Source organism: Oryx dammah, unplaced genomic scaffold (genome assembly GCF_014754425.2).
Source record: "Oryx dammah isolate SB20612 unplaced genomic scaffold, SCBI_Odam_1.1 HiC_scaffold_8, whole genome shotgun sequence".
NCBI classification, from domain to species: Eukaryota; Metazoa; Chordata; class Mammalia; order Artiodactyla; family Bovidae; genus Oryx; species Oryx dammah.
Genome location: NW_024070192.1, coordinates 41,595,855 through 41,736,014, shown reverse-complemented (window position 1 = coordinate 41,736,014; position 140,160 = coordinate 41,595,855). Strand labels below are relative to the sequence as shown.

Here is a 140,160-nt window from a genome sequence, read left to right as displayed (position 1 = left end):
TGTAGCCCGCCAGGTTCCTTTGCCCAGGGGATTCTCTAGGCAAGATTACTGGAGTGGGTTGCCATTTCCTCCTCCAGGGGATCTTCCCAGTCCTGGGACTGAACCCATATTTTCTGCATTGCAGGTGGATTCTTTACCACTGAGCCAACAGGGAAGCCCACAGACTTGCATAACCTGAGTTTATTACTGGTTTACATTAAATATTTATTCTTAAAAACTAAAGTTCTGAGAGGATACGTCCTAAACTGATAATTGGTATCTTGAGGAGAAGAACTGGATTGAGTTAGGAAAAGGGGGAACTTTATATTCATTATACAAGATTTTTTTTAGATTGCAAATATATTTGTATATTGCTTCCCCCCAATATTCCAGAATCTACTTTTAAATGACTCCATCAGAAGGCTACTATTTAACCAATCCTTTCTTATTGTGGTCTGGAGATGTCTGCTGGTTTTGCTCTTATCAACAAAGCTGGGTGGTGGACACTTTTGGACATCTCTGCACACTCATCCATTGTTTCCTTGGGGCAGTTTCTAAGAAATGGAATTGCTAAAGGGAATGTACAGTTTAAGGGCTTTTTGATCCATCATGTCAAATTTCCTTCTTTCAGGGCTGTTTCAACCTACCATTCCACCACCTGCTCCCCACCCCCACTTCTGATTTGTTCAACACAAAAGTATAAGGTTTGTGAGATAGTAGGGCAAAGCCAGGGGAGGCTGGCACTGTTTCTTCTCTGGGTGATGTTCAAGAAGAGGGCAGTGTGCGATTTGAGATGCCTCAGACCCCTGGGATCCTCTCAGAAGTCCCAGAGGGGACCTCAGTGTTCAGATGAGTGCCAAACCCTCAGGCCAGGATGGCAAGGGTCTCATCAAGTCCTAATCACAAGGTTGAAGGTTTGTGTATCAAGCATCTGGGTCTGGATCCAGATCCTTCTTCCAGGCAACCAAGCAGAGGGTGAGTGCAGCCCTCTCTCTGTGAAGGTCTCCAGGATAAAGGCACAGCTGGGATACTTCCTCTCAGAGCTCTTCCAGTCCATGAGAGTGACATCCTTCAAGATCATGTGGCACGTGGAGCCTTCCAATTCCTACCTCCTCTAAATGTCACAGTCAGTCTTCTCTTTGATTCTAGGCGCTCATTGCTGCCCAGGTCTTGAGGCTCTTACCTGCAGCCTTTGCTCCCTAAGATTCTCTAGCAAGTTGACCTATCCCACCTGGAAGGCTTCCAGAGGAACAAGAGGGACACGAGATGGACTTGTTGATTTAATATTGAAAAGAGGGCATTCTGAAAGCTCCCCTCCTCCCTGGAGCCCAGCGTCTCGATGGTAGCTGAGGTTTCCTCTTGCTGGGGCAAAAAGAGAACGCCCACGATTGCATCTCATTGGTGAGATGAATAATACATTTGAAGCATCTCACAAACTGTGTTTGATCCGCCTAAAGCTTCAACTGTTAACGTATTTCTCTTTATCCCCAGCAACGGAAGGCTGGGAACTGTCAACATTTTCCTTTTTGCCTAATTTGTGCTTTCTCCATCAAGAGAAAAGCAGGGGCTGGAGAGGCAAGGAACAGGAAAAGAGAATGGTAGTGACACGTACTCCCTGGAAAAATTCAATGAGTCACAGGACTGGGGGTTGCTCCCGTGGCCTGGGGACCACTGGGGTCACCTGGTCAGAGCAAGGGCAGGGTCTCTGAGGGGAGAGGATCTGCTGTGGGTACAGGGCCTGTTTGCCGCACTGTGTGCTCCTAAGAAGTTGATCCTTGGAAGGGCCCATCTCCAGTGTTTCTGAAAATGCTTCCCAGAGGTGAGAAGTTGAGGCTTGTCAGCTGCCAAGCGCAGAAGATGCTCTGTTCTCCTCACGGAAGCTGCAGAGTAATGATGTTAAAAATGGCCACTGACTGGGACTTCCCTGGCGCTCCCAATACAGGGGGCCAGGGTTCGATCCCTGGTCAAGGAACTAGATCCCACATGCCTCAACTAAGAGTTCACATGCTGCAACTGAAGGTCTCATATGCCTTTACTAAGACCCAGTGCAGCCAAACAAAACACAAAAGTGCTCCTGACCGATCTCAGGGGCCAGGCGCTGTGCTGGTGTTTAAACTTACAAGCCTTTAGTCCCTTCTTATTTTATTCTGAGGGGTAACCTTAAGTTCTAAGGATCTTATCCAAGGTCACCCTGATTGTCCGTGTCAGGCTATCTGGCCCAGAAGTTCATGTTCTTAACCATAGGGCTGTTCTCTCTCTCAACTGGGCTCTGACCCTTTGCCACACCTGTCTCCTGCTCTGGAAGGACAGAGAAGATGAGAGAAGAGGTTATGAGCACAGACTCTGGAGTCTGGAATCCTGGCTCCTTCTCCTCACCTCTTACTGTGCCTTAGTTTCCTCATGTGTAAAATGGAGGCATTAACAATAGTACCCAATCTCATAGAATTGTGGTGAGGATTAAATAAGTAAATATGCTCAAGTTCTCAGAGCCTGGAGCACAGGAAGCACTAGGAAGCACTAATTACGTGTATTTGCCTTTATGTGGGATCTTCCTGAAACAGGGATCAAGCCCATGTCCCCTGCATTGGCAGGTGGATTCTTAACCACTGGACCACCAGGGAAGTCCTCTCAACTGATCTCAAACTTATTTCATCTTCTCTCTTGGCACTGCCTGTCTGTCCCAATCCACTTTATTTCCCAGCCCCCTTCCTCTGCCCAGCCTGGCTTAGGGCCCCACTGTCAGACCCCTTAGGTTCTTTAGAGGGCTCCCTGTGATTCCCAGAATTCTGCAAACATAAGTCAGATTTCAGCAGGTCTTTTGCCTGATTTCTAATAGGTCCTTTCATTCCCATGGATCTTACCGATGTTCATGGCTCTTTTATCTTTGGCAGCCCCCATACAGGAAACACCCATCCCCTAGGTAACCAGCAGCACACTTTAGCAGGAGGCGGAGCACAGAGAGAGATGGCTTCCCTGGGAGGGAAACAGAGCAGACAGTCTCCAGAGGGGAAGGAACAAGGGACGGAGGATGGAGAGTGATTTTCCTAATACCTGACAATGTGTCTTCCATCCTGAGCCATTCGTTGCTGTACTTTCACAGGCATCGCCCCTCCCTGCGGGGAAGCTAATTGTTGTGTCCACCCTCAATTCCCTCCCATTGCGGAAGTGTGAAACAGGAGGGAGAAGTCTCCCAAAGCAAGTACTGAAGTTGGATTTTGGAGCGGACATCCTTACAGGTGGTGAGAGGGTAGTTCTGGTGATGCAGAAACTCTCCCAGCAGGGCCTGGCAGCCCCAGTGGTCCCCAGCAGACTGACCTGTGTGCCTGCCCAGTGCCCCAGAACACTTCTGTTCAGTCCTGGCATCCCACGGAAGTGGCATTCTGCTCAGCAGCTCAGAGCACAGACGGGAGGGCGGGCATTGCGGAGAATCGATTTGCGGGAGCAGCGGGGGCTTTCTCTTCCTCCCTGCTTCCCTGGTCTTTGATCTCCTGTCCTTCCTTCGTAGTTCCATTTTTCCCCTCCTTCCTCCCTTGATGTCTCCCTCTTTCTCTCCCTTTGGCAGAATCACAGCGGCTCCCTAGAAGGCAGGTGTGGTGGGGGGGTTTTAGGGATTGGGGGGGCAATCTTTTGTCCTCTTGTTCTTTCTGACCGAGTGGGACCTCGCTGCCCAAGGTACTAGCCTCCGACCCAAGTTCTGAGAGGAAAGGTTTGACCACAGTGAAAGGACACACACACACACCCACACATACTTGGAAAGAAAGAGCTGAAACAGAGAGAGAGAAATCTAGAAAGACGGGGAAAGGCAAAGAGAGAAAGACAGAGACAAGATTCAGAGCATTGAAACAGTGAAAGGCAGAGACGTGGAGAGTCAGAGACAATGAAAAAAAGAGAATTCAGCAAATTAAAAATTTTACAACCATCCAGCAAGTCTGCAGAAATGATCTTCCCTGCGGTCTTTCATTTATCTCATTATCTGACTCCTAATGTGCTTTTTCCCCCTTTTCTTTTCTCGCCACACTTGGTGCAGAATCTTATTAGCTTTTTTTTTTTTTTTCTGGCAGGGGCTTCATATAGTCTTTTTCATTACATTTCCTAATAAAAGCAATCACTAGGACGGCACGGATGGAGGATTAAAAAGCCACCTCAGCAGCCTCTTGGCCAGCAGAGCCACGACTTGCTGTAGCCTCATTCATACTGCCAGGGGAGCGGGCCAGCCCCAGCGGGCCAGATTAGAGAGGCCTGGGCTGTGCTGTGGAATGTTCCAGGACTGAGAGAGGCATTACAGCAGGCTTGCAGGTGAACGATGTCATGGAGATGAGAAAACAGAGGAGCTGGAGGAGGTGGTCCCTACTTGGAGCTGTCTGAGGGCAGGGCCTGAACCCAGCGCCGGCCTGACCCCAGTGTCCTGGTTTTGCTCCAAAGCAAAGAATATTTGGAGCCTTTCTCTTTGGACCTCTGGCTTACCTGGCAGCAAATTCTTTTGAGTATCAGTGATGTCAAGTTTTCACCTTTTGAGAGTAGATCATATATATATATAATTTATATATGTATTTGTTTGCACTGGGTCTTAGTTGCAGCCTGTGGGATCTAGTTCCCTGACCAGGGATTGAACCCCCAGCCCCCTGCGTTGCAAGCTCAGAGTCTTAGTCACTGGACCACCAGGGAAATCCAGGGAGTAGATTTGATTTTGTTATCCACACTTTTTTTTTTTTGGTGGTATAGTTCATATTACATACAGTTTACCATTTTATTTATTTATTGGCCACATCACGGGGCTGGTGGGATCTTAGCTTCCTGACCTGGATCCGAATCCGCACCTATGGCAGGGAGAGCACCAGGTCCTAATCAACGGCCAGCAGAAAATTCCCTATTTTTATTTTTAAGTTTACCATTTTAACCATTTCCAGTGTCCAGTTCAGTGGCATTAAGTACATTTACATAGTTGTGCAATCTCACCTCCGTCTATTTCCAGAACTTTTTTATCACCTGTACTCATTAACAGTGACTCCCATTCCCCCTCCCCCACCTCCGGGCACCCACCTTTATACTTTCTGCCTCTATGAACTTGACTGCTCTGGGCACCTCATATAAATAGAATTATACAGTATTTGTCCTTTTGTGACTGGCTTATTTCACTTAGCTTAATGTCTTTAAGGTTCATCCATGTTACAACATGTGTTAGAATTTCATTCCACAGACAGCGAGAACAAACCTTTGGATACCAAGGGGGAAGGTGGGCTGGGATGAACTGGGAGATTGGGACTGACATATACACACTGCTGATGCTATGTATAAGATTGATAATGAATGAGAGTCTACTGTTTAGCACAGGGAACTCTTCTCAATGCTTTGTGGTGACCTAAATGGGAAGGAAATCCCCAAAAGAGGGGATGCATGTATATGTATAATTGATTCACTGTGCTCTACGTTAGAAACTAACATAGCATTGTAAAGCAACTTTATGCCAATAAAAATTTTAAAAAGTTTTTCATTCTTAAGGCTGAAAAATAATCCATCCTGTGAATATACCACATTTTGTTTATTCCACACTTTTTTTTCCCCTACAAAATAGAAACATTTATACTCACAGGAGGAGAGTGAAAAGAGAAAACCCATCTAGAGTCCCATCATATTAACATAACAATTCTTTCTTTTGTATGTTTCTCTCTGTTGCTAATAATTGAACAACGCTGTCCTCCAAGGACCACTCGAAGACCACTCTGAGAAAGCAGCGTGGCAGAGGATTTGGTGCTTGGAAAGTGTCAAAAGTTACTAAGAAACACATCTGATAAATCAAGTTAAGGGAAAGAAAGGAACCCCCTATAAAATAACTTGACATATTATTGCCCCGGGTTATAAGCTGGCCCAAAAAGTATTTCACACATTGCCCTCCAACATGATATGGGCCACACACTGAGTGGTGCTGGATTAACAACACAGCCCTTCAAGGGGCGTGACTTTGAAGAGAGCAATGGAAATATTTGGCTTAGTACTTTAAAAAATATAAGTACAATAAAATTAAATAAAAGCAATTTTGAAATGACTTGCTCATCGGGGGGCCACTGAGGCCACCCCAGTTACCTGCTTCATTTCTCAGATGCTTGGTCGGGGCTGATGGAGTCGAATCCAACTAGCATTTCTCAAAGACCAGAGGGCATCATGGGTTTGGGAGGCCGGCAAGGAAAGGCATCATTGCAGAGTGTGTGTCGGTTTCAGCAGGGCATCTGCAACCTCAGCCACTGGTTCTGTTAATAAAGACAATGCCTTGTATCTGTGTGGTCCTTTGGGAACCTTTACCTTTCATTTCTTTCCACTTTCCTCCAAGATGTTTTTTGCTCTAAGTCTCTACGAGCCTCTGTCCCTTTCCTAGACCCCGGAAAATAGTAGACTCTGCTTAGGGAGAGTAGAAGCCCAGAGGCTACAAAGACAGCTTCACAGATGCCTTTTCCTTCCCTCCTCTTGTGTCAGAGCTCCTGAAATGAACCGTGGATTTCACTATTTTCCCTCTTTCCACAAACATAGAACATGTTTATTTTCCATGTAGCCTTAAAAACTGGATCTTGGGACTTTCCTGGTGACCCAGTGGCTAAAAATCTGTGCTCCCAATGCAGGGGACCTGAGTTTGATCCATGGTCAGGGAACTAGATCCCACACGTGGTAACTCAGAGTTCACATGACGTAGCTAAAGATCTGGATGTTGTAATGAAGATGGAAGATCCCAAGTGCTGCAACTAAAGTCCCATTGGAAGCACAAAGTGTGTGTGCTTAGGTGTGTCTGACTCTTTGTGACCCCGTAGACTGTGGACTTTGCAACTGCTGAATTCTCCAGGCCAGCATACTGGAGTGGGTAGTCTTTCTCTTCTCCAAGAATCTTCCCAACCCAGGAAGCGAACCCAGGTCTCCCAAATTGCAGGCAGATTCTTTACCAGCTGAGCCACCAGGGAAGCCCAAATAAATATTACAAACAAACAGGGCTTCCCTGGTGGTTCAGTGGTAAAGGATCTGCCTGCCAATGCAGGAGACATGGGTTCAATCCCTGGTCTGGGAAGATCCCACATGCTGCAAAGCAACTAAGCCCATGAGCCACAGCTATTGAGCTTGTGCTCTAGAGCCTGGGAATCACAACTGCTGAAGCCCTTTAACCCTAGAGCCCATCCCCTGCAACGAGAGGCCACCGCAGTGAGAAGCCCAAGCATCGTAGCTAGAGAAAAGCCCAAGCAGCAAGAAGACCCAGCACAGTCAAAAATAAATGGATAAATAAAATTATTTAAAAAAACAAACAAAACTGGATCTTTTCCTTATATATACACACTCTGTTTTACCAATATCAGCCTTTCCTATATCACTCTTTCTCTTTCTGAGAAGCTGTCTCTTCCCTTCCATCAGTGCTCCAGGGGGCTTTTATTTTTCTTTTATTCTCAGCTTTCTATCAATCAAGGGGAGGGGAAAACACTTTATCTGAACCCTTGGTGTGCAACAGCAGCAACCAGCAGCTGCCAGGGCAGTGGGAACTTCATTTCCAGTGCTGACGTTTATAAATGTGGCACACAATACCAGTAGGGACTAGAATAAATCACACAGCTTCTCCAAAGGTTCCCAGGGGCTGTTTTAGAGTCTTTCCCATTGGGGGTCATGCTCCTCTTTCTTTGCAGGGGGTGGGGGTGTGGAAGGCTGTGATTTGTAACATGAAGCAAACCACATTTTTGCCCACCCTCGGTGTAAGCCCTGAGCCCAGCACCCAGGATGCTCTGGAGCAAGGATGCTCTGGGCCTGTCTCTGGATGTGGAGAAAGGCTTGGGGCTTGAAATCCAAGCTGGAGGTTGGAATATTGGCTCTGTCCCTTACCAGCTATCAGTTTCCTCATCTGCAAAATGGGGATGCCTGCCCTGCCTACCTCCCAGGGCTTTTGTGAAGATCCAATGACCTGTCTATAAAGTGAGGGCCTTTATACAAAGTACTGAAGGGTTATTAAGGAGCAAAAAAAATTTATAACCAGCGTTGTTCAGAGAGAGCTTTCTGGATGGGCTCCAGGCTGACCTCTCTCAGCCCATTCCCTGAACCTCAGCTTTTTCTTTTCATTTAAGAATTCTGGGCAAGGAGTGCTGATGATCTGTTCCAAACACAGCTGGACCCTTCCCAATGTCTTGTCTAAGCTTTTGCTTCTGCCTCTCCAAATATCAAGAAAATACAGGTAGACAAATATGCTAGGTGGAGAGAGGAAGGGAGAGACAGAGAGAGACTGAGAGAGGGGGGTTTCCAAGGATGAGGCAGGAGACAGGGAGAGTTGCCTCATATCCTCTGTGTCACTGGGAACTCATTATGGATCCTTTCAAGGTTCTGTTCAGCGAGACCCAGCATAGCTGCGCCCCCCCCCCCCCCCCGCCCAATCCTACTCCCTTTATATTCCCTACACTTGCAGGTGCTGCATGCCACCTTTGACCTGCTTTCTGGTCCTTCTGTGACTTTCCATCCTACCAAGGCCAATCCCTGTCTGTGGTTGGGCGCTTAGGTTCCCGGCAGGGTGCTGACGACACCCAAAGCCTGTCCCTGAGCCCCCTCAGGACAGCAATTATCTGTACAGTGTTTTCTTCTAAGCCTTTTCCTATATAACAAGATTCCACCCAGCGTCATTCCCCAGAGGCAACTGCTGTTGCCAGTTTCTTGCTATCCTTATAGAGAGAAAACTGATTTTCTTTAAATATTTGTTCAACACTTTATTTAAAGGGATTAGGAGCTGCAAAGAGAAAGACTGAACAGAGGACCAAGTTTCTTTATTGTTCTGAGCAATTCAGCTCTAATGGACAATTGCATGCCTCATTCTTTAAAACAAGAACAGTGAAGTACTACGTGGGACCCACTCTCAGCTGAAGGCCATTAACATGGGTGATGGGGCAGGAATGTCACAATCTATACCTACATTTTATCAAAATAGTTTTTATACAAATAGAGTGATTCTCTAAAAGGCATCTGGTTAGCAAAATTCTCCTCTGTCTTTTTCCAGTCATGATGATGCTTTAGAGTCTTACCTATACTGGCCCTTCAGCCAAAGCCTGGCTGGTCCACCCCTAAATCTGACTCTCATGGTGGCTATTATGAGCGTCCCATTCTTGTTGTCCTCTGAGTGAGGTGGTCATTCTTATTTGATAATTGCCTCTTTTTTTTTTCACTTTTGGTATCTGAGAAGGAAGGGGACAGGGACGTGTCAATGGAGGACATACTGAAAGGGAGATGTATTTGGGGTACTTGTCATCTGGGCTTACCTGGTGGCTCAGTGGGAAAGAATCCACCTGCCAGTGCAGGATACGATCCCTGGGTCAGGGAGGATCCCCTGGAGAAGGAAATGGCACCCCACTCCAGTATTCTTACCTAGAAAATCCCACGGACAGAGGAGCTTGGTGGGCTACAGTCAAGGAGGCTGCAAAAGTTCAGACACGACTTAGTGACTAAACAACAACAACAACAATCTGATTGCAGCTGAGGCAGGAAGCCTGTTATGGCAGGCTGAGTTATTTGGACTAGTTCAGTTCAGTTCAGTTCAGTCGCTCAGTCGTGTCCGACTCTTTGAGACCCCATGAATCGCAGCACGCCAGGCCTCCCTGTCCATCACCATCTCCTGGAGTTCACGCAGACTCACATCCATCGAGTCAGTGATGCCATCCAGCCATCTCATCCTCTGTCGTCCCCTTTTCCTCCTGCCCCCAATCCCTCCCAGCATCAGAGTCTTTTCCAGTGAGTCAACTCTTCGCATGAGGTGGCCAGAGTACTGGAGCTTCAGCTTTAGCATCATTCCTTCCCAAGAAATCCCAGGGCTGATCTCCTTCAGAATGGATTGGTTGGATCTCCTTGCAGTCCAAGGGACTCTCAAGAGTCTTCTGCAACACCACAGTTCAAAAGCATCAATTCTTCGGCACTCAGCCTTCTTCACAGTCCAACTCTCACATCCATACATGACCACAGGAAAAACCATAGCCTTGACTAGACGGACCTTAGTCGGCAAAGTAATGTCTCTGCTTTTGAATATGCTATCTAGGTTGGTCATAACTTTTCTTCCAAGGAGTAAGCGTCTTTTAATTTCATGGCTGCAGTCACCATCTGTAGTGATTTTGGAGCCCCCAAAAATATAGTCTGACACTGTTTCCACTGTTTCCCCATCTATTTCCCATGAAGTGATGGGACCAGATGCCATGATCTTCGTTTTCTGAATGTTGAGCTTTAAACCAACTTTTTCGCTCTCCTCGTTCACTTTCATCAAGAGGCCTTTTAGCTCCTCTTCACTTTCTGCCATAAGGGTGGTGTCATCTGCATATCTGAGGTTACTGATCTTTCTCCCAGCAATCTTGATTCCAGCTTGTGTTTCTTCCAGTTCAGTGTTTCTTATGATGTACTCTGCATAGAAGTTAAATAAGCAGGGTGACAATATACAGCCTTGACATACTCCTTTTCCTATTGGGAACCAGTCTGTTGTTCCATGTCCAGTTCTAACTGTTGCTTCCTGACCTGCATACAGATTTCTCAAGAGGCAGGTTAGGTGGTCTGGTATTCCCATCTCTTTCAGAATTTTCCACAGTTTATTGTGATCCACACAGTCAAAGGCTTTGGCATAGTCAATAAAGCAGAAATAGATGTTTTTCTGGAACTCTATTGCTTTTTCCATGATCCAGCGGATGTTGGCAATTTGATCTCTGGTTCCTCTGCCTTTTCTAAAACCAGCTTGAACATCAGGAAGTTCATGGTTCACGTATTGCTGAAGCCTGGCTTGGAGAATTTTGAGAATTACTTTACCAGCATGTGAGATGAGTGCAATTGTGTGGTAGTTTGAGCATTCTTTGGCATTGCCTTTCTTTGGGATTGGAATGAAAACTGACCTTTTCCAGTCCTGTGGCCACTGCTGAGTTTTCCAAATTTGTTGGCATACTGAGTGCAGCACTTTCACAGCATCATCTTTCAGGATTTGAAACAGCTATTTGGACTAACTATCCCAGTAAAGGCAACTAAAAATGCTAGATAAAATATAATAAACACCTTAAAAGACCCAAAGAATTGATTAAGTAGTAAGGAATTAATGGGCCAACATGGAAGAGAAAACCAGAGCATAGAAACCAGTTTTCCCCAAAAGAGCTCAACACTCCTAGCAAAGGTGAACTTTCATTTCAATCACTTGGAAGAGGGAGGGAGTTAGAAGTCCATGCTCAGTGCCTGCATGTAGTGCAGGATCAAATAAGGATGATTTTCTCAATACTCTGAGACCCTGAGTGGCTTCATCATCAGGGTTAAAGTGGACTGAAGTACCCCAGGCCAGGTTCACATTGCACGGGGGACCCAGGGAAACTCAGACCAGAACATGTTTAGATAGCTCAGGACTGGTGGTACCTCTGATGCCTGGCAGAAGTAAGCACACTCTTCTCTAGAGGAAGGTTCCTTTATATTCAAATGATTCCTGTTTATTTGGAGCAATGTATGATAAATAATCATTTGTTCAAGTGCAGTTACCAGAACTTGGTTAAAGAACGGAGCCTCCAAGAAAATAAGGCTCCATGAGTGAGAATCATAGAAACAAGGGACAAAGGAGAAACAGCTGAGGCTTCATAACTGGCATGATCAGATGTAGACTATAGGGAATTCCCTGGTGGTCCAGTGGTTAGGACTCTGCACTTTCACCACTGAGGACCCAGGTTCAATCCCTAGTTGGGAACAAAGATCCTGCAAGCTGTGTGGCATGGCCAAGAGAAAAAAAAAGGTATAGACAATAAATCATGCTTCCTGTGCTCAAAAAAGTAAAAGGTAAGCCTGAAAATATTTACAAGGAATGAGAAATTGTGTAAGGTGTCAAAATGGATTAAAAAAAAAAAGAAATTCTATGGATGGGAGGGGGATTTGGGAGAGAATGGGTGCCGCATATGTATGGCTGAGTCCCTTCACTGTTCACCTGAAACTACCACAACATTGTTAATTGGCTATACTCCATTACAAAATAAAAAAAAATAAAGTTTGAACAAGAATTTAAAACTTTTAAAAAGTTAAAACAATAGAATTTTTTTAATTTCTAAAAAAGAAAAAACCTACAGGAACTACGATTGAAAAGCCACTCATTAATTTAAAAGTAACTTGGATGTAGTAGAACAGAGTATTAGCAAAGTAAAAGATAATGGTGAAGAATTACCCAGAATACGGCACAGAGAGAAAAAAAAAAGGAAGGAGGGACTTGGGAAGATAAGAGACACAGTGGACAAAGGCCTGACACATGTATAATTAACATCCCAGACAGAAAGAACAAATAGAGCAGAAGCAAATATCTGAGAAGAGATCATGACTGAGCAGTTTCCAGAACTGGTAAAAGACACTAGTGCACAGATTCAAGAGGCCAGTAAATCCCAAGCATGAAAATCCTGTTTAAACTAGCAGCCAGAGGAGAAAGGCACAAGTGGTACAACGGAGAGCTTCCTTCCCAGCCTCAGCAGGCTAAACTCCATAAAGCCTCCTACCAAGAATCAGTCCTGAGTATTCATTGGAAGGACTGATGCTGAAGCTGAAACTCCAGTACTTTGAGCCGACTCATTAGAAAAGACCTTGCTGCTGGGGAAGATTGAGGGCAAGAGGAGAAGGGGATGACAGAGGATGAGATGGTTGAATGGCATCACCGACTCAATGGAGATGAGTTTGAGCAAATTCCAGGAGATAGTGAAGGACAGGGAAGCCTGGTGTGCTGCAGTCCATGGGGTCAAAAAGAGTCAGACACAATTTAGTGGCAGAACATCAATAAGAAGCAGAGCCCTGTGGCTTTGGTACCCTAGATTCCCTGGCTCCCTTAGTCCCCTTTCCCTCTTTCACTGCCTCGAGGCCTCTCCTCCAGCCAGGTCTTGGTATCATACCATCTGTCCACAAAGGCCTTCCCTCAAACCTCTCTTTCACTCTGATCTCAAAGGAAGAAAGGGGGCCCAGGGCAGAAACAGAAAAATGAACGGAAGAATGAGAACCAGTGAGAAAGCAGAGTAAGAGGGACTTTCCTGCTGGTGCAGTGGTTAAGAACCCACCTTCTGATGCAGAGGACGCAGGTTTAATCCCTGGTCAGGTATCTAAGATCCCACCTGCTGCGGGGTGACAAAGCCCGTGTGCTGCCACTACTGAGCCTGTGGACACCAGAGCCTGCACACACCCCAACAAAAGACCCTGTGTGCCACAACAAAGACCCAGCACAGCCAAAAATACATAAATATTAAAAATAGAAAAGAAAGCAGAGTAAGAGATGAATCTTGCAGGCATTATTGCTCAGGAGATGGGCTAGACTGGCTCTGCAGGGGGACAGTCTGGAGGCAACAAACAGAAAATGGGGATTGATTGATGGCTTAGAAGTTGCTCTCCAGGGACTTCCCTGGTGGTCCAGTGGTTAAGACTCTGTGCTTTCAGTGTAGGGGGCCCAGGTTCAATCCCTGGTCAGGGAACTAAGACCTCACATACTGCACAGCACAGCCAAAAAAGAAATAAATTAAAAAAAAAAGAGTTGCTCTCCAGAATTCTGCTTCTCTTCCCGTCCCTTAGGCTTCCCTCTGATTCTCTGCCTCTATGAGCCCACATCTGGCAGTATATTATGGGAGAGGACCTGAACTCTCCTATCCATCGACCTTCCCTAACAGACAGCACCATCTGCAGAGATGAGAGAGGGGGAGACAAGATCTACTTGAAAACTGGAGAATACCAGAGAACTGAGCCCCTGGAGTTAATCTTCCTGCACGCTACTGAATTTTAGTTGCTATTTGTCACCTGTCAAGCCAGCCCCAGCCGTGTGAAAGCTACTTTTCTTTTCTTGCCCTCAATTCTCACTCCTCTCCTCAACTCGCCACTCCAGAGTTTTCCTGATATCCAGGGTGTGAAGCGTGGGAAAGACACGAAAGAGAGAGGAAGGGGAGACTCCTGACAGAGGGTTCATATATAGTCTCCACTCCAGACACACCCTCACCTCCAACGAGCAGCACTGGGACACCAGTTCTTAGCACTGGCTTTTTTTTTTTTTTTTTTTTAACTTTTACATTTTATTTATTTGGGCTTCGTTGGGTCTTTGTTGCTGCAAATGGGCTTTTTCCAGCTGTGCTGCTCAGGCTTTTTACTGCGGGGGCTTCTCTTGTCACAGAACATGGGCTCTAGGGCACGTGAGCTTCAGTACTTGTGGCCCACGAGCTTAGTCGTCCCTCAGCAGGTGGAATCTTCCCTGCCCAGGGATGGAACCCGTGTCCCCTGCATTGGCAGGCAGATTCTTAACCACTGGACCACCAGGGAAATCCTCTCAGCACTCTTTGACTTGTCATTTGCCTCAACATCAGCTGAGCTTTAATTGAACCTTCTCCAAAATCCTTGTGGTGGAAATATACCCATTCAGATACATACATCTGTAAAGACAGCTTAATGAACACTTGGGTATATCTTAGAGCACCACAGTCAGACGAGTGTGCAAAAGAACATGCCTACCAATGCGGGAAAGGTCGGTTCGATCCCTATGTGGGGAAGATCCCCTGGAGGAGGAAATGGCAACCCACTACAGTATTCTTGCCTGGAGAATCCCATGGACAGCGGAGCCTTAGAGGCTACAGTTCATGGGGTCACTAAAGGGACATGACTGAGCAAGTAAATAACAACGACAACAAATTGTATAGAGCTTGGATAGAAAGGCCTTGAAACAAGATTAAGAAGATTCCATCATTCGTCTTCAGGGATGTTTTCCCTTAAGACGGTGAAAACCGATCCTCCCTTATGTTTATTGCATTTCCTCTCGTCCCAGTGAGGTCTGAGAGCATCCGCTCATAGGTAGATCCCCAGTGCTCAGGCTAAATGATGATTTAATATATTTTCAGAGGTTTCAGCCTCATTTTCCAGGACTTTCCTTATTTCCTCCCTCCCCTGGAGACTGCCTAGCAATTGGACTCTTGTATCTTGAGGGAGCAGAGTTGACCCTAATATTTGCTATTCAACAAACACAAAACAAAGGCATGGCAGGAAGCGAAGTTAAGGTCTCTAGGGATTCCACAACCTACTTCCTGGCCTGAAGGAGGGTACTGTGCTCAGCATCTCACAGAAGACACTGTCAGCCTTTGATAAACCTTGCTGGGCCAGTCCAGAACAGACCTCTCACCTCCCTAAACACCTAGTACCAGAGATCAAACCACTCAATCCTAAAGGAAATCAATCCTGAATATTCACTGGAAGGACTGATGATGAAGCTGAAGTTCCAATACTTTGGCCACCTGATGTGAAGAGTTGACTCATTAGAAAAGACCCTGATGCTGGGAAAGATTGAGGGCAGGAGAAGTGGACGACAGAAGATGAGATGGTTGGATGGCATCACCAACTCAATGGACATGAGTCTGAGCAAACTCCGGAAGATAGTGAAGGACAGGGAAGCCTGGCTTGTTGCAGTCCATGGGGTCGAAAAGAATTGGACACAAGTGAGTGACTGAACTGAACTGAACTGAGAGAGCCACATGTCTAAGATGCCTGGGACAGCAGAGAAACCCACCATCAATTCAACAAACACGTGTGGGTACTTTTCTATCCCATATGCCTTCTCCACACCAGGGAATACTATGTAGCCATCAACAGGAATGTACCAGCTCAGGATGACTCAGGTGGGAGCCAAGATATAGGAAATGGAAACAGCAAGGTGCGGTATAGTATGCTACTTCTGAGATTTTAAAAAAAAAAAAGGAATATACCATGTAAGTATGTCTGTATACCCACAGAACATCCCTGGAAGCATAAAGAAAATAGTAAGAGTATTGCCTATGATGAGGAGAGGAAATGGCTGAGGATTGGATGGGAAGGAGAATTCCTTTTTGTAGTGTTTTCTTTTGAACTTTTTCATTGTTGTTCACTGTGTCTGTATTACCTATAAAAAATGACAATCAAAGAAGACCCTTCTCTTTAGGGAGCTGAGGGCGAAGGCAGACGTGCAAACAATTGAAATACTCTCTGCTCATTGTCATCATGGAGACGTAGACAGGGTAGGAAGGGACTGTGGGAGAGAGGCCATCTGAGCCGGTGTGCGGGTGTGTGTGGGGGACTTGGAATCATCACAGAAAGTGCTGGATCCTCTCTCAGCCCAGCCTTGCCAGGGCCTGAAGAGCACAGTGAGAACGGACCGTGGTGGAACTGCAGGGGCAGAGGCCAGAACGCCTACTGCGTTGTGTGCCAGGCTAAGAAGCCGCGATTTTATCCTGATAGAAAATAGGCAACTATTAAAGAATTTTCAGAAGAGGAGTGACCTGTTCAGAGCGGCTGTTTAGAGAGAGGATTCTGGCAGGAACACAGAAGGATAGATTAAGAGGGGCAAGAATGGGGTGGAGAGACTGGTTATGAGGTTAATGCAGGAATCTAGGAGAAGGAAGGCAAATGATGACAAAGAGAGTGGGGATGGAGGAGAGGGATAAAAGCTGAGACATGCCATGGGTCTGAAATGTGCATGCTGCCCATGAACAGATCTAGCTCTGTGCACTGGGTTTTCTCACACGGGCATCCTCTGCTCATTCTGCCCCCAAATACCCCCAGCAGCTGGCAGAATGGGTCCCCAGGGACCACTCCCTGGTCAGCCTGCCTGTCTCCTTGCCCCAGGCTCTAGCTGCTTGGCAAAGAGGTGCAGAGGAAAGAACAGAAGTCTGTCCCTCATCATTCAACTCCTAGGTCTCTCTTATTTATTCCACGCTCTCTCTTTCTCTTTCTCTCTCTCTCTCTCTCTCTCACGATTCAGGTCCTCTCATTATTTCTGAGCTGTACAGCTTGCTGCTTCCCCGGCTCGCCTCTCCCACCCCTGTCTGTGAAGTGTCAATCAAACCATCGGATGAGCAGCTCAGCCTTCCATCCTCTGCGGCTCTGCCTCAGGACACAGCAGCAATTGCTGACACACAGCAGCAGTGTAGGGCCGCCGGCTCTCCCTTTAATGGTCTTCCGATCCAGAATGGGTGTTAAAGTGAAATTTGAGGGGTTCACTTCTCTCCACTTGCCCCTATCAGGATGACCACAAGGACGGGCAACACTAAGAGAGAGGGGAAGCCTTCAGAAGCCGGAGTGCTTTTCATCTGAAGGTTGGACCACGGCCAGTGTCTGCTTTTGGAGGAGTCGTTTGAAATTCTTAACAAGAAGCAGAATGCTTGAGTCCAGGAATCCAGGGCAGGCTTGTGAAGTAGGGATGGGGAGATAGAATTGTTATTTTATTACTGAAGTTATATTCTATTAAACAGAGGAGAGGTGGGATACAGAGCTGCTTTGTAGCTTCCCGGGAGGATGAACAATGAGAAATGTTCGGGGTTGGAGGGGGGAAGTGGCTAGGAAAACTGAGTTAGAACAAAGAAAGAACGTCCCCACGCCCTGGAACTGGTGACCGGGGAGATCTGAAGCATCTGTTTCCTCGAGGGATTTGTCTTTATCCTTTTACAAATTATGAATGGAAGTGCAATTTTTATAGAATATGGAAATTAATGAGCATTAAGCTCAACTACCTTCAACAAATTCTCTCTAGATCTCTGATACACACACACATGACTTGTGGTTGTGATCCTTGCATGTCTATTTGTGTTCTGTGCCTCTTCCCCGGTATAATTTCATAGACACATGTCTGTGGAGCCCTCTGTCCTCAGGCTTGTCATTCTGAATATCCTACGTATTGTGTCAATGTGCCAGTGTCTGTACCTCCATCCCCTGGGTTGTTTCCAGTATATATATTTTTAATTTGTTACTTTTCCCATTTAATTTTTTTAAGTTGGTATGTTGTATTTTCATTGCTATTCCATTCAAGAAATTTTCTTTCTTTTTTTTTTTTTTTGGCCTCATGGCACATGGAATCTTAGTTCCCTCATCAGGGATGGAACCCAAGCCCCCTGCAGTGGAAACGTGAAGTCTTAACCTCTGGACCGCCAGAGAAGTCTATTTAAAAAAATATATAGATTATAAAAGCACAATGAGGAATGTCTTCATATAAATGCCCTTTTCTTCCCTTGAATATTCCCCTGGGGTATAATTCCCAAAGTCTAATTTCTAGGTCAGAAGGTTTGAACCATTTTACCGCCCCAGTGCTCTCCAGGAAGCCCAGGCAATCTGAGTGGCCACCCTACTCTCTCTCCATCCCCGAGGCACTGACAACATCAGATTTTATCATTTTTATTTATTTTTGCTCATTTAATAGGGACATAATTGTACCTTGAAGTTATTTAATTCCCATCTCTTTCATTGCCAGTGAGACTGGGCAGACTTCCACATTAGGATTTATTGTCTGCTTTTCCTTTGTGTAAACTGTTCATCTCCTCTGACATCTTATCAAGAGAAATCTGAAGGCTGATCTTATGTATTTATATCAAGACTTTACATACTGAAAGAGTCCATTTTTTTCAGTTATGTCTGCCACTCCCTAAGGGACCTGTCACATTGTGAGGCAGATGCTAGCTTGTCCCGTGTGGGTCAGGAGTGGGAGAGTCTTGAGGCCACTTCTGGATCCTAGAGAAATTTTTTTCAGAAGAAAAAAAAAAGCCAGTCGTATGGCACCCCCTCTCTGGGCCCCTATTTTCCTAGGAAAGGAAGCCTGGGCTGAAAGGACAGCTAGTTGCCAAGGCCATGCTGGAGGAGTCTTTGCTAAGGCTAGGCACCTTCCTATGGTCCCAAGGATGTCCTGGTCCATTACTTTCTCCCTCTTGTAGCATGGCCATACTCAAATCAGAATCATCGTTACAAGTCTGAACTCGTTGGTATAGCACAGTGCTTAAAGAACCTGTTCTGTACCAGACACACCGAGGCTCACCCCTCAGTGTCCCTGTTTACCAGGTGTGAGGCTTTGGGCAAGTTACAGTCTCTGTGAGTCTTTGTGTCTTTGTCTGTAAAGTGGTATTTCAGTTATAGCTGCATGAAAAACTACCCAAAACCTTAGTGGCTAAAAACAGTAACTATTGGACTTCCCTGGTGGCTTAGTGGTAAAGAATCTGCCTGCCAGTGAGGGAGACACGGGTTTGATCCCTGATCCAGAAGGATCCCTTATGCCTCAGAGCAAACAAGCCCACACTCCACAACTATTGAGTCTGTGCTCTAGAGCCTGGATGCCACAGCTACTAAAGCCTAAGTGCAGGCTCTTGAGAAGCACAATGCCTTCTAGAGAAGGCACCCAACAAGCAATTCGACAGGAGCCTCCACTCGCCACAACTGGAGAAAGGCCCGAGCACAGTAATGAAGAGCCAGCATAGCCAAAAATAAATAAACAAAAAAACCTGTTTTATTCTATCTCATGATTTTGTAGGTCAGGAATTCAGATGGGTTTTGGCTAGATGAGTCTTATGCTCCACGTGGCATTAATTGGGTCACTCAGTGGTATTTAACTGGTGGCTAGGGTGGGCTGGAAGGTCCAAGATTGCTTCACTATTTTCTAAAGAAACTATTTATTTATTTGTTTTTGGCTGCACTGGGTCTTCGTTGCTGCACGTGGGCTTTCTCTAGTTGTGGTGCCTGGGCTTCTCATTGCAGTGGCTTCTCTTATTGCAAAGCACGGGCTCTAGAGCATGGGCTTAGTAGCTGCTCTGGGGCATGTGGGATCTTCCTGGACCAAGGATCGAACCAGTGTCCCCTGCATTGGCAAGGGGATTTTTAATCACTAGGCCAGCAGGGAAGTCCCAAGATTGCTTCACTCTTATGTCTGTCTCTCACGGCCTCTCCATGTGGTCTCTCCAACAGGATGGTTGGACTAACATGGAGGATCCAAGAAGCTGCGTTTAAGGCCTGGGCCGGAAAGTGTCCCCGTGTCACTTCCTCTATATCCTACGGGTCAAGCTGTCACAGAGCCTGTGATGGGAAGAGTGACCAAGAAGTGGGGGCCATCTTTAATGGGCCAAAAGTGGGGATAAAAATATCAATATTTACATCTAGGGCTGTGAGGATTAAACTAGATAATGCATGCAGAGTCTGATTCACCGTGAAGCTAATGAAACTTCAGCCACGGGGCTCCTTAATTGCACGATCCTTTCCAAGTCTTAGCAACTAATTTTGTATTCACAATTTTTCCTTTCCTTTTCTTCAAGAGTCCCCCCGAATTATATAAGAATTAGGCCCTACACAGCCTGGCTGTGTCCCAAATGCATTTAGCATACTGCCTGGCACAGAGGGAGCCCTCACTCCAGGGCCCCTCATGTCCTAGGCTAGTGCCTGGTCCCCTTCTGTGTCTCCAGAGAAAGCTCTTCCTTTTACTCTGTCCTTTCCATTTGTTCAGGATCATTTCCCCTTCTCCTTTTTAAAAGACGCAAGTCAGACACGCTGAGAATAATTTCATAATCACAAACCTGCCCTCCCAATTGGCCCCCGAGCCTACCCCCTGACCTCACCACCCACCAGGGAGGTGGGTCTTACCCTGGGCATCGTGCCAAGTTCTTAGCCAGGCCCTCTAGAGTCTCCAAAGGAAATCAGGCTGGAGAGTGGGAAGACAGCAGGGGGAGGCAGCAGTCCCAGTGCCCGGCTGGGTCTAGGAGGCATTGAAATTCCAGGGCCGGAGTCCTGAGACAAAGATCATAATGAGACAGGAAGGTGGCATAGGAAGGAGTCCATTTGCATGACAATAATTGAGCCAAGAATAGAAAGCTAGAGGAATGCAAGGGGTGAGGCTGGCAGCTGAGCCAGGCTAAACCTCACAACAGACTCCCCAGCTCTGCTTTGCAGGGGAGGTGGGGGCTGAGCCCGGTGCCAGGCTTTGGGGGTTGGGAGGAGCGGGGCGAAGGCCAGGGCCCAGGGGACTGTGGGAATGCTGACCAGGTTGGACTTTGCTTTATTGCTCCTCCTTGGGGCTGGAGCCTGCCTCCGCCGGCCCTCTCTGATCGCTGAGGTCTCTGTGGTCTCTGAGGCTGTAGGGCTAATTCAGCCGGCAGGATGGCTGCTCAGAGGGAGCTCTATGACGCCATTGTGATCGGGGCAGGCATCCAGGGCTGCTTCACGGCATACCACCTGGCCAAACACAGCAAGAAAGTCCTCCTGCTGGAGCAGGTACTGTGTCCCCTCTGCACTCCTGACCTCAGGGACGGTCCCTTTCTCCTCCCCCCCAACCCCCAGAGGGTTTTCTGGAGCCAGCAGGCGGTGGGGTGGAGGACCTGATCATCACAAATCAAAGGCCCTGGTCATCACAAATTCTGTGCAGTGTGAAGCTTAGCTGTCTGGTGTGTTTCATGACAATGCAAAGACAGTTCCACCCTCCCTAAGACCTGCTTTGGGTTTCTAGGCACATTTCTTCCTTTTGCTGCCTCCCAGATCCTGTCCTTGACCAAAAAGTATCCCAGGCCCCATTCTCTACCTTCTACCTACCCAGGATCCTCTGTGCCAAAATGGCTGCTCTGACCCAGAAAAGTAATCAGTTCTGCTTTGGGTAACCTTAAGCAGAGGTAATTCTGCCTGGAGGCAAAGGCTGATTAGTCCGCCTAGGAGGTAGGGTTGGAGAAGGCAATTGCACCCCACTCCAGTATTCTTGCCTGGAAAATCCCATGGATGGAGGAGCCTGGAAGGCTGCAGTCCATGGGGTCGCTGAGGGTCGGACACAACAGAGTGACTTCACTTTTACTTTTCACTTTCATGCATTGGAGAAGGAAATGGCAACCCACTCCAATGTTCTTGCCTGGAGAATCCCAGAGACGGGGGAGCCTGGTGGGCTGCCGACTATGGGGTCGCACAGAGTCGGACACGACTGAAGCGACTTAGCAGCAGGAGGTAGGGTTTGTCCTGGCATATTTCTGGCCCCTTACCCTGCAACCCAGCACGGCTTCTGTTTTCTTCTGTCACCTCTGGATAATAGCAGTCTCCTTGTTTGATACACAGGAAATGAGACTTAGGTTTGTTTTTTATCCTTATAGAAAAGTGACCCCATGAAGTGCAATCTACTGGCCACTGCACATGTAGGTAGGCCCTGTATATCCACAGGGTCCTTCCCAGGGCAGGTCCACCCAGCCCACCTTCCCAAGGTTTCTACCCTCCCGTTCTACCTGCATCTATCCAGGATGCTTTTGGTTTACTCTTCTTGGTAATGAGCTGGATTGGTTGGAAACCTTCTTCATTTATCAATCAGTTTTCTCAAAGCCTGAGGGATTCCTGGTCCAACCTCCCAGGAAACACTCTGTCTCTCGTTAAATCCCAAGATAGATCCCTTGTCCTGAGCAATCTGAACTACAGAGAAAGAGTCAGCATCAGTTTCCTTGTCCATAAAATGAGGAGCCTAGATTAGAAAGATCGCAAACCATCTTTCTAATTCTGCTTCTCCAAGAGTCTAAATGGAGGTTGCAACAGGATGACTGAAGACTAACTCACAGAGGGACTTTGGGATGCGAATGATGTTAGCAATAAGAAGGCATGAGTTAGAGCTACTGAAGAACTTCTCTTCTGAAGCCAAGTCAGTACTTGGCCGTAAAGGGAGAAATATTTGAAGGATAAGCGCTCCTCGTTAACAGCACAGGATGAGCTGGCTCCTAAAGGGGAGGGGTGTCAGCTGCAGCTGTCTCTTGTTCTCCATCTCCAGTTCTTTCTCCCGCACTCCCGAGGAAGCTCCCATGGGCAGAGCCGGATCATCCGAAGGGCGTACCCAGAAGATTTCTACACCCAGATGATGGCTGAGTGCTACTCCATGTGGGCCCAGCTGGAGCATGAGGCGGGAACCCAATTACACAGGTTGGGTTGGTGGGGGAGAATTCCTTGAATCCTGGGGCTTGGCACCTGGGGGTGCTTTTATCATAAGAGGGGGTGGTGCCAGGAACACTTGATGTGCAACAAGGGACACACAGGGTCTCGGAGATGTTGGATCCACGGAAGCATTCTGCTTGCTGTCACCACGCCACGGGTCCAGCTGGCTCCGGCCAGGCTCTGAGTTCCAGGGCTGGGTTCAGACCATGTGCCCAAGGCTTGCAGAGGTTGTTTGGGGAAAGCTGCTGGAAAGACACTCGGCAGGTGCCCAGAGCTAGAGGGTGTATCTACATTTCCGTGGAGCTGACAGAAACTCTGTCGGGGCAGGGATTGAAATAGAGGAGGAGAACTCTGCTTGATTATTTTTAATTAAAAAAATAATTATTTATTCGGCTGTGTTGGGTCTTAGTTGCATTATACGGGATCTTGCATTGCTCGTTGCAGCACGTGGACTCTCTAGTTGAGGCACGCAGGCTCAGTAGTTTTGGTGCATGGATTTAGTTGCTCCCTGGCATGTGGGATCTTAGTTCCTCAACCAGGGATCGAACTCGTGTCTCCGGGATTGCAAGGTGGATTCTCAATCGTTGGACCACCAGGGAAGTCCCTCTGCTTGGTTCTTTATGTTTCTACTAGCATCACAACTTTTCATGCTGGGTCCTCACCCTTAGAACAACCCATATAAATCCATTTCATTTTTCTCTGCATACCTCCTCCCATGGGAACAAATGCTCCTCAGGCTGCACCGCTTGCCATGGAGGGAGCCTGCAGCTATTTCCCTGGGAGCCTGTTGCTCCCATGTCTTTTCTGACCCTTAAGATCCATCCCCCAACCACGACCTTTCAAATACTCATGAGGAAGAAGGCAGACAACCCAGGAGGCAAAGAGAAGTTTTACCACCCATCGTATCATCCTCCCACCTTCTCTATGGCTCTTAACTGAACTTCCTACAGAACCACTGCTCTACCCTACAGGGTGGCAGTTATTTTAATGGCCAGGAACCAAGAGGTTACTGTTCTGTTGCAAAAACACCATTAACTTAAGAACAAAGTGAAATCCATTATGCAAATACAGCTAGGGCAACTAATTACAGATTGATTCCAGAGGCAGCTAATGCACCCAGCACCCAAATAAAGGAGCATGTCTTGCTGAGGGGTGGCCTGGCAAAAGGACCCCCCTCTCTGTCAGCCATCTGTGAATATTGCTGAGTATCTTGTGCTGAAAGACCTGCCGAGGCCTTGGAGGGCACACTTCATCCCAGAAGACAAGGAGGCAACTGAGAGATGTTTGGAAAGTGGAATCTTTCAGAGGGGAGACAACTCTGGAGTCAGACAGGCTTGCATTTGACTTTGTCCTCTACCTCTTACCAGCTGTGTGACCTTGGAAAAGTTTCTGTACCTCTCTGCACCTCATTTTCTCTTCTAGGGCTTTGTGGGATTAAACGAGACTCTTATGAAATACTTGGCACTATGCCTAGCACCTTTGAATACATGGCAGTTCCTTCCAGTTATTCTGGGTCAGCTGCATCCTATCTCCATTGAGTAAGGGGGAGAAGAAATGCAGGAGGAGGCAGATGGGATGCAGGAAGCATGGACATCAAGGGTAAGGGCTGCTGGAGAGAGGGAAAGGGGCCGTTGGATAGGAGACTCATAATCTCACAACCCTCTTTGGCAGGAAGGCAGGAATTTGGAAGGGCTTTGGAATAAGGCAGGCCTGGCTCTAGATATCAGTCCACTCTGACATATTTAGCTGTGTGGTTTGGAGCAAGCTGTCTAACCACTGTGAGACTCAGTTTTCTCATCTGCAAAATAGGGGTAATAATATCTATTTCCTAGGTCTGTTGTGAGGATAAGTATGTAAAGGGTTTAGAATGGTACCTGACAAATCACCACCATCGTCATCGTCACTGCATGTTTTAGTGCTTATGATAAGAAACTGGGACTTCCCTGGGGGTCCAATGGCTAAGACTCTGTGCTCCCAATGCAGGGGACACAGGTTTGATCCCTCGTCAGGGAAGATCTTGTATGCTGTTCAGCCAGAAAAAAATAAAAAGGAAACTAAGGCTGTTCTAAAAGTACTTGATCCATGTTAACTCATTTATTTCTCCCTACAAACTTATGAGAGGGTTGCTACTGACCAGTCAAGATCTTAACCAGTAGTGAAATTCACAGAATTACTCAACTTTTAGTCTAGAGCAGAGTTTGGCAAACTTTCTGTGAATGGCCATATAGTAAGTTTTGCAGGCATTGCAGGCCATACGGTCTCTGTTGCAGCGATTCAGTTCTGCCAGTTCCTCAACTCTGCCATTGTGAAAGCAGCCACGAATAAAGTGAAAGTGAAAGTCACTAAGAGCTGTCCGACTCTTTGTGACCCCACATAGTCTGCCAGGCTCCTCTGTCCATGGAATTCTCCAGGCAAGAATACCGGAGTGGGTTGCCATTCCCTTCTCCAGGGGATCTTCCTGATCTGGGATTGAACCCGGGTCTCCTGCACTTCAGGCTGATTCTCTACCATCTGAGCCACCATAATACGAAAACAAATGACCGTGGCTGGGTTCCAATAAAACTTTATGGACACGGAAACCTCACATAATTTCAGCTCATGAAATATTCTTTTGCTTTTCGTCAACCATTTAAAAACATGAAAATCATCTTGGCTGTGGGCCAGGCAAAAACAGGTGGCAGACCTGATACAGCCCCTGGGTCATATCTTGCTGGCTCCTGATTTAGGGGATGACAGAGGATGAGATGGTTGGATGGCATCACCAACTCAAAGGATAAGAGTTTGAGGAAGCTCAGGGAGTTGAAAGGAAGCCTGTTGTACTGCAGTCCATGGGGTCACAAAGAGTCAGACACGACTGAGCGACTGAATTGATAGATTGATTGATTTAGGGAATACCACAGACTACTTACCTTGTCCATCTCTTGTCTCCATACAAGTTCATGCCTAAATTATCCAAGGTCAAAAGTTTGCTATGTGTGTGCGCATGTGCTCAGTTCCTCGGTCGTGTCTGACTCTTTGTGACCCCATGGGCTGTAGCCCATCAGGCTCCTCTGTCCATGGGATTTCCCAGGCAAAGAGTATTGGAGTAGGTTGCCATTTCCTTCTGCGGGGGATCTTCCTGACTCAGGGACTGAACCTGGGTCTCCTGCATTGGCAGGCAGATTCTTTACCAGTGAGCCACGTGTGAGGCCCAGGACATATCCTGGGATATGGGATATGCCATTTCCTTCTCCAGGGGATCTTCCCCACCCAGGGATCGAACCCAGGTCTCCCACATTGCAGGTAGACGCTTTAACCTCTGAGCCACCGGGGAAGCCAGGACATATCCTCGCCCCTCTTAAAAGACTATCTACCTGTTTTCCCCGCAAAAAGACTCTCTCTATGCTTCAAAGCCCCACTTACAGAAAATGAAGAGTGAAGTGAATGTTCTTTGAAAAATCTTTAAAGTTCTTTATAGTGCTAGGTTTTATTATTGTGTTGTGTTGTTATTATTAACAATTTCTTTCTTACGGCCAACCTAATTTACCCAGGCAGGCTAGTTTATTTAGTTCTTTTACTCGGAGCCGCAGAACAGATACTTCCCATTCCAATTTCCGATTCCTTGATCTTTTGTTCCTAATTCTGATTTTCTAAATGATTCATCAGCTGTGTGGTTTTTATTCTCCTAAGTTCTTCTGGAAGAACTAGCACAATATCACAATTGAACTGATAGATACAAACATATTTACTTAATGATATTTGATGATGATTGAAAAAAAAAAAGCCTTCAGGAGTTGATAGTTAAGGTGGTTGTCCAATTCTTTTCATTCTGTTCTGCCACTTCCAGTGACAGTGGCATGCTGAATATGGGTGGGCTCCGGATATTTGCATATACTCCGGGAACAGACAACGACACGTGTCAGATCACAAGGTCTGAGTCTTTTGTGATGTGTACAGCCAGGATGCTGATACCCAGAGCAAATCCCAGCTCTGTGGCCCATCTCTTTCCTGCCCCCGCCTTCTCCCTTTGAGTCCTACTATCTAGCTCCTGACCCGGGCTGCCCCTGCTTAGCTGACAATATCAGACAAGATCACAGCCGTAGGCAGTACAGCTGCTGGCAGAACCTGGTGGCCCCCTCCGCAGCTGCTGCTTCCCGTGTCTGCGAAGTGTCTGGCTTGTCAGCCACATCCCCTCCCTGGAGCAGTCTTTGTTAACCAATTCCACCTCGGCCCACTGAGCTGAAGATGAAACACCAGGAGCTCCTCAAAAACCAACAAAGACAGCAGCCATTACCAAGTCCTATTGGAGTCCCTTCCCCAAGGTGACTCTCAGAGCTGGCTTGCTGGTACTTTTCACCCAGAGAGGGGGAAGCTGGAGCTTGGAATGGGAGATGGCAGATGCACGGAGAGCTGTCTGCCCCTCCCAATTCCTCCCAGCTCCATCCTGCCTCCTGTCCTATTGTAGTAACTGGTAAAAATCCCTCATCACCAACTCCCTCCATCACCTCTAAGGCTTTAATAGGGCCACAGAGAAGTCAAGGGCTTCGCTGGTAGCTCAAGCAGTAAAGAATCTGCCTGCAATACGGGAGACCCAGGTTTGATCCCTGGGTCAGGAAGATCCCCTGGAGAAAGGAATGAGTACCCACTCCAGTATTCTTGCCTGGAGAATTCCATGCGCAGATCCTGGCAGGTCACAGTCCATGGAGTCGCAAAGAGTTGGACATGATTGAGCAACTCACACACTCACACACACATACACACACAGAAGTCAACAGGCTGCTGGGAGGAATCTCTTCCTAGCACTGGATCCAGCTAGGGTTGGGAGGAAGGCACAGTTGAGCACCAAATTCTCAGCACTCAGTTGATAGTGTCCTGTGACTTCGGAGCTGAACTGTTTTCAGGGTTCCCTGGCACCCCGCCTCACTTCAAGTTGCCATCTTTCTAGACCAGCCCTGACTACTCCCTGACTACTCATTTCCTGGTCTTTCTTTCTTTTTTTTTTTTTTTTGGCCTGTGAGATCTTTGTTCCTTCTCACCCTCTTCCTCCCAAAACTTGGTAGCTGGGATCTGAGCAGAAAAAGAGGAAAGGGAGGCCCAGAGCATGGGGGTGAGAAATTGATGCAGAATGAGCAGACTGTTTATTGGGATCTAGGAAAAGCCATTAAGAAAATAAGCACTTAAATGATTTTCAATCTGCCCGTGGAAGTCATCTATCTTCATACTGGGGGAGAAAAAGCCCGTTCTCCAATCCCGGTTTTGATTGACTGATTTCCAATTCTCTAAACATTTCCCACAGGAGACTCTCACCTATCTCCCATAATGACAGGCCTTTGCATTTCCAGGCAGTGTTTTACATTTATTTCCGATTTGCTCATAATGGTCAAAAAATCTCTCTCCAATCCAAGGCATTTCTCCAGCAGTGCATGGTTTCCCTCGGGCCAAATAGCTCAGCTGTGATCCACGGAAAATGAGAATTTCCCAAACGCATCTTCGGACTAGGGGAGGGTCCGGCACCGCAAATTCAGACGGAAAATTTCCCACTGTTAGATCAATATCTGGGCTAAGAAATAAATGCCACAGAGGCAGAGAGCTGGAGCAAAATGATTACAATCGGCACAATTACATTCACCGGCAGAATCAGCTCGCTGATTACTCCTAGGGATGGGGTGCTCCCGCTTCAGCCACCACAGGACGGCTTGGGAATTAGAACATCACTCAGCATTTCATAATTTGACAGATTTGCCCGTTGCCTTGGCATGAGTTCATTTCCTCCATGCAGTACATTCCTGTAAGAGGAGTTCTTATTTCAAGGAAGGAAGGAAGGAAAGAAGAAAGGAAGGAAAGAAGGGAGGAAGAAAAAGAGGGTAAAATGAAGGGAAAGTAAATCTCAGAATATACGAGAGACCAAGGCTGGTATGTTGCAGGCAGAGGTTAAAATATGCTGCTTGGGAATTTCCGGGTCAGGGATCTGATATTATGACTGTTCAGGTGAGAATGAAGCCAGGACTTAAGCAGAATTGTAGCCAGCCACAGCTTCATGGGGTACAAAGGGCTCAAGAACGTAAGCTTGGGTGACTTCCTTTTCTTGTTGACCAAGGAGTTTACTAGGCAAGTTTTCATTGCCTGAAACCCAATCTGAAGTCCTTCTGGGGCCACAGGAAAAGGACTGTCTGCTGACAGGTGGGGATTTCTACAAGCATCTTTCCTCTGCCCAGCTTTGAAGAGGCAGAGGCGCTCAGCGCTTTCTCATCAGTGGTGGATGCTGAGTAGGCGGGGGCCATGGCAAATGGATTGGGCACGCTGCGAGGCTCTGTGTACTGACACCGGCCCCAGGGCCTGCTGTGTCCCTACCCCCTCGCAATCTTCTCTTTAATCCCCCCAACCAGATAATGTGGGATTTGGAAGCATGTAATATCCATGAGACTCCATTATAGGCTATTACGAGCTTTATATACGGTACCTGGGGGATGTATCAGGCTGATGCTTGTCACTGTGGCTGCTGGAACCAAGAGGGACTACAGGACTGGTCCCGAGGGCCAAAGTGACCCTTCTATTGTTTTTATCAGTTTCCACAAAAAGGCAGCTCTGATCTCTGGTGACAGAGAGGTGGAAAGCATTAAACAGAAACGGCTTTCACTCAGAGTAAGAAGCATACAGAGATGCACAGGGAGAAACACAATCACCAAATCACTGAATCAATTCCTGGAGCCCTAAGAGGCTATCTACTGGGGTTTCTGCATGAGGGCACTATTGGCATTTGGGTGGGATTTTCCTGAACATTCCAGGTTTAATATCGCTGGCCCCTGCCCACCAAATGGGAATGGCAACCCCCAGGGATTGTGACAAGCCAAAAAAAAAAAAAAAAAGATCCAGGCCATTTCTATACCCTCTCTGATATGAAACCTCTAATAGTCCAACAGTCATGCATTACATGACTGTTGGAATCTGGGGGTTGGCTCAGCGAGCAATCAGAGCAAGGACACAGAGAGGAGGCCAGGGCTGGACCTAGAGCCAGAACTCCCAACTTAGGATCCTTTCCACAAAACAAGCAGCTTGAGGAGGAACCAAGATATAGACACACAGGAAGGGATAAAACATGATATGCCACGGAAAAGGGACAGCGAAAAGAAACAGCAAGGGGTTGGGGAAGGGAAAAGAAATAAAGTTGTTGTTCAGTCGCTCAGTTGTGTCCAACTCTTTGAGACCCCATGGACTGCAGCACACCAGGCTTCCCTGTCCTTCACCATCTCCCAGAGCTTGCTCAAACTCAAGTCCATTGAGTCAGTGATGCCATCCAACCATCTCATCCTCTGTTGTCCCCTTGATCTCTGAAGAACAGAGGTCAAAACAGTGAGTAGGGTCAGGGAACTGGAGGGAGGGGAATTAATCTTACCAGATTCATTCAACCTTTACCACTTTATAGGTGTGGTGATAAAAGAGGACTTAGGATCTCTGTCCTCAAGGACAGGGTGGATCCTGAGGAGGGAAGATGGAGGGACAAGCAAACCAATAGTGACAGCCAAGATCAGACTGAGGGATGTGCTGGATACCAGCTCAATACTGGGACTCTCACAACAGAACAGAGATGTCTCTGCCTGTTTTCTGAATGTGAGGCCAGGACTTCCCTGATGCCTGGCCCTGGACCCTTGCTGAAGAATGACAGAGAAGGAAGGGCCCAGATGCAAACTCTCACGTAGGGGTCTTTTTTTCTTTTTAACAGGCAGACTGGACTACTGCTGCTGGGAATGAAGGAGAATCCAGAATTAAAGACAATCCAGGCTACTTTGTCGAGGCAGGGAGTGGAGCACCAGTGTCTTTCATCTGAGGAACTGAAGCAACGTTTCCCCAATATCTGGTTGGCCAGGGGAGAAGTGGGGCTCTTGGAGGCATCCGGAGGAGTTCTCTATGCCGACAAGGCGCTCAGAGCCCTCCAGGTGACATGGTGGATCGTTAGGGGCCACACAGCTCCTGCTCTGGGCATCCTGGGTCCCCATCAGCCATCCCCTGACCCCTGGCCAGAGGAGCGCCTTTGCCCTGCTGGTTCTAGTCTTGACTGTGGGGGCAGGGCGATTTTAGATATTCTATTAGGCCTGGACAATATGGGTGAGAGGTCTAGAGCCTGCCCACTCTTTTCTGCCCTTAGTGAAGGATTCTTTGTCCACCAGGGTGAACCACATATAAAACTGATTCTTCCTTCCCTGTTCCTGCCCTTTCAGGATGCAATTCGAAAGCTAGGTGGCATAGTGCATGATGGAGAGAAGGTAGTGGAGATAAAACCAGGGCTGCCAGTCACGGTGAAAACTACCTCCAGGAGCTACCAAGCCGAGAGCTTGATCATCACGGCAGGTCCTTGGACCAACCGGCTCCTCCGTCCCTTGGGAGCTGAGCTACCTCTCCAGGTAGGGGGAACTAGAAGCCTGGGAGGTGGCGTTTAAGAAAAGTTGGACCTAGAGGGACTTGAGCTTGAATCTTCCACCTGCCACGTGTTAGTGGATGACTTTGGGCAAGTTCATTCACCTCACTGAACCTCAATTTTATAGCTTGTAAAATGGGGACTAGGGCTGTTGGAGAATTAAATTAAATGATATATATATAAAGGCCTTGGGACTTCCCAGGTGGCACAGTGGTAAAGAATCAGCCTACCAATGCAGGAGACTCAGGAGATGTGGGTTCGATCCCTGGGTCGGGAAGATTCCCTAGGGAAGGAAATGGCAACCCACTCCAGTATTCTTGCCTGGAGAATCCCATGGACAGAGAATCCTGGGGGGCTATGGTCCGTGGGGTCGCAAAGAGTCGGACATGACTGAACCAACTTAGCATGCACACACACAACACAATATCACATGAAAATGACACGAGAACTGAGTGAAACAAAGATGGGTGAGTTGAGCAGGGCATCTGGAGGACCCCAGAATGTTCTCCTTTTCATTTCCCACTTTCTCTTCCTGCTCCAAGACCCTGCGGATCAATGTGTGTTACTGGCAAGAGAAGGTTGCTGGAAGCTACAGTGTGTCCCAGGCCTTTCCATGCTTCATGGACCTGGGCTTAAGCCTGGCTCCTCACCACATCTACGGGCTGCCCTCCAGAGAGTACCCAGGGCTGATGAAGGTGAGGGGAGAGGTCCAGAGAAGGCTAACAGGGTCCCACGCAGATTTGGGGTGACTACCCTAACTTCCCTCTCAATGAGCTCCCTCAGACCCCAGTGAGCAGCAGCAGGAACCAACTTCACTATTCAGTATGTGCCACACGAGACTCCCAGCTGTCCTGGGGCCCAGCAAAGGGAGCCCTTCCTTTGCAAACAGAGGGTTAGCCGGGGAACGGACAGCTAGGCAACCTTGTATGGCAACAAAAAGCATCTGGCAGGATTGGCGAAGGCTGGGGTGATGGCTGGGGTGATGGCTGGGTGCCTCCTGTGTACAACCTGCCCCCCACCATCTCCTGCCGGGCTGGGGGTGGTGCGCAGGAAGCCGGCCCTCCCAGCTCAAACTGCTCTGATTGGGAGCCAGGTCTGCTATCACCACGGCAACAATGCAGATCCCGAGGAGCGGGACTGCCCGGCAGCTTTCTCAAACATCCAAGATGTCCACATCCTGAGCGGTTTTGTCAGAGATCACTTACCTGACCTGCAGCCTGAGCCTGCTGTGATGGAGCACTGCATGTACACGGTAAGTGTGGGGGCAGCCGGGCCAGGCCCTCCCGCGGCCCTGGGAGCAGGGTGATGGGGCAGGCCGGCCTTGCGCAGCTTGGGCCAGACTCGGCCTGACCCCTGACATAGCATGTGACTTGAAACAAATGAGCTCATTTCTGAGGGTCGGCTTGCCTCCACCCGAGAGGGCCCATTAGAGGTTATTCATATTCCTTTTCATTAGGAAACTAGGCTTATGTCTGGCAGTCCTTCACTATGTTTCCCAGAAGAACTCTAAAAGAGTTTTTGGCAAGATGTTCTAGTTGAGCAGGCCTTGGGGACAAAGAGAAGAGACAGATGTCACCAGGGCCCGAGGCATCTTGGCTGAAGTTAGTTTACACACATTAACTGAGCACCTACTGTGTTCATAGCTCTGTATGAGAAGAGACAGATGGACAAATGAGAAAGACCTGCGTACCCCAGGGCACTGGCATGCAGAAAGCACGCCTGTGTGCTGTTCCCATTCTTTCTGGAAAGAAATCCAGCCAAGTCTCCTCCCTTCTGAGCCTGCAGCTCTTCCTCCTTCTGTCCTCAAAGGACACGGGTGTGATTGTTTCTTTCTAGAACACCCCCGATGGGCACTTCGTTCTTGATAGACACCCAAAGTACGACAACATTGTCATTGGTGCTGGATTCTCTGGTGAGCCTGAGCGAGGGAAGATGGGGTGCCTTAAAGCTGACCTCAGTGCAAGGCAGAATGGTGTTTTTCATGCTTTAAGCTGATAAGAGAAGGGCCAAAGTCCAGATTGTGAGTGTATAAGGGGGCTGAACGGGGCTGTCAGAGAATAAGGGGTGCTCATGGTGGGAGGCACCTTCTGCCTTTGGGGTGCGACCAGTGGGAATGTTAGCCCTGTCTGGGGACTGTGTAGGGGACTTCCAGGGAGCCCAGCCCCTGTCTATGAGGATGCCTGACCACCTGTTCTCCTTTCCCTAGGGCATGGGTTCAAGTTGTCCCCCGTTGTGGGGAAGATCTTGTACGAATTAAGCATGAAATTAACGCCATCCTATGACTTGACACCTTTTCGAATCAGCCGCTTTCCCAGCCTGGGCAAAGCCCACCTTTGACCCCTGGCCAGCAGCTTTCCTTCTGTGCCCAGGAGTTGGAAATAAAGCTGGGAAAGACATCTAAGAGGAAGAAAGAGGCTGTGGGAGGCTATCCTTTTCTCCTGCCTCTCTTCAGTCCCCCATAAACACCAGCTGATTAAATGTACCTTCTTTCTCTGTCCAGCTCCCCAATCACATACCACTTTTTTGCTTCAGTTCAATCAGATATTCTATAATCACAGAGTGCCAAGGACCTTGGAGGTGGATGTCTCAGTAAGGAAGGGGCATAAGGACTGGCTCAGGAGACCAAAGCAACTGTTAAAATTCTCTTCACTGGCGCATTTGTTGAATTTCAGATAGATCTGACAAAAAGTTGCCTAGGGGAGGGTAAACAAGATGGTCTGTAGACCATTCATGCCCTTGGAGCTCCTTTTCATAAAACTAGAGCCATCCTCTATCACGAACCCCCACAAAATGTGGCTTGTGGTGGGTACACAGTAAATGTTTGTTGAGAAAAAAAAAATGTGTTGAACAAACAGATAAGTAAATGACTGCCTTGCATGAAAGCCTGTGGCGGGCTTTATTTTCCATGTGACCTTATTTCTTACAGAATTTAATTGTCTGAATTAGCACCACAGAATCCATTACCCCAGGACTCCTTAGGGTCTTTATCCCCTCAGTGCACCACACCCTCTTTCCCTGGATTCTTTGTCTGGTTCTCATCCTCTCATAAAGACGCTCAGCTCCCTAGCCTCTCATTAAGGTATATTGTCAGGTCTTTATGAAGATGGAGCTGTTCTACCAGAAAGGAAGAGAGAGACACACTCGCTCAGAAACCCTGTTCAATGTTTGAATGTTAAATGTGCCATTTTATTATCATTAGGATTGCTCCCACTTAATGAAACAGCATTAACACCGAGTCGGCTGGCCTCCTTGCACTAATTGCTTTGGAAGGAAACAGGCTCATAACTGCCCCAGGGTGGGTGGAGGGGTGAAAGGTGTAAACAGAGACTCAAGGAAGGCTGAGCGCATTCTGATGAAACCAAAGCAGAAGGATCTCCAGACAGGGGCCCCTAGGACCCAAAAGAATAGGAGTTAACGTGTTCTGGGGAGAAAAAAAAACAAAACTGGGACTGGGTGGGGTGGAAATCTTCAGAGGAATCCCTGAGCGGGGAGGAGTGGGAAATGAGAATAAGAGTAAAAATATTCTCAAAGGAAAAACAACACAGAGGAAATTACTCTTCAATTGCCGTATAGGCCTAGGCACATGGATTAATGCTGATTTCTCCTGGGAATTATAAAAGCTAGCCAGTTGGAATGGAACACCTTTCCAACTCTGCTTTTTGGGTGCTCTCACTTGGTTTCCTGAACCACAGCCTCTAAAAGGTGGGGGAGGATAATCATATCTGTAAAATGGGAATGATATTACATCTCATGGATCAACCTTGAAGACATAAAGCTGAATAAAATCATCCAGACATAAAAGGACAAGTACTGTATGATTCCACTTGTGCAAGCTACGTGTGTGTGTGTGTGTGTGTGTGTGTGCGCGCGTGCGCTCGGTCACTTCAGTCATGTCTGACTCTGTGACTCTATGGACTGTAGCCCACCAGGCTCCCCTGTCCATGGGATTGTCCATGCAAGAATACTGGAGTGGGTTGCCATGCCCTCCTTTAGGGGATCTTTTTAATCCAGAGATCAAACACAAGTCTCTCGTGTCTCCTGCATTGGCAGGTGGGTTCTTTACCACTAGTACCTCTTGGGAAACTTCTGAACTACTTAGAGTAGTCAAATTAACAGAAACAGAAGGTGGAAAGGTGGTTGCCAGGGGCTGGAGAGAGGAATAAGGAGTTATTGTTTAATGGGCACAGAACTTCAGTTTGGGAAGATGAAAAAGTTCTGGAGATGGATGATGGTGATGTTTGTATAAGACAGTGAATGTATTTAAATGCCACTCAACTGTACACTTAACATGGTTAAGATGGGGGACTTCCCTAGTGGTCCAGTGGCTAAGACTCCAAGCTTGCCAGTGCAGGAGGCCTGGGTTCGATCCTTGGTCAGGGAACTACATACTGCTTGCCACAACTAAGAGTTTGCATGTGGCAACTAAAAGATTCTGCATGCCTCAGCTAAGACCTGATGCAGCCAAATAAATACTTAAAAAAAAAAAGGTTAAGATAGTATATTATATGTTATGTATCTTTTACCACAATTTTAAAAACTGGGGGCCTTCTCTGGTGGTCCTGTGGATAAGAATCTACCTGCCAGTGCAGGAGACAAGGGTTTGATCCCTGGTCCAGGAAGATTCCGCATGCTATGGAGGCAACTAAGGCCGTGTGCCACAACTACCCAGCCCCTGCTCTAGAGCCCATGTGCTTCAACTACTGAAGCCTGTGTGCCAAGAGCATGTGCTCGGCGACAAGAGAGACTGCTGCCATGAGAACTCCACGCACCGCAAGAGCAGCCCCCACTCACCACAGCTTCACCCACACAGCAACGGAGACCCAGCACGACCAAAAATAAGATAATAAATAAAAATGCTTAAAACGGGGATAACAATACTGACCAACTCTAAAGGAGTGTGTGAGGATCAAATAAGGTCATTCATTCCACGCACAAATATTTGCGGCTTCTGTTCTGTGCCAGGCACTATGCTAGACATGGTCGATGTACCTATGAATAAAACAATCTATGCCAATCTCTACTCTTGGGGTGTTTACAGCCCAGTGAGGAGAAGACATGTAGCTAATGCTTTCGTGCTTGTGCTCTCGCTCAGTCATGTGCAACACTTTGCGACTCCATGGACTATAGCCCTCCAGGCCCTTCTGTCCATTGAATGTTCTAGGCAAGGATATGGGAGTGGGTTGCCATTTCCTTCTCCAGGGGATCTTCCCCATCCACGGATCGAACCCATGTCTCTTACATCTCTGGCATTGGCAGGCGGATTCTTTTACCACTGAGCCTCCTGGGAAGCCTATGTAAATAATACGTATAAATAAATTGTATTGTACATTAGATGGTGACAAATGTGTTGGGGGAAAAGCAGAGCAGAGTGGGGAAGACAGAGAATGCTGGGGGAAGGGTTGCCCTTTTGGATGGTGGTCAGAGTGAGACTCATTGAGCAGACTTGGAGGAGAGGGAATGCGCCAGGCAGATACCAGGATGTCTGTAAGAGCACATGGTGAATTGTAAAGCAAGGTATTGTGTTATTACTAAGAGAGAAATGAGGTACAGACAGGGATCAGGGTAAGATCCTGCCAACTCCCCAGCCGGCAAAGTTGGGGAGAAAGGATGCTGGGGCTCTCTCTCTCCTTCTTGTTCCACGGCTGCCCTCCACTCCCCCTGCCTCTGCTTTTCTCAGGGCCACCCTCCTCCCCCAGCCAGCTGCTGCAGCTCCCCTTCCAAAATATCTAGTCTTATTCAGCTTGCTGGTGACAGAGAAAGGAGGGGACCAGTGTCTAGAGGAGGCTGAGAAAGGACAAGTGGGGGACGCTGACAAGCCCTGCCTGAGCTGGCGAAGGCCTTTTACAAATGAGCCAGGGTGTCCTAGAAACAGAGTGCAGGCGGGGGCGGGGGCTGGGGTGCACGGGTGTGTGTGGGAGGGGTGAGGTCAGGGCAGAGTGGAGAGAAGCAGAAATTGGATAAGAGGAGGCTGGCAACACGCAGGCCAGGGAGGCAGGCGAGGACCTGCAGGGATGTGCACACAGCCCAAGTGGGAGGAACCGAGTATCTCTCGTGGGGCGTGAGCTGGGGCCATAGAGGGGAGGAGAGTCTATGGCTATGGAGTAGAGGACTAGCCCTCGTAGATGGGCTCAGAGGGCCAACTTGAGGGTTTTAGTAACACTGAAGGATTTGCCAAGCAGACCTGCCAGCATTATCTCCCTGCCTCCCTTCTGCTTGAGCGTGGCCAGGCATCCACTTTCCGGCAGAAACCCTGCCTATCTTCAAGATGGGAGAAAATCAAAATAAATTGGGCAGGCAGGAAGAGACCTCTGGAAGGGCAACTGGGGTCCACATGAGCTGCAGGGGAGAGATAAGGGCAGCAAAGAGAAAGAGGCCGGCATGGTTGCCAACCAGACTAAGGCAAACAGAGGCAGGCTAAAAATAGATTGGGGGTGGGGAGGGAGGAGAGGCAGTCCAGAAAAGAAGGGAAAGCACAGGCAATCGATGCCATTGCGACTCTGACCCAATTCTTCATCTCTCAGCCTCACCATCTGAAAAATGAGGAGGTGATGGGGAAAAGGGAAAGACTGGTACAGAGGGGAGTCAGGGGAAAGTAATTTGAGTCCTAAGACCTAGGCAACTAACTGTGCGGTACAAATTAATAGTGCCAGTGTGGAAAAGAGAAGGTATGTGGTGTCGTTGATACAAGTGAAAAGCTAATTGGAGTTTGGTTGGGTTTTAAACCACGACAGGTTTAAGGTCTTAAGGAGTGTGATTCTAATTCGGACTGAGGTTCACCTGTTTAGAAAGGTAAGCAGGAGAACAAGATGGCGGAGGAGTAGGTGGACATGGAGTGCCTCTCTCTCCACGGATACATCAGGAATACACCTTCAGACACAGAAGTGCATGCAGAACACCAGCTGAGAGCGGACAGGAATACCTGAACAGTGGAAAAGAAAAACTCGAGATCAAGCCCTGAGCCTTTGGAGTAGAACACTGACTCCAAGACCCTAGACTACCAGAGAACTAACCCTAGGGAGTATCAAATACTGAGAACTCACACAAAAGAAGCCACTTGAATACAAACTCCAGCATCACCCAACCACCAGTAGCTCCCTGTGCAGGACGCCTCAACTAGACCACAAACAAAATAGAAAGATAAGAGGAGGCAACAAGGATGAGTTAATACAGGGACAGTAGGCTGGAGTGACTTGACGCTTGCATTTTACTTCTCAAAAGAGTGATTAAAAGACTTCCCTGGTGGTCCAGCGGTTAAAACTCTGTTCTCACAATGCAGGGGGCCCAGGTTCAATCCCTGGTCAGAGAACTAGATCCAACATGCCGAAACTAAGAGTTTGCATATCACAACAAAGATTGAAGATCCCATGGGTACCAACTAAGACCCGGCGCAGTTAAATAATTTCTTTTTTTCTAAAAGAGTGAGTAAAGAGAATTTGGTTATTGGATATTCTGTTTCAATGATGGGCTTCCTCTTGCTTGCAGCAAGAGGGATTTAGGTTAGACCTCAGGAAATCCACCCAATCACTAAGTAAACAGATTTGTGAGATATTAAAACATGCATATAAGCACTGTTAGGGTTTTCTTTTGTTGGAAATCTTTAGAAATAAGAAGTCCCTCTATTTGGGCCTGTATAGTCTTACCTGATGGGCTTCCCAGGGGGCTCAGTGGTGAAGAACCCATCTGCCAATGCAGGAGACTTAGGAGACCCGGGTTCGATCCCTGGGTTGGGAAGATTCCCTGGAGCAGGAAATGGCAACACACTCCAGTATTCTTGCCTGGAAAATTCCATGGACAGAGACGCCTGACAGGCTATCGTCCATGGAGTCCCAAAGAGTCAGACACGACTGAGTGACTGAGCACAGACACAATCTTGCTTGAAGGCCAGGACCTCCCAACAAGCCTCAGAAAGACTTGTGGCTAGAAAGCAGGTAGAGTCTGAAATGAGATTCTGGGCAGGGCAAATGAATGTAAGCTCCTGATGGGAGAGGGGAGGCAGAAGGCGGGCTGGATCCGTCAGGCAGGAAGAAGCAGCGGGGACAAGGGGCAGGATTCTAACATGCAGGACCCAGTGGCATTTACATAACTTTGAATAATGAATAAGCCCAGCTCTGGGGCTCCAAGTCAGCGTGTTCATCTGCATCTTTATTAGGCTTTATAAATGATTCAGCTCCCTACCCCTTCTCCCCTGCCCCTGCCCAGCCTGCCCCAAGCATCAGGGTAGTTGATTGCTCATTATTTTAGACTAGGTTTGTTTCACCAACAGTCAGTGAGGCATGGAGCAGGGGGACACAGGAGGGAGGAAGAAATCTGAAAGGCGGGGCAGAGTGGAGGGGCAGGGTGAGTTAGCAGAGGCAGGAAGACGGCTATGAATATCGATGTGGGCATAATTCTCTAAAATGCTCCTGGGGCCAACATCTTCAGGAGAGAAAGGTTTGTTGGACTCCCCCAAAAGTGCTGGGTTCAAGTCCCACTCAGTCCCCAGTTTCCCTTACATCTGCTGCCGAGCCCCCAGCAGGCTTCTCTCTCAGCTCTAATGCAGCACAGAGCCACTTGAGCAGCCAAATGAGAACTGCCCCTAGGGAAGTTCTCACTTTTTCCTGAGGCAGGAATTTTGCTATTTTCACACACACACAAAAATCTGCTATGCTTGCAAGGCAAGAACAGACACCAGGCATATTAGGAGAGAAAGTGGTGGGAACAGGCCTACATGGTACGTGAATCAGTAGAGAAAAGGAATTCTCGTGTCCATTGAGAGTTGGAGCCCACCTGGAAAGAGGAGCCTGGGAAAGACACACCTCCAGGTTAGGCATGTGAATGCGAACTGCTCTGGTCTATTGGCTGGAGGTGGGAGAAGTATTTAACAGCCTGGATGAGAAGGAATTGGCAGGAAACTGGTAGGGGGAAAGGTAAAGCATTTCTCAACCCTGGCTGCACATTAAAACCATCAAGAGAGCTTTAAAAAATATGATATTTGGGCCCCACCCAAGGCCAATTAAATCAGAATCCCCAAGAAAGAAGGCCCTGGGCACAGGACTAGTTCTTAAAAAGCTCCTCGATGTTGTTTGAATCCTGATTTTTCCAGTAGTCACATATGAATGTGAGATTTGGACCATAAAGAAGGCTGAGTGCTGAAGAATGATGCTTTTGAACTGTGGTGTTGGAGAAGACTCTTGAGAGTCCCTTGGACAGCAAGGAGATCAAACCAGTCCATCCTAAAGGAAATCAACCCTGAATATTCATTGGAAGGACTGATGCTGAAGCTGAAACTCCAATAATTTCACCACCTGATGCTTAGAACTGACTCACTGGAAAAGACCCTAGTGATGGGAAAGACTGAGGCAGGAGGAGAAGGGGGTGACAGTGGAGGAGATGGTTGGATGGCATCACTGACTCAATGGACATGAGTTTGAGCAAACTCTGGGAGAGAGTGAAGGACAGGGAAGGCTGGTGTGCTGTAGTTCATGTGGTCGCAGATAGACACAACTGAGTGACTGAGCAACAACTTTATATATTTACACATATAATTATATATAAATTAATTATACATATAAATAACATCTAAAACTAATATAATTAGTAATATGTACAATCAGGAAAATGTAAACATTGATTGGATATTTGGTACTAATGAATTACTGATAACTTTTTAATGGTGTGATAAGAGTATTGTGGTTACATTTTAAGAAGTGATTTTCTTTTTCTCTAAACAAATATCTTCCATGGGTGTGTGTGTGTGTGTGTGTATGCGTGTGTGCTCAGTCACAAAGTGATATATCTGAAAAGTGAAAGTGTTAGTCGTTCAGTAATGTCTGATTCTTTTCTATCTCATGGCCTGTAGCCCTCTAGGTTCCTCTGTCCATGGAATTCTCCAGGCAAGAATACTGGAGTGGGTAGCCATTCCCTTCTCCAGGGGATCTTCCCGACCCAGGGATTGAACCCGAGATTCCTGCATTGCAAGCAGATTCTTTACCATCTGAGCCACCAGGGAAACATATGATATATCTGGGGTCTGCTTTAAAATAATTCAAGGGTTTAGATGAAGCAAGATTCATTCCTTGTTGAAAACTGTTGAAGCCGTTTGATAGATAAAGCTCATTATACTATGTTTTTCACTGTTTGTATACAAAACAAAAACCATTCCGTGAGCGTTTCTAACATACAGCAAGGTGAGAACCACAGAGTCAGGCACTCAGCAGGATGGGGGCCACCATGACACCTCAGTGGCATGACCAGCTTTAAAGGAGACTATGTTTGTGGGACCCTAAATGACAGGTAAGAGCTGTGTTCTCCATAGTCCTATTCTTCAGGCAGTCACAGGGACCACTTGGGGGGAACCATAGCTGGCAGTTAGAGATGCACTGGGGTGTCCAAGAGCTCTGGCTTTTCCCCCAGGCCAGCACAGCTTCTGGAGACTCGGAGTCCCTCTAAACTCTGAGCATCAGGCCAGGAGGTTGGACCAAAGGGTGCCTGAGGCACACAGAGCAAGCCATCAACCCAACTCTTCTCTCTCAATCCTTGCCCTCTCTTGACTGACTCCACAGGAGCCAGACCCCAGTTTCAGCCAGCAACTCCGCCGCCCTCCCCGCCCCACACCAGCCGTCACCATTGCGTCCCGGCGCTGTCACTCCCCCGACGGGCTCATCTGCCTCTGTCAGGGAACATTAGCCCAGCAGACTTCATCAAGGACGTGAGGGGAGGCTGAACACAGGGGAGGCTGAACACCAGTGCGCAGAAGTACGGGACCCTGGGCAGCCACCCCCAAGCGGCTGCCGGCGGAGCTGTCTGAGCTGCTGAGAGATTCGTGGGTAGCTTGATCTCATTTGCATATCACTTCTTCAACGAACACATTCACAAGAATCCCAGATTCTCAGTTTTCTACTTTCCCCGACAGGTTGGCTCTCCTCACACTTGTCCCTGACAGGGACCAACCATTCCCACGTTCTCCATATGCTCTTGGGAAATAACTTACCTTGGCTTGCAGCAAGGTATTTCCCTGGCCCCTGCCACGCCCTGCCCTGCCCTCGCCCCGCCCTCACCCCGCCCGTGCCCCGCCCCGTTCTCGCCCCTGCCCCGCCCTCGCCCCGCCCCCACTTCTACCCGCGGAACCACCAGCTCCACCATCGCTCTCAGCTTGGGGCTCTATCTCTCTTCTCCGCTCCATTACCTTCCCCTGATGGCCTCTAGGGGCTGGGGAAGGGAGAGAGTTGGAGGGGGTCTATTGAAGAGATTTTTGGAATCTGTGCCTGCGCATCACCCGCTGCCATGAGTTATTTCAGCCCCGATGTTTGTCTCGAGCTGATTATTCCAGCCCGAGAACAGGTGGAGCAGCCTGCGGTGGCTTATTCGTCAGCCAAGGCCATCTGTTCCCAACAAGCTGAGATTTGTAGCTGATTTCTACTGGGGAGCAAGGAGTGGGGGCAGGGAGGGAGACGAAGATCACCTCCGAGCCCCAGGAGACTTACTCCTCCCAGACCTTCTGTGAGGTCTCAACCCCCCAGTCCTCCCCTTTAACCAATACCTTCTCGTTTTTCTCAGAGAACTCACCTGTCACTTGACTCTGAAATAGCGAAAATACTTTTTCCTTAAGGGGCTAAACCTTCTTCGATGGAGTCAGGTATGAGAAGCAGGAATCCATTAACCGGGCACAGTCTGGCCATTGAGTCATGTCCACCTTACAGATCTTTTTTCTTTTTCTTGTTTTTAATATGTAACTGAGACACAAATATCCTAAATGACCTTTTTGATTCTTGGCTTCTCCTCAGCCCACTCCATCACTGGTCCCTGCATCAACACGTGTCTCCTTGTCTAAACCTGTCACCTGCAGGGCTTCAGGCAGCATGGGAGGCTATGTCTGGAGGCTCTTCTCACCCCTCCCCCGCTGCTCCTCTTCCCTAAATACCCTGTTTAAGTTCCACCCTCCAATCTGCTCCTCTTCCAGCTTCCATTCGCAGCCATGCCAAGAGATGCCTGCTGCTTTAAGAATGGCTTTCCCTGAGCAAGGGAGCTAAGCAGTTTCTAAGCAGCTTTGCCACATGGTTTACCCTCCACGGCTACTATTTCTATCTATGCAGTGCTGGGAAAGACATTCCTCTTAGAGTCACACTAATATGACTAATTGGGGGCCTTCTTTGGTTTCTGACACATACACATCTGTACTGACTTAAAAGAGAAATTGTATGAAAACTTTTATTTCAAGCACAGAGACTTCATCTAGAATCCCATGTGCCCAAATAAAGCTATTTCTAGTTTTCAGAAGTCTCATCTAATATTTATCTGTGTTTTCACATGTACTTTTGTCATGTGGACATGTTCGCTTAGAAACCCATTCACAGAGCTTCAGAGTGCCTCACTACTCAGTTGGTTTTCTAGGCTTATTTTGCCAGTTTGAGGGAGCAGGAGCTCCTTTTCTGCTGTTAAATCCTGCCCAGTGGCTCAGTATATGGTCCACCGGAAGGACCAGCCTCCACAGATGAGCTGCTGGACATGCAAAGGCAGATCATGGCCCCGTGCTTCTCGTGCACAACCTTCCAGGGCACTGCCATTCACTAGGGTCAATCCCCCTGCTCTCCAGAGGACAGCGGGGTCCAGAAGCAGCCCTTAAGCAAGGATGCCAACCTGCAACTGATGCCAGTCCCCAGGATTAAATATGAGTCACGAGGCTTATTTCATCACATACAGTTTTATATTTGCCTGGTTATCAGTTGTTGACCTGTCTTTCAAAGAGGTAATATTTCTAAAGCTACTGGCTGTGTTCCCATACCAGGATTTTTTTTTTTTTTAATTCTCCACTTTCAAATTCCCTAGTGTCCTCTCTTCCCCAAATCCATTTGCTTCTTTTTCTAATCTAGTCAGATCGTATAGATGTGGCGCAAAACATATAAAAATTCATTAAAATGTGGAAACTCTTTGACTCTTAAACCACCTCAAATATAATTTGCCTGGGTAATGTCAAAACTTAATATCTTTTTTGCGTTTTTTTCCCGTAAAGCTGTCATAGCTGGCTTTTGATATCTAAAGCAAATTCTATATGCACATTTAAGTATTCCTCTGGGAGATTTATATCACTGACTTCAGTTGCGAAGCACACATCCTTTTTGGAATCTCCGTCATGTATATGACCCATCACTGGCGCTTATGCTACAGAATGCTCGATTTCTCTGTAAAATTCCTTCTAAATAAACCTAGCATCCTTGTTAACTCCAAAATGGCTATTGCTCTGAAAATCACTCCTCCCAGATGGAATCCCAGAGAATGGTCTGGATTGTTCCATTGTACTGTAATGAAATTAGATTGAGGTGCCTAGAGATTCAAATATGCATTCCAGGCCATGTGGGACATCGTTGGCACCGTGTTCTTGAAGCACAAATGTGATCACACATGGGGGATGCTCTGAGAATTGTAAGGAGCAACACAAATGTGAGGTTGACATTTCCCCACCCCCATCTCCCCAAATTGTCAGAAAGTGCTTCCTTCCTAAGGGCAGGCCTTGGTGAATACCAGGCACACAGCTGCTTGAGAGGAGGATCGTGACAGCAGTTCTTGGTTTTCTCGCTTCTCCCTTTATCCTCTGACTTGGCCAGAGTAGCTCGGGATGCCTGGCCAGTTGCTGGAGCCAAGCTGAGGTCCCTGCTAGGACAGACGTCACCCTCTCTGAGCCTGTTTCCTCGGGGGAAGGACACTTTACGGAGCCGTGACAAAGGTTAAGGGCGATTATGAAGTGCCTAACTACTGGGGACATGGTGCTCACGATGGTTATATTGGTTGAGCCCTCCTCATCCTCCGCAACACTCCTGACAGGTGAGGCTGGGCTACATCAGCCTCAGTTCCCGCCGAGGATTTCCAGAAGCCCTTAAAAGGGCGGGAAACAGTACTATCGGGTTGCTGAGCGAGGGAACCGGTCCTTAGGTTTCTGGAACCCTTCAAGGGCATCGCTGACTGGCTCGGTCCTGTCATTGGCCCCTTAAAGGGCGTGGCTTTCGGAAAAGGGGCGGGGGAACCTCCAGACGCGGGCAGAGCCAGAGGTCTCAGGCTCCTGAGGCCGGGGTAATGCAAATAAAATATGTATATACTAATATGCCCAGGTTCTCGGTGAACCGGAGGGCGCCGGCCTGGACGCGCAGAACCCGCCATTAGAAAGGAAAAGAAATGAAGAGGACGCGGAGGCGCATCTGGGCTGCTGGACGGAACCAAGCCCAGACAGCCCTCGTGCTGGGGGAAGACATCTGTCCCCAGCCCGCGGGTCTCGAGGCTCCACTAGCGCTACCCGTTGGTTCCTCTGGCCCCTCACTGCAGGTGATGAAGAGGTGGGAGTGAGGGGTTCTGTACGAACCTAGGAGCCAAAAGCTTCTTGCCAGTTATTCCACCTTGTTTTACAGATGGAGAAACTGAGGTTCAAGAGGTCAAGGCCTTTCTCCAAGGTCTCAGTGCTGGTGGCAGAAGCGTTCAGTTTAGCGCTGGTTTTGTTTTCATGAGGGTCTGTGAACACCACTCTGTAGGTAAAGAACAGCAGTAACCCCAAATGCAGCAGAACTTGGTATATTACCAAGCATGTCCTGGACTGCCCATCAGCCCGGAGGACTTAGAAAAGAAGACTTCCTGGGGAAAGATGAAAGGCATTGGGGTGGCAGCCAGTGGCAGGAGCAGGCGATGACAAATTATCATAGGCTGGTCTGCAATAGGTTGCTATATAAGAGGTGATGAAATGTTACAACTTCCCTGAGAACCAGCTCAGAGGAAATGAAAGGGGAACGGAAAGCATAAAGGTTAGATTTAAGGCAGCACTTTCTCCCAGGGGTGATAACGGGGCGCTTTGTTCAGTGACCAGAGAAAGCTGTGGACTCGTCCTGTCTCTCCCACTTCTGAGGCCTTTGGGAATCCATCTTCCTCCTGTCCCATGTGGGCCTGCTTGGAGGACAGGAAGGAATGATTGACTTTGAAAAGCCCCCATCACTCAGGTAGGAGGTCCTTCCCCCGATGAGCCTCTTGGGCTCTTTGCTGAGGGGGAGGACAGCAGACGGAGGCCCCCGGCCCCTGGGGGGGGGGCCCCCAGGGGGGAGGAAGCAGCCGTCATGGCATCTCTTGCAACATACTCCCTGCCAAATTGATTCAAATTGGCTTGGATATGAACATATGATTAAAGGAGCGGCGTGATTCATTTATCAGGAGAGATTAAAGAGCAGCATCTGCGCAGCCTAGCTGGGGGACAATTAAGGAGCAAATCGCTAAGTGTCTGTGCCACCAGGCATGGGGGCGGGGCCTGGGGGAAGGACAACAGGGATGTCTGCCAAGAGGACACAGGACAAAAGGAGGTGGTCGGGGAATCACCCACTTGTCTCTGGGCACAGACTGGGCACCATGGGGAGCCTCACAGGGCTTTGGGCGCCCCCATGCCTCTTATCCAGGAGTCAGAGCGGTCCCGGGGGTCTGAGATTACAGAGGAGGATCTAGCGAGGCGGCTTCAAGCCTGGTACAGGGACAGATTTGCTGTCTATTTTGTGGGAATCACTTACATCTTAGGGACCAAGGCAACCATGAGTGTACAGGTGGGGGCAGGAGCTTAGAGAGCTCAGAAGGCATATCCCAAATGAACATGGGCTTTGATGGCCTTGCAGTTCCTGGGGCTCCCCTAGGGAGTTTGGTGCAGAGGGAACTGCCCCCTTCCCAGTCTGGAGCCCAGCACACTGGCCAAGATGCTTCGCTGCATCTTGGAGAAGTGTTGGTCATGTGAGGTGATGTCCAGCTTCCCTGGACACCCTGCGGAGTTCCCCATCACCACCTAGCATTCCCTGCCTCAGGGCCTTTGCTTAAGTTCTTGCTTCCCAGCACACCTGTACAGTAATATCTATCTGTAGAAGTGCGTGAGTGCATGCGAGCCAAGTTGCTTTAGTTGTGTCCAACTCTTTGCGACCCTATGGACTGTGGCCTGCCAGGCTCCTGTGTCCATGGGATTCCCCAGGCAAGAATACTGGAGTGGGGTGCTGTGCCCTCCTCCAGGGGATCTTCCTGACCCAGGGATCGAACCTGCATCTTTTACAACCCCTGCATTGGTGGGCAGGTTCTTTACCACTAGTGCCACCTGGGAAGTGCAGTCATTTATTCGAGTGCCAGCTCAAAATACCAGCTCCTTTTAGAAGCCTTCCCAGTTCCTGACCCTCCTCTCTCAGTGACAGTGTCTCCTCTTATAATATGCCCAAAGCAACTTCTTTGTCCTTTTATGTCTCACGTAATTATTTCCAAAGGGGACTGCCCTAGCCCTAATCCATGAGCCCCTGGAGGACAAACACTATGTTTTACTCCTCTCTACTCACCCAAAAGGAAAAGGAAAGTGAAGTCGCTCACTCATGTCCGACTCTTTGCGATCCCATGGACTGTAGTCTACCAGGGTCCTCCGTCCATAGGATTTTCCAGGCAAGAGTACTGAACTGGGCTGCCATTTCCTTCTCCAGGGGATCTTCCCAACCCAGGGATCGAACCCGGGTCTCCCGCATTGTGGGCAGTCGCTTTATCGTACTCACCCAAAGCTTGTACATATTAGGAGGTGTGGTACATATCTTGTGTCTAACTCCTCTACTAGAATATCCACTTCATGCAGGCAGGACCTCATCCCACCCCAGCATTTAGAACAGTGTCCAGACGACAGCCAGGCAGTCATGAAATATTTGACTGTTGAATGAATGAGCAGATGAATAATACATATTTTCTGACTTGAACAGATCCCTCTGCCCCAGGCCAGGCTATCAGAGGTTGATGCTGGGACTTTCTCTCAATAATTAATCAGAGGCCCGAGTCAGTGTGGGTGAGCAGAGTTGGGATCTTGCCTGTAGGTAGCAGCGACTTTTGTCACACTAGTTCCTTGGAAGAAAAAATGCACCAAGCTAGCTGAAAGCAGGAGTAAAAGATGTGAATGACAGAACTGAACATGAAGAGTCAGCAGTTAAAAAACAACGCTGTAACTTCACTTCTACTGCCTTCTGTATTCAACCTTCAGGGCAGTTTCTTTCATTCAAGATAGAGCCACATCACAATTCACTCCTGTTCATTTTGGGGATGACTCCCCCTACCCTTTCCCTTTCTTGCCCATTTCTAGATGCCTGACATCAGCAGTAGGCCTGTCTGATATCTTTTCTTGCCTACTTGTTCAAACCAGGGGAGCCTGATTGACCAGCTGTAAATATGCATGCAGGGATTATAACTGGTCATATTACAAGAGGTAGAGAAGGAGGAGGGTCATTTGTTTCTTGCCCTTTTGCATGAGCTGTCTCTCAGCTGTCAGGGAGGGGACCAAGTGTGGACTGGGACATACAGGCAGGGATTGAGCAGGGTGGAGAAGCCAGCACACCCAGCCTATTTAAGTTGCCCTATGGCCCATGGGATGTTAGGTCAGAGAGGTTTCTACCAAGTATTGATCAGAAAGTCATCTTTGGGACTTCCCCTGATAATCCAGTGGCTAAGAATCTGCCTACCAATGCAGGGGACACAGTTTGATCCCTGGTCTGGAAAGATTCCACATGCTATGGGGGAACTAAGCCTGTGTGCTCTAGAACCCATGCTCCACAGCAATAGAAGCCACTGCAATGAGAAGCCTGAGCACCCCAACTGGAAAGTAGCTAGCTGCTGCTCGCCACAACTAGAGAAAGCTCGAGCACAGCAACGAAGACGCAGCACAGCCAAAAATAAAACTGTTTTGAAAAATCTAATAAACGTTTGCATCCTTAAAAAGGAAGATAGGATTTCTGTAATTGGCAAGATTTAACAATCAGAGTAACCTCAACATTCCCAAGTGGAGGCCAGGGTAGGACAAGACCTGGACGGCTCTGCCAACCTGAATTACAATCCTCGGGTTTTTAAAACAGAAGGGAGGTTTATGTCTTTCTTGACCAGTTCTCTCACCCACTGCCTCTGCCTGCTCCAGATGACCTGCCAAAGCCCTCTAAGTGGCAGTGGTCTGACATGGCAGTGGGTCAGAGGCCAGGGTGACTCCCCCAGGTCCTCAGCAGCAGCATCGCTCTGCTCCCATGTGCCGACCCTGGACTTTACTGAGCCTGAAGGAACAGGAAGGAAAACTGGCAGCGCCAGGAGAAAAAGGACGTTTATTTCCATACATCAGGTAAATGGGGGGGAGGAGCGCACAGCCCAATGAGTCCAAACCAATTGCAGGAGAAGAGGGGGACGGCAGACGGGAGCAGCATCAGGCACCGCCCTTGGGCCCCCATGTCTGGAGGTGTTGGTGGGATGATCTTTGTGGCGGGGGCGGGGGGCGGGGGGCGGGGGGCGGGGACTGTCAGTCCCCGTGTTGTCACATCTGGGATAAGTGTGTGTGGGCAGGGCGATTAGAAGAAGAAAAATGACTCAGGCTCAGGTCTCAGGGTGAGGACTCATGTCTAATACACGTTAGTACTGACCAAAGCTTCCATCTTCAGTTTTTCCAGTCACAAGCCCTCCACCCAAGGCCTTCCCTCTCAAGTTGAGCTTGTGATCCAGGCAACTTGGACTGAGGGGGAGGGAGGCAGTGCTTGGATAAGCCCCGAATTGGCGTAGGTGGAGCGGGTTTACTCTTAAATAGGTCATTGCACATAACACAGGGATGAGACGAAGAGGGGTGGGGGCTGGAAGTTCCTGCTGGTACGTCCACACCCGTCTGTGTAGGCTTGCTCAGCTTGAACCCAGAAGCACCTGAGAGTCCCTCCCCACTCGGACTCTTAAGAAGCTGGACCCAGCTCTGCTCACCAGTCTCTCCAGCTGCACAGAGAAAGGCCTGCTCTCTGAAGAATAAAGATGAAGCTGAGATTCCTCTAGTCTTTCCCGGTGTGGGGAGGCGGGCCAGCTGCCGCAGCAGCCCCCCCTCCCACTCTCAGGGATACAGCTGCGATGGAGAGGTTGGGTATTTAAATTAAAAAAAAGTAAATAGACAGCAGGCACTGAGAAGAGAAAGCCCTCGCCCCAAGCCAAGGGGGAAGGAATTGCTATTTTCTGCCCCAGACTCCACCCCATGGACCCAGCAACCCGAGAATGTCCCAGTAGGCAATCTGTCCACCGTCCCTGAGCGGGGCGCTGACATGGAGGTCAACCTGCTGGCTCCGTGTGGTGCCAAGATGCCTGCCACCCACAGTGGCCCAAGGCAGGAGCAGAAAGTTCTCTTTTCAGAACTGCTCTTCCCTCCACGCTTCCACGTGGAGATGTCAGATACCCACAGCCTGGGAAGCCCCCAGGCCGAAGAGGGTCAGGGGTCCCCCGTGCAGATCCACAGTCAGATGGGGGAGACCCGTGCCCCACGAGAGAGGCGCCCGTGGCAGCAGGAGGCGGTGGGTGGGAGGGGTCCACACCACTCCCCTGGGCTATGCGTTGGTCTCTGTCTGCTTGGCCTCTGTGTCGCTGTCACTCAGATAGTTGTGGGAGTATCGGGGCCTGGAGGTGCCATCGAGAAGGTCGTGCTCATCGTCTGAACGGTCAGGGGCAAGGGACTTCCAGTAGCTGGTAGGGCTGCAGGGAGAGAGAAATGAGATCAGAGGAAGGGCGCTTTTACCTTCAGCACCTCTTTTGGTCCAAAGGAGGCCCCCCCACAACCTTGTCACAGCATTCCCCAAAGCCACAAATTGAGAAATAGAAGTGATATTCCCCGGTTTCCCCAGAAGATACTCAGAGTAGTAAGAGGAAGGACATCTCTTTGATTCTGAGAACTTTCTACAACTCCAAAGAAAGCGATGCTGAAGAGCAGTGGGTCTTGAACTTGAACGTGCATAACAATTGGCTGCGGACCCCGTGTTCTTTCCCCAAGAAGTTCTCATTTGCTAGCTCTTGGGTGAAACCCAGGAATTCTGCATTTTCAACTCCCTCTCTGGAAGATTCTGCTATAGGCAGTGCATGGATTGCATTGACTTGGAGACTGGCGATCTGGTGGATTACAGGACTACAACCTGTCTTAGTAAAGGTTACTCCCCAAAAGATTCCTTCTAAGGAGAGGCTTTCCCCGTTGAATACTCCCAGATCATAACCCTGCCTCCTAATCAGATTTTTCTGAGGGTGGTGAGAATTTCTATCTTTGACCATGATACCATCTACTCACAAGGAATGGAAACTGAGGATGTAGAAGCTGGCAAGACCTCTGTTTGAGGGTGGCAAAGTCATCCCTGTCTTGGTACGACAATTCAACCCCGTAGTTTTCATCAGGCCACCGGGAGCCTTGCACTCTCTCCCCGACCAAGGTATGAAGAAGCACCCTGGATGGAGCAGACTCATGGTGTCCAGCATGGATGGGATCTCACTTCCACTTCTAGTCACCTTCTCTTTTTCATCTTTTCCAAAGCCTTAGAGCACTCTTCCCCTGCCCCTCCCACCTTCGCTTCTGAACTGTAATTTCAGCACTGCTGGAGAAAAGGCAGCCCAGGGTGGCTCCACCCCTGCCAGTGCCCTGCCTTAGTGGGCACCTGCTTCCAGATCCTAGAGAGCGTCTGCTAGGATAAACAGGAATCCTGTGATTTCAATGCCTACCATTCTGATTTAAGGATCTGAGGAAGGCCCTTGTTTACTAAACCTTTCAGAGATCTTGTATCTCTAAACGAAAACAGGAGGAAAGGTTCTTTCTCCAAGAAAGAACCACATTCTCAGCTTTTCCAACTGTGGTGAGGTAAGGATTTGATCGCTGGGTATTTCCTGTATGTGAGACACTGTCCCGGACAGGCTGGACGTGCTTATTCTTCACCCCATAAAATGTCATGAGGAAGCTGGTTCAAAGAGACAAGCAGCTTGCCAAGGTCACACAGCCAGTATGTAAATCTGAACCTGGGACCTTAGACCTCGAGCCTCTTGAGGACTCCACCTTGTCACCAGACCCGTGACCTGAAGAGAAAACAAGGTGAAACCTGCATTCTCCCCACTGGCCTGGGTGAGAGCCCGGGGGGGTGTATACGTCGGTCTCTCTCTCCCTGGCCCTGGGGAGAAGGAAGAGCCTGACAGAATGCATGTTCAATTATGCAAAACGGTTCAGGAATGGGGCAGCCTGGTTAATAGTTATCGTATGTCTCATGAATGAATTACCATTTTTAAAGGAATCAGAATAGCACAAAACACATTTAATACAAACTAGACCGAACAGAAACAAGTCTTACTTGGATGGGCCACAGGCACTTAAGGACTCTGGGGTGTCTCAGGGACAAAATTATAAAGCTCAACGAGGACTGTGCAACATAGGAAAAATTGGGGTCGTTTTAGCTTTTGGATTGTTTGAATTCTGAATTAGTGGGAGCCTGATTTTATTTTCTTTCTTTTTTTTTTTTTTAGACAGAACTTCTGGGAACCAATGCTAAGGTCTGCTGTTGGGCAAAGGAAGGAACTGGCTTTGTGGAAAGACAGTAGGGTTATTTTAAGGGCAAAGGAGGGGGTGAGGTAGATGCCAGGGCTGGGACCCAGACGAAAGTGGGGTGTTCCCTTCCTTCCTCACATGTCTCCTCAGAGTGGAGCTGCAGCCCCCACTTCCATATTCCTGTGCCTGCCAGGCAGACACCTGGATGAATGACAGCTGGGTTTCAACACCATTCCATCCAGATGCTGGGAGCAGCGGCAGAGGCAGCTGGGAGGGGTACATGCCAGGCCCCTGTCTCCCCTGCTCCCACCTTGGATGCTCCTTAGCCAGTTTCCTTTGTGGCTTCTGCAGCCACAGCTGTGACCAACAGCAGGTAGCTAGCCCCCTTCCCCAGGACAAGAGTCAGGGCTGCAATTTGAACATTTTAACCAAATGGTTTCAAACGCTTTCCTTCCCACAAGCCAGTGTTTCCTGCTCCATGCTGTCACAAATGATTTGGTGCACAAGCTAATTCCCGCTGGGCGAGCCCAGGGTGGCAGTCCCCTCCCCTCCCCTTTGCTGTGATGCTTTCCTGTTCAGAATTTGCAAAGGTCCCCATCACCCGGTGGGAAGCTAAGCCACTCAGCCCCTGCCCCAACTCTTCACAGTTTATTTGCCCAAAGCCAGTTCCCCCTGAGTCCAACTAGGTCCTCTCTCCCCCAGCCCTTCTCTTGCCAGCTCTGTATTGGTTGGTTAGCTTCTGGCTTGGTGCCCACTCTCCCCGCAGTGAATCCAACCCTTGCTGGAGGTGGTGATGTGTAGGGTTTCAGAACTACTCCTGTGTTCCTGGTGGACAAAAAGGGCTGTGCTGGTGGCTGAAGGAAGAAATAGGTTGTATGTGTTTTTGTTCTTGCTGGGTCAATGGTGACGACGGACTGAGTCACTGGGGTCTGCAGTCCACCAGCTGCTGGGCAGTGTGGGATGGCCTGGCTAGGCCCCTGTCTCCCTCTTCAGGTATTAGTGCAGTGCTCAGAAGGGCCTGGCCCCTCTGCTTCCCAAACCTCCCGTCACAGCCCATCAGCTGACTTCCTGCGCTGGGGCAGTAGGGCATTCAGCAGGGCGGTTGAGTGGAAAGCTGCGATGGTCACAATATCATGACCCCTGCCTTTTCTCACTGCAGTGCTAACAACAGCTCCCTAGAACAACTGAGATGCTTCCTGCTCCTCCCAGAGCATCCTGCAACCATCTGGCACAGGCGGGAAGCCACAGAGCAGGTCTAAGTCCAAGGGCTTGGTTCTGGAGCAACTCAGGGCCCACAGAATCTGAATTGGCCATGAGCCTGGTCTGGGTTCAGGTTCTACCTCCCCCATGCTGTCTCCCCAAACCCATCCCATCACCATCTCCAAGCAGCTGCAAGTAACATTCGCTTTCACAGGCTCTGTTCCTTAAAATGAAACTGGTCCCTTTTGGTAGAAACCAGCCCAAGTCAGTGTCCTTGCTCAGCAGCTCCACTGCATAAGAGGCCCACAAGCATGCAACACGTGTTAGTTCATGCATCAGGGAAACACTGCTTGTGCCCCAGGGGGGCTGCGCTCTAGGGTCATACCTCCTGGGAAGCAGCAAGCTTGCCCTGGGAGGGTACCATGCCAAAAACAGCTTCATATAACCAGGGTGATCCAAATGTCACCACCCACCAGGGAGAGTGGTAACAATGGTATTCCAGTGAGTCAGTTTTTGCCTTTTTTCCGAGGTGGGGGTGTGGGCATAAAGGGTCTAACAGCTTGATCTTCCTTCCCACAGGGAGAAGGCTGGGAGAGGCAGGAGAGCCAAGAGGGGGCTGTCACTCAACAGCTGCTAATTTCTATTCATTAAAACTTTACAAGATGAGCTAAGACGAGGTGACGCCCATGTGTGGGCTTCAGGTGGGAGGGGTGGGGAGAGAGTCAGGCATCTCCAGGTCTGCTGCAGGGTGTGGTGCTGTGGGTGCTGTAAGCCTTGCACTCTGAGCCTTGAGATCTCTGCCAGAGGAGAAGATGACATTGCAGGGCAGAGGCAGAGCTGAGCAAAAGGCCCCTTAATTGCTGATGGCCACTGACGCATCAACTCACACCTGGGGGTCAGTTCCAGTGCTTTCCCGGGCCCAGCCTTTCAGGGCTGTGGGCAAAAGCTCTGCACGTATGCTGCTAGGCCCATACAGTAAATATTACGCTCATGTGGTCTGCCTTGGGTCATACAGAGGAGTGGTTAAGGGTGAGTTGAAGAGTCTTCATTCAGATCCTGGCAACATCACTTTCCAGCTCTGTAACCTTGGCAAATGACCTAACCCGCCTGAACCTCACCTTCTTTTCCTAGAAAATGGGCTGGTGATCGGATCTTTGTTTTGGTGTTAGTGTGAGGATTAAGTGAATAAAATATGGCAAGTATCTTAGGGGGGGTGGTCCCTGGCCCAGGGTAAGGGCTTGCTAAGTGGGAGTTGTGACTTCACGTCACCAGCGAGTTTGTCATTGGGCTCAGAACGACTGACCAGCTCAGCCAGCCTCCGCTCTCTGAGGGGGCCAGGAGGTTCTGCGAGCCAGGCTCGCTGGAGAGGAATGCAGGAGGGGCCCAAGTGGTGGCAGGTGGGCTGGGAGCACGTTAGTTCACACCGAGTGGCACACGCCATGCTCTGCACTCCGTGCCGAGTACCACCTACTGCACTAGTCGCTCTCGGGCCGGTACAGGTACCGCATCATCAGGCTGTCCACCTCCTTCTTGCGCTTCTTCTCCTCCTTCCGGGACTGCCGGCGCCCCTGCCCAGCCTCCTCGTCCTCCGCAGCTGGGCCCTTCTTCACGCTCGAGCGGCTGTGACCTGAGATGGTAGAGCCGCTGGAAGAGGAGGAGGAGGAGGAGGAGGAGGAGGACTCCGTTCTCTTCCTTCTCGATTTGGACTTCTTCTTGCTCTTCCGAGAGCGCCCCTTCTTCCGCTGCCTGTGCTCCGAGGAATCTTCGGAGCTGGAGCTGGAGCTGGAGGTACTCCTCCTCTTGCTCCGGCTCTTCCGGCTGCCGCGGGACCGAGACACGTCTGCGGCCGAGGCGGAGCGGCGAATGCTGGTGGCTCGCTCCGGAGGGTCCAGCTGGGCGCTGCGGGTGCTCTGGATGCTCTTCCGGTCATCCTCCTCGGAGTCCGGCTCCAGGCTGCTCCGGTGGAACGGGGCGGGTTTGTAGCTCAGGACCTCATTGATGGCGGCCTCCAGGTCTGGGTCCAGGTAGGAGCGGCGGCTGACCGGGCGGACGCTGGAGCCCAGAGGCTCCTCCGGGGTGGAGGGGGGGGAGGCGCGAGGCCGGGGTGGCACCGACAGACTGCGGGCCAGAGACGACGGGTGGCTGTACTGCGAGTGCGCCTCGCTCAAGGCCACGCTGGCTCCATCGTCCCAGTCGTCCAGGCAGCTCCGGCCCAGGGACAGGCGGGAATCGGGGCTCTCCCGGCCGAGGAGCGAGGCCCGGCCCAAGGAAGGGCTGAGGGTCGATAGGCTGTCGAGCCGGGAGGTGCTGCGGCGGGAACTGGGGGAGCCCGACAGCGAGAAGCTCAAGGAGGAGCGCACCCCGTCCTCGCCGCCGGAGCCGCGCCGGGTGGCCGAGGAGGCCCGGCTGACCGGCGCTGAGACGGCTGAGGCCCGGTCCAAGTCTGAGCCCCAGCGCTTCTCCAGCCGGCTTGTGCGGCCGCCGACGCCGCCGGAGAGGACCGAGCCGCCCTCGTCTGGCTCCTCGGACTTTCTGGCCGAGCCCGGCTCCTCCTTGGGGCCCCCGCGGGCCTTCCGGGGCGGCTTCTCGGGGGAGGCCGGCCGCTCGCTCAGGGTGGTGAAGAGCGAATCCTCGTCCCCGGTGCCCCCGATGGAGTCCTTCAGGGTGAGCCGCTTTCGGTAGCTCAGCGAGCTGAGCACCGAGGTCGGCCTCTCCTCCACCCCCTTGCCCTCCTTCCCCGCGGTGCTGAGGGCGGTTCTGGCATGGATAGATTCGGGGGCAGCAGAGAGAGCGAGAGTGAGAGAGAGAGACATAGGCATTAAACCCAGAGAATAAAGACACGGGGGAGGGAGGAGGAGGAGGAGGAGGAAGGAGGAGAGCTCGGCAGCGGCTCTGGCAAAGTGGCACTGAGCACGTCGGAGGAAATGAAGCAAAATAATTTGCGTCAGTGAAAATAGCTTCACGGAGAATGTCATGTAAATTAGACTATTGTTCTATTTCATCACTTTTCCCCCTCTAAAACGTTTAGTTCAATTTATTTCATTGTCAACTACCTGGAGCCTGGTGCCACGCTGCGGTGAACGGCAGTGGGGCGGGGAAGGCGGCATTTTCTGCAATAACAAAATGTTGTTTGGCCGAATACATTAAACCAATTAGAGGGGGACCGGCTGGGGGCTTGTGGTGAGGGGCTGGGCTTGGCAAGGGGCCTCAGGGGCATTAGAGAAGGAATTGTGGTTGTGGCTTAGTTGCTAAGTTGTGTCCCCAGACTCTCTGCCACCCCCTGGACTGTAGCCCGCCAGGCTCCTCTGTCCATGGGATTTCCCAGTTAACAATACTGGAGTGGGTTGCCATTTCCTTCTCCAGGGGATCTTCCCGACCCAGGGATCGAACCTGCATCTCCTGCATTGGAAGGTGGATTCTTTACCACTGAGTCACCTGGGAAGCCCTTGAGGGAAGAAAGGGATTACTCTTTCTACCCAGCACAACAGCTGTCTCTCGGAGGGGGTGGAACAGTGTGTTCTGGGGGATCAGGATGGCTCTGAGTCTGGAGGGGGAGTCAGCAGAGAAGTGGGGGCAGGGGACTCATGCTGGCCAAGAGGTGAGGGATGGGGATCGGAGTCCCAGATTTCTGGGGTAGCTGCCTGTGCCATCAGAAGACTGTGACTGGCCTGGACAACAGGGGAGCCAGTTTCTGCAGTGGATGGATGTTAGCAGAAAGCATAGTGGAGGCCAAGTGAAAAGACCAGAGGAAGAAGAGAACGGGCAGAGAATGAAGTGTGTCTGTAGCTGTGATGGGGAGTCAAGGGGAACCGAGGCCTCTTCTGCTACAATTCCTACCAAGACCTCAGAGGTCTAAAGCTGGCCCTGTCCAGGGTGTGGGATCCGGAGTCCCCCTGTGCCCTATTTCAGTCTTGATTCCAAGAACACAAACCATCAGGAAGTTTGATCAACATTTGTTGAATGAATGAGTGAGGACAAAGTTAAACCTACACCAAACCAAAGTCCTGAGCCTGGTAAAGAAAAACATTCCTTAGGCAAAATAATGGTGACGCAGACCCTGAGTAAGAAGAAACCTGGCCTCCTGTGCATATCCTCTGTGCCTAGGCCCCTCCAGGCAAGAAAGAGACGCAGGTGGTGTGAGGCACACCCTTTGGGATCAAGGCACTGCTCATCCATCCCTGGGGCACAAGGTGGCCTTTGCTCCCAGGGAAGGCCATGTGCTTACCTGGAACTCTTCAAGCTGCCATCGTCAGAAGCCGCCTTGGAAGGCCCCTTGTTTTTAGACAGCCATGACTTGACACCGTCGACCCGGTCCTCCAGCTCCGAGTCCATGTCTGAGTCCCCTTCGCTGTGGGATGAGGAGCAGAAAGGTAGGCAAGGCTGGGAAGAGGTGATGACCCACGGTCCAGGAGGGAGCACTAAGTGGCAGCAGGTTTGTCTCAGCGGGGGGTGGGATGCAGGGCAGCATGCGCATCAGTGAGTCAGAGAGAACAAGAGAGGTTAGACCAGAGCACACCTTTCATAAGGCCCCTGCCCCGCTCAGCAGGCCACACTGTGTGACAGCCACCAAGAAGACCCTGGGGAGCATGGAGGCACCTCCACTCCACTTTCTGGGACAAACTGCTGTTCAGCCGACTGAGAATGAGAGGGAGACCGTCCATTCATCAGTTGTAGCTAAATGGCTCTTGGTTAAAAAGTGCAGTCAGGGGCCCTTCACCTCCTCCCTGAGGCCTGTTCTGCTGTTCTCGTCTGCCTGTTCCCCCAAATGTGGCTATGGCTACTCCCACTTTCCATGACTTCACTGTAAGAGAGGGGTTGGTGGCGATGGGACGGAGAAGAGAAGTCTAGAAGGGCTTTATTATGACTTAGCTTTCCTGGTGGCTCAGAGGTTAAAGCGTCTGCCTCCAATGCGGGAGACCCGGGTTCGATCCCTGGGTCAGGAAGATCCCCTGGAGAAGGAAATGGCAATCCACTCCAGTATTCTTGCCTGGAGAATCCCATGGACGGAGAAGCCTAGTAGGTTACAGTCCACGGGGTCGCAAAGAGTTGGACACGACTGAGCGACTTCACCTCACCTCACTTCACCTCTTATTATGACTTAAGTGAACTTGAACTTGGAGTCTCCTGGGCTTATGGCAATGCCAACCTGGGCACTATAGACCGTACCCCAGATCCATCCTGAAGCTCCCCTTGGCCTTTAAGAAACAGAGAAAGGACAGGGCGGGGCAGCAGCATTTTCCAAGGGGCTGGTCACAGCTCCAAGATCCAAGCTGCACCAGGAGATTGGAGTGGGGGGTGCCCAGGAGTCCCCAGCAAAGGCTCTGTCTCTCCTAGCTCCTCTTCCTCCCTCAGGAAGCCTGTGGCTCTTGCTCCCCAAAGGCCTTTACTGGCCAAGCTGACCTAAGCCCTCTCGATAGCCCACAGGAGTCAAATTCTGATGCTGAAATCATGGAGATTTCTTCACAAAGCAGCAAGGGCTTGGAGACAGCTTCTGAGTGAGAATGCTTCTAGAATTCTGCAAAATGTCTGCTCACCATGTTCCCTGCTATGGATATGCTAGGATTTCTCCTTGATATAAATTTCCTTTCATCTGTGTCAACAGGAGCAGCCCCGTTCCTGAATTATGTTCTTGAATAAATAGTCACAACAGGCATGTACACACACACACACACACATATACACACAGAAGAAACCACACCACCAGGCACTGTTCTGGGGACTGTGAGACAGCAGGACTCGTGGGGAGGGGAATAAAGACGCGTATTTTATGGGCTTCTGTCAAATACAGAATTATAACAAAGACGAGGCTGGCTGATGCCCCGGGTAAACAGGAGTTTAGTAGACAACCCCGAAACCGTTAATGCAAGCCCTGTGCCCGTCCGAGCCCAGCAGATTTACTGTGGTGCACGGGCCCCATGGAACGCCAATACCTCCTGATTTATACACCCGTGCAAAAAACCTCCTTCTCCAGCTTCAGAGCCTGTAATTTATCACCGCCGTTCATAACCATATTGATTGCCTTTAGAAAGGAGGTGCTGTATGCATCGCAAAATCTATGTCTACATGTTAAAAGCGTTTCTGTATAAATCTCCCTTAATACTGTGCTGTTTACTGCTTTCATTAAGGTTATGGCAATAACAACTGTATCTCTAAGTAAATCGAAACATTATTTTTCGCCCGCCTTAGCACGCGCGCTCAATAACTTGGAGCTTGGGCACAGAGCTGCCAAGGGAAAGACACACACCACCCCTCTACCATTAGCAGGAATCGGGCTAGGACTGCAGCCTCCCGTGTGCCTGCATGAGTGCACACTGGTGTGTGTGCACGCGGATGTGTGCAGGAGTTTAGAATGTGAACTGAAATGTGCATTTTATCAGGCCTCGAAGCTCCAACAGCCCAAGGATGGCAGGGCTGGAACACACAGGGGACAGACAGTTACAGGCCCAGAATATGAATTTGCCTCCTTACATTCAGAGCAGCAAATGAGTTGAGAAGCTGGCCTGCCTGCCCTTGCCTTCTCTTTAGTTTCAAGCCTATAGAGGATGTTTGGCTTCTTTTCCTTAAATAATCAGGCCCGTAAACAAACTCCAGGGCCAGGCCAGCTCAGGGGGCAGTTGAAATTTTAAATGGTCGGAATTAAACCTCGCGTCAAATACAATTTATGTCCAGGCTCATGTGCTATTAGTTAACTGGGAGCCGAATCGCAGGGGAACAAACAAACGGAGACAGAACGGCGGGGGATATTAATTGTGTGTGACAACCGGGCTCCAGCGGCCCTCTATCACTGTTACACACTATTACATTTATCATTAGCTCTCACGGAGTCCTTTGCTCTGCCGCCAGCCCATCCTGGCCAGAGGAGGAGGCCTGCCAGCGAGAGAGAGGGGAGGGGTGGAAACCCAAGGCCGCCCTGGAATAACCACCTCTGAAGACCAGCCCTGTTGAATCTGACGGAGGACCACTTCGATCTAATCCTCCTGAAGGCACAAGCGTCTGCACCTGCTGTTCGGCTCCCACCCAGAAAGGAGGATACGGAAAGGGGGTGGGGCTGCTGGGCTCCCCCACCTGACTGACAGCTCCGGCACCAATGCCTGAGGCCTCCTGCCCGAAGAGCCCACGGTGGGTATAGTAAACAGCTGGCTGTGTACCCTCCCCCTGCCACACAGAGCCTGCCCCGCCATCATCCACGGTTGCTTGCTTTCTCCCAATAAATAACTGTTAGATGCCCCTCTCCTTCTACCTCATCTGCCAAAAGTAGGGGGGCGGACGTTTCAAAATGAAACACACCCACTTTCAGGCAGGTCAGGGTCCAAAGGAGCCCACGGATGGGGAGAAATCCAACCCAGATCTTCCCCCGCAAGAGAAAGAGGCCAGAAAGTGGCCCCTTGGTTTCTGAGGGAGGCGGGGCCGAAACCCAGGAAGGCGGACTGTGGGGACCACCCGCTGAGACACAGCTCTCCTTTCTGATGGAGCCCCCATCCTGCCGACCAAGGATGTGGGGGCCAGGAGCCTCCCAGGCGGAGCACCCTCATGGCCTGCCCTCTGCTGCCCTGCCTCCCCCAGGACAGAGTCAGCCCGGTTAGCGTGAGAGACTAGCTGGAGGAGTGGAGGTCACTGTGTGTCCACATGCGTCATGCAGCACAGCGGGAGCCCGGGGTTAGGTGCGGTTAGACACCACGCGAGGAGAGGCAGAGAGCGCGTGCGCTCCAGTCCTCACGGTTTATTCTTTCTTTTCTGATACTTTGTCACCATGTCCTGCAAACTGGAAACAGAAAGAAAAGGGTGGGCAAGGGGGCCTAAAGAACCCAGAAAAGTCAACGGGCAAACCACGGCGGACCCTTCAGCGGAGGACCCCCTCCTTCTTCGGCAAGACAACGCTCTGGCTGGCTAAGACCAGGAGGTAGGACAGTGCTGTTCTCAGAGGGAGGTTCAGAGGGAGGTTGCCTAGGGTACCATTTCCCTGCCCCAAAGGAGCAGGCTCCCTGGACAGCCCAGGAGCAGGATGGAGTCCCAGCCTTCACACAGGATGGGGGCAAATCCCAGGGCAGGGGGGGGTCTGCCCAGGGCAGCCTTAGGAGCTTCTCCAGGGCCTGACTCACCTCTACTGCTGGTCTGCCTGCCTTGTGACTGCCTCCTCAGCCTAAGACCACAAATCTCTCTCCTAAACCTTTCCCCGGGTGGGTTTTATGAGAGAAAATCTCTGGTACTGTAACAAGGCACCACGGCCCTTAAATCTCTGCTCTCCCCAGAGTGGGGCAGGCACCATCAGAAATGCAGCTAAACGGGGGAATAACTCATCTTGAACAGGCAGAGCTGGAGAGCCAGGTCCTGGGAGGCCTGGGGAGGGGTATGGGGAGGACGTGGGGAAGGCTTCTCACGTGTGCACAACCTGTCCAGCCCTCAGCCGCTGTCTGATGGGGGGCTCCGTGCTGGGGTCTGGCAGTGAGGGGAGGGTGAGCAGGCGGCTCAGTGGCGGGGAGACCCAGGTCGCAGCTGTTCTACCTGGTCTGGAGGTGGTCAAGAGGGCCTCCGAGCCAGCCGCAGTTGCCACAGAGGCCCCTCACCTGTTGATGAGGTCCTCGTTCTCGTCACTCTCCATCTCGTCCTCAATGGCGGCCTGCAGGTCCCCGATGCGCTTGAATGCTAGTTTCAGATCAGCCTGCAGGCTCTGGTTAGCAGCTTCCAGACTCTCCAGATCCATCTCCTAGAAGGGAGAGGGGGCAGTCCAGTCCATAGGAGGGCTGGCGTCTCATCCAGCTGCCCCCAAAAAGGCCAGCTTCACATCTTTCCCAAAAAGGCCGCTTCACATCTTTCCAGGCCAGCAGCAGCTCTGTGGGTGCTGCAGAGAACCTGCAGAACTTTCTCTGCCCTGGTGTGGCTGGGCTGTGGGGGCCCGGCCTCGCCTGAGGCAGAGCTGGTGCCACCCTCCTTAGCCCCTGGCCTGCCCTCAGGCTTGGTGGACTGTCTATCCTCTTGGCACGTTCTCATCCCTCCAGTTCTCTAAACCATCTCTGCAGCCCACCTCCACAAGCCCAGGGTGGGGAGGTGTGTGTTTAGCAGCATCTCAGAGGGCCGCCGGCCTGTGGCCTCGTGGGTGGGGGGCATTACCAGTTCATGCTTCTTGCGGCTCGCCTCAGCCTCCTTCCTGGCGAGCTCACCCATCTCCTCCTTGGTGTCCCGGAGCTGCCGCTGCAGCCTCTTGTTTTGCTCCTTCTCCCTGTTCTCAGCCGCCGTGCGCTGATCCCGTTCCTCAGTTAGCTTCTCCATGTTGTCCTTGAGCCGGCTGGCCAGGCTCTGGACAGGGAGGTGGGCAGAGAGATCCATCAGCAGGGCAGAGAGCGGGGTGTGGCAGAGCTCTGGACTCAGGTGGGCAAGCACTTAAGCCCCAGGGGGTGGCTCCCATTGCCTTTCTATAAAAGGGGGAGAATAACATCTATTCCCCAGGGGGCTTTTAAGGCCCGAATAAGGTAAGCTATCTAACAGCACTCTGGAAGATGAAAGGTGCTACGTCATCATTACCACCATCACCTAGGTCGGAAGAGGGCTCTGTCTCGAGTCCATACTGACGCCACGTGTGGGGCCTCCACAGGCAGCAGGGCTTCCCCCAGAGACCCTAAACCCAGAAGCTCTAAAAGCGAGAGCCTGTGCTCAGAGGCAAATGACTTTACTGAGAATTCTGGATTAGAAGGAGACTAAACAGTCATCACGTGCCAAACACAAAGCCATCCCTCTAAACCTGATGAATCTCTCTTTCCCCAGAAACTTGAACACATTTTCCCTCCCAGGCCATAGGACACTGAGCAGAAAATGACCTGGAGATGGGGGCAATGTGAGGGAAGCACCCTGCCTCTGGTCCTAATCTTGGACTGGCCATGGGGGCTCCGCTCTCAGCCCCTAGCCTCTATGTCTTGAAAATAATAAGAGTGCTAGGCTACATCTCTAAGGGCCATAGGTGTTTAACATTCTGTGCATCTAAACCATAATACTGCCTGTCTGAGCTGAAGGCAAAATGAGAGAGCTGAGGAAAGGGACTGGGACCCTTGAGAAAAGGAGGCAAGTGCTGCAGTCTGTTCCATATCTACCAGCCCACCGGCCTCCTCTGCCCTGTAATAGCTTTGGGGCCTGAGGCAACCTACTTAACCCTTTCTGTGTGTACACTGTGGACCAAAATATTACCAAGGCAGAGCATGGACTATTACTAAGCCTCCTCTAATTCTCTCTAGCTCTCTGGAGAAATGTGACCTTGTCTTAGGAGGTTCAGCCACATTTTCTTCCTAGGTCAAGGGTACTAATGCCCTCCAATGCCCACTGCCAGCCCCATGGTCACCTGGTTCCATCCCCATCCTCTTTCCTGCTCCACTGACTCAGGAGTAAGGAGGAAAGAGGCAGGGATGCTCAGCACCCACACCATGAACACACTTCTCATGGAGGCCAGTCAGCGCTCAGATGATGTCTATACGCTTGAGAGGAAGGAAAGGAAATAGGGAGAGAGGGGTGTAAACCCAGAGAGATCATTTTGCCGGCCTCCTTCTTCCTACCTGCTCTGTTGGAAAGAAAGGCGCTGGAGCATGCGGGCTTCAGGAGAGTGGAACCGAAAGGATTAAATGTGGAGGATGGAGATTATAGTTAGGAGGAAGGAGGGATGGAAAGAGAAGACGGGGGTGAACAGAAAAAGGAGAAGGGTTAGAGAGAAGAGAATGAAAAGTAGAGGGAGAGGACAAAGGGGATGGGGAGAAAGGAAGAAATAGCTCAGGGAAGTAAGGAAGGGAATGAGATTGGGGGAGAAAACAGACTCAGAAGGAGAGGGAAGAAAATGGGGCAAAATGGAGGGAAATGAAGAGGGAAGGAGAAAAGCAGAGACAGCAGGTGTGGGGAAAATTGACGGGAAAGGGGAATGAGAAAGGGGAAGAGAAAGAGAAAGAGCAAGCGGTGAGATGAGAGGACAGACTCCAGCCCTTGAAGAAGTGGCGCCATCCGCTGCATATTTATGACCCTGCCGGAGAGCAGAGAGGGGACCAACGGGGGGGGGGGGGGAGCGCACGGTGGAGGAAAATATGAAGACGAAAAGCTAAGCTGCTGTGGTCCCCTGGCAGAAAGCATGCACGGAAACAGAATGTAAAGCAGGCAGGCTCCGCGGTGCCCAGAGAACAGGCCGGGTGGGCGGGGGAGAAGGCACCCGCCCCATCAGCTGGCCTGGCAGCTTGGCAGGGGCCTCGGAGGAGCGGAGGAGCAGCCTCAGGCCTGCCCGGCCCTGCTGAGCATGCGTGGCTCCAGCCGGGGCCACTCGGCCCTTCCCTACTGTGGAAGAGATGGGGGAAGTGTGTGCCCACCTCCAGCCGCTTTACTTGGGTCCTTTCAAACTCCAGGCGTGTCTCCAGCTCCCGGATCTTAGCTTCCTGCCTGCTCACCAGGGACTTGTCCACCATGGACTGCTCCAGGAACTCCACTTGGCTCTGGAGGGCTTGTAGCTGGGGGGTGGGGGCAGGAAAGGAAGAAAGAACTGAGCCTGAAAAGGGAAGGGGCAGGTTCTATACCCCCTTCCCTGCAAGATCACCATGGTGACCAGAAGGCTGGACAGGGAGCTGGAAGGATGGGTCCCTGAGACAGGGGCACCCCCCCACCTGACCCCGTGGTGGCAAAGATTTTGCCCTTTGGAGAAAAAGGAGAGAACTAAGGACCAGAGAGGGAATAGAAATGCATAATGAGGCAGTTGAAGCCAAAAAACGTCTGCTATGGTGACATGGCTCCAAGCCTAGGCCTTTGCACTCACTGACGCTGACTGATGGCAGAGAGGAGCGCGTGTGAATCTGTGAGCTTGGGAGCTCGTCCCCACGAACAGGAACCCTGGCCCCCTCTCTTTACCAAGGGAAAAACTGGTCCCCACCTTCTCCTGCAGCTCTTGCTTCTCTTTGTTGGCTTCTTCTAGCTGAGCTTGGAGATCATTCATCTGAGCCAGGTCCCGGGAGGCCTGGGAAAGGAGAGAGTGCCAAAGCAGGACTTCCCATGAGCACCAAATTCCAGCCCGCTCTGCCCCACTTGGAGGCCCAGGGCACACAGGCACCGTGACAGGGGCCTACGAGGAGGACCAGGGGACAGTGCCCGTGCAGGGTGTGGCGGGGCACTCCCAGGCAGGGTACCTGAGCCACGGCTGCCTTGTGCTTCTTCATCAGCTCGTTCATATCCTCCTGATCCTCCTCCAGCCGGTTCTGGATCTCATTTTTCTCACGCTGAAGGCGGCTCAGCTGCTCCTCCAGCTGGACAGAGGCAAAGACAGACCGAGAGCATCAGGCCTGGCGTGACTAATGGCTCTGGGTGGGAAGACTGAACCTCCCTTGGCCACCACCAGTGGGAGGAGCTAATGATGGGGCCAGGCCGACCCGCTGGAGGGGGTGCCAGGACCAGTGATGCCCAGGGAGCTGCCTGTCCTGCCCTGCTCTGGGCCTGGGAGCTGAGTGGAAGGACTGTTTGCAGCTTAGGCAGCGTGTGTATGTGTGTGTGTGTGCGCTAAGTCATTTTAGTCATGTCCAAGTCTTTGCAAGTCTATGGACTGTAGTCCACCAGGCTCCTCTGTCCATGGGATTCTCCAGGCAAGAATACTAGAGCAGGTTGCCATGCCCTCCTCCAGGGGATCTTCCCAACCTAGGGATGGAACCCATGTCTCTCATATCTCCAGGATTAGCAGGCAGGTTCTTTACAAATAGCACCACCTGGGAAGCCCAGCTCAGGCAGACCCTGGGCTAAATGACAGCTGCTTCCCCACAGCTCTTAGGAAGCTAATGAGAAGGCAGAAAAGGTCTACCCAGAACCAAACGACCCATCATCCAGCACTAGCGGCTAGGCCTTAACCTCTGCACACTCTGCCCTCTCCAGGCCCCAGGGAAGGACCCCTCATATCTGTGAAGCTCTCCTGGCCTGGACTGTTGTTCTCCCTCGGGAATGCCTGCTCCCTGACCATCCAGTCCCCACGGCCAGTCCACTCCTGTGGGGAGGAGAAGAGACAGCCAACAGCAGCTTCAGGAAATGAATGAATCTATTAGCCAGTAATTCCAAACCAAAATGACTGCGTTGGCTCCTTCTCTGCCCCCATCCATCTTGTTACCGGGCTGCAGGGAGCTGGGGATGCCTCCGCCAAGAAATTTATTAACTTGGATTTAAATAAAATGGTAATTTTATAACAGCCTTTTTTAACACAATTAAGGAATTTGAATTACTCACCTGAAAACTGCTGAGGAGCACAAATGTCACAGGGATAAATCAAGCCCAGGAGACTGGCATCTCTCTGCAGCTGGGGGACTAGCTGGGGGGCCAGGGAGCCCAGAGCCAAGCCCAGCCTACTCTCCCGCCCCGTTCCCTGCCCAAGGAGGTATACCAGTGGCCGCATCCCAGTAATGAGCTCTCGGCCGATGGATGGGCCATGGGAGAGGTGGGGAATTAAACGGGAGGCATTAAATAAGCGCTCTAATTAGCTGCCGCTTGGGCTTGTCAGTGGGGCTGGCCGGGGGCAGGGGAGGGAAACGGAGTCATCCCGTCCTCTTATCGGTGCTTCTGCTAATCTCTAGGTACCTGTTTACATCCCTCAGCCACATTAGCTGCTTTATTTATGGTGTGGGGCCTGTGGCCGAGTTCCCACAGGCAGGTGGTTAAACAGGGAGATGGGCCCTTGCTGGCTTCCTCCTCCATCTCGCCGCCCCCTCCCAGGCCTCTAAGTGGGGAGAGGCAGAGGAGGGGAGGCCTGCTCTCCCCGCAGAAAGTCCTGAGCTGGGGAAGGAGCCTTGTTTGGCGTAAAAGGAGCCACTGTCACGGCTCCACCATCCCTCAGCCGCCCGAGTCCGGCTCTGCACACCCGCGTCCTTACCGCTGTCTTGGCCTTGGCGATGTCATCGATCTGCAAGTGCAGGTCTTCGATCTCCACCTCCATCGCTTTCCGCGCTTTCACGGCCGCTGCACAAGTGAACTCTGACTCCTCCAACTGAACACAGAGCCAACCCCACCCCCGCCCCAGGGAGGGACGTCAGCCACTCCCCAGGGACAGGAGGGCTGTGCAGGGGCCTTCCCAGGGGAGAGGGAACCCGGTGTTCTCCTCCTTCTCCTCTGTTCACTTCAGACCCCGGGGCTGTGATGCGTTTTGAGTGCACTGACTTCTCCACCCATGACAGGGTGGCAGGTGTGGGGCCATCCACACCACTCTGGGCTTGACCCTCATGCGTACAGCACACACTGACCCTCAGGAGTCCAGCTTCTCCCCGCTTCCCTGTTACCTTCCTTCCCAAGGACTCAAGAACCACTGGCACGGGCAAGAGGGAGAGGGGAATGATGGCGTCCTGTCTGCGGATACCTGGTTCTTCAGCTGGGCGATCTCCCTCTTGCTGGGTGCGTTGTTCTTCAGGTGATCCAGCATGATCTGGGCGTCTGCCAGCAGGGCCTTGGTGCGCTTCAGGTCTTTCCGGAGCCGCTTCTCTGACTCAAAGTCCCGCTGGTTCACCTGGGTGGACGCCAGGAGCTGGGGCTCTGGGCTCCGCCACGGGGCCTCCGCTTGTCTTCCCCAAGCCCCCTCCTTGCCCTGCCCTCACTCTCAGAGATGCCTTAATGAGCAACGATAGTGACAGGGCTGGGATCACACCAGCCGAGGTGAAAAAGCCCAGTGTGCCCTGGGTGGTGATCACCCTCCTGCAGGTGATGGCAGGGCCCTACAGAGCCAGCGCCCTCCTGTTCCTGGCTCTCCCCGCCGCAGCCAGCAGTCTCTGCTCACCTGGTCACTGAGTGTGGCCAGCTTGCCCTCCAGCTCCCGCTTCTCCCGCAGCACCTTCTGCTTGTCCTCGTACTCTTCCTCAAGCTGTACTTCCATTTGCTTTAACTGCAAACAGTGGCCCATGGGTCCCTTCAGAGTCAGGTGCCAGCCAGCCCCTTCCCTGCTGGACCCCCCTGCCGCCACGCCCCTGGGAGAATAGTGGGGCAGGGGCTGAGGATGGATGACCTGGAGGGGCAGACCCTGAACTCAAAGTTCCCAGGGTTTCAGAGCAGCCTTGGAGGAAGGGGAGGGACGGCAGGCCATGAGCAGCAGCGCAGGCCCAGGTGGGAGCTCTTGTTCCAGAGCCTTTGTGCTTGCAGCTTGGCACAGAAAGCGGGGGGTGTTAGCTCCCCCAGGGCCTGGGCCTCTCTATGAACCCTCAGGGCAGCACACATCCTGGCCAACACCAGGATCCCAAGCAGAGCTTCCCAGTCCTGAACAGCAATGGAACATAGTGAAGGACGGGGAAGCCTGGCGTGCTGCAGTCTATGGGATCGCAAAGAGTCAGATGCGACTGAGCGACTGAATGACAACAGAGGTAAAGAAAACAGAAAAGCCCTTACTTTAGATTTGTTTTTTAATTGAAATATAGTCAGTCTGCAATGTTGTGCCAATCTCTGCTGTACAGCAAAGTGATTTCGTTATGTACATAGAGACATTCTTTTTAAAAAATGTTCTTCTCTATTATGGTTTATCACAGGATATTGAATATAGCTCCCTGCACTATAGGGTAAGACCTTAAGTGTTTATCCATCCTATATATAATAGTTTACATCTGGAAAAGTTCTTACTATAAAGCAGTGATGGGGGAACCAGCGTTTCTACTGGACGGGTCAGAGCCAACTGGTTTACCTTCTTCTGACATGACTGCCGGGCCTCCTCCACCTCCTCATCCCTGTTCTCCATCTCCTTGGAATGGGTCTGCCTCATCCGCTCCATCTCCATCTCAAGTCGCAGCTTGGCCTGGAGGTGGATGGGAGTAAGGGCTGGGTTTCTTCCCCAGCAGCACCCCGACCCCTCCCCACCACACCCCGATCGGCCGCTCTCCCCGGGCTTGGGAGCAGGGAACGTCTCTGCCAGCAGTTCCCTGGGCTCCCACCTTGCTCTGGTGGCAGTTGGCTTCTCCAGAGAAACTGAACTCCTTTACTAGAGGCCTGGCACAGGCCCAAGGAAGGCTGCTGGGAGCAGGGGCAATCCTGCCGCTTTTCCACTTGGATCAGGGCTCTAGCTGCCTGAACTGACACAGTGGCTCAGTGGCAGGCTGGACGGGCTCAAGGCCTTCCAGCTGCCCTGCCTCCTGAGCCCCTCACCAGTGGAGCTCAATTAAGATCTGTTCTCATGGAAAGTGCCGTGAAAAAGCTTAATTATCTTCACACTGCGGCTGGCACAGATCAGGTGCCCCCTCAGTACTTTGTGAATAAGAGAAGGGATGACTGATTGGATTCAGGATCTCATCCTCCTCTGCCGCACACTCCAGGGCTGCGGAGAGGACGGTGCTGCCTCCCTTGACCCAGCCCTCAGCACCTGCTCCAGCATCTGGATGGTCCCCGCCTGCTCGTCTAGTTCTTCCTCCTGATCCTTGACCTTGGCCTCCAGGTCTCGGAGCTGTTTCTTGACCTTGGCCAGAGAGGCTTCATCCTTGGACTCTTGGGAAGAAATGTCCTGGAGCTCGGCCTCCAGTGACACAACCTTCTGGGTGAATCCCGCAATGTCCATGTCTTTTTCCTGGAGGGAAAGAGAAGATGAGGCTGGTCCTGGGCAAGCCCGAGCCTGGGGTGGGGGGAGGTTCAGATGGCAAGCAGTTCCACGCACCTCCATCTGCTGCTTCAGGCTGAAGGCCTCGGCGAGGAGCATGTCCTTCTCCCGCTGTAGTTTCTCCCGCTGCAGCTTCTCTCGCTGGGCCTCCTCGTGTGCCTGTGAGAGCTCGCTGTCGAACCTGCCAGGGAGCGTGGCCATGGTGGCTCCATCAGATGAAGGAAGAGTCCGGGCCTCCAGTACCCGGAGGCTGCCAGGAAGTAGTGCCACAGACCCAGACAGGGTGCAAGACGGGAGGACTCGTGCAGCCTGAGCTTGGGGCCAGCACAGAGGGGTTAAGGTCAGGCCACCAGAACCCTCCTGAGCAACCTGGTCTGGGCTTGAGGGGTGGGGGAGCATTTCATCAAGAGGGCTTAAGAGGGACCCACAGACTGCTTCCAGGGAAGAAGTGGACAGACTCTCCTCTGGCATTAAGTCAGCCTTTTCTCTTTCAACAGATCAAAGGATAGGAAGAGGAACTAGGGTGAAGGCAGAAGGGGTGTCAGAAGGGGTGGAAATGAACATCCTGCCCCATCTCATTCACTTTCTACAGCTCTAGATGGGCCACCTCTGGGCCCCAGCTTCTACCCAGGCCTACCTGTCCCAGCAGTACCCCATCACCCCAGGACACCCCACCCCGGGCTGGAGACCCCATCCCCCTGTGCCCAGCTGGCAGCATGCTTCAAGGGGGAATGCAGGCCACGGCCGGGGTGGGGGGCTCCTCCTTTGTTCCTCCACTTCCCAGCCTTCTATCTCCTGCCCAGTGACTCCAAACAAGGAGCAAATTGCTGAAATTCCTCTTAACACCTTCCTGGAATAGCTAATCGGGTTCCTGTCCCTGTCAAAAACTGACAAGCTCACTCCCATCCCAACCTCACGTCAAGGAAAAAAAAAAAAGTAAGAAACCTCCAGGCCCACTGAAACGTAATAAGTTACCCAGCGGGGAGTGCAGCAAGGTAGTAACTAGGTCGAGCTAGCACTGTCATGGGGTGCTCCGAGGGGGCCCCCTAAGGGTGCCTGCCTCTAGGTAAAAGGGAGGGTGGGGGTACAGATAAGAACCAGGGGAGCAGAGAGTCAGAGCACCAAGAGGGAGGAATATAAGGTTTTCCTAGTGCCCCTCAGTTGGCAATGAGCCCAGGAGGCTGAGGGTAACCCCGGGTCGCTGGAGGGACCGAGCCCTCCCCTCCTCACCCCCAGGGCCATGGGGCTGTCCCTTCACAAAAGCAACCGGTGCCTCTGCTGAGAACCCGTCCTCTGCAGAGGGGAACCGGGTGCCCACCCCATTCCCTGGAGCTTCCTGCTATTCCCAGGATGTGGGGGTTCCTCCCTGTTCCTAATAAAGGCATCCCATTCCCATCCTGGCCTGGGAAATTAATTTAGATTGGCTTTTCTCCTATGAGGGCTGTCCCCTGCAACCCTGCCACTTCGGGGCATTATCATAATGAGATGGAAGTGGCAGGTAGTTGAATGACATTAGCCAGGAGTCTGTGTTTGTGTAGCTGAGGCAACAGGGGCGGGGGTGGGGGGGCACGGGAATGGAGAGCCGGGTGTTGGGGGATGCAAGGGGCAGGACCACCATGGAGTGGTTCCTGCATGGGGGCTGGCTGACGCCCATCCTTCCAGAGCCCAGGCAGGGTAACAGCACACACTGGGGGGTGAGGGAGGCAACATCTGAGAGCAGAGCCCCGAGCAGGCCGACAGGAACGCTGTGGTCTACATGTGCCTCGGAGGTCAGAAGTCAGACCCTGACTCTGATTCCAGGGTGAGGGACCAGGCAGATGAAGCCCCAGCCAAATTCAGGCCCTCTCGTCTCTCCTCCCTGGAGGGAGGCAGGGAACTGCTCAAAGAGGTCCACTGCATCCAAGCCAGGGGACCCACCCACCTCCTCTGCTTCTTCTCCAGCTCGTGGTTGCGGACCTGCTGGCCCTCCAGGTGCAGCTTGGTGTCCTGCAGCTCAGCCGTCAGCCGCTGGCACTTCTTCTTGAGCTGCTGCAGCGTCCGCTGGCTCTCATCACTATCTGCCTGCAGGTCCCCGAGCTAGCAGGACGAGATGGGGGTGCAGGGTCAGCAGCCCTCAAGAGGCCTGGAGGTACTGGTGGGGGAGGTGAGGAGAGGGCGGTGGGTGAAGGAGAGGGCAGTCTGGGGTCCAAGGATGAAGTCAGGCTGGTCAGGGGAATCTACGACATTCTGACAGTAGTCTGCCTTTGGTTGTCCCTCACATCCAGGGCCAAACCCTCCCTGTTCTCTCAGGGCCTGCCTGGCTCACCGGCCATGCCCCACGCCAGCACATGGCGCCCAGTGCCACCCCGCCCCTCCCTGGCACCAGCCTCACCCGCCTCTCCAGCTGCCTCTTGCTCTGCTGCTCCACCTCCAGCTTGTCCTCAAACTCCTGCTGGAGCCGTTTCTTGGTGAAGTCCACCTCCCGCACGGCTCGCTCATACTTCAGACGCCACTCGCCGCCTGTGGGGTGGGGGCAGACAGGGGATGAATGAGATGCTGAGAGTCCCTGAGAAGGCGTGGAGGGGGATGAAGGCTTGGGGAGCAGGTGGAGTCAGCCAGAGGGACCCAGAAAGGTCCCTGGATCGGTGACTTCCTTCCAAGGCAGGAGGAGCCACTAGCCGCAAGAAGCCTAGAGAGAGTGATGCGGCTGTGTGCTGTCTTCTCCCAAGGCCCACCAGATCCTGGTCCTCAAACATTGTCATTATCATGGTTGCTGCGGTGGTTTAGTTGCTAGGTCCTGTCCGACTCATGCGACCCCATGGACTGTGGCCTGCCAGGCTCTTCTGTCCATGGGATTCTCCAGGCAGGAATCCTGGAGGGGGCTGCCATTGTTACCACGTTCCATGAGAATCCCCTGCGCTTACTGGCACCTCTACTTTCTCATCGATTCATTTCACGTAGCCTTATAACAGCTCTGCAGACAGGAGATAAGGGGTGTGGCTGCGCAGGGCAGGGCCTCAGAACTCGCCACTCAGGCCACGGCCAGGTCCTCTGGCCTCTGACTCACCTGTGTCACCATCAGCCAGTTCCCCGTTGATCTCAGCTGCCCGGATGAGACGGGCCTCCATCACCTCCATCTCCATCACCTCCATTTTCTTCTTCAGTGCATCGTACTGGGTCTGCAGAGAGGTGGTTATGTGCTGTGCTGCCCCACCCCCTCACTCAGTACCACCCGTGCCCCTGAACCACACAGACCACGGTCACAAGCTTACCCAGGGCTGTCGGGGTGCTGGGCTGGTGGCAAAGATGCCACCTGTCTTAGGGGGAGCAGACGGGCACTAGCGTGTGTGGCCGCCACTAGCTTGGCCCTGCCCTCACCTGCAGCTCCCTCATCTCCTTCTCAGCCCGGAGCCTCTCCGCGGTCTCTGCGTCCAGCAGCTGGGAGGCGGACTCTCCTGTGTTACGTTCATCCGTCAGCTCCGATGTCAGCTCTGAGATCTGATGGGGGAGGGAGTCACCACCCATTGAACCAACTGCCTCACTCAGCTGAACAGTGGTGGGGGAATGGCAGGGAGGCCTCCTGGGACGGGCACCCTGCAGAGGGGGGTCAGTCTGTCTGGTGCTGGGAATCACTCACTCACCCGGGTCTCCAGCCGGTCACTGCTGAGCCGCAGCTCGTTCCTCTCCTTCTCCACTTTCTCGAGCTTGCTCTTCAGCTGCTGGATCTCCTCCTAGGGTGCAGGAAGGAGGGCAAAGTAAGGCAGAGCCCCTGGGAGACTCTGGGGCAGAATCTGCACCCCTGGGGTGAACCAAGCTTGTGAAGCTCAGGCCGCGACATGAGGGAACTGGAAGCTACCACCTGCCTGGGGCTCCTTCCCTAGACCCTTCCCCATGGGCTGCAGATGCCTGAGGTTTTATCCTAAGAGGATACCCAGGGGCTCAGCCAGCACCCTAGAGGGACGCCTTCTGTTTGCTGGGCATGGTTCAAGGACACCAGCTCTGTGGACTGAACAAAGTAGCACTAGGGAGGCCAAGACAAGTTGGCAAAACTCTGGCCCATGTGGATGAAGTTCAGCCCTCCCCTCCCTGGGCTGTTCCGTACGTCTTTATTCCGGATCTGCTCTTCTGACAGCTGGACCTCGATGAGGGGTCTCACAGTGGTGAAGAGCTTCCACCAGGGCCAGTCCTTCACCCCTTTGTTTTTCTTGATGTTCTTCTGCACGCAGCGAATGGCCAGGTCCTGGATCTAAGTTGGGGTGGGGGTGGCGCATAGCAGGCTGTCAGCCCCAAGTCCAGCCAGGATGGTCCCCGCCACCAGCCCCAGCCTCCGGGGCTGCCCCTCTGGCCACCAGACCCACTCCGAGTCAAACACTCCCTGAACCACCCCTTGCCCCCAGCCTCCCTCCGACCCTCAGAGAGTGGGCGGCAGAGAGCGCGCCCCTGGAGCACCGCACTGGGCACTAACCGATCTGCCATCATTAGGAATAATTTCGTCTGCTTTATTTGCTGCCTGATTATTTCCAGCACGCCGGCCTAGATGTGCTATAAAACCTAATCTTGCTGAAACACAAGAGGCGGTGGTGCTGGCTGTTTTATGGACTTGCTAATAAGAAAAGGAGTCGCCGACACAGCTCCTTAATCTTCATGGAGCAGCCTGCGATCCCTAGCCCACCTTTGTCTGGGCCCTGCTCCCCACCACCCAGCCTCGGACCAGCCCACATGGTCTCATCACCAGGCACACGAGCACGCTGGCCGGCAGGGGGGTGCTGCCCATCCCCTGCCCTGGCCCAGGGTGCCCCTGGGAGGTCCTACCTCTTGTCCCCCAGATAAAGATAACTCACAGCCCCAGGCCCAGCCTCCTGCCCCACGGGAATGTCCCTCCCAGTCCCACCCTGACCCCTGGAGCTCAGCTCTGCCCGGATAGGCTGGGGAAGGGGACCAGGCTGTCCCTGGAGCAGCACCTTCTTCTTCTTGAAGTGCTGCCGGGCCAGGTAGCCCCTGCAGGCCGCTTGGAACAGGGTTAGGTTCCTGCTGGTTTGTTCATCTCGCTGCTCCTCCAACCGTGCCAATGTGCCTGCCCGGAAGAACACCTGTGGGGACACGGGCCAGGTGAAGCAGGGGAAGGAGAGAGGCAGAGGGCAGCCCAGCGGAGGAACGAGCAGCTGGCAAGAAAACCAGCAGGCCCAGGGCATGGCCTGGGGAGAGCCTAAAACCCTGGTATCTAAAGGGAAGGAGGGCTGGCGGCTGGGGAGGCCTGGGAGGGAGGAGTAATGTGGGAAAGAGACGAAGGAGACGGAAGCCAGAGGGAAGTCATCTGGGACAAGAAGGACATGCCGTGGACGCCCCGCAATACCTCTGGTGGCTTCGTCCCCAGAGCCACCCATGCCCCTGTGCCCACAGCCATCACGGCTACCACAGGCCCCACCACAGGTTCCAGCCGCCTGGGATCAGGGTACGGCATGCGTGTAAAAGAAGGAAATACCAGGCAGTGGCATGCAGAGAAAGGAGAGGGTGGGGAGGGGGCCCCTTCTCTGCACCCTCCCCACTTGGTTTCATTCCAGACCGTCTCCTCTTTGATGTGCCAACACCCCACACCCAGGTTTCACCTCGTGAAAAAACCAGTGGGGTGGGCAGGGGTTGGCCCAGGCAAGGGACCTGTCATACAGGTTTGGGGGTGGGGGGGCAGATGTGAGAGGAACCAGCTGGGCGCCCCCACACCTGGCTTTTCCTCTCACTCTTCTCTGCCCTGAGCTGGGCCTGGGTAAAATTCTCTGTGCTAAGAGAAGAAGAGGGGGAAATGGTCAGGTGAAAAAAAAAACAGGACTCTGGTATCCTCAGAGAGGGCAAAGGCCGTGGAAGTATAGGCCTCCACTGCCATGCCCAGAATACAGAATATTCACTTTTGAGGGGTGCAGAGGAAACATGAACTCCATAGGAAACAGCACCAATAGGTATGGCGTCCCCAGGCTTCCCTCCAAGGAAGGAGCGGGGAGACGGCCACACTTTCTGCTGGGAACATTTTGCCTCCTGGCAGGAACTGAGTCCCGTGGGGCTGTCCTGGGAGAAAGCCAGCTCAGTCCTCCACAACACATGGGGCTGAGCGCTGGGCATCTCCCATGGGTCTCGGCCCTCCCTGAGCTTTCATGTCCCACAGCGCAGGAGCCTGAGATTCCACAGCGGGTGGGGAAGACCCAGGTCCCTGGAGGGAGGGGGGCCAACATGCTAGTGGTCAGCACGCAGCTGTCTGACTAGGCAGAAGCAGCGAGGTGCCAGGGAGGGGGCTGGAGAATGGCCCAGAGACACACGGAGACAAGAAAGGGTAGTGCAGAGTCCAGAGTAGTGAGCCTCTCTTAACAGCTGCCCATTTGTGCAGTTGAGTCTTTTGGGGTATTAGGTGAAATCTCAGGGCCATCTCCTCCCCCAGACATACCCACCCATACATATTTTACAAACAAAGTCAGGGAGGCTCTTAGACCCCCAAACTTCCTTGCCTGAGCTCCACTCCCAGGACCTGTGGGATCAGATGGAGACCCCCTTTCGTCTGGAACAGTGTGACAATCACACAGTGAACCCTCACTCACCACCACAGCCTGTGTGCGTGCATGCTAAGTCGCTCAGTCGTGTCCAACTCTTTGCGACCCCATGGACTGTAGCCCACCAGGCTCCTCTGTCCATGGGATTCTCTAGGCAAGAACACTGGAGTGGGTTGCCATGCCCTCCTCCAGGGGATCTTCCTGACCCAGGGATCAAACCTGTATCTCCTGTGGCTCCTGTACTACAGGGGCATCCTTCACCACTGAGCCACTAGGAAAGCCCAACCGCAGCCTAGAAACCTGGAAATTTCTCTTTCAAACGAGATGTCGGCAAACATCTGACTTTGCCCCTGATTCTGCTCTGAGGGTGAGTGGGCCCTTGGGATCGCCGGCTTCAGCAGGCACCTGGGATGATGCCAAGAGACAGAGACGGCAGCTAGGAAGAGGACGAGCCTGGACAGGCCCTCTTCTACCCAAGACATGCCTTGGAGACGATGCCATCCCCCCAAGGCTAGCCAGCAGCTCAGAGGGATGGGACCCTACCTAGAGAAAGACCAAGAGGCTGCGGTAAAAAAAATCTGACTTCAGGCTTCCCAGGGAAGAACTTAGAAGTGGAGGAGGAAAGGAAGGAGCCAGACACAGCAGAGACCAAAACCCGAGAGACGACAGGGAAGAGGGCGGGACCACAGGAGGCAGAGAGAGCCAGGAAAGAAGCAGAAAATAGCAGAGCCCGAAACCAAGGGGCACAGACCAGCAGAGACTGCGGGGCCCAAAGAAAAAGGAGAAACCAGGGACAGCAGAGCCAAAGACAGGAAGACAGGAAAGGGATTCCCAGGGAAAGAGGGAGGGAGGGAGACTCAGAACACAAAGCAGGGAGAAGAGAGCTGAGGAGCAGAGCACGAGCCTTTTCTGCAAGCATCCCCTTCCACCTCACTCTCCCCACGAGTTCCCTCCCTCTCTGCGGACTGATGGACAGCCCAGAACCCTCCCGGGGGCCCCCCACTGCTCTCTGCCCACCTCGGCCCTTGGAGCACTTCCGTGGATGCTGCCTGTCAGCCTCCCAGTCTCAGCAGGGGGACACGCAGGCTCCCAGCCCCGAGGGAGGGACGCCCAGCTGGCCCTCTGGGGTGGAGTGATGCGGCAGACTGGCACTCAGGGCCGGGCACGCCTGCCTTTTATGTACATTCCAATCAGGTGAGGAACCCGGCCTGTGGGCAGGTGGCAGCGGCACAGCCTCACAGAGCCCTGCTTCCTCTCTGCGACCCTGGACAGCTCAGCAATGAAGACGCTCTTTCCGCCTCTCCCAGCTCTCCCTTCGGTCTTCCCCATTCCCCACACCAGCACTTAGGCCGACTCAGGACCACCTTCCAGCCCAGTCCCTCCTGACATCACAGAGGCGCTCCTGGCCCTGAGCAAGCCAATCATTGAGAGGGGAGCGAGTCAGCCTTGCTGCAGCCGAGCATCTAACTCCCCGGCGCCCAGCCCTGCAGGGGGCAGCTTGAAAAGAAGTAGTTGTAGCAGTACTGTCAGTCAGTCAGTGGTGTCTGGCTCTTTGCAACCCCATGGCCTGTAGCCCCCCAGGCTCCTCTGTTCATGGGATTCTCCAGGCAAGAATACTGGAGTGAGTTGCCATTCCCTTCTCCAGGGGATCTTCCCAAACCAGGGATCAACCCTGGGTCTCCTGTATTACAGGCGTATTCTTTATCATCTCAGTCACCAGGGAAGCCCGCTTGAGAGGAAGGGCAGCCCCAGAGCAGCTGGGGTGAGGGGGCTGGGGGACAAGACCCAGCAGGGGCTCCAGGAGACACCAGAAGTTGGACTGAGCAGGGAGGGCAGGAGGGGAGGACCAGCCATCTGGATAAGGGCCCGGAGAGTGTGGGCCCGGCTGCCTTCCTGCAGGGTCAACTCACCCGGCTCAGGCCCATGCAGCAGCTGCTCTTCTCCAGGTCCAAGGACTCTAGCAGCTCCTCTACCGCCTGCAAGGAGAAGCCTCTGTCAGGAAGCCCCCAGGAGACTCCCCGCCTCCACGCGGGGCTTCACCCAGTCACTCAGCCCTTCTCATCCTCCGTTCAGTCCCTGATGTATTCAACAAGCACCTTCGGTGGCTTCTGCAGCACCAGGCTCTGTGTCGGATTCTGGGGATATAAAGATGACTGCAAGAGGGACAAAGCTCTCTCGTTGGGGAGCCAGACGCGAAAACTGGTGAAATGCACAGAGGAGGAGGCATCTAAGCCAGAGAAGGGGGCCGTGGAAGGCACCCGGAGGAGGTGTTGCTTGCGCTGTCTTTAGCTACAAGTAAGGATTAGCAAGACAAAGTAGGGGTGAGGGCATTTCAGGCAGAGGGGCAAGCAGGCGTGAAGGCCTGGAAGCATAAGACAACAGGAAGCACTGAGGAAACTCCAGGTGGTTCAGAATAACTGGAGAGGGGTGGGCAGCAGTTAAGGGGCAGGTGGAGAGGTGGGCAGGGGCTAAAGGACGTGAGCCTGTGCGCTCTGAGCCCCTGAAGGTTCTCTCCCTGGGAGGGGGGTGGTCAGGTTTGCTCTTTACAGAAACCCCACCGGCCAACAAGCGGAGGATGCATGGACCCCTTAGGCAGGAATCCATAGTAGAGAAGACTAGAGCCCGACCCAAAGGGAGAAGAGGACGGGGAGATGCAAGAGACGTTAAGAAGATGGAGCTTAGAGACCTCCCTGGTGGTCCAGTGGTTAAGACTCCACACTTCCAATGCAGGATTCAATCCTGGGTCCTGGAACTAAGATCTCACATGCCACAGGGCATGGCCAAAAGAAAAAAAAAAAAGATGGAGCCTTGCTCAATGTGGGGGAGAGGGTAGATGAGAAGCTAGGGACACATGGAGGTTTTTGACTCTCAGAGTAAATAATTAATTCCATTCTCCATCTCTCAGGGCCTCCCTGGTGGCTCAGTGGTAGAGAATCTGCCTGCAACGCAGGAGACCCCGGTTCGATCCCTGGGTTGAGACGATCCCCTGGAGAAGGGAATGGCAACCCACTTGCCTGGAGAATTTCAGAGACAGAGGAGCCTGGTGGGCTACAGCCCATGGGGTTGCAGAGAGTCAGACACGACTTTGTGATGGAGCACAAACACATAATCAGTTTGGTTTGAGCATGCTGAGTTTGGGGTGCGATAAGGCATCCAGGTAGAAGAGTTAGAAAGCAGCTAGACAGAAACGCATGTCTAGAGCGGGAGAGAAGCCTGGGCTAGAGGTATTGATCTGGGAGTCATCAATATATATGTGGTAATTGAAGTGATGGGTGTGAATGAGGTTGCCTAGGAAGAGGGTGTAGCATAGAAAATAGATACGGTCAAGGACAGAGTCTTAAAGAAGAAAGGGACCTTTACTTCAGGGGCATGTGGAGGAAGGGAAGCTCAGAGGGACGGAGAAAGAGAGAAGAGGGAGACAAGGGCAAAACCAGGAGCAGCAGTGAAGGAACTGAGCAGAAAATGATTCAAAAAGAACAGGGCTGTCGATGGTCGCATGTTGGCGAGAAGCACTGAAAAGTGCCCATGAGCTCTGGCAACATGGAGGGTTTGGGAGGACAAGCCAGTCCCAGGTGCCCTTGGGGTGGGAACAGGGCCACTAGGGGTGGCGGGGGGGAAGGATGAACGGCAGGAGGGAAGTAAATGTTGATGGCCCAGGGCACCAGGGAGGGCTGATGGAAGTTCCCTTCTGAATGTAACATCTGTGGACTACTTCTCCACTGAGAGAAAAGAGCCGGTGGAGAAGGAGAGGCGGAAGGGACAGGAGACAGAGAAAACTTCGTACTGATGGAGCAGCTCTCCAGAGAGACCAGAGGGAATGGGTTCCGCAGCACAGGAGAGAGGGGCTGGGTGAGAGGTGCCCCTCCCGCACCCAGACAGGAGGGCGGGGGAGGAGGGGACACCTGGAGAGGGGCCAGGGGAGGTTGGAACCCCGATTCGTATTAGGGTTCGGCGGCAAGGTCAAGTGCTGGGAAGATGCAGCAGGGGAGGATTTGAGCAGAAGGACGGAGAATGGGATAGCAGAGGAGCTCGGAACAGAAGCCAGGTAAGAATGGAGTGCAGGGAAAACTGGAGATCACGGACCTATAGGAATTTCAGTCCCCACGGTTGTGTCATTTTCTCCCACAGCCCTTTGGGAGCTCCAATCCAAGGAGGGCTTAGCGCCCAAAGGTGGCCCTTCAGGGAGGGGGTTGGGCAGGGCAGGTGTTATGGGACTGAGGAGCTGAGGGTGATGAAAACCAACTGGACCACAGCGTCCAGACTGAGAGGAAGAGGAAAGGAATGGACAGAGCAGAGGAAATGGAGTGGGGTCCAGAAATGAGAAGTCTCGATGGAGTCACAGAGTGGGTGTCCTGAGAGGAAGAGAGGGGATGAGCTGCACAGACAGGAGGCTGTGGTCAGAGATTCCAGAAGCGGAGCACTTCCAGAGATGACGAGGAGCTGGGTATATCCTGAGGGGAGGTGGGAATGGAGGTCAAGGGTCAGAGAGAAGGGAGGTGGCTCGGGTCATTGACATCCACGCCGAGGTCACCCTGGACACTGGCAGGTCCCGGATGGATGGGGTGGAGAGAGGGTCTCTGAGGCTCCATCAGTGTGGGTCTGTGACTCGGGGGGGCAGTGGGAGGTGGGGGGGGGTCCTGCCCCATCTGGCATAGCAGGTTCCCTTGTAGGAAAGCCATCCTAAGGCCTGAGATGCCTTCTGAGTCAGGCTGTGCCTGAGGCCAAGGCACAGCGCAGGAGGGTTCCCCTGCTCAAGGAGCCCTTCGCCTCTCCGAGGAGCTGCCTCTGGGGGTCAGAGTGACAGCCAAGAACGGCGGGAAGACATTCCTTTGTGTGGCAGGAAGTCACTGACCTGGCTGACAAGGGCCCGCCCTGGGAGCCTGAGGCTCACCCTGCACCAGGGAGGTGCTGCCACGTCAACCTTTTTCCTGGGAGGGATGCCTGCCTCACCCCCTGGGCAGCTTCCTGCTGGAGGGACTAGTCCCTGATGTAGAGGTCAAGGCCGAGGGGCCCAGGCACTGCCAGTGGGGGATCCAAAACACTAGTTCTAATCAGCCCCCTGGGAGGCTCTTGGGTGACTGTCTGGCTCAGCAGATAGCAGACATCCTCACCTCCGGCCTTGAGAGCAGGTGGCTCTTCTGTGATTTCTGGTCCATGGCCCAGGCTGCCTTCCCTCCACCACCAAGCCTGCTGCTAAGTGCCCATCCCGGCCCTAGGCGGCCCAAACCAGCCACCTGAACAAGGGCCAGCAAAGCTCTCTCTAGGCAAGGGACGGCAACTGGCTCAGAGGGGTCTGAGCAGGGGGAGGAGGGTCTGGTGGGCCGTGGGGCCGTGGGGGCCCAGACCTACCCGCCTTTCGTCCACCACGATGTAGTTGCGTCCGTGTTTCTTGGTCAGGTGTGGGGCCAGGACGTCAAAGCGGCGGCGGAACTCGGAAAACACCATATGGTCAGGGTAACCTAGAGAGAGAGGAGCCCAGGCCCATCAGCCTCGTCTGCTCCCAGAGAATGATGTCTTGAGGACTTCATAAAAATGAGGGCATCAGGGAGTAGCAGAGAGGAAAAGTGCAAGTGCCTAGGGCTGGAATCCTGCCCTGGTTCCTCATATCACGTGACCTTGGCTGAGTCATTCAACCTCTCTGAGCCTCAGTTTCCTCATCTTTAAATGGGGAGCCCTCCCACCTATCCCACAGTCACAGTGCTTACAGGAGAAAACACAGAGAAACAAGCTTGGCTCACTTGTTGAACGTTCAGTAAAATGTTCCTTTCCTTTCCTCGGTTCCCTGTGGCAGGTATCAGAAAGGGCACCCCTCCTGCCCCCATCCTGACCGTGGGCCGTGGGCCCAGTGACCAAAAAGCCTTGTAGAGTCCCTTTCCCTAAAAAGTGTCACCTCTAACAGAGATCCTCTACCACCTGGGCTTGAGGCTGGAGCAAGGTCAGGATGGAGGCCAGTGAGAGGTTACCCCAAGTCACCCCGAGGACACCAGAGTCCATAGCAGAGGACCAAGAGACCTACTCCTACAGAATCTCAAACCAAAAAAGAAGCCTTAGAGCCAGAAAGACCTCATCCTCCAGAGCTGGAAACTGAGGCCCGCGAGGTGGAGGGACAGGCTTGCTCAAGCTCCCAAGGAGCAGCTGAGGGCAGCCCTGGATTCCAAACCGGGGCTCCCAGCAGCCCGTCGGGGGCTCGCTCTGCCACGGCAGCCAGAGCTGCTCCGGGAAACCCTCCAACTGGGAGAAGGGCTGATGCATGTGCCTGATAATTGAAACAGGAGGCGGGGGCCGCTGAGGGGCCAAGACAAAGTGAGCTATTGATTGTATCTGAATTGCAATTAAATTGATGGGCCAGGATAGCAGGTCCGGACGCCTGGCATCTTAATTAATCATCAGTGCTATTGATGGGGGCTGGGAGCTGGGGGAGGGGAGGGGGGCCTGCCGCCGCTGGCCGCATCGACCTGCTTGTTTGAGTAAAGCACATTGATTTTGGTTCAGAGCGGTAACAATCTGGTTTTGAAATAATAAACACCAACTCCATATCAAGACGTGGGGACAGATCGATGATTTATTTTCAGCAGGGCAGGGAGCCCGTTTCCTGGCTCTGGCTGCTAAGGAAAAGTAACAGTGCCCCTCGGGGTGCCTCATGGGGACTTGGTTGTTGGTGGGTGGGAGCCTGCCTGCTCCTCCAGCTAAGGGAGATGAGGGCAGAAACCTGGCAACTCATAACATCTCAGGCAAACAAAACGCTACATAGAAGCTGGTCTGCTTAGGTCAGATCTGTTCTGTCACTCATGAGCTGTGTGACTTTGGAGAAGCTACTTACCCTCTCTGAGCCTCAGTCCCCTCATCTGGGGATGGTACTAGTACCTACATCTCATGAGGTTGTTGTGAGGATTAAATGAGTTAATCTGTGTGGTAGCTTTAAAACAGCATCTGGTATACTATAAAAGCGCTAAGGATGTTAACTACTATTATTATTATCCTCTCTGGCCCCCTCTTCTAGTTTCGTCCATAGAAAGGGTCTATCTGACCTTTCTTGGGAATTTCAAGTTCTTCAGAAAGAGTTAGCACCTCATTTCTCACTGTGGGGCTGGCCCCTTCTTACAGGCAGCTGCTCCAGTAAGACACTGGGTCAGCTGTGGGCAGAGCTGACCTGCCCAGACCAGGAGAGGGGAAGGAGAGAGCTGTGGGGACAGGGCATGTTGGGTGCGGAGTGTCGGGGATGAAGAGGGCTGGACTGTGGAAGAGAACAAAGATCAGCAGGATGGAGAGAAAGAGCAAAAGGAAAAGACCCGGCTGGAGAGATACAAGGAGAGACACCAGAGGAGGCGGTGACAGAGAAGAGCGAGGTCCAGGGCCGGTGGGAGACGGGAGGGGAGCAGCTCCCCTCCAGACCCCGGGGTGGGGGGTCCTGTTAGAGTGGTGGGGAGGGGCGGGGGCGGCTCTGGGACAGAGGGCCTCACCTTGGCGGTACATGCGCATGGCGTCGAGCAGGCGGGAGCCCCGGAGCTGGGCCCGCAGCAGTGGCACGTCCAGCGGCAGGAGGCCGCCGGCCTCGCAGTGCTCTCCCGGGGGCAGGTCCAGCTCACTGCTGCTGCTGACTCTGCGGGAGGCGGTGGAGCGGGGCTCCCCGGCCCAGCCCTCCGCCACCGGCAGGAAGCAGTGGACGAAATGCAGTTTGGACTTCTTCACGGTGTCAATGAGGGCATCCTGCCGAAGCGGAAGGATCGGCCCTCAGTGGGCACTGACAGACCGAGCCAGGAGGCGGGGACCGAGGCACCAGCATCTCCACTCTGGGCAGGATGGCAGGTGGCCCCCCGCCCTCCCCCGGCCAGGACACTGCTGAGCCTGGACAATCCTGCCCCTACCAGGCCCCAGAGACCACTCACAGGCGGCAACACTGAGGAAGAGCCGTGCCCCCCACCCCACCCCCGCAAGCCGCGACCGAGGCCAGTGGGGTGCTGAGCGGGCACGGGTGACCTCAGTGAGCCCAGGAGGCCCCCGGCCCCCTGCCAGCGTTCCGGAAGTGCCCTGGCACCCCCGTGGGCACACTCACCACCTGCAGCTTAATCTGGATGCACAGGGACTTCTTCTTGACCGCCGCCATCCCCGTGGTGAAGGTCTTCCGCATGCTGGTGGCCCGGCGCAGCGCCAGCTGCGAGCCGCCCTCCAGGCCTGCGATGGAGCCTGAGAGCACTGTGGCGCCGCCCGCCCGGCCCAGAAACAGGTTGCTGATCATTTTTCTGCCGGGGGAGGGGAGGCCAAGGAGGGGAAAGGAGCCTGTAAAGGCCGGCTGCCCCTTCACGCAGCTCCTAGGACGCCCCACCACCCCCACATGACCGTGGCCAGGGGTCCAGGTTATCTGGGTGTGTGGGGGACCCTGTGGTGGAGACCTGCCCTCCCTCACCCAACAGAGACACTGCAGAGGAAACCCTCAAACAGCAAGAAGAGAACCAGCACCGGTAGAGTGAGTGGCGCTCTTACTTCTGGGAGTCCTGTAGGAGCCGGGGGGCGTTCTGGGCGGCTGGGTTCTGCTTGGTGTAGCTCAGCCAGCCGGCTGTGTTGTACTCCACCCAGTTGGTGCCGTGGCCGTGGCCCAGGAGGAAATGGTGCGGTTTGCTGCTGCGCAGGAGGGGGCTTGGGCCTGGTTTGGGGGTGGGGAGGAAGCAAGGTTCAGATCATCAGTCCCCAGGCACCCCTCGCCCCAAAGCCCGCAGACTCAGTGAGCCCCACCCCAGGCAAGGCCAGCTGGACCCACATATACATAACCAGGTTCTCAGGAGAGGAAGCAGGGTGCTGCCCTCCAGACGTACCCACCTTTTTTGTCACCTTCCTGCGGGCCGTAGTAGGAAAAGAGGCGCTCCAGGAGGGTGTCCTCCGTGGCCCCTGGCACCAGAGCCTCTTCTTCCAGCAACCACAGCAGGCCCCTAGCCTCATCTGTGCGGGCCAGCGAGCGGACCTGTGGAGACGGAAAGAAATCCCATGGGGGCACACGGAACTGGCGGGAGGCGCGGGGTGGGGGTGGCGGCCAGGACTGCTGGTTCCCAACCACACACTCTGAACATGCTACAGAGATACACACACACACACACACTCCAGCTCCTGTCACTCACGGCTGCCATCCTGCAGAGCAGGTGGGCAGCAAGCAGAAAGAGGGGCCAGAGAGAGAAGCCCACAGCACGGCATGATTCCCAGGACCTGTGTCCAAAGTCCCGAAAGACTGAGGCTTCTTATGAACGCCAGGCCCACGTCCAGAGGCTGTCCTCCACCTGTAGCACCTGGAGGTCAGGGGGGCTTGAGCAAGCCCCATGTTGCCTGCACTCTCTGGGTATCACCTTCCAGGCACATTTAAAGGGCAGGTCTGTAAGGCTCTGAGTACAGAGCTTGGCCCAAAGAAGGCTGTCAGTAAGAGGTAAGAGACGGCTGTGGGGTGACCCCTGGTCCCCCCAGGGGGCAGAACGCAGAGAGGGCCTGGAGCTCTGCGGGTGGGGTCACTGCAGGGTCATAAACTTGAGTGCCGAAAGCCTAAGACGGTTGACTTAATCCATGTGGCAGCTGAAATGGGCAGAGCCGGGGTGACCGGGGAGCAGGTACCCACATCTACCAGCCCGCACTCAGCAGCAGCCACCTGCCATCCTTGAAGAACGTGGACCTGAGAATGTTGGTAAATCCCCCAGTTTTTCAAGAGAATGTGGAAATACTGAATTCTGTTTCTAATTCCCCATACAGACCAAATAACTAGGTGTGAGGGTGCCTTTTCTATGCAGTTCCCAGGTCCTCCTTGGGCAGGAAGGACTCTGGCTGGCCTCTGGGGACTGGGGACAAGAGAAGTAAGAGAAGTGCCCTCTTTGACCCCAGCTGCCCAAGGAGGTCTGTGCTGACTAGGAGGAAGCAGAAGGTGGGCAACAGAGTAGCTGGAGCTGTGTGGCAGGAATGAGCAGGCAGCCACTGGAGGGGCGAATGGCGGGCGGGGCACCAAGGGGCTCCTTTGCCCGGAGGTGCAGCTGCTGATGCCAAGGCCCATCAGGCGAGAGAGGTCAGAGGAAGGAAGGGACAGCCAAGCACTATCCAAACACACCACCTGACCCACTGCTGCACGTAAGTCCCCTGGGCCAACTGGCCAACCTCCTGGGAAGGGCAAAGACTCTAGAGGGAGGCCTTGGTGGGGGCCCAGGTATCAGGAAGAAAAGCCAACTTCCCCTGGGAGGTGGGGGACTTGGGCACGTTAAGCACTTCTCCCAGGGGGATGAATACTCGTTCTCTCGGGGCACCACCCCTGGGTCAGAGCCTTCCCACAGAGGGGAGGGGGAAGGAGGTGGGATCCAAGCAGAGGAGGGAGATCAGCAACCTGGCAAAATTGCCGGTTCTTCAATCAAGCACCTTATGAAGCTTCCCTAACTGAAGACAACTGCCAAACGCCAAGTGCCCATCAGGCCAACCAGTCCCCCAGGCAGCAAGGTGCCCAAGATGCTTGCCCAGCGGGTGACAAGGCCCATCCCCAGAATGAGCGGCGAGGGCTCACACCCACACAGCCCCTTGGTTTTATATCTGCGTACTGTATCCGTATTTGGCCAGAATGCCACCTCCTCGCCCTGCTTGTTCCTGTACTCCAGGACAAGGGGAGGGGATGACTGTGTCCTCTGGGTCTAGCCAGGCCCTCACCCACGAGGAAGTGGTACAAGGGCTCCTGGCAGACATACCTGAAGCACAGCTGGGACAGGGCCTGAGCTCAGACACCCAGGGGCGAAGCTCCCTACGGCACCAGGGCCAAAGGCCACAGTGTCCCTTTCCTGGCCAGACTGGCTGACAGCTGAGGGCAGGCACACAACTGCAAAGTGCTTGGTATCCGGGCCTGACTGCTGCACGCCCCCATCCCCCACCTGCCCACAGTGCCCCCTCTGACTGGCAGGCAGCAGCTCACACGGGGAGGACTCTGCCGAGGGAGAAGAATGGGAAGGGTGATAAAAGGCCAGCCCAGGCCCTCCCTGGAATTCCTACCAGGGACTGATGGGAGGCCTGGTCCACGGCAGCCACAGAGTCATCTGTGGCCGGCTCCAAGTCGTCAAACGCCAGCTCGATGTTCTCCTAGGAACGAAGGTGGGGTGATAGTGAGCACGGGGCTGTGTGCGGCCCTATGAGCAGGCCAGGTGGGAGACACTGGGGTCAGCAAGTCCGACGTCCCATCAGAGCGGGAGGAACGCTCCAGCAGCCCGGCTGACGGACGCTCACCACCTCTCAAGGCCCCGCACTGTGTCTCTGGGCAGTTAACTTCTCCTCACCTCCTTCACAGTGAGATAAAGTCTCACACACATTCCTGTTATTCACACCCGCTGATCTGGCCACCTGCAGTTAGCCCACTCTCGATTTCACATACTCATCCTTGAAACACTTGAAGAACAACTATCATTTTCCTCCCGAATCTTCGGTCATCCGAGATAAATATCACCCCCCCAAACCCCCCGGCTCATTCAACTCAGCTCCACGTGAGGTAGGATTCTCAGATCCCATCTGGGATACCCTGTTATGGAGGTGGTGGGGAAGGCTTAATAATTAGTTATCATCCTAACACATCAGGAGACAGGGGAGACCAGGCCAGACACACGTGGAGGCAGGAACTGCCCAGAGATGGGCCAAGGCAGGTGGCCTCGAAGGCGGGCAGAGAGGGGCCCTCAGGGAGGGACCCTGTAAGCATCTTTGGCTTCTGGGAGAGCAAACTCCACAAATAAATGATGCAGCCTCAGCAGGAAATGCCTGCTGCTCCAGACAGCATAGGGGACAGAAGCGTCAGAGGGAAGAGCTGGGCAAGGAGCAGCCGGCGGGGAATCCGCTGCACCCACAGATGCCCCCCGACTCCCGAGTGTGCCAGGGCCAGGTGAGCCTGGGGGGCGCTAGGTGGCAGGAGCAAGGTCAAGCGCTACCTCCTTGTATCTTTCCAACTCCTGAATGAAGGTCCGCTCATGGAAGAGCCTCTGTAGCCGGTCCTGGGCATAGTTGTGGCACAGCTCCTCAAAGGAGGCCCCACGGGCCGACCCACCCTGCTCAGGGTTCTGGAAGCCTGGGGTGTCCACAATCATCACGGAGCAGAGCGAGTGCTGGCTGGACTTGAGAGCCCTGCCCGGGGAGAGCCGGGTCAGAGCCCCCCAGGGCAGTGCCCTGGCGGCCAGGCAGCCCACCCTGCCCTAAGCCTGATCCCCATCCCTGCCCAGGAGCCCAGGACCCGAGGGGAGAACTCAGCTGCTGGTGGAGGCTGGCTCTGCCTCAGCGACCCCACAGGCAAAATGCATCAACGCTACTTCTGTCAGGCCTGGAAGCCGAGAGTGCCTGGCACCCACCTGTTCACCAGGGAGATGAGAAGCGTGAAGAGCTCGCTGTAGAGGCCAGATGCCATGCCCTCCAAGCATTCCAGCGCACTCAGTTTTGGGCCTGTGGGCAAGAAGGTCAGCTCTATCTCCTGCTCCCCGGGACTCCATACCTGGGCATGCTCCCTACCCACCGCCACCCAGGCCCAGGCAGCATGGAGCATCTGTTCACCCAACAGTCTGCCCACCCGGAGATGGCAGTGCACCCTGGAAGTGGCCTCCGACCACACGGGACTCGGGTACCTGTGCCGTCGCCCAGGCTGCTCTCCTCGGGGCCCTGGCGGAAGGACGTGGAGCGCTGCAGGGTGCCACCCTGGTGGTGGTGCTTGAAGATGGCTGAGGAGAGCTCTTCCAGGCTGCAGCCCAGCAGGTACGCAGCCTTCTGGGCCCACTCGTGGCGAGCAAACTGCCTGCGTCCAGCTGTGAAGTAGAAAAAAGAATCTAGCATCTTCCTCAGGCTGCTTGATGACCACTGTACCCTTCGGCTCCCTCGCGCCCGTAGCGATAGGGAACAGGCACCCTCTAGAAGGAAAAAACTCAGCCTTGACGACATCAGCAAGGGCTTCAGGCATAACAGGGACAACCAGCAGCTGCCAGTGCTGCCCGTGTCTCTTAGGGGTGGCATTTTTGACTCTTTGTGACCCCATGGACTCCCTTCCCCTCCAGGCTCCTCTGTCCGTAGAAGTCTCCAGGCAAGAAAACTGGAGTGGGTTGCCATTTCCTTCTCCAGGGGGATCTTCCCCACCTAGGGACTGAAGCCCAGCCTCCTGCATTGCAGGCAGAGGCTTTACTGTCTTTACTGTCTGAGCCGCCACGGAAGCCCCTTGGAGACAATGAGCAGATCCAAAAAGAGGAGGTAACTCCACGCTGCGGCCACCAGAGGGCTCCCCAACAGCTGGGAAAGCCCCTTTAGAGGGCTTGGCTCCAGGTGCCAGCGGTGGGGAAGGACAGAAGATGAGCCGGCCTACCTGGGAAAAGCACAAGACCAGCCTGTGCCTGGTGGTGGTGGTGGGGGGACACATATCAGAAGAGTACTGGACCCCCCGCCTCCATGGACACACTAGGATCCTTCCCCTTCACCCCAGGCATCCACCAGGGGCGATCTCAAATATCCACTGTGGCCCAACAGTGGGGAGGCAAGAAAGAGCCGCAGGGGACTGGGACCACGCACCTCAGCCAACACGTGTCTAATCGTGGCAATTAGGGAACGCTAACAAGAAACAAGGTTTTACCTTCGGCAGCTTCTGTAAGGCAAAGGACCCAGCATGCAGCATGCAAAGAAAAACAGCGTGTTAGCAAACAGTCATCAGCTGAGCCTGCCAGGCCCAGGGAAGGGCCTGTGGAGGGTGGGGGTTTGTGAAGATGAGCGGGACAGAGAACCCAGCCCCCATTCAGAAACTCAGAAACACACACACACACATGTGCACACATTCACAGCCTCATAGTATTTGTATGGATATAATCACACTGACACACACAGAAAGCGACCCACAAATACTTTCTACCACACATACACACACTTGCACATACACACACACACCCCCCTAGCAAATCCTGGAAACTCTGAAGAGCTAACAGATGCTGCTCAACAAGGTCCATGTGCTGACACACTCAGAGCTCTCCACATGCAGTCAGGACTGAGTAGGGCTACAGGAGACCTGGGCTGTCACCTCCTCAGAGGGAAAGACCGTCCTCAACACACAACCATATGCCCATCCACCCGCCCATCCGCAAGTGTGGAGACAGCTTTAACTCTGAGCCGGCTTCCTCTTTGCCGGGGATGCCACCTGCTGGGATCATAAGGTACCTACCTTACGATGCCTGCTCTTTTCCTGCATCCACCCTCCCTCCCACCCACCAGTGCTTCCTCACTCCTGCTGACAGCCTGGGGCCCTTCATATCCCAGAGGAAAATGAAGCCAGTGCCCCAGGTGCCATTCAGAAGCAGCAGCCCTTTCTCTACACCGGAGGAGAAAGGGTGAAGAGGCGCTCAGAGCGCCGGCCCATCCATATCATCTCGGAGGAAGGCAGACCAAGCCACAACCAAGCTCCAGCCATTCGTGAGACCCCAAGCACTAGCACTAACGCTGAAGCTGCAGCCCATTCGATACCACGGCGCCTGCTGCCCCCTAGTGGCCGCCACCTTGACATGCAAGAGGAAGAGGCCCTTAGTAACCATAGCGCCTGCTGCCCCCTAGTGGTCTCCACCCTGACATGCAAGAGGAAGAGGCACTTAAATACCAAACCAGTGAAGACTAGGGAAGATCGAGGGGAAACTGGCCTTGGGAAGCCCCAGGAAGCAAAACACCCTTCCTCATCAATGCCCCAGGGAGGGCATCCTGAGAGGTGCCAGGATCTGTACACAAAACACGTAGAAGCAGCTGTTCCTGGGGCTCTGAGAAGTCCCGCTGCCCACAGGCACCCTCTCTACCCTCAAACCTGGGGCTTCTCCCAGGCCAGTGCCCTCTGCTCTGATAGAAAAAGCCCAGCCCCCAGAGAGAGCCCAGGGCAAGCACCAAGACAGGGCACGGTGGCCCCTACACCCCTGGCCGGGGTCAAGGTCAGTTACCCGCTTGCTCCTCGGGGGCCTCTGTCAGGAAGGGAACAGAAGGAGAGTTATTCTGGGGGGCGGGGCACGCTACTCTGAGTTCATGCCCTAGTCTTTCCCCCGAGCCTCCAAACTCCCAAGCCCCCTGCTGTTCACAGCACTTCCGGCCACTGTCACCTCAGGCCTCTGGCCATCACTGGCAGAGACGCTCCTCTGGATGTTTAGAGGCTTCTGTTCTGATGAGGGGGACTGGGAAAAGGGACAAGCCAGAGAGAAGTGTCTGATAACAGGCAAGTATGTGCAGGGCGAAGATGAACTGGGGGCAGGCTGGGTGCCCACCCGCTCTCCCGGGTGACCAGCCAGCCCACTGGGCTCCACGGTGGGTTACCTTTGGTGGCGCCTGCAGCCCCCAGGTGGTAGATGGCAGCCAGGATGAGCCAGCAGGCCTTCTGTTCGTCCGGGGAGACGCCCAGCACCTTCATGGCCGACTGGAGCTTACTGAACTGCTGAGCCGCCTTCTGCTTCTCCTCGGGCTGCAGGGTCGGGTGGGTACATGGGCAGAGGATCTCCGATGGGGTGTCCCTTCAGCCATCCTCATGCTGCCAGGCCCCCAGGGCAGCCCAGGCTTGGGTACCGCCACCCAGCCTGAGCCGAGTTCCTGCTGTTTCGCTGGGGTACTCCAGGCCACCCGAAGCTTCTCCTACTCTGAGGCCCCGGGCTGCCAACCACCGCACCCCCCAACCCTCGCCATAGGCCCCTCACCTTGGCCAGGGGCACAATCCCAAACACATTGTTCTCTGCCAAGTGGTTCAAGTGGAGCTCTGTCCTAGGGGTACACACGAGGCGTCAGCACAGGGCTGGGTCCCCACACCAAGTCCATCTCCCCACCAGGGTGGAGGCAGAGACTCTGCCTCCAGACTCAGTTCTGTCTCTCCACCATGCCCTCCCGCCAGGCACCTTTCTTAACTGGCCCGGATGCGAGGCTAGCACCCTGGGCTGCTTGCTCAGCCTTATCATTTATCCTTTTTTCAGTGAACACAGACAGCAAGCCTGAAGGTCTAAAGGGAAGAGCCTGGCAGAGGAGCCAGCATCGAGGCAAGGGGGCCAGCGTGGAGGGCAATGGAAAAAAGGCTTAGGCTTTGGCCCCTGTGTGGGCTCTAACACCAGCTCAGCCCCACACTAGCCATGGAACTGCAGACAAGTCCCTGACCACCTGCACCCTGGGGTGCTTTCCTCTCCAGATCTGGTGTCACAGGGAGCAGAGATCCTAGCCAGGCCCTGGGAATGCTGAAGTGTCAATGGTGCCCCTCACCTATAGCCAGGGCCCCAGGGTCCAAGGCCAGGGAGCTCCTGCTGGGCAAGGCCTATGGCTCATTCAGCTCATCACCTCCAGGGCCTAGCTCAGAGCCTAACACATAGCAGCCATGAAATAAACAACTGGCATGGGATACAATTGGGGGCAAAGCCCAGGAGCTGTCAGTGGGTGGGAGCCCAGAGCATCCTCCCAGTGCCCTCTGTCCCACTCACTTGAGGGTGCCATCCCCACAGGCCAGCAGGTAGTAGAAGATGTTGAATGTGGCCTCACCGGCTGGACGTCGGGCCACACGCAGCTTTTCCAGAAGCATGGTCTGTAGCACAGCATAGAGGGTGTGTGGGCTGGAGGGCAGGCCCAGGTCAGGCTTCCCCAACCAGGCCCGTGGCAACGAGCAGCTGCATCTTATTCTCCAGGAGCTCAACCAGAGGCCAGATCACCTCATAGGCAAGTGTGGGGCAGACCCCAGAGCTGGGGAAGATCACATGCCCTGCCACCCAACCCAGCCGCCAGGGGAACCAGGCACTCGGGATGAGCTATTTCACAAGCACGGAAGGGAACCAGCCTCAGAGGGTGGGCCTTACTTTACTAACAGGCCAGTCCTGCATGGGTCAATCAGGCTGAGAGAAGGCCCTGAGCAACTAAGGTGTGAGCCGCCCCAGGATAGGCAGGAAGCCAAGCCAAGCCATGCCCCGCCCAGGGCAGGAGGCACAGCGGGTGGGCAGAATGTGGAGGCTCTGGGCAAAGCAGGACAGCCCTGCTGGGGCTGGGGTCCATTTCATTGGGGCAGAATCTCAGGAAAATGAGGCACAGGAGAGACTCTGCTTTCTAGGCATGGAAACCAGGCAGCCAGTCTCTTACCACCCTGCATGCCCCTCACCTGAACAGAGGCGGAGGCCACCTGGCCAGCCTGGTCAAAGTCCAGGGAGAGGATCTGGGAGAAGCGGGTGGCGTTGCCGTTCATGACGGTGGGGCTATTCCCAAAGGCCTCCAGGAGGGTGGACAGAGCCTGCCACTTGTCCACTGCAGAAAACAGGCCCCGGGGCTGTCAGGAGGGCCAGGCGCTGCTCGCCCCCAGCCACAGGCTCCAGAGGCCCAGCCCGTAGCTGCTCCCCTAGTACCCAAAGGCTCAGTTACTCACACCAGAACTGCTGGGGACAGAGGGGTTTTGAGGACACAGAGAGGCCCGGGAGGAAAAGAGCTGGTGTCTTGGCAGGGCCTCCAGCCCCACCCCCTATCCAGCCCCGCCCCCTATCCAGCTCCACCCCCTCTCCGGTCCTACCCCACCCCCGCCAGTCCATTCTATTTCCCTGGTTGCCTCTGCCTCACCAGAGAACACCTTGTTCCCGCTGGTGCCTGCGATGGTGGCCAAATATTGCACCAGATGCTGGCAGCTGGTGGTCTTGCCACTGCCACTGCTGCCCAGGAGGATGATGGACTGGTCCTGACGGCTCATAAGCATCGCCCTGTAGGCGGTCTGGGCTACTGTGTAGATGTGCGGGGCCATGTCTTCCCGCCGACACCCCTTGAACATGTGCATCACCTTGGGTGTGAGAGGGATGGAAAGAAGGGGTGGGCGCTCTTAGCTGGCCCCATGTGGACAGCCCTTACCCCCGAGACCCACACCTTTCTGGGCTTTTCACTCCAGAGGAGCCAGAAAGTTCGGAGGCTAAGGTCATACATGGAAGTGCAGATACTAGTCAAGTCCTGGCCTCTGTGCGAGGTGTGGAGGGGGGGGGGCTTCTGTCCCCATCCCTTGAAATGACTCCTGTCCCCAAGGTCACTGTGAGTGTGGACAAGAGCCCTGTGGGATGCCAAGTGGAAGGGGCAGAGCCGGGGAAGGTGGGCGAGGTGGGGAGGTAGAGGGTAGTGGGTCTGTGGGGCCGCACCTTCTCCGAGTACACGGCCGGGGCCCCTCGGGGACTGAGGACCAGCAGGCTGGGGCCGGCGTACGTGTGCAGCAGGCTGGCACCGTAGCGCTGGCGCAGCGTGTGCAGGACGCTAGACTCGTTGAGGTACACCAACGAGGCCAGATCCTCCAGACGGTCGCAGGAGGGAGCATTGGCCTGCGGGATGGGACAGACAGGTGGGCACCGAAGAAGAAGCAGATCTGGTTGGCCACGCCAGCAGACAGCCTGCCCAGCCCGGCAGGGCCCCCCTCTGGTGCCCTCCACCAGCCTCCCGCAAACCTTCTCCACGTCATCCTCATCCACGTCCAGGACGGCCCCATCATGGTCGAGCTTCACGCGCACCTTCCCCTCGGGCAGGCTGAGCTCCTTGGATTTGAGCTGAGTGGCTGCAGAGCAGGGACAGACAGACAGACAGACAAACATGGGCCTGGGAAGCCATGGCAGTCCTCTCTGGGGCCTTCACGGCCCCGCCTTCTCCCCATGCACCATCCAGCCCTGGCCAGACCCAGAGGCCCACCAGCCGCCTAGTCCTGAAACCAGAGGGGCCCAGGCACCTGCCCCCTGGGCCTCCCCAGACTCACCCAGCGAGAAGCCATCCTTATGGACAAGCCACACCTTCTCTGTCTCATACCAGGCTTCCTCGGCTGTGATCTGCTCTTCTGTCTTCACCTGCCGGAGGGAAGGGGAAGGACAGAGAGTCGGAGCCTGTTCTGGAAAGCATGCAGGGACAGCGGGAGGGGAGATGCCTGACAGGAGGGGCTTCCAGATGAGCCACTGGGCGAGGGGGACGAGAGACATCAGAGATGTCAGAGAAGAAAGACAGGGACACATGGTGGGTGTGCCCAGGAGACAGCAGATCCCAGGAGAGCAAATCACCAGCCACCCTCCTGTCCCCTCCCCGCGAAGCCTGGACCATCCGTATTCTGCAGCCCCAGCCCTCACCCTGGGCTGCAGCTGCTGTGACCTCACAGGCCCAGGTTCTCCATCATCCACCTGACAGTCCCTTCTTCACCAAGTGGGGAAAAGGCATGTCCTCAAATCTGAGAATGTCCCCCCAGGGACTCAGTGCAAACTGATGGGAAGGTCTGGAGTCCTAGCCTCGTCCCTGGCCTTCCCTCTAGAGGATGCTCTCCTGCCAGGGGCTGTGTTCAGATGCACATGCCAGCCTACTGTGCCCCCTCCACACCTCCCTGGAAGGAGCCCAGACCCATATGGACATGCTGAGGCCATACAAGGGCATGAAGCGGCGTGGCCGGGGACATGAGGCGCGGGCGGGGCAGCACTGCTCTGTCAAATGCAGGAAAAAACATGCATTCCACACGAATGGGCATGGACATGGATATAAAGGGGCGGGGAGCCCCTGGAGGCCCAAGTGGTCACCAGTCAGAAAGAAGCATTCACGGGCACTGTCATGGTGTGGGGCTGCCAAACCTGGCACCCCCTAAGATGACCTGAGCTGGGCAGAAATGGTGCCTGGGGGAGCTGGGCAAATGGGAGAGGGGCTCAGCCCACACAGCCCATCAGGGTCCTTTTGTCTTGTGGGTGAAAGGGCAGCAGGATTCATCCAGTGGCCTCGTGGGGAGATGGTCACCCCCCCAGGGCATGAGCAGTCCTCAAACTAGCCCTAACTCCCAGCTCTCTGGGGGTCCCCAGCTCAGAGGTATTATTAGTCTCTTAGAGTCCCCCATCCTCACAAGGCCTGGGGCCAATGTATAGACACTGCTCTGTAACACTGATCCTCTAGGTGAGGGATCAGAAAGGACAAGAACAAATAATAACAATAAGTATGTTCTCTATTACATTTCTTGGAGCTGAAAGGAAAAGATCTGTGTCCTACTCCCAGGGTGGATTCCAGCTTCAGACCACTCCCTCTCCCTCGCTTCAGCCCTCCCGGGCTCTAGAGTCAGAAGGATGGCTAACACAGCGGTCTCTAGACTCTGCACATCATGGACGGGTGAAATTACCCCTCAAACAGGAGGATCACCTTCATGGGGCTGCCACTGTTTTAATAAGACATCTTTAAAAAAGGCTAGATATTTATATTTGAAAAAAAACTGGCTTTATAAAACAAAATTACTTAAAGAGAAATCATGAGATAGGGGAAACCTTTGTCTTGAATGGGCACATTGTAGGGGTCAGATGTTTGGTGACTGATGACATCAAAGGATAAGGGGCTCTAACTAACTCAACTAACTCCTTTAAAGCTAATCCGAAGAGAGGTTCCCACACTGGCCAGCAGGGGGAGACAGAGTAAGCACTTTTTCAGGCTCCAGAGGCGGGCGGTGGGGGTGGAGGCGGGGGCCAGGGGGGGCGGAGGTGGGGGGGGGATGCCAGGTAGAGATTCAGTTTTTTCAGCTTTCTCCACCCAGAGCTGGAGCCACAGGAGACTCGGGTTTGATCCCTGGGTCGGGAAGATGCCCCGGAGGAAGGCATGGCAACCCACTCCAGTATTCTTGCCTGGAGAATCCCATGGACAGAGGAGCCTGGAGGGCTACAATCCACAGGGTCACACAGAGTCGGACACGACTGGGCGAAGACACACACCCAGAGGCCGCGGGGACTGAAACAGCTAGGAACCGACACTCTGGCCAGGCCCTCGGGCTTCAGTGGCTGAGAACCTCGCGCCACAGAGGCCTAGACGCTCCTCTGGGGCTGGACACAGAGCGGCGGCCCCATGTCCAGCTCCCGGCATCGCCTCCCCCGGGGGGTCCCACCAGATACCAGCTGGGAGCCAGAAGGGGAAAGAGGCCTTACACTCCAGCACGAGGCCCGAGCACAGACGCCAGCCCAGGTACAGGCCGGGGGTGGCGGGTGGTCACCGGAGGGCTCCTGAGGGGGGCAGGAGTGCCCTACCTGGCTGTGGGCAGGAGAGGCGGCCTCAGGGTCCAGCTACCAGCGGCAGGCAAAGGAGAAAGAGAGAGAGAGAAGAGGGGTGAAGACAAGCAGGCTGTCCGCGTGTCCCCTTCAGCAAGCACCCCGGGCCAAGTAGGGGGGAAGAGGGACGCATCCCCAGGAGGTGAGGGGGCTGGCTGGGGCAGGCGCATTGCACCCAGGTAAGGAGAGGCCAGACCAGGTAAGGAGAGACCCCGGGTGGCTAAGAAACACTTGTCACCATCAGACTCCTTAGTGCAGATGCTCTGAGAAGTGGTTCCCTGTGGCAGGTGGCAGCCTCCCTGCCTCTGGCCACAGTCTCTCCTGGGCTGGCCATCTAGTCTACACTGCAACAGCTTCCTCTTCTGTGTTGTTAGGCCAGGCCACCTCACCACCGCAGGGCCCGAGGCCCCCGGGAACTGCCCAGCCTAGCTCCGCTGTAGTCACCAGACCCCGGCGTGGGCTGTCCCTGGCCTCCAAACACCCACCCGAGGGGGCCACTCCCCACGCCAAGGGCGGTCTTTCAGAGCTGTCACCTCTGCGTAGCTCATCAAACAGGACCACCAGCAGCTCCATGTCTAGGATCCCTTCTTCAAAGTCCCACGGCACCCCCGCCGCACTCCTGCCCCATGGCACCCCCGCCGCATTCCCGCCCCACGGCACGCAGAGGCTGCACCTATCCAGGTGCACCTGCCAGCTGCCCAAGGACCACGGACTGTGTCCAGAGCCTGCGGCCAGCCTCCACCTCCCCATCTCAGTCTGGTCACTCCAGGGCCTTTCTAGAAATGAAGGGGAGGCCGCCCGGCTTTGGACCTTGCCTGTGAGAAATGGGCAAGGAGTTCAGAGCCCCACTTGGGTCTGGAGAATCAGGGCTTGATCAAAAAGGGAGAATGACTGCTCCCTGCCTCACACCCACTAGGTCCTGGCACCGAGACAGGCTCTCCGGGGCAAGAGGAGTGGGGCGGATCTCCAGCCAAGAGGGGCCCCTCCCATGGGTTCCCTGGAGGAACAGGCCTCACTGTGCTCAGACCCCCCCGCCCTGCCCTTCTCTCATTTCTTCACATGGGAAGCCCACGTGCGGGCCTCCAGGCCACCAGGGGGCCCCCCTTCCATGGTTGGACACACACAGTCTGGCTGGCAGCCCCCGCAAAGAGAACAGGGACTGGGAACCACAGGTGAGAGGCGGCATTACTGGAGCTGTGAAGATCCTCTCGAGCCGCCGGTGGGCCTCCTCTGCGGGGCTCAGCCAGACCTCGGGAGCAGCTCCAGCCTAAAGGTCAAACCACCATTAGTCCTGGCCCCGGGGAAGGTTAGGGGCACAGCACACCAAGCTTCTAGCTCAGGAAGCCACTGGGACCCCCATGGGTAAGTGGAATAAGGTCAGTGAGGCAAGCAAGGCACCACTTTAAGCTTTTAAGCTATCAAATGAGAATACAAGGGCTTCCCTGCTGTCTCAGAGGTGAAGAATCTGCCTGCAATGCAGGAGTTATAGGAGACAGAGGTTTAATGCCTGGGTTGGGAAGGTCCCCTGGAGGAGGGTGTGGCAACCCACTCCAGTATTCTTGCCTGGAGAATCCCATGGACAGGGGAGCCTGGTGGGCTACAGTCCATGGGGTCACAAAGAGTTGGGCATGACTAAAGCAACTTAGCACGCACGCATGAGAATAAAAAAAGGTGCCTGAGAGCTCCAGGGTTAATTCTCTCCACAACCTTAACCCTTTCAGCTCCTAGATGGCCCGTTCTCCCACTGCATCCTCTGGCCCCCGCCCCAGGCCCAGGAAACACATGGCTGAACTCTAGGTCAGGGCCCATCTCAGCCCCAACTCCACCCCAGAGAGAGGCAGGGGGCCAGAGAGCCAGAGGGAAGGCAGCCGGCCCAGGACCAGGCATATGACCCTCTCTGGCTCCTTGGAGGTTCTCCTTAGGGGCTAGCGGTTCAACTCACGACCAGCCCATCCAGCCAAAATGCCCCTGCCAACTCCTGTGTGCCAGGTCGTCACTTCCCTGAGGCACAGTGGGCCAGGAGGGATGGGGGTGCTGCGGCTGCTCCCCTCTCAGTTCTTCAAAGCCCAGGAAGAATGGAATGGGGAGCAAGGCGGGTCTGGGACCTTAGGAATCCTAGCGGGTAGCAGTCAGAGAGGTAGGCTTCTATGGCCTGGGGGACAGGACAGGCCTTTAGGAAGTACCCTGCCCCCACGTCCCTGACTGTCCCCTGCCAGCCAGAAGAAGCACAGAGAAGCAGTAGTGAAACTTGGCATGTACCCCACTCCCCTATGCAACCCCATGAGGCCCCAGAAGGGTTCACAAAATGGCAAAGCTTGAAGAGAAATGCCCCCCAACCCAAGGACCAGCCAAGCAGGCATCACCTTCCAGGGAAAGAGGCTGGATGGATCGTCCTCAGCCCTCCACTGTGCTTCTCAGCTTCCTGTCCCACCCAGAGGACACTCTGTGGACAGATGGGAACCCTAGATCCAAAGGGGGGCCCACTGTGCTCCTTTGCCACTCAGGCCTAGCGTTCCTCAAGAGTTCTGCTGCCAGAGGGGACAGCAGGGGACAGCTGCTCAGGCCTGAGGAAACCGTGATGGCAGGGATGGCATCAACAGCACTGTTATCAGCACCACTGCGTGCTCAGTCGTGGCCGACTCTCTGCGACCCCTGTGGACTGTGGCCCGCCAGGCTCCTCTGTCCATGGGATTTCCCAGGCCAGAATATTGGAGTGGGTTGCCATTTCCTTCTCCAGGGGCTCTTCCCGACTAAGGGATCGAACCTGCGACTCTTGCCCTGGCAGGTAGGTTCTTTACCACTGAGCTGGGTCATCGTTTTCTTGTGGAAAGAATGTGCTTGGTCACGGGTTGCTGCTCATTATGTACATCGTTAGATACTTCCAAATACAAAAATCACTCATTTCCAAAATACTTGTGGCCCCAAGGGCTTCAGAGGAGAGACAGTAGATCAATATGAACCCCATGCGACAGCGAAAGGCTCCGAGATGTTGAGGGCTCGCAGGAGTGAGGGGCTGGCGGCAAGGTGTGAGCACAGGCCACCTGACCTCAGAAATTCTTTCTACCCTGGCAGTATCTGCCAAGACTCTGACAGGCGGGCGGCTTGGGATGTGGCGCCTCCTGCTGACACGGTGTGGGGCTCAGGGCCAGGCCCCGCCTCCTACGCAAGAGTGAGAAAAGAGCAGCTCCATGCAGTCAACAGGGCCCTTGGGTTCTGGCGTTCAGTAAAGGAAAGCCATGCAGCCCTGCCATCGGCACGTGGCCCTGGGCCCAGCTTCTTTGCAGTCATGCGGGGCTTGTGCAAAAGAGCCTGAGGAAGCTGACTGCCAGCCCTCCATCGAGGACAGTGAGGGGACCGGGCGGTTAGTGACACACTCGGGTACCTCCTGCTGCGCATCAGGGACTGCTGACTTGTTCGGCTGCAATCCAGTGAGGTTCGTGAGGTTCGGGCCAGCGGAGCCTGGGTCCGCCAGCTCTTCCGGCGGGGCCGGGGAGCCTGGTTTCCCTGAGGAGCCTGGCTCCTGGCTGGAGGAGGGCTTCTCCGCCTTCCCAGGAGACTGCCTGCCCCGCGGCTTGTGGTCCTTACCCCGGCCCCGGGACATCAGGCTCCGCAGGCCCACAGAGAGCTCGTCCTTGGGCGCCTCCTTCTTCGCGTCGGGCTTAGGCGGAGGAGGCGGGGCAGGTGGGGGTGGCGGCTTGGGGCCAGGGGCTGCCTTTTCTCCTTTCTTCCCTCGAGCCGGGTGCTCAGGGGATCGGACCCCTCTGCCCGGAGGCTCCTTGGCGCTCCCAGGCTCCTCACCAGGCAGCACCCTGCTCACCACCTTCCTCACTGCGTTCGCCACCCTCTTCCGGGACAGGCCCTGGGCCTCCTCGCTGGGGCCATCCGCTGAGGTAGCCGCCGGGCCGTTCATGGCTGGGGTGGATGTGGGGCTCTTGGCTCTCTGGGGAGGCTCGGAGGGCACAGGGCTGGTGGAAGGCTGAGGACTCTTAGATGGGCCACTGCTGCCCTTTGAGCTGCCCTCTGGCTACAGTCACACAAATACAGGGAGACATTAGCAGCAAGCCCTGTGTCCCTGCCCACCCTACCCAGAGGAAGTAAGAGGCGTGCCCTCACGCCTGGTCACGGAGACCTTCCATTCATTCAACAGACAACACAAGCTGCAAGAGGCCGCCCCAGGAAGCCCCCGTTCTATCCTCCAGATAGAACAATTGCATCGAAGAGTTTGGCTTCTCTCTCCCACAGAGCACAGGCAGGCCACCTGCTGTCCTTCTCCAGGCTGAGCTTTGAGAAGCTGGCACAGGATATCCAAAGGCCCAGGAGGCACCCCAGCAATACGGGCTTACATCAGGACAGCAATCAAGCACGGATCCAGGGAAGCCCACTCCCTCACAGACCAAACACAGCACAGTGAGGCCAAACACCCATTCCTACCATTAAATCCTGTGCCTAACTCTGGGCCTTCCTGCCTCTATGGTCCTCCTATGACCCGGCTTTCTCAGCAGTCAGCGCCAGAGCCTGCCCATCCCACTGAAAACCACAGCCGGGGAGGAATTCTCAGCCCTCAGACATGCCAAGCCTTTTCCCTCCTGATTCCTCTGGTCTGTGGCCACCATCCACTCCTCACCCGAGCTCTCCAGGGCTGCGGAAAACCAGTGCTGGCCCAGGAAGCTTCCACCTCAGCCTGCTTTCTGCCACTCTCCCCGCCATTTTCCTTGTGCAAACCTCTCAAGGGCTGGAGATCTCCTGACTCCCAGAGTCTGAGTGCGGAATAACAGGAGGAAGAGGGGCAGCTGCAGCACTCAAAGGGTTAAGCACTCAAGCAACCACAGCTCCGCTCTGCTCAGGGCTGGGGCCCTGGCTCAGCCCACTTCTGGGCACCCTGGAGTCCCCCCGGAGACGCTGTGACATTCTGCCTGGTGGGGACAGTTTGTGGTCCCCAGGGGTTGCCACTGGGCAGGGCAGACCAGGCTGGCTAGTATGGCAGGGCAGCCTCCTGCAAAGATGGCCACCCTGCCTGGGGTAGCCAGGTCAATCTGGGGCCCCTTGCTGGTCAGGTAAGCCCATGCCATTCATGAGATGTGTTTGAGTCCTTGTTCTCCCAAACAGTGACCTTGGTTCTAGGCTGTTCCTGGGTACCAGGCTCTCAGAGGGGCTGGCAGACACTCTGCTGATATACAGGAAGGTGCTCAGAGAAGTGGACAGACCTCTGGCTGCCGTGTGTGGACTGAGACCCATGTCCTGAGCAGAGCTGAGCCAAGTGACCTCAGCCCAAGCCTCAGCGACAGGGGTGCCCTGCTGCGGGGGTGGGGAAGGGGAAGGGAGGCCTTAAAGGGGCCTCCTCCTCAAGCTCTTGGGTTGAGTGTTCAGTGGCATATAGGGCCCCACAGAGCTGACGTGACCCCCACTGCTGGGTCCCACGTCCCACGCTCCACTCCCTTCTGGCTTTCCTCCCACACCCTCTAACTGAAGCTGATGATCAGTGATGATGCTAGTAACTGCTAACATCATACGGAGCTTATTATGTGCCAGGCAGTCTTTTAAGCTCTTTACATCTAATTCTCCCTCCAGAGCTGGCATGCTCTAAGGCCCCTCCCTCACAGATCTCAAATATACCCCTTTGAAATCACCCTGGCCTCAAAGGACTGCTTACAGATCAGGTAGAAGCCGTTAACACCTGGCTAATCAAATCTCCACCCAAGGAAGGGGGGCGGGGGGAGGGCAGGCACCTTCTGGGGTAACGAAGTTTGGATCTGTTCCGTGACCCAGCAGTCCCAGAGCCCCCGGCCCTCCTGCCCGCTGGGCCAACAGCAGCCTTCGCCTAACCGCACATCTCTGGACCCAGCTGCTGTACAACTCTCCCCTCTTGCCTTAAAAGTGTCCAGCTTTATTTAGGGTCACTGTCCCTTTATTCTGCCTCTGTCCAGAGGCAGAATGACTGGTGGGGGTTATGGCACCGGGTGGCTGGCGCCTGCCTCCAGGTTGCCTGCACCGACCAGCTGACGGGGTCTTGGGAAGAGACGGCAGCAGCTGCAGTGAAGTCCCTCCCCACCTTATCTTGTGCCATCAGAGCAGGACGTGGAGTCCCAACAGCTGAGCTCTCATGTGACGCTTGCCCACCTAAGAGAGATCCCACCCATGCCTCTCCAGCCCCAGAGAGTTCGGGAAACCAGGACAATAGGAAGGAATGAAGGAGAGGGGAGTTAGGGAGAGGTCCCCAAAATGCCTGGCACTGCCATCTCCTTCACACACCCCAGGTTGGCATCACATTTGCTGTTCTTCCCATCACTTTAGTGGCCTTCCCTCTAGCCACCCAACACGAGAAGGGGCATGCTAGCAGGCCTGCTGGCTCCATGGAACTGCCTCCCAGACACAGCCTGCCTGGACACACAGACACACACACCACACACACCACACACACACACACCACACACACACACACACGGGTCTGGGAGAACCACTTACAGCCCCTTCCTCTTTGGCAGGAGGGCCAGGCTTCGGGAGAGCTTTGTCCTCCTCTTTAACCTGAGGGAGCAGACAGAAGAAGTCACAAGCAGGTCAGAGGTCAGAGTGGGGAGACCCAGCAGTGAAAGCACAGGAAGTAAACATCCAAGCTGTCGCTCCCTCCAAGAGGCAGAGCTCCTGAGTGCTTAGGAGTCCTGGGGCTCTGGACCTGGGCAACAGTTATCCTACCCTGGGGTCAAGATTGTCCAGGGACAACTTCAAGGATGAAGCATCTCTGTGGGGGGTTAGAGCCACGGATCCTTTGCCCTCAGTGACCAGCCATGTGGCCCACGTGGGCTGCCTACAGAGGTCCACCCATGAGAGTGACATCATGGCCTTGCTTATAGGAAGCATCCAGCGAGTTCAACTCAGGCTGAACTACAAGAGCCATTCCCAGCTCAAACAGGAGATGGTCTGAACAAGAGCCCCCTGACCCTGGGACTGAGGCTGGGGAAGGACCCCTGTGTATGGGGCCTGCAGAGCTCAGTGTGGAGTGAATAGGCGGCCCAATCAGGCTGGCCTCCAGGTCGGTACGATTTCCCCAGCACAGAGTCTGCATGCCTTCCCAGCCGAGCTCTGGCTGGAGACAGGAAGTTGGGCAGAGGCAGGAATTTAGGAGACCAGATATCTTCCCAACATCAGACCCACAGAACTCTGCCAACCATGCAGTTGAGGGAGGCAACGCCAAGGTTGGGAGGGGTGGAGGAGGGGAAAGGAGGAAAGATGCCTGGGCTCTGGGGTCCGTGCCTGGCCTGGAAGCTGGCTGGCCTGAGTTAGAGAGGAGGAGCAGTCAGGGGCAGACGGCAGTGACCGTAACGTATCTGGGAAAAGAACAGGCACTATGGCTGCTCTGATCGTTCTTTCAGCTCAGAGCCTGGCTCAGAACAGACCCAGAGGGCCAGGCCTCCAGTCTGGGTGAGGCTTCTCCTCTCCCCCTCACTAGCATCCCTCCCTTCAAAAGCTCAGGCAGTCCCAGTGGCTTTCATTTCTCTTTTTCCCCCAGTCACTTAGGACTAGAGGAAAAAGACAGGTCTGTCACCAGGGACAGGAGCATGGTAAGCAGTCCTTGATTCCTAAAGGAAAAGATCCTTAGAAATGCATCCAGAATCATTTTAATTATCCACCCACGGGGACTCTCCTTGTGTAGCCAGGGTCCATGGCTGGTTTTGAGCTCTAATTAGCAATCCCTGGGGGCATTGACCAGTGTGATGGCTGCTGCAGTTTTAAAGCTAATAGCCCATAGAGCTATTTTCAGTGGACTCAAGCTTCAAAGTGAGTTCACACTGCCACGGACAGAGGGGAAAAGGCCATTATTCATCAGTGGGGACTCCACAACTTTAGAAATTTGGGACTGGAGCAGAGAACAGGCAGACAGGGGCTGGTGGAGAGGAAAGGAAGGAGAGTCTAGGTCTGCATCTGACGCCCCCGCAAAGGCCCACGCCGCCCATCCCCCATCACACCGTGCATTAGTTCCCGGGCACACAGGTTAGAGGGTCAGCGAGTGTTCACACACCACCCAGACACACTCATTACGGCACGCAGTGCTGTTAGCTTGGGCCCAGCGATGGCCCAGACTCCAAGTCCACTCAGTGTCCTTCACCAGCTCCAAGTCTGTCCTCCTCCTGGGTGGCTCAAGCTTGGGGCCCCAAGGGTCTTTCCCAAGTGGTGAGGCATGGCAGCCCCCTGAGATGGCTGTGACACCAGACCCAGCTCTGAGCTCAGGTCTGGATTTAGCCTGAGGCTGACTCACCGCCCCTCCCCCACCAGAGGGTTCTGTCTGCTGGAGGTCATTGCCCAGCTGGGGACTGTGCACAGCACAAAGGCACGCGCAGGCAGAATCACCCTGTGGCCCCGGGCAGTCAACTGGCCCGGCTCCCCACTCCTGGCTCCTTCTCGCCCTCCCCATCACAGACCCCAGACTTGGGGAGACCCAGTTCTGAGGCCTCAGAGCCAAAGCCATTCCCAGCAGTCCCTTCACAGCAGCTCAAGTGCCCAGGGGTGAGTCAGAGCAGCGGCAGGGTGCAGAGGGCATGAGGGGCACCCATGGGACAAAAGGCAGCTCGGCTTACCAGAGGCGGAGCTCAGGGGAGGAGCATGACCCAGCAGAAGAGCCCATCCAGGCAAGAAGAGGGAGTTCACAGTGCCCCCGGTCCTTCTACCCAACCCCCCAATACACATGCCCCGGTCCATCGCCAGGTCCCAAAGCTCCCTCTCCCACCAGCCAGTCTCCTGCCTGCACACACCATGCCAAGCACAGAGGGAAAAAGCACAAAGATTTTGAAGTGTAACTTTCCTTTTGCTCCCAGAAGGCAAACCTTGATGAAAAGGCCATGGTGCCGAAAGCAGCCCACACCCTGGGTCAGAGAAGAAACGAGGGCAGGCTCTCTCAGGGGCTCGGAGTCTTCCTAAAGACCAGGACCTGCCAGGACAAAGGCTGTGGGCCACAGGGAAAAGAAGAATGGAGTGGAGGGGGAAGGGTTACGAAGCTCCAAATGTCAGAGAAGGAGTAAGGAGTAAAAGATTAGAGGAAAGAGAGGACAAAGTGAGGTACAGGACCTCGACCTTCCTGCCCTGAGCAGCTGTGTGTCCTTGAATAAGCCGCTTCACCTCTCTGGCCTCTCCGTGGAATCAGGGGATGGGCTGGTCCAGACAGCGGCTAAAGTCTTTTCTAGGTCTGGTGCCCTAGGAGTTGGGGTGTGGACAGGCACGTGCATGCACGCTCAGTTGTGTCCAGCTCTTTGCAATTGTAACTCATGGATTATAACCCACCAGGCTCCTCAGTCTAGGGATTTTCATGCAAGCTCTTAATTCAGTGAACCTGCAGGTCTGGGAACCAGGAGGAGATTAAGGAAGGACTAGGACTCCTGTGGCTTTGCCTTTTATCTCCAACTCACCAGCACCTTCCAAGGGTAGGAGGCCTGGGGAACAACACAGCTGCCCCTTCCGGGGGTTAGAAACCAGAGCGGGTCTTCTCGAAACTCAACAGGTGGAATCTGCCTCAGCCCAGGGAGAGGTGTCATCTCAAGAATCTGTTCAAGTCAGCGGAGTTTAAACTGGTTCATTCTTATTCTTGTTGTTGTTGAGTCACTAAGTCATGTTTGACTCTTTTCAACCCCATGGACTGTAGGCCGCCAGGCTCCTCTGTCCATGGGACTTCACAGGCAAGAATACTGGAGTGGGTTTCTACTTCCTTCTCTGGGGGATCTTCCCAACCCAGGGTTGAAGCTGCATCTCCTACACTGCAGGCAGATTCTTTACCACTGAGCCACCAGGGAAGCCCATCACTCCTATTCTTACTTATCATGAATTCATAGAAAAAAAAAAAAGAGAGAGAGAGAGAATATTTTGTTTTCAGTGAATTATTTTTAATTTGCTTTGTTGATGTTTCTATCCTATTTGTTGCTGTTTAGTGGCTAAGCTGTGTCCAATTCCTATGCGACCCCATGGGCTGTAGCCCACCAGGCTCCTCTGTCCATGGGATTCTCCAGGCAAGAATACTGGAGTGGGTTGCCATTTCCCTCTCCAAGGGATCTTTCAGGGCTCGAACCCTCCTCTCCTGCATTGGCAGGCAGATTCTTGACCACTGAGCCACCACGGAAGCTTCTACTCTACTGTCAGGTTATATTCTAGACTGTAAGTTGGCTTGTTTAATTCACTGACTCATCCTCTGATGCCTTGCTCCAGCTCTCCCGTGTGTGCAGAGAGGAGCCTGTCAGCCTCAGGCTCTGAGGACACCCGGCTGCCTCCACGTTGGCTGCTCCTCAGGAGCATCCTTCCGACCACAGACGTAGGCTTTTCCCTGGAGGAATTCTTTCTGTGGCTTCTGTGCTCAAGTGCCTGGATCTTTTCCTCTCTTCCTTATCACTAGATTTTAACTAAAATTAGAATCAAGAAATACCTGTCTTTGTCCCACAGAGAACAGGTAAGGAATGCAGTCCCAAAGATGGTGGGAGCATCTCCGCTACAGTCACCTGCATCTCTCTCTGCTGCTCTAGCAGACCTGAGACCTGATGGTTCTGTGCAGCGAGGGTGCCTGGGAGCAACAGCCTCTCTTCTCTGACCTGTCCTCTCTCTGGTTAGTTCAGACATTTCCAACAACATTCATTACTGAACATGGAGCACCTACAATGAGAAGGGCCCTGTAAAGGTGTTTTATGTGTATTTTTGTATATAAATCTTATAGCCTTAGGATAGGAGAACCATTATTATTCCTGTTTTACTGACGAGGAAGAAGACTCAGAGATGAAGTCACAAAGCTGGTAAGTGGTGGAGCTGGGGTTTCAACCCCAGTGGCTCTGGCTGCAAGCCTGTGCGGCTCCCTTGGAGGCCCATCTTTTCTGCTGTGTCAGGCAGGGTTGGGGGGCTGAGTCATCCTTAGTGGCCAACTCTGGTTAAGATCTGTGTCAGCATCGAGCTTCAGGAGGCCTGGGTCCAGCCAAAGCAGAGATTGAAAGGGCGGAGCTTACCAGCATTCAATGTGCCCAAACTGAGTTTCTGGACTTGCAAAGGGACCACAAGCCCACCACTCTCTAAGGCTCTGGCCACCTCCTGCCTCTCTGGCACTCCTGGCCTCTTCTCTTCCGGAAGGGGAGAGAAACCAAGGCTCACCAAATCCTCACTGTGGTGCTCAGCACAGTGGTAGGTGCTTCACACTCCCTCCTCACCTAATCCTCACAACAACCCACTTTCTGGGTAAGGAAATGGAGAAGGCAAGTCCCGCACTGAGGGCCCCCCAGCTGGCAGGTGGGAGCACTGCGATTCACAGCCAAGATGGATCTTGGGAGCTGCTTGTGCTGCCTAGATCACTCTCCAGACTATGGTTTCCTCATGGGCAGGACTCTGTTTTTACTCATCATACTGTGGGCACTTAATAGATGTTTGCTGCCTGACGGTCCTGCAGTGGGGGTCCTCTGTACAAACCTCTTATTCCCATCTGGTCTCTTCTGTCGGCTGTAAATTATCAAGAATAAAGCTTGTCCATCGCGATTCCCAGGGATGTGGGGAAAAACAAGGGAGGTATAATCTCTAACTTTAGCAACAATAAGTAGATAGTAAACCATGGGGATGAGGGGAGGGCAGGACACTCTGAAACTGCTTAATAGCTCTTTGCAGAGCCAACGGTTGCCATCCCATCTTCCAGAATGTATAAGCTGACTTAGGAGAAACTAGCCCCCCGCCCCCCCCACACACACATACAAACCTATGCAAAGATGCACCATCTATAACAGCCCTAAACTGGAAATAATTAACTCCCTAAGAATGGGAGGGGGTCAGGTAAACTGTGCTGAATTAGTACAATCCATTGATATGTTGCCATTTAAAGGAACAAATATGTGGACAATGTAGCCATATGGAAATCTCCTCCTAAAATAACATCAATCAAAAACACTAGAACCTAAATAGTAAGCAAACAGTGATCATAACAGTCTTGTAAATTGTGCAAATTAGATGCAATAGAAACACTTGGTATTTATTCTGTTATGTATTTGTTACTTACTATTTATTTCTATTATAAAGATGGCAAAACAGTCCATAAAAAAGAAAAAGCGGAGGAGATAACAGCCGAAAACATTTGTTCTCAAGGAGGAGAAATCCAAGAAATGTGTGGAGAGACCCATCTACCCTCTGCCCTGAAGGCTTCCAAGGCTGGGGTTGGTTTGGGGGGGCTGAGGCAGGCTGGGTCTCACCCTGTGCATCATGAGCAGGACCATCCGCTCTTTACTTATCATCCTCTGGGTCCCTTGCAGGAGGGAACGGGTGCACAAATGCCCTTAGGAGAATCATTCCACCCATGAGGCACCCTCCAGGCATGGAGTGCTCAGCCTGGGCAAATGCATTGAGGCCCAAAGATCCGTGCAAGACATCTACCCACTGTGAGCGCCCAAGGACAGTGGACACCCCAAGAGTGAGTGCCTAAAGGAAGAGAAGATCCGCCATTTGTGACCAAGGAGCCTGGCAGCTCTCCCCTCTACCATTTGAATGCAGAGGGTATCTCCCAGGTGACCCTCTCCCTGCTAGTCGTAACCTAGCACCAACTTATCTAAGGATGGGAGAGGAGAGTGGCGGTGTAAGGAAGAAATACCAGTAAGAACAGTTAGCCTTTATTGAGCATGTACTAAGTGCCAGGTACTGTGCTAAACCCTTGACATGCATTATCTCAATTAATCCTCACAACATCCCTCTGAAGCAGATACTAGTATGATTCCTACTTTACAGATGAGCGAAAGGAAGCTCAGAACTGACCTGTCCAAGGTCTCACAGGTTCACAGAGTCAGACACAACTTAGCGACTGAACAACAACAAAGATCTCATGGGAGCAAGTGGCCGCCTGGGACGCACATCCAGGTCTGCCCTCCAGCAGGAACCCCGGAGGCTCATGTCAGGGGACAGAAGGTAGCCCTGTCCCCTCCCCTCCTTGGTTCACCTGCGTCACTGACCTCCCATGACACCTCCTGCCAGAGCAACAGTTTGGGTAGAAAGCAGGGGTTTTCCAGAGATGGCCTTACCCCTCCACCTGCCCATGACTGCAATAAGCTTTATACTGAGCTGCCTGGGAGGAATGGGGGGGCCCTCTGCCAGGAATGCCTTCAAGGCCAGGCTGCCAGAGGAGAAAGGGGAGAAGAGTTTGGCAGGGACAGTCCAGCCCCTTTGGTCCAGCCTCTAGTAAGAGCCCTCCTCTGGCCCAGGGCGGAACAGAAAGCCACCACGTGGGAGGCCACCGCCGGCCGGGCCAGCCTGGAGGAAGCAGGTGCGCTGGGATGGCTTCCTGTCAGCACTGCAGTTGCAGAAGGCCCAGGCTTCCTCTTCCAACGGCCAGACCTGCTGGGGGCCCCTTCTCTGGGGATCCTCACTGCCTGCCTGCAGGGCACTTTGCCAACTGCTTGGCCCCAACTGCATGGCCCCAAACCTGTGACCTGGTGCCAGAGACCTGGATGCCCAAGGTGGGCAGGGGTGGGGTTGGGTGTTAACCAGGAAGCACCCACTCCTAGGGTGTGAAGTCTCTCGGGCCCCACCCCCAGCCCGCCCACACACCTCGGCGCTGGTGCCAGTTTTGAGGCTGGGGCGGGGCAGGTTCTGGGCACAGGGGGACACAAATGCTCTCGGGCACATCTCAGGCTCCTGATCCACCTCCGCCAGGCCAGCTCCTAGACTCGGCCAACTGCTGACACAACTGAAAACCTTATCCTTGGTGGCTGGGAGGAGCGGCGTGGGGGAGAAGAACACACTGGAGGCAGCTCTCCTCACTTGCTTTTTTAAGGAACTTACTCTTCTGAAGTAATCTCTGCTAAAAAAGAGACCTGTAGAGAGTCAGGGCATCCCTGAGATGCCATCTGTGCCCCGTATGAGTGTCCAATTCACAGAAATGGAGGAGGCGACGCTGAGCCCACCTTCAGGGGCTCCGAGCGGGGAGCTCTGACAAGTCCCCAAACCAGCCCTCTCAAGCCCCTCTCTCTTGTTCACCAGGAGGAAAGAGGGGTGGGGGGTAGGTGGCGGGCTCTGCAGGCAATGCAAACCAGGGACAGGACTTCCAAAGGCCTGGGAGATGCTGGGGTTCTGGGCTTTGGGAGGTAATAGCATTCCCAGGAATGAAGGCCTGGGGCACTCACAGTTTGTGGGGAAGGCGTGTCCCAGCAGGTGGGGTGACTGATACAGTCCCCGGACCCTGAGGTTTAGAGGATGGTGCCCCCTCCCAAACTCCCGAAGTCATGAGAGGCAGAGGCTGTGGGGATGAAGAATTCCCTCCCCACCAAGAGGCCAAGAGAGGAGCCTGAGCCCTCCCTCCCCACCTACTTCAGCCACATCGAGGGAAACGACAAAAAGGCCCCTCCTTTCCTAAATGAGGAGACAACGTGAGGAGTCTGGGGCATTTCCGGGGTGGGGGGTCAGAGGGACACTCACCCGCATGGCCTGGCCCGGAGCAGCCCAGAGCAAGGAGTCTCCTCTCCGATGCTGCTCCCGTTAGCGGCTCAAAATAGCACTGGCAGCGCCCCGCCCCTGTTCCCCTCCCTCTCCCCAGGCCCCTCCCGGCCAGAGCTGCCCAACCCTGGCCAGAGCCAGTCGGAGAGAGTGAGAGATTGAGTGGTCTGGCCGGGAGGACTGCGGGAACCAGGTATGCTAGGAGGCAGAGGGGGAATACAGCGTGCCTGGAGGAGGCTCTGAGGGGGAGGGCGTGGGGTGGGGGTGGGGGGCCGGAGGTGTTGGAGGGATAGGGGCAAGGGACAGGGAGGGGGAGACTTTCCGACTGACACACACCCGGGCTCCCGACAGCTGAGCTGATATGGCCCCTAAAAATAGCAGAGGAATTTGAGACCTGCAGCCCCCCAGCCCCACAGGCCAGGATCAAGATGAGCATACGTACACACACACAGACACACACACACCAGCACGCATGAACACTTGATCACAGCACAGTGTTCTTGAGAACACGCAATCATAGGCTCACCCCAGCCATCTAATGACTGCGGCAGAGGCCAAGACAACCACTAACGTCACCTCCGATACAACAACAGCAACAGACACACAGGGCCCGCTGCACGCTGTGCCCAAACAGCAGCTGTACGGCCATCTTGTAAAGTCCTGCAGGAGCAGAGACCCACACGATCAGTCTGAGGCCCACTCTGGCCGCCTCCCTGTTATAAATACACCGGGGACGTGCATGGAATTGACTGCACGCTCTGTGTAGACGTCCCTTTCTCCCACACTGCCAGCAACTGAGGAGGGTGGGGCTGGTGGGGCGGGGTGGGTGGGCCTGCAGGCAGAGGAAATTGTGGGTGTCTGGCTGATGAGCAAGCGCTGCAGCGAGAGGCCGGTGCTCCGCATGAAGAGAAGCCTGTGGAGTTAGTATACCAGGGTGCCCAGACCAGGGCTGGGGACACCCAGAAGGCCGAAACGGGGGCTGGGAGCAAGTGGGAAGGAGCCAAGAGACAGCTCTTCTGGAGCTGTCTCAGACACTGTCAGCTCTGCAGAATAAAGGGAACAGTTGTCGCCTCCCTCTTCCTCTCTGGGAAGAGCAGCGGTGGGGTGAGGGTGGGGTGCTAAGAAGCCTGAGCAGAACTGTCACCTAACCAGGGCCCAGCAGGGGTTCTGAAGACCCCAGGCCTATCATCCTGGCCGCTCCAGTGAGCCCAGGGAAAAGGCTGCTAAGCACTGCCCAAGAAGACCAAAGCCTAGCTCCACCTCCTACCTGCCATTCACTGTACCAGCCATCAGGACTGGGCTCCCCAGTTGGTGCTAGTGGTAAAGAACCCGCCTGCTAATGCAGGAGACATCAGAGACGTGAGTTCGATCCCTGGGTCGGAAAGATCCCCTGGAGGAGGCAGGGCAACCTATTCCAGTATTCTTGGCTGGAGAATTCCATGGATGGAGGAACCTGGCAGACTATAGTCGGTAGGGTCAAAAAGAGCCGGACATGACTGAAGCGCCTTAGCACTCAAGCACTGCTTTCTAGGGAGGGGGCTTCCCAGGTGGCTCAGTGGTAAAGAACCTGTCTGCCAATGCAGGAGATCCCGGTTTGGTCCCTGGGTCAGGAAGATCCCTTGGAGAAGGAAATGGCAATTTACTCCAGTATTCTTGCCTGGGAAATCCCATGGACAGAGTAGCCTGGCGGGCTACAGTCCATGGGGTCTCAGAGTCGGACAAGACTCGGGCCCCTCAGGGGCATGCACCGTGTCACAGGTCTCTGCATCTCCAGGGCTTTCTTGACACAATGATCCCAACCTCGGCAGCACACTGAAAACCCCTGTGGGACTTTAAAGATACCAATGCCTGGATCCCACCACTTCCTCCCAGTTTCTGATTTGATTCGTCGGGAGGGCAGCCTGGACACTGGGATTTTTAAAAGCTCCCCAGGTGATTCCTACATGGAGCCACAGCTGAGAGTTGCTTGACTGGAGGGTCAGCATAAGGCCTAGGGCAGAGGTGCCTGTTTGTTAAATCAATGAGAGTCAGTGAACGACGGACTGAATGATTTAGCTGTGCGACCATGGGCAGATGACTTAAATTTCTGTCATCTGTGAAGCCAGGATTAGGCTGCACTGACGCTGTTAGTATGAGACTGGTGAAACCTCAGTTGGTGAAATGGCTTTGGTTTTCAAAATGTGGTCCCCAGCCCGGCAGGATCAACATCACCTAGGAACTTGTTAGAAATGTAAATTTTAGAGTTGCACCCCAGACCTACTGAATCAGAAACTCTGGATAGGGACCCAGCATCTATGGTTTTACCAGCCCTCCAGATGATTCTGAGGATCACTGCTTTGAAGGAATTATTCACAGTGTATTGTACTTAAGTCAGTGAGACCTCCAGAGTCAGACTGCCTGGTTCAATCTTGGCTCCTCCATGCAGTAAACTACACAACTTAACTCTGTGCTTCCATTTCTTCACCTGTAAAATGGGGAGAAAAACTGCCTACCACATAGGGTTATTGCAGGAATTAAATGAAGTGGGACTTGCAAAGCCCATACGTTTTCAATAAGTTTTAACAATTATTATCTCCCTGTGATCATTAGGGGGAGAAAAGGGACATCACAAGCAAAATTTCCAGGTAACTGAAGTCTACCCCCTTTAAGGAACAAAATATTTTCTATTTTAAGTAGTTTTCTTAATTCTGTGACTACTTAAAATCATAAAAATAAGACTTTTTATAGACTCTCTAAATTTCTTCAGTTAAAATACTCTGAAAGGGAAAGTGTTAGTCTCTCAGTCATGTCCAACTCTTTGCGGCCCTATGGACTGTAGCCCACCAGTCCACGGGATTCTCTAGGCAAGAATACTGGAGTGGGTTGCCATTCCCTTCTCCAGGGGATCTTCCCTTCTCCAGGGATGGTACCTGGGTCTCCTGCATTGGAGGCAGATTCCTTACTGTCTGAGGCACAGAACTGATCTCAAACACCTTAAACTCTGAGCTCCTGACTTACAGCCTGGCTTCTGCCTCATCGATGCCCCGAACCACTCTCCGAGGGCACCAGGCCCATCTCGGCACCGCAGCCAACGTGAAGGCCTCTCTACCCCTGTGGCTTCCGACGCCCTTTGTGTCTGTGTATCTGCTGCTCGTTTGGCTCATTTGTCCCCTACCCCTGCTGTCACTCTGCCTGTCAGCGTGCCTGTCTCCAGCAGTCTCACCTCCTTTGGACAAGCTGTTTCTGCCAAAGGCTGTAAAACCTGATAACCAAGCCTGACAGAAGAGGCCAGAGCAGAGCCAGTGGGATGTCGGCGAGCCCGTAGCCTCTGCTGGGAGTGAAGCCTGGGTTTTCACACACAGACTGGGTGTTCTCTATTGCGGCTGCGTGAGAACCTTCGGGGCGCCTTTCCCACTCAGCAGTATCCTGGGGCTTCTGGGTGACTGAGGGTCACTTTATCTGCACAGTCTTGTTCTGACTTCTGGTAACCACAGGCCCGCCACTCTGAGGTTCTGCTCATGACTAGGTCCTGTCTACTCTGTCTCTGAGATGCTTGGTGTTACTGACGGGGACCCTCTCGGAGCAGTTTCACTTCCCTTCATGAGAAGGACGACCTCTTCATTCAAAGGGGGAAGCTGGGGCCCTGGCAACCCACTCAGCTTCACACATAACCACGGCTGGTCCCTCTGTGGCCTAACGCTCAGTGCTGCTACGGGGCCTGGTCCTTACACCTGCCTTACAGCTCTGGGGGGCCATGCGGTCACTCCCACAGCTAGCCAGACCACGCCGGGTGCCTCAAGTGCCTCCAAGGACGGCCACAATCTGGCTCCTCCTCAGGACTTCACCCTCACCTTTCTCTCACCCTCGCCATCTCCCCAGCACCCCAGGCTCTCTCTCTCAGACAAGACCTCAGGCCCTCATCAGCCTCAGAGCCTCTACTTCTGAAAGCCTCTCCACCTTCCCAATCCTCCCCATTTCTCCAAGTCCATCTTGAGTCCCACCTCCTTCATGAAGCCATTCCAAAACCCAAGGCCTGCATGGTGTGGTAATGCAAAGACCGAATCTCAGCCTCTCTCTCTCTTTTTTTTTTTTTGCAGTCTGACCTAAGGGGAAGTTACTTCTTAAACTTTCCACTTTTTTGCCTTATAGTATACTTATCTTCTCGGGTTGCTGTGAGAATTTTAAAAAGTAGTATGTGGAAAGCACCTAGCATTAGTTCTAGCAAATGGTTGATAGTGATTATTACTAAAAACTCCAGCGTTCACTGTCTATACATAAATATTCATATCACCGTTCATGCATGGTGATTCTTGAATATACTCAGCATGGTGCTCTGTCACACACATGGGAGTCACACACCATGGGGGGTTAGAGTCGCTAAAGTCAACATGTAAGACAAAAATAGAATATAGTCAAAATTACTCTTAAAAATCCCTTAACTTGCTCACAAAATAGAGTACACATGCTTTTGTATATACCATCCTTATATCTGAAAGCATAATGTACACAGTGAAGTAGACAAAATACAATGGTTACAATTTCAGACTACAAGTAATATAGTTTCCTACACAACCACATACAGGTATCCTCTGCTTTTTCAAAGTTTGCTTTATGCCACTTAGCTTTACAGAAGACCTACATTAGTACCTGCTTCCGACAAGCAAAAGAAATCTGAAGAGGTGGTTTGCTTTTATGGAAAAAAAAAAATGCTATAAAAGCAAAAACTGCATCCAGCGTTTGTTTTGCAGCAAGCGTTTTAGAGGCAGCACACACCCTGGGCAACCCTGCCAAGCTCCTTCTCCAGGAACCATACTCAGCCTCTCAGCATCAAATCACCATAGCTTTGAACTGAATCTGTATCTGTGCTTCACAATTTTGTAATGCATCCATTAGCAAAATGTGCCCTTAGGTAATTGCTTCTTCACTTTACACCGTTTCATCTTCCAAAAGGTTTCATAGGAAAGCTCTACTTTCACACAGGTTGTGTGTGTGTATGGTGGGGGTAGAGGGGTAGTGAGCTGTATTTGAATTTATTGAATTTTAATGAGTGAATATAAGCCATGACCAAACTGATGTTTTGATGGTAACACATTTGTGTGATATGTTTAAGCCTTCTTCTCTCCCTGGAGAACAAGAACATTTCCTACTTCCTTTAGAGACCATACCCCCCGGTAGAACTAGGCACATAGTAGGTGTTCAGTAAATACCCACTGGATTTAACCAACTGATCTGAGAGGTACTTGTGCAGCTTGTTGTTTAGTTGCTAAGTCGTTTTTAACTCTTTTGCAACCTTATGGACTATAGCCCGCTAGGATCCTCTGTCTGTGGGATTTCCCAGGCAAGAATACTGGAGTGGGTTGCCATTTCCTTCTCCAGGGGATCTTCCCAGACTGGAGATCGAACCTGTATCTCCTGCACTGGCAGGTGGATTCCTTACCAATGAGCCACCAGGGAAGCCTACATGTGCAATTAGCTGTGGATAAAAGAATGAGGACCAAAGGAATATTTAGATAGAGTAACAATTTCAACTACCCTGCTCTCCCACATTGGTAGCATTGGATGAGTGAACGGTCCTTGGCTCTGTTTTGGGCACTGGGCCAGGCAAAGCGGCTGAGCAGAGCTGGGGCAGGCTAGGCAGGAGGTTCTGAGGAGTAAGTGGTTTACTTGTGAAGCTAGTATTGATATGTAATACCTCAAGGTGAACACTGTGGGGAAGCACAATGCCTGTTTGGGGTTTTTTGGTTTTTTGTTTGTTTCATCCCCTAACCACTAGACTGAATTTCTTGAGGCTGGTTTAGAGGGAGATAGTTTGTAAAACATTGAGACTGAGGTTCTAGTTAACATATTAATGAAAGAATACTGCTCTGACTCCATTTTGTCTTTGTTATTCCCCTTTAATCAGAACTCAAAAAAAGAAAAAGGCTATAAGCACTGTCTCCATAAATGGATTCTAACTGTATAGTATCCATTGTATTATTACTAATTTGCAATGTATAAAATGTCACTAATCAGACTCTTGGCCTGCCCCCCTGGCACTAGTGGTAAAGAACCCACCTGCCAATGCAAGAGATGTAAAAGAGGTGGGTTTGATCCCTGGGTCAGGAAGATCCCCTGGAGGAGGGTATGGCAACCCACTCCAGTATTCTTGCCTGGAGAATCCCATAGACAGAGGAGCCTCGTGGGCTACAGTCCATAGGGTCTCAAAGAGTCGAACACAACTGAAGTAACCTAGCTTGCAATGTGAAAGTGAAAGTCGCTCAGTCATGTCCGACTCTTTGTGACCCCATGGACTGTATGGAATTCTCTAGGCCAGAAGACTGGAGTGGGTAGCCTTTCCCTTCTCCAGAGGATCTTCCCAACCCAGGGATCAAACCCAGGTCAACCGCATTGCAGGCGGATTCTTGATCAGCTGAGCCACCAGGGAAGCCCAAGAATCCTGGAGTGGGTGGCCTATCCTTTCTCAGGGGATCTTTCCGACCCAGGAATTGAACCAGGGTCTCCTGAATTGCAGGCAGATTCTTTACAAACTGAGCTATAAGAGAAGCATGCAATAGAACTCCTTATTTAGGGAAGCTGGGGCAAGTCCTGTTTCCAGCACTCAGCTCTGATGGCTGGGGAGGGGCTGGAGCATTTATGCTTCCCGGGGTAGGAGACCTCACCACCAGACAAATGCATTCTCCAGGGAGATCAGTTCAAAGGTTTCTCAGTACTTGTGACTTTCCTCTGCTGGGAAGGATTATCCTTTATCACCTGTGTGTGTGTATAACAAACGTCTTCTCGCCTATGAAAAAACAGTGTAAAGGTGTTAGTAGTGACTGGTACCCTTTGAGATACTAAAGGTGTTTTTTCTTAAATTGTTGGGCATCAATAACCAGTGGATCCCAACAGACTTCCTGAAAGAAGCCTAGGGATGGGGAAGAGGGCTAGAGGAAACCTTCTGGGAGGGGAGGAGGGCTAGAAGAAACCTGCTGAGACCCAGGGTGCACACCCAAGGCTGGGCAGATAATCCTGCCTAGGAGGTGGCTAGAGGCCCAGTCAGCCTTGGCCCCGCCCCCAACCCCTGAGGCCTAGCTTCCTGGCCCCGCCCGCTCGCCGCCAGCGCGAGGGCGGGATCGAGAGGGCGGGATCGAGAGGGCGGGGCCAGGTCGGCACATGCGCCTGGAATCCCGCGGTGCATCCGCCCTGTGTTGCTGCTAAAGCCCGGCAGAGGGCGGTCGCCTCCTTCTCAAGGGTCCGCCAGGGCCCAGGCAGTGGGATATCACCTCCTCCGGGTCGCCTTCCCGGCTCCGCCCCCAAGAGGCGCCCCCAGGAGAGGAGGCTGAAATGTCAAGATGGCCTCTCCCTTCACCCCATGGGTACTTCGAGAAGAGGCTAGGACGAGCTCCGCGCAGACTTTGTGCTCATCACTGCTCCATTCCCACAGCCCAAAGCAGTCCTCATGTATAGTAGGCATTCAAACGCTTACTGATGGAATAAAACGGATGAATGGATGACTTCATAAATAAACAGAAGACTCCAGGGACGCCTTGAGCCTGTGTGGTGGGGACAGTTCTGGGACAAGCAATCCAGAAGGGTCAGTGGGCTTGCCCCAGAGGTGGTCACTGAGGCTTGTGAAGTCGCTCAGTTGTGTCCCAACTCTTTGCGACCCCATGGACTGTAGCCCCCAGGCTCCTCTGTCCATGGGATTTTTTTCCAGGCAAGAATACTGAGTGGGTGGCCATTTCCTTCTCCATGGGATCTTCCCGACCCAGGGATCGAACTTGGGTCTCCTGCAACATGGGCAGACTCTTTACCGTCTGAGCCACCAGGGAATCCCACTAAGGCTTAGAGCTCCCCAAGTCCCTGTATCTGCATACCCAAAGGTTTGCTCAGAGCCTGTGGACCCCATACCATCTCATGGGCACAGAGCCCAGGCGGGGAAGTCTGGGCTTGTCCTCTCTGACAAGAGCAGGAGTCCATTTCCTTGAAGTCAGTTTCTGGCTGCCGCAGGGACCACCTGACTGGTGGCTCCATTTGGCCTGCTGCTCCCTGAGGACTCTCAGCTGCTGGGGATTTCCTTGTGGCCCCTGGGGATTTCCAAACTGGCTCTGCTTGCCAAGCTCCCACAAGGTCCAAAGCCAAGGGCCAGCCTTGAGGATGATTTCCCAACATCCTCCACTCTCCTGCCCCAAATTCCACCAAGACTTGGGGCACTAGTAAATGAATGACACAATATTCCCATCCCTGCCCCCTCTGAGAGACAGGAGCCGATAGGCATAATGAAGAACTGTTCTTCTCTTTTTCACATAATAGACAACTCTTCTCTATGTCCACAGGAGAAAAAAAAGGAAACCCAGTTTAAGGGTCAGACACACCAGTTTAAATAAAATATCAGTGAGGTCTCCTGGGGTGTGAGCTGGAAGCCTGTGCTATTTATTCTCAAAGTTAGAGCCGTTCTTTCAGCTAAACCTCAGTGTCTTTCAAACACTGGACATTCAATAAATGTTTGAGGATCTGTGTGTTCACCTTTGGGGACCTCTGTTGGGCCTGTTTCTAGAATCCTTTGAAGTAAAAATAAAGCACAGATCCAAACTCGATAGAAGCAGGAAGGAAGATGCAAAAGCTTCTACTTTTCCTACCAACCCACACCTCCATGTTAAGAGCCCTGGCCAAATCCACTGGGGCATGTGAGTGCCTGTGTATTACCAGGCTGGGCAGAAAATGTGCTTGGTGAGCTGGGGAAGCACTACCACAGTTGCGGTGGCACACAGCCAGGACCTGTTGGCCCTGGGGCAGCAGGATTCCTGAGCTGGTGAAGTGTAGAAATTGCCCAAGAGGACAAGCTTTCCTTCCTGGGAGGAAGGGAAAACATGTCCCTCCTGCCAGACTCACCAGGGGGTGCTGCAAGAGGAGACAAGCTTCCAGACCACTCCACCATCTCTTCCTGAATGAGCTGTCTAGAGCTGCTCTATTCAACATGGTAGCCATTAGTTAAGTGTGGCTATTTAAACTGAAACAAAGGAATGCTTCTGATTAAATTAAAAATCAAATAAAGTTTAAAATTCAGTTCTTAGTCACACTGACCACATTTTAAGTAGGCAATAACTATGTGTGGCTAACAGCTACCAAGCTGGAAAGCAAAGATGACAGAACAGTTATCACTCTGCAGAACTTTCTACTGGGAAGGTCTGGTCCAGAGGATCCCTGTTTAGCTTGTCCTTGACAAAGTCTTTGTCGTCCCTGACAAAGACTCCTTCAGGCATTGTCCCTGACCCCCTGCTGTTCTCTCCCACCCCTGACCCAGAGTCAGCTTAGACTCCTGTCCCCATGTGCTTTGCCTTGACCTCCAGGCTTCAGAGAGAAGTGGGGGAAGGGATGGTAGCCGCAATTGAACCTCCAGCCTGGAAGCAGAAGCCAGATGCCAAGGGGCTGAAAAGGCAAGGCTGAGTGGAAGCCAGCCCCCACCCCAAGGCATCCCAGGCCTGGGAGAAAGCCCCTCAGTGCCACACAATCGTTCCTTGTTTCTGCAGACTCTCTGGACCATGCATGGGTAAGACATCTGGAATGCAGTGGCCTGAGGGCTTCCCCACATCACCGGCTGCTGGACTCATCTGATGTTAGCGCTCTCAGAAGGAGAATTGCCAGCAGAACCCTGAACTCTTGAGGGCAAATAAGGCAATGAAGTCTTGTACTGAGCAGAAAGCCAGGAGGTCTGCCCTGGAGTAGTGGGGACCATGGCTGGACACTTCCCTGCAATGTCATCTGGATAAAGCTAAAGAGGTGGGGTGGGAGGAGGACTCTGGGGCACGCTCATCATGCTAGAGAGGCTCCAACAAGCTCCCTCAGGAGGAACAAGGCATGGATCCGACTGCTGCCACATTCTATCACAGGCACTTCACTTGAAAAGCTCTGCAACAGTAGCTAGGAAATTCAAGGTGCGAGTGAGTGGGCAAACTCCTATGTGTGAAGGAAGGAGCAGAGAGCAGACCCAGGAACTGGTGGGTCAGGGCTGCCTCCCATTCTGTGCCACAATACTCTTTTTTTTTTTTTAAATATGTATTTATTTGGCTGTGCCAGGTCTTAGTTGGGGCACATGATATCTTCATTGCCACACTGTGGCATGCAGGATCTTTAGTTGTGGCATGCGGGATCTAGTTCCCTGACGAGGGATCGAACCTGGGCCCCCTTGTCCAGTGGCGAAGGAAGCTCATAGCCTTCACCATTGGACCACCCGAGAAGTCTCATATGCCTCAATTCCTGTGAGCCCTAATCCACGTGGGCTGTCAGAGGCAAGGCAGGTGTAAAGAAATACACTGATTTGTAAAGAGACCACAAAAAAAGTATAGTTTGTTCAACTGGAAAACAAACAGGTAGAAAGAAGCCTGGCCTTTGAAAGGTACTGGTATCAGCCAAGAATTTGACTGGAGGAAGTCACAGGGAAAGGAGCTTCGAAAAGAGCTTCGAAAGCTGGCAGCAAACTGCAGATGAGAGTGGATGTTCAGGGCAAGGCAATCCCACTCTGAGGCTACTCTGTGGCCCCGAGTAAATGTGGGGTCCCGCCTGGACCTCATTTCCCTATCTCTGCCTGGAAGAGCTGACTCTTTGGAAAAGACCCTGATGCTGGGAAAGACTGAGGGCAGGAGGAGAAAGGGATGACAGAGGATGAGATGGTTGGATGGCCTCACCCACTCAATGGACATGAGTTTGAGCAAGCTCTGGGGGATGGTAAAGGACAGGGAAGGCAGGCATGCTACGGTCCATGGGGTTGCAAAGAGTTGGACACGACTGAGCAACTGAACAACCACCACCTGGAAGGCCTCAGGGGCAAAAGCATCATCCTGAGAAGAGTAAACCCCTCCCCCTACCTGCCATGAGCCAAGCTGAACTGTTAACAGGCTGTGGCATTCCTGTGGGCAGATGGCCCATCGAGCTCCCAGGTATCAAGAGCTTCTCAGCCAACAGAGACAGATGATAATGGCGTGACACAGTTCTGAGTGACTCGTATTGATTCATTCATCCTCAGAACAGCCTTATGAGGAGAGTACTGTTATTCTTATTTTACAGATGAGGGAAATGAGGCACAGAGAAATTAATTTGCCCAGGGTCACCAGTGAGGCTTCCCTGGTGGCTCAACAGTAAAGAATCCGGCTGCAACGCAGGAGATGCAGATTCAGTCCCTGGGTTGGGAAGATTCCCTGCAGGAGGAAATGGCAACCCACTCTAGTACTCTTGCCTGGGAAATCCCATGGATAGAGGAGCCTGGGCTACGATTCGTGAGGTCGTGAAGAGTCAGACATGACTGGGCACGTGTACCTAGTAAGCAGCAGGGCCAGGATTCAAAGCCAGGCAGTCAGCTCCAGAGTCCACACTGTGCCCAGTACCAATGTGTTAACAACATACACAATCACATACAACTCTCGATTTGTGGGCCCTTCTGCCCACGCTGCCCTCCCCCAAATGAGCTGAAAGCAGTTCTTGCAGCCAAAATCAGCCCTCCCAACCAACTTCAGATCTGCCAAGCATCTGTTCCTACAGAACAGTAAGAGCTGCAGTTTGGGGATTTTGAAGAGAAGGGGTGGGGAGGGAGGAGGGGACTCTTTATAGCAGGGGCTCCTCCTTCAGAGGCACAGAGAGAGACCTCAAAACCAGTGGTCTAAGGAAGACACAGGGGTTGGGTGGGGAACCTAGGGCCCTGATTAAAAAACAGGAAAACTGTGCCTTCTTCTGCCCCAGAAACCAAGTCATCTGGTTTGAGGCCAGCCTGCCTCTGCACAGAGAAGGTGACGGCTGGTTAGAAGGACTCATGGCAAAAATGCTTTGGAAGGGTCTGGGTAAAAAGGACAACCCAGACTAAATTCTGCTGTGAGTGTGTGTGTGTGTGTACAAGCCATTTCCAAGCCAGATGTCCCGTCACAGAACCTGATTCTTCTCCCCAAGTCAGGGCCAAGAAATGATGCGTGCAGGGAGGGGAACTGCCCTGCCCAGGCACACAGATGCCTGCCTGAGAGGCATGCGGGCAGGCATCCATGGGCCTGGGCAGCGTGGTTCACCTCCCACGATGCAGGGTGAGAGCATTTTCCTAAGCAAGGTGTTCAGGCTAGTACTCCTCACCTTCTCCAAACCTAGCCTCATTCCTGCCTGCCACCCCCAACCTCACCTAGATAAGAACCTCTGTCACTGTCCAGAAATACTGAAGCCAGAATCAGGCTCACTGGAGACTGCCAGAGAAAATGGGGGCTCCGCCAGGCAAGGCCAAGCACGAAGGGGAATAAGGATGTTTGCTGGCCACTGGATTCCAGGAAGAAAGCCCACAGCTGCCCCCGCCCCCCAGGCTCTTCAGGCGGGGCGCCCAGTTTGTCTCTCGTCTCTATTGATCTTGACGCACCGCCAAGTGAGTGGGGACTTGACCTCACCCTGTGCCCGTGTCCTTTAGGTAACCTAGGCCGCCTGCAGAGGAGGAGGCAAGGCTGTGGCAGGCCCAGTGCAGGCTGGGTCCCTCGTGCCCGCAGTGCCAGGCACACAGGCTCCAGGGGAGAGAGAAGATGCCAGCCCACCCAGAAAGGAAATCTCTCACTGCCCCAAAGCCGGTGCCTCTGCAGGCAGGCAGCTCCACAATCAAACCAGCACACAGAGGAGGGAGCTGGGGGTGGGGAGGGGAGGACGCAGCCACTGCAGGAGGAACTAACGAGGGCATTGTATCAGACCCCTCCCATCGCCTTGTCCCTGGAAGGCTCCTCGGGACTCTCCAGACACTTCTGATGGGATGGGGCTGGGCATGAAACTGGGTGTCACAGAGAGCCATGACCGTCTCGTGCTGCCTGACGAGTGCTGTCACTGCTTGGCCTCCGGCCCGCGCCACTCCGGGCCGAGATCTATCTTTTCGCAGATGTCTTCTGTTCTAGAGAAAGCACAGGCTTCTTGATCCCAGGGATGATGTCATCAGCCTTTCTTCTCCCCAAAACCAACCCCCGCCAGGGCCTCAGGTGCTCCTCAAGGTTTCCCGATGTCCCACTCTGACTATCCCAGGGCTCCAGACGCTGGTACCCAGTCTTCCCTATAGCCCAGAGCCAAGACCATCCCTGGTCCACCTTGCCTCCAGCCCTGCTCTGCCCAGAGCCAGGGGCAGCCTCATAGTCCTGCTGACAGAGAAGGGAGCCCAGGAAGTGCCCTGTGAGAGACTCCCCTCCCTGTGGGTACCCGCTTGCCCTAGGGCCTGCCAGTGAGAGAAGCTGGTGGGGAAGGAAGGAAGTGAGTCAGCTCCTTGCAGAAACGGGAGCGGGAGGGAGGAGCCAGCAGAACTGAGATCAGAGGGCAGAGGGGCTGGAAAGGTCACTAAGAAAGAACCAGGCCCTGGAGGTGGCTATGGGACCCCTGCGAGGTGGCGGAGAGATACAGGTGACAAGCTCAGCAATGCTACCTCGCGCCAAGGCTGCTGGTCCCTAGAGGCCAAAGAACCTGGGTCTGAGCAGATGCAGCCCCACCTGAGGATGGAATTTGAGGCGGCACCCTTCCAGATGCATGCACTGACTGGAGGAAGTGAGGGCTTGGAGGATAGGACCAGCCACGTTCTTGCCTTGCTGAGGCGAGGTCTCTGGTCCCCAAGGCCTCCCACTGCTTCTCTAGGAGCCCGGCTGCCCCCTCGCTGGGCCCCCCTTGCATCTCCCAGAGAGGATGGGAACCGAGTCCGGGCCCCAAGAGAAGAGCAGTTGGGGCTGTTCCACCTCTGCCCCTGCCCTACCCGTCTCTCTGGTAGCCCCTACCCACGGGGGAGATGTCCCCAGGCTCCAGCTGGAATCTGTCGCCCTGACTGGGAAAAATCCTTGCTGTGAACATTCCCAGCCTGCCAACATTCCAGCCCTCAGGCAGCCCAGGGAAAGCAGAAGGGAAGAGGGTGCCCTGTGCCCTGGCCGGGCCACGCTCCACCCCATCAGAGACCTGCAGCCACTAAGACAGGCACATTCCTCCCAGGTCCCCTGGGCCGGACACTGTGTGATCCCATGTGACCCCAAATCTGCTTCTCACCAGCGCTCAGTGCCTCCTTGGGCAGGCTGTCCCAGCGGCCCTCCTCCCAGAGCCCCCAGTTCTGGCTGCCTAGTCCCATTTCATCTCCACTCCTGTGAGGGACGCTAGGCATCCGAGCACAGAACCAAGAGTCATAACACGCTGCAGCCAAGTCACCGAGGACGGCCAGCGGGGAGGGTTCTAGGAAACCCAGACTGAGCTGAACAAGGGAACCAGTTTCTGACTCGAGAACCATCTTCTTTCCTTCAACAAAATATCCACCCTTCTCAAGCGCTCCAGCAGGGCAGAAATGAGAAGAAATTACAATCCTGATGAAGGCTGTGAAGGGGTTGGGGGGGCTGCTGTATAGAGCTGCCGTGGTCTGAGAGAGGACCAGGGAAGGTTTCCCTCGGGAAATGATGGTCAAACCGGCCCGTGTTTATGTATGAATATACGGGGGTGGACGGGGAAAAGCATTACAGACAAAAGAAACAGCAGGGACTGGATGGCAGAAGCCAGTAGGAATGCTGAGTTGCACGCCCACCACCTGCCAGGCACTGTGCCGGGCCGCGGGCCTCGCCTTTGTCCCACAGGGCACACTAGAAAATGACATGCTCACTCCTGTATAAAAAGAGGACCTGCTCCTGGTCAGAGGCGACATTCTGGGATCTTGCTACCCTAAGGGCTACAGAGGTCAGTTCCAGCATGTCAGTGAGAGCCAAAAAGGTAAGGGGGCAATGTGCCTGGCTTCCGGCATCTAGCAGGGGAAGATGTATAAGAAGCATATGAACACACCTCCCCCACTCCAGGGGACCGAACCTGAAGGCTGCCAAGACACTTCTCTTCCCATGGCTTCCCTCAGGCACCTTTCCAGGACCTCTCCCAGCTCTCACAGGGTTAAATCCCAGGACTTCCCCAATGGTCCAGTGGTTAAGACTTCACCTTCCAATGCAGGGGGCATGGGTTTGATCACTGGTTGGGAAGCTAAGATCCCACAGGCATCAGCACCCAAAAACCAAAACATAAGACAGAAGCAATATTGTAGCAAACTCAATAAAGACTTTTAAAATGGTCCACATCAGGAAAAAAAAAAAAAAAGATTGAATCCTGCCTGCTGCCCCTTGGGCTCACTTCCTCAGGTGCATCCTCCAGAGAGGCTGAGAGCAACAGTCACATCCTTCTGTAGCATCCACACAGCATGAGTGGCCAGTCTCCCCCCTGGCACCCCCTTTCCTTCTGGAGAAGAGGCTTCTAGGGACCTGGGAGCAGGAACCAGAAGGCCCAGGCCTGGGCTGGGCAGTGGATATATAAGGATACCCAGAGACTGCCTTCCTCTACCTTATGTAGATGTATGGATGTATACATGGATATATGGACACACAGGGCTTCCCCGGTGGCTCAGACAGTAAAGAATCTGCCTGCAATGCAGGAGACCTGGGGTTTCATCCCTGGGTTGGGAAGATCCCCTGGAGAAGGGAATGGCTACCCACTCCAGTATTCTTGCCTGGAGAATTCCATGGACAGAGGAGCCTGGCAGGCTGCATACAGTCCATAGGGTCACAGAGAGTCAGACGTGACTGAGCAACTAACACATACATACGCATGTGGATACACAGCTCTCCTAAGCAGAGTGAAGGGCCAGGAGGTGTACCCTGAGTTCAAATCCTGACCAGGGACTTAGTAGCCATGAAACCGTAGGCAACTTACCTAACCTGAACCCTCTCTGTAATCCAATGTCCTCATCTGCAAAACAAAGATCGTTATAGTACCTACTTCAAAGGGCTGCTGGGAAAATGTACTGAGTTCGTATGTGGAAGACATCTAGAAGTAATAGAAGTTCTCATAGAAGCGGGGTGAACACTAACCATGATCTTCAATCTCGCTACTATTTTTCCTGCCCTTCCTTCAAAGCATCTCTATTCAGACTGAATCTTTACCAGATCAGTTACATACCACCTAGGGAGCCTGTGTGAGCTGCACACTGTCCTGGGTGCCACACAGAAGGCCAGGGGAACCCCCAACAACCTTTCCTGTTTGTACAGAGTGGCCGGGTGAGCCAGGCAGGGGCAGAACGCCATGCCCTGATTCTGAGGAACATATGGCAGGAGGTGAAGGGAGCCAGAGCAGTGACCCAGGTCTAAGGAAATAGTTTCCCAACCCAACTAGAGCCAATGACTGAAAAAATAAGCTTTGCTAACACTGTCCCCTGTATTTAACAGAACAGAAGCTGCTGCCAAACACCACATGGGACTCGAGGGCTGGCTGGGGGCCCCCCAAATGGCATAGCAAGGGGTGGGGGACCATGATGACTCCACTCCTTGGCAGTGCCTGTCTGGCATGGTGGGTGCCCAGGGTGCTGCAGAGGCCTGGGACACATTCATACCCGCTGCCCAGACAGACAAAGGAGGCACCAGGCAACCTGCCCAGGCAGCAGGGGAGCCCCCACCCCAACGGGTCACCAATCCCCACCCCCACAATGCTGTTCCCCACCCCAGGCTCCAGCGAGGAGAATCCAGCAGCTCAGGGTAGGGGCAGCGGGAGCCCTGCTGGCAGGCAGAACGCGTGCTTGTGGTTTCTGGGAAATGCTGTAGAGATTTGCAGCATTTTTAAAATACTTGTGTTCCCACCCGCCACACACACACACACACACACACCCCTTCACCCCACTCCTCACCCACCTCCCCCCGTCTGGGTGTTTGCATATCTGGTATTTTCCAGAACCATTTCAATATAAATAAAAGAGATCAGAAGGGAGAGGAGGCCAAGGTGGTCTGGGGGATCAGGGTGGGCCGGAGGGTGCTGGTCAGGGCTGGAAGGGGCTGGAACAGCCTACCTCCGTCAAGGCCCTGCCCCTGCATCAGGGCTCCAAGCTGTGCCTGCGAAAACAACCAGTGACCATGACATGTACCCACACCCAGGCCAACGCGGCCCGGGCACTGTGCCCACCACCCACAGGCTGGGTGGCCAGCGCACTCTGGGGCGGTCGTTCATCTAGTATCTCCCTGGGGAAAAGGCAGAGTGGACCTCTGAAGACAGAAGGGAGACCTAGCAAAATGGAAGTGACCCAGTTTACCACACTATTCTGCTGGTCCCAGGCACCCCGCTAATCCAGGACAGACAACCCCCCAAAATGCTCCTAAAGACCTTTCGCTCACCAGGTCATACATCCTTGAACCTACCCACCTGCCTTTCATATATCCAAAAGGACATAGTTTGGATTCTATCCTGAGCCCCCAAACCAGGCTCTCCCATGGTGAGACTCTGATGCCAGGAACTTTGGCATAAAATGAAGTGAAAATGTCCTGGAGTAGCAGTAGGAACAGGGCATTCTAGAACACTGAACTCAGGCAGTACCCCACCACCAGCAGAATCCCCTGGGAAAGCCTGTTGCCCAAAAGCCAGCCTGGCAGACCAGGAAGCAGCAGTTTCAAGTCTCTCCTTGGAATCTTTTGGGCCCCACTCGTGACAGCACCCAGGGGTCCTGGGGACCAGGAAGAGGAGGCTCGTACCGTTTCTTCCCAGGGCCTCCATTATAGCCTTCTCCCAAATGCAGACAACCCTGCCTGGCCAGTCCCCTGCAAGGCCACTGAGGACCACGCCTGCAGGTCTGAGAAGCCTGGCTCTAAAATGCGGAAAAAGCAAGAGAGCACCCAATGTCCCACCTCTCCCACAAGTGGGCTGTCTTAAGAACAGAGCTTCAGAGAAAGAGTTTGGACAAAAGTGTTAGGAGTCCTATTGGAAAGAAAACCTTACCAGGGGCAAGAATGGAAGAGTACTAGAGTGGGTTGATTAACACAGGAAGCATGTGTGTGCGGGCTCAGTCGTGTCCAACTCTTTGAAACCCCATGGACTGCAGCCCGCCAGGCTCCTCTGTCCATGGGGATTCTCTAGGCAAGAATACTGGAGTGGGTTGCCATGCCCTCCTCCAGGGCATCTTCCCAACCCAGGCATCGAACCCAGGTCTCTGACACTGCAGGCAGATTCCTTACCGTCTGAGCCACCAGGGAAGCCCATGAATACTGGAGTGGGTAGCCTATCCCTTCTCCAGGGGAACTTCGCAACCCAGGAATTGAACTGGGGTCTCCTGCATTGCAGGCAGATTCTTTAGCAGCTGAGCTACTAGGGAAGCTCCTCATTAACACAGAGGGTGTAAAATTGCCTTCCATGGATGGTATTAGAGACTGGGCAGAGGGAAAGGAACTAATTTCCCTGAGCGTTTACTACTGCTAAAGTCTAATAAGTGGCACCATCTAAGACACAAACATGTTTATCTTCAATAAAGGCCCACAGAGCATGGTGTGCAGAATAAACAAGTCTCCCTTTAGCACCAGTCTTATTCTCCTTCTCAGAGAAAACTGTAGTTAGTTGGGCGTGAATACTTCTCTGAGTTAGTCTTCTCAAATTCTGGGAGGAAAGAATAGAGCCCGTTTAGAGTGGCCATGGCTCACTTTGCCTGGGAGGCCTCTCCTAATTGCCACCCCTTCTCCTGTGGCAGGACTGGCCATTTCCTCCTCCTCACCCCACTGCATAGCTGTTCAGACCTGTGATAGCAGTTATGGTACCTGGTTGCATTTCTTTACTTAGGTCTATACGGACACGACTGAGCGACTTCACTTCACTTCATGCTTCCTCAAGGAAAGACTGCATTTTATTTATTTAATCTGCCTATGCCTGGTATAGCGCTAGTCCCTAAGCAGATTCATTAAATGTTTAAGGGAGGGACTTCCCTGGCAGTCGGGTGGTTAAGATTCCACCTTCCAATGCAGGGGGCCCAGGTTCCATCCCTGGTCAGGGAACCAGATCCCACATGCCGCACCTGATCAGGGGTCTAGATCCTGCATGCTGCAACTACGACCAAGCACAGCCAAGCAAATTTTTTTAAAAAGCTTAAAGGAGTAAGTAAACTAAAGCTCACAAAAGCTTGGTAACTTTAGGAAAACACAAACACAGGTCTTTCTGGCTACAAAGTCCATGCTGTTTACACCATAAATGCTATCTTCCAGATTCGCCTGAGTGTGGAGGTGGTTTTAGATGGGCACGATGACCTCTTTAGGAAACTTACAGCCCTACAGCCTTTGAGTACAAACCCCAAGTTCCAACAGAAGAGACTGGATTACAGACCTCAGGCAAATGCCTGACAGCTTGAGAGGGTTCAGGAAACCAGCCTTGGATGGGAGGGAGTGATACACTTTCCTTTAAGCACCCACCCCTCCCCTCCTACCACATCCTGGAAAGCTCAGGGGAGCGGTGCTTTCTAGGTACGGCTCCCATGCAGGCTAGCTCCTCTGGCTCTTGGTGGCAGGGGGACGAACGCGTTGGCCAGGGTTTAGCCAGGTGGGCTTTTCTGAGCTCAGCAGAAACACCCTCCATTTCTCAGAAACCATATTTGTCCCCTATGAAGGCCCAGTGAAAATATAAACAGAAAGGATCGGCTCTCCCCTCCCTCAGGTCCTAGTACCTAACAGGCTGCTGCCCCTTTCCAAGAGTATTGACTTGCCCACACAGACTCCTTGACCTGGAGGAAGGAATTCTGAACCAACTAGGGTTTTAAGATCCTCATCATTACCAACACCTCCTCCAATTTCAGCAACTCAAGGATCTCTTTGCCTTTAGAAAACCTGAGTAACTGATACCCAAACAGACGTCCTAAAACATTTTCCCTGAGGAGCTGAAGAAAGGACTTAGCCTCTTCCCCAGCTCTGGCATCACACTTGACCCCTCCTCTCTTTCTTCTCCCACACCAGCGAATCAACAAGACTACAGGGCACCCCGAAGTTCATAAGAGCACTATTTACAATAGCCAAGACAAGGAAGCAACCTGAATGTCCATAGACAGGTGAACTGATAAAGAAAACGTGATACATATATATTTATATTCATACACACATACATACACACACATAATGGAATATTACTCAGCTATAAAAAAGAATGAAATCATGCCATTTGCAGCAACATGGATAAACATAGAGATTATCATACTAAGGGAAGTAAGTCAGAGAAAGACAAATATCCTAGGATATCACTTAAATGTGGAGTCTAAAAATTTGATATAAATAAACTTATTTACAGAAGAGAAACAGACTCACAGACATAGAAAACAAACTTATGATTACCAAAGGAGAAAGCGGGAAGTGGAACAAATGCATTAGGAGCTTGGGATTAACAAATACAAATAAAATAGATAAGCAACACGGTCCTACTGTATAGCATAAGGAATGATATTCAGTATCTTGTAATGAACTACAGTGGAAAAGAATCTGAAAAAAAAATATATATATATATACACACACACACACGCATAACTGAATCACTTTGCCGAACACCAAAAACTAACACAACATTGTATATCAACTATAATTTTTTTTAAAAATTTAAATAAAAATAAACAAAAAAGACAACAGAGCCTACTTCAGTTGCTCCTGTCGGACACGTCTCTTCATCTGCACTGCTTCTACCCGAATTCAGGCCTCCGTCCATCTTACTGAGACACTACAGCTCCCTCACTAGTCTCCCCACAGCTATCCTTCAAAGCATTCTCCATAAGCAGCCAGAGAGGTTTTTCAAAAACCTGTTCCCATCACTCCCTAATTAAATCGCTTCGCTGCCTTTAGGTTAAAGTTCGCATTCCCTAGATGACTCACAAGGGCCTCGGTGACCTGCTTCCCAATCCTGTCCCCACACAATCCCCCCGTCTTATTCCCCAGATGTGTCGTTCTCTCCAGTCTCCAGACCTCGCCATGTGTCTTACGGCCTTCCTCTTCCTTCTCTTGTCTCCCCTACACTCATCTCCCTCCCAGATATTAGTTCTCCCTCATTCCTTCCCAAGGCTGTGCTAGAAGTCCCTCTTCTGTGCTCCCCAGGACCATGTCCTGGCCTGTGTCATTGAGCTTCTCAAATGGCACTGAGCATCTCTCCCACCAGACTGTGAGCTCCTTGGGGCTGGGGTTATGTGCTATTCAGTGCTGGACCCCAGGACCGAGCACACAGGAAGTGCTCAAGAATTGTTTATTTCATAGGCAGGTGAGTGGAAGAAAAGACACAGAAGAGCTGCTCCTCCTGGGCCAGCTAAGTGATTCCTATGAGGTCCCAAGTCTATCCTCCTGCCAGAGGTCACCCCTGCTCCCAGTGGAACTCTGTCGAGCAGCCACAGGGACACACGAAGGAGGTGTGAACCAAGCATTCTGGGCACACACCGTGTGAGAAAGAAACCCACAGGGCTGTGTCTCCCTGGGGCCCTCTGAAGAGGTTGCGGAGGAAAGGCCCCATGGCCCCCATCTGTGTGCCGAGAGGGAACAGATGGCTAGCCAGCTCCCTCAGAGCTCCCTGGGGACAGGCGACGTGTGGACACAGTTGATGGACGGCCTGATGGGTAGGGTGACCGCCAGGAGCTGTCCCTGTGGGGCTGGAGTTGTCAGGGTTCCCCGCCCAGGAGCCTGGAGGAAGCGGGAAGACTCTTTTCTTGGCATGGAACTGGGGTTAGAATTGCTGCCAAGAAAAGGAGCAGGGGTAGGAGTGGGAGGAAGACGAGGAGATAAAGGACAAGAGTCCCAGAAGAGGCTGCAACACTCCTCCACCAGCCCCGGGGGCCGTCCCAGGACACTGGAATGCCGGGCTCGCTCTGCTCCTCTCTGCTGTGGCCCCGAGTCCCCGCTTCCTACCCAGGTAGGAAAAGATGCAGGGGCTACTCTGAACCTGTCAGAGGGCTCTAGGAGACTCCTGACGATGGGGCTTTCTACTGCCTCCCAGGCCCGATCCCCCAAGTGGAGGGAGACGTCCTCTGGGCATCAGCTGGGTTTGCCCCACAGAGGCGAGAGCAACCCGGCCTTTCAGGAGGTACCTGCTATACTGCAGAATCCACCAGGGCCTCAACAGCTGAGCCATCCAATTCCCCAGGGAGGAGGCAGCAGCAGCTAGCTGGGAAGGGAGAGGGGCTGGGAAATGTGAGATGCCAGGACGATCTGTGTGCTATAAGGACAAAACTGAACAGCACCTGGGATGCCAGGCCGAGGGCCCCTCAGAGACCTGTGCTGTGGTTCAGCAGGGAGCTGGCAACAATCTCCCAGAGGGGATTCATTCTTAAAGAGGAAGAAAATTCCATCTGTTAAAAGCAATATTACCCTGGTAGAAAGCAGAGACCCGTGGTATGATCATGGTATGATCTCTGGCTCTGAAATAAAGACTGCTCCTTCTAGGCTGTGGTTCCCTGAGTTCAGTCTTGTCTGATGGCTAACACATAGTAGGTGCTTGATGGGTGTTTCTGGAATAAATGAGTTCCAGCCCTCCCCTGGATTCCATGACAGGCTCCCTCCCACTCACGATCTTTTCCTGACTAGCAGAGCATCCTGACCCCATCAGCCCCAGGGTAGAGGAAGGTCAGGGACCTGACTCCAGTGCTTCCTGCCAGAGCCTAACCCTGCCGCTCCCAGGCCCTCCAGGCCCGAGATGCTGCCAGACTGAACAGCCAACTGAGCGTCCACTTCCCCTCCCTGGGGGAAAGCTAGGATGGGGACTCTGCCTGCTTCCTTAGCATTTCCTCCCACTTTTGACTTTGACACATCTGGCCGGTCACTTAGTGCTGAAAGGTCCTGGCCAGGCTATGCAGTGGTCAGGCTGCAGGGACTAGATCCAGACAATCCTAAAATCCACAGGCAGGAGAAAGGGAGGGTTAGAGCCAAGTTATCCCTCATGGATTGTCTCTAGGCAGAACATTCCAAACTGATATGTAGCCACCCTATCAAGAGTCCCCTGGGGTTAGAGATATCCATTCCCCTAGAGACCTGCTCACACATCTAATCTCAGTGTCTTCTGCTCCTATGTCACCCCTTCCATGGCTGTTTTGTGTGGGCTGGATACGAGTTGAGATCTCAGGGACAGTCAGGTCATACTATCTCTGTAGGCTAGATCCCTGTTGCCTTTCCAGGGCTGTGCTTTTTCTTCTTCCAGGAGATAATAAAGACTGTTGGAGCCCAAGTGATCTTTATAAATCAGATCCAGTCACTCCCCTGCTGAAAATCCTACAATGGTACCATTTCACTGGACTAAAATCTAAACTCCTACCATTATTTACAAGGTCCTCCATGATCTGGCCCCTGCTTATCTCTGCAACCTTACCTGGTGTTCAGCTCCTCAGTTGCTCAGGGGTAAAAGAAGGCCTGCAGTCACCTCCCCAAGAGCTACTACTAAAGCAGCCACACCTTACAGACGTCCCATGTGAGACCTGATTTAAAATAATTTATCTTTTCTTCACCTCCAATACATAAAAAATGGAAATCCTATATTTTAGTCCACATACCAGTCTGGACTAGTAGTAGTCCAGAGTGTCTCTCATAGCTGGAAGTGGCACATGTTAGCTTTCTCAATGCCTCAGTTTAGGGCTCAGGACATACAAGCCCACGCAGGTATCATACAGTCTGTATTATGGTGTATCACATCTGCTGGGGTCACTTCTCCCCACAGGCCAGATAAGTTGTCCCAGAGCCCAAGGAGTGGACCCCATCACCCCTTGCACTTGCTAGGCTCTGATGATAGCTATTGGGTACCCCAACCATCCTCCCAGGTACAAACGCCAGAGAGGCCAGCATACCCAGTCCCCGCTCACCCCTGGCTGCCCACGCAAACACTCACATGGGCTGGCTCCCTGCGGAGTCCCTCCACGCTCCGCAGCCAGCTCTGGCTGAGCTCGCTGAGCTCTGGGATAGGCTGCACCTTGAGCCGCACGCTGTCCCCAGACTGCCGGATCATCTCCACAATCTCATCCCTGGACTTGTTCTCCACCTTGAGTCCATTGATCTCCACCAGACGGTCACCGGGCACCAGCCCCAGGGCCAGGTCCTTGGTGCCCGCGCCGGGCTCGGCAAAGTGAACCACCCGCCGGTAGACCTGGCCTTCCGGCCCCCGATCCAGCATGGTGGTGCGCCGCAGGGAGAAGCCAAAGTCCCCGGTGGGCCTTCGCAGCAGTTCCAGTTCCCGAAGGGCAGGGGGTGGTGGGGGCAGGACCGGGGGCAAACGCAGGTCAGCGGGAAACCTTTTGGTCACCAGCTCCGGGGCTCGGGACCGAGGTCCTGATCGAGGGATACCCGGACCGGGATGCTGCGTCAACTGTCCCTCCAGGGTCCTCACCTCCACCTGCGGAGATGGGGCGGCAGAATGCTCCGAGGGGGTGGAGGTTTCCGACGTGCTCTCGTCCCGGCTGCGCTGGGAGAAGGAGAAGCGTTTGGCGATCATCTGCGAGTTCTGCTTGGCCAGGGAGCCGAACTTGGCCGCCCGCTGCAGCACCGAACCCCGCCCACCGCCTTCCTCGCCCTTGAGGTCGTCGCTGGAGCTGGCTGTGCTCAGGTGGCCCGAGTCCAGGACGACGCTGCCCCTGTTGCTGTCCGAGTCAATGTCCGTCAGGTGCAGGTCCGAGCCACTGGCCACCTTGATGGGGATGGGGTTGGAGATCTCCAGGCGCGTCCTGGAGTCGCGCTTGGAGGAGCGGTTCAGGTTGAAGAAGCCGCGACGGAGGCTCATCTCTTCCAGGCTCCGCAGCTCCGCCGCCGACATCCGCTCCTTCTTTTCCTTCTTTTCCTTCTTCTCCTTCCGCCCGCCATCTTTGTCCTTGTCTTTCTTCATGAGGTTAAACATGGTGGGGGCGCTGTTTCCAGGGGTGGCACCCCCAGAGGATTACAGGTGCTTAGTACAGGGCCTTTGTGCCCCGCCCTTGCCGCTGCAGACAGAAAGAGAGAGAGAGGTTATTCCAGCAGAGCCCACACGTGGCCAACCAATGAGCACAACTGTCCCTCACCGAGTGCCAGCTACGTGCCAGGGGCTCTGTGTCACCCAATACTGTCTCGAGGTGACCCTCATAACACTGCTATGGGTGTTCTTGTTGATGTTGTTCAGTAGCTAGGTTGTATCCAACTCTTTGTGACCCCCATGGACTGCAGCACACCAGGCTTCCATGTCCTTCACTATTTCTCTGAGTTTGCTCCAACTCATATCCATTGAGTTGGTGATGCCATAGAGAGGTCTATCATTACTCCCATTTTACAAATAAGGAAATGAGGCAAGCTTGTAAAAGCCCAGACTTCAAAGTCTATCATTTTCTGTAATCCCTGATAGACCCACACTTAGTTGTACACAGCGGTGGCATCTGGGAGCTCTATCCTCCCAGTTAAGAGGATGCTGTTGGGGCTTCCCTGGTGGCTCAGTGGTAAAGAATCCGCCTGCCAATGTAGGAGATACAGGTTCAATCCCTGGTCCAGGAAGATCCCACATGCCACGTGGAGCAACTCAGCCCATGCACCACAACTATTGAGCCTGTGCTGTAGACCCTGGCAGCTGCAACTGCTGAGCCCGTGTGCCACAGCTACTGAACCCTGGGGGCCCTAGAGCTGGCACACCCTAGAGCCTGGATCCCCAACAAGAGAAGCCACCCCAATGAGAAGCCTGAGCACCACAACTAGAGAGTAAGCCCCCACTCACCGCAAGTAGACAAAAGCCCAGGCAGCAATGAAGACCCACCATAGCCAAGAATAAGTCAATAAATAAAATTATTTTTTTTTTTAAAAAAGGATGCCATCAAGCCAACCTAGGACCTAACTTAAGATTCAAACACAAAGGAACAAGGCAAGTGACCTCCCACAGCCACTGTCCATTAAGGCACCAGACATCACATGCTCCTGGGCTCGTTCCTAAACCTGCTATCCCTGAAGCAGCAGCCTGAGCCACTGCTGGACAGATCTCAAAGAATCGACACTTACTTAATGACTGCCACTCATCAGGCATAATGCCAGGCCCTTTACACTATCTCATTTGAACCTCACAGCATCCCTGCAAGGTAGGTATCATTATCTCTAGTTTGCAAATGAGAAAACGGGGCTCCGAAAATTAAGTATATGTTAGTTGTCACACAGCAAGTAGGTGGCAACTGCAGGATTCAATGGCAAATGTTGTTTTCTTTCTAGGGCCTGGGCGCCCACAGTGAAGCAGGGAGGGAAGTAAGGGGGAAGTTCCAGACTGAACAGAGGACAGACAGCTGCAAGGTGGGGGTGGGGTGGGGTCTGCTGGATAAACAGGATCCTGAAAAACTCACATCCTTTTCCCCAGACCGACACCTAAATATAGCCTTGGGAAGTAAGTTGTGGCAGCCGGAGAGAAAAAGCCAGCTCCAGAGCTCTAGTGTTCATGGTACCAACCTCCTCCCATCCCCAAGCACACCCGCCTCAGGACAGGACCAGAGAAAAACCTGGTGGGGGTGGAGTTGAGAGAGGTTTCCTTGTTCTAACCAGCAGGGAACAAGAAGTAGGCCATACCACCTAATTAGAAATTAAATGTAATTTTTTCTCTCTCTGTGAAAGCTTCCTGCTCTGAGTTCTAGACCCAAGACCTACAAGCTTACTCTTTGCAGGAGTGAGCTCTGGCCAAGCCCTGGAGAGGCCCCTCCTTTCAGTGTACCCCATCCTCACAACCAAGAGGGCCTTCTGGGCTCCCCATTCTACTGAGAAGGATTCCCAACCCAGGTACAGTACCTAGGAAGGCTTCAAGGGCCAGGAATGCCCAAGGGCCCTGGGGTGCTGGTTGATTGTTTCTGCTCCACCCAGTGCCCTGACCCATGTGGCTCCTGAGAGATCATCGTATCTTTTCGAGTGCAGCACTGTCCACGAGAAATATAATTCAAGTCATATATGGAGTTGTAAATTTTCTAGCAGCCACATTTTTTTAAAAAAAAGGTAAAATTAACAATACACTTTATTTAATGTAAATATATCCAAAATATTGTCATCTCAACATGTTATTTATATAAAAATATTGAGATATTTTACATTCTCTTTTCCATATTAAGTCTTCAAAATCCAGTGTGTGTTTAGCATTTAGAGCATGTCTCGATTCAGGCAAACCACATTTCAAGTACAGTAAGTCCCCTACATATGAACAAATTCTGTTTCAAGAGCACGTTTGTAAGTCCAATTTGTTCACAGGTCCAACAAAGTTAGCCTAGGTACCCAGCTAACACAATCGGCTATATAGTACTGTACTGTAATAGGTTTATAATACTTTCCACATAAATAATATGTAGATTAAAAAAACACAAAAAATAAAGAAAACATGTTTACTCTTACAGTACTGCACCTTGAAAAGTATAGTAGTACAATACAACCAACAGCTGGCATAGAGGGGCTGGAACACACATTTGTATCTTTGAAAGTTCACAACGTGAAGGTTCTTAAGTAAGGGAGTTACTGTATTTGACAGCCCTGTGTGGTTTGTGGCTATCAGATTGGGCAGCACAAGCCTAGAGAATTCTTGTGTTGTAGAGCATATTCAAAGAGGTGGGAAGTCTGGCCATCAGCTCTCTGTGGATCTAGCAGGTACCTTCTCCCCCTCTGACCTCAGTTTCTACCTGATAAAACAAAGTTCCCTTTGAATTGTTTAGTTCTTACTGCTCCATGCATAGTACCTGGGAGTGGGAAGCCAAGAAATCTAAGGGCCCAAGAAGTACAAATCCAGGAACAGCCTTGGCCAGCAGCTGCACCTGGACTGATACAGGGTGGCAGAGTGCCCGGATCAGGTATTGTCTCTTCAGGGCTCTATTTCAACAGAGGGAGTCTTTTTCTCTACTCCTGAATGCTGATGGGGGTGTGGACAGACCTATCATATATTAGGATGAAGGATCTCTGGCTGATCACTGCCCATCTTACCTCTCATCCATCACTACCTGCACGTTCTGAAAAGGCTAGCTTAGAAGATGGTTCCAGAGGGACCTGTGGGGGAAATGGGGAAAGAAACCCACCTTGGGGACTTGAAGGGAACAATCCAGTATGTGAGCCCCAGTTCAACTACAGAGAACCCAACTTGCCTCCAATGCTGTCCCACCAAGACACCTTTTATAGCCTCCGTTTTCACTGTGCAGTCCTTACCCAATCCTGGCTCTTAGCTGGGGGATAAGTATCTGAGTGGTATCAACGGAAAACAGCCCTGAGAATTCTAGAATCTTTGGGCTGTCTCAGCACAAGCTTGTCCCTCACTGTCATTGCAGCCGGCAAAAACCACAGACGGTCACAGCAGCAGCACAGGGGGATGGTGCTGGCAAGAAATGTTAGATCTGGTATCTAGGCCTGGATCTGCCAACAAATCACTGGGGGACCTTGAACCTGTCACTTTGCTTCAGGTTGGACAACATGATCTAGGTCTCTTCTAGCTCTAAAATTCCA

The 140,160-nt window shown here is 53.0% G+C and overlaps 3 protein-coding genes, 1 long non-coding RNA gene and 1 other non-coding gene across 25 annotated transcripts; 3 read left to right on the top strand and 2 right to left on the bottom strand.

Annotated features, from left to right (window-relative positions):
* Positions 1 to 20,689: 20,689 nt before the first annotated feature.
* On the top strand, positions 20,690 to 34,840 carry PIPOX (pipecolic acid and sarcosine oxidase). 2 transcript variants are annotated; one of them, XM_040243893.1, is made up of 8 exons: positions 20,690 to 20,967; positions 22,484 to 22,632; positions 30,344 to 30,557; positions 30,840 to 31,022; positions 31,579 to 31,731; positions 32,130 to 32,288; positions 32,873 to 32,948; positions 33,243 to 34,840. In XM_040243893.1, the coding sequence occupies exons 1-8, from the start codon at positions 20,854 to 20,856 to the stop codon at positions 33,371 to 33,373; spliced, it is 1,179 nt and encodes a 392-aa protein (XP_040099827.1). In that variant the 5' UTR covers positions 20,690 to 20,853; the 3' UTR covers positions 33,374 to 34,840. The 2 variants fall into 2 exon arrangements, with proteins under 2 accessions (XP_040099827.1, XP_040099826.1); XM_040243892.1 differs by having other exon boundaries at positions 30,344 to 31,022.
* Positions 34,841 to 38,269: 3,429 nt separating this feature from the next.
* On the top strand, positions 38,270 to 38,342 carry TRNAV-CAC. Its single transcript has one exon. It is a non-coding gene; the product is annotated as a tRNA-Val (tRNA).
* A 10,405-nt stretch (positions 38,343 to 48,747) lies between these two features.
* TIAF1 (TGFB1-induced anti-apoptotic factor 1) lies at positions 48,748 to 49,886 on the bottom strand (the record flags this gene model as incomplete). The annotated part of the gene is given in 2 exon segments (XM_040243890.1): positions 48,748 to 49,588; positions 49,590 to 49,886. Coding segments are annotated over 2 exon segments (459 nt in total), but the record flags the coding sequence as incomplete, so codon positions are not given.
* MYO18A (myosin XVIIIA) lies at positions 49,107 to 136,821 on the bottom strand. 20 transcript variants are annotated; one of them, XM_040243879.1, is made up of 48 exons: positions 111,989 to 112,066; positions 106,383 to 106,508; positions 104,051 to 104,110; positions 100,971 to 101,612; positions 98,778 to 98,855; positions 97,568 to 97,603; positions 95,296 to 95,386; positions 94,994 to 95,100; positions 94,694 to 94,870; positions 94,134 to 94,347; positions 93,685 to 93,827; positions 93,020 to 93,120; positions 92,255 to 92,318; positions 91,881 to 92,025; positions 91,514 to 91,534; positions 90,178 to 90,189; positions 89,189 to 89,365; positions 88,919 to 89,009; positions 88,505 to 88,697; positions 87,585 to 87,671; positions 85,404 to 85,545; positions 85,071 to 85,230; positions 84,643 to 84,829; positions 84,050 to 84,296; positions 81,939 to 82,048; positions 78,500 to 78,565; positions 75,018 to 75,146; positions 74,159 to 74,302; positions 73,698 to 73,787; positions 73,435 to 73,554; positions 73,124 to 73,235; positions 72,449 to 72,576; positions 71,999 to 72,153; positions 70,135 to 70,258; positions 69,847 to 70,047; positions 69,175 to 69,285; positions 68,284 to 68,388; positions 67,870 to 68,016; positions 67,390 to 67,503; positions 65,672 to 65,788; positions 65,419 to 65,502; positions 64,865 to 65,002; positions 62,643 to 62,828; positions 62,099 to 62,238; positions 61,252 to 61,296; positions 57,760 to 57,882; positions 55,002 to 56,291; positions 49,107 to 50,515 (listed from the first exon to the last, which is right to left on the bottom strand). In XM_040243879.1, the coding sequence occupies exons 2-47, from the start codon at positions 106,419 to 106,421 to the stop codon at positions 55,010 to 55,012; spliced, it is 7,185 nt and encodes a 2,394-aa protein (XP_040099813.1). In that variant the 5' UTR covers positions 106,422 to 106,508; positions 111,989 to 112,066; the 3' UTR covers positions 49,107 to 50,515; positions 55,002 to 55,009. The 20 variants fall into 20 exon arrangements, with proteins under 20 accessions (XP_040099813.1, XP_040099814.1, XP_040099801.1 ...); XM_040243880.1 differs by having other exon boundaries at positions 95,296 to 95,383; XM_040243867.1 differs by lacking the exons at positions 98,778 to 98,855; positions 100,971 to 101,612; positions 104,051 to 104,110; positions 106,383 to 106,508; positions 111,989 to 112,066 and adding an exon at positions 135,593 to 136,818.
* LOC120866273 lies at positions 112,133 to 119,507 on the top strand. The gene is made up of 2 exons (XR_005721625.1): positions 112,133 to 112,199; positions 115,006 to 119,507. It is a non-coding gene; the product is annotated as an uncharacterized LOC120866273 (long non-coding RNA).
* Positions 136,822 to 140,160: the final 3,339 nt, after the last annotated feature.

Coding starts and splice junctions, on each gene's coding strand:
- MYO18A (XM_040243867.1), bottom strand. CDS start 136,591: ATGTTTAACCTCATGAAGAAAGACAAGGACAAAGATGGCGGGCGGAAG. Junction 70,048..70,134: donor GCCTGAAGCAGCAGATGGAG/GTGCGTGGAACT, acceptor CTTTCCCTCCAG/GAAAAAGACATGGACATTGC. Junction 68,017..68,283: donor TGGCCACACTCAGTGACCAG/GTGAGCAGAGAC, acceptor GCGTCCACCCAG/GTGAACCAGCGGGACTTTGA.
- PIPOX (XM_040243892.1), top strand. CDS start 20,854: ATGGCTGCTCAGAGGGAGCTCTATGACGCCATTGTGATCGGGGCAGGC. Junction 20,968..22,483: donor AAGTCCTCCTGCTGGAGCAG/GTACTGTGTCCC, acceptor CTCCATCTCCAG/TTCTTTCTCCCGCACTCCCG. Junction 31,732..32,129: donor AGTACCCAGGGCTGATGAAG/GTGAGGGGAGAG, acceptor ATTGGGAGCCAG/GTCTGCTATCACCACGGCAA.